Source organism: Rhinopithecus roxellana, chromosome 12 (assembly GCF_007565055.1).
Source record: "Rhinopithecus roxellana isolate Shanxi Qingling chromosome 12, ASM756505v1, whole genome shotgun sequence".
Lineage (NCBI taxonomy): Eukaryota > Metazoa > Chordata > Mammalia > Primates > Cercopithecidae > Rhinopithecus > Rhinopithecus roxellana.
The window spans coordinates 66,345,987-66,458,047 of record NC_044560.1 but is presented as its reverse complement, the minus strand read 5'-3'; the positions used below and the strand labels follow the sequence as shown (position 1 = coordinate 66,458,047).

The following is a 112,061-nucleotide window of genomic DNA, read 5'->3' as shown; positions in this document are numbered from 1 at the left end:
ATCGCTTGAACCCACGAGGCAGAGGTTGCAGTGAGCCTAGATCGTGCCATTGCACTCCAGCCTGGCTGATAGAGTGAGATTCTGTCTCAAAAAAAAAAAAAAAAACAACAAAAAAAAGTTAAGTCAACGAGAGTAGAATTAATACAATTTTATGAGGAGACATTGGAGCCACACAACCTCCCACCCAAAGCTGAATTGGAGTGCTATTCAGATATGGAAAACCCGGGGAATAATTGTATGCTGAATACAGTAATCTCTATATACTCCATGCTATGAAACAGACATAATACATGTGCTGGCTTTTTAGAAACCAAAATTATATTAGCAAACCAACAGGTCTTCAGATTATGTCTTTGGTATAATTTCCAATCACTTCCTTCAGGCATTTTACTTTTTTCAGGAGACCCTAAACTTGGCCATGATGGTAAAGGATGCAAGGAGAATCCTCCAAATATTTTCCAGATAGCTTGATTGCTACCAATAAGGTGAGGCATTTAGATAAATGCGAATTTTTATGCCTGTTAATATTTCCAGAAAGTGCATAGTTCCACATAAGTCTTCTCAGGTGATCCAAATTTCTGATCAGAGAAAGAGCGATGCCACAATCAAATTGCAGTTTCACTAAAATATCATCTCTTAAAAGAATTTCTGGTTGTATGAGTCCATCAAAGGAGCTTCTATTTATATCTTTGGAATGTATATGGTGCCTCTGGCTGGTGTTTCTGACTATAGGACTATACAGCAACCATAAATATAATTTAAATATCAGTCTGGAATGACTTTTTGGTGTCTAAGTATTTATTTTGTTGATTTATTCATTAAACAAATATTTCAGTCATTCTTGTCCTCTGGCTATGGCAGTCAAAAAGGCACCACTCCCTGCCCCCAAGGAACTCCAGTGAGGAGAGAACCAGTACACTAGGAAGTGCAAAAAAGAAGTTATTTAACTGCCATCTTGTTGTATAATCAAGAACAAATTTGGAATTACAACCTTCTAGTGCCTTCTTCAAAGAGCCAGAGTAGGTATATTTGTAAGTTCCTTTTTGGTAGTTCAGTTACATATTTTCCATAGAAATTCACCTATGTGTAGTGAGTAGATCATCTAGTCCAGAGACACAAATATTTAAAAGACAAGGTAATAAAGTGCAGTCCTTAGCTTAGTCTATTAGTTCTCAAATTTTTTGTCTTATAACCTCTGCACATTATTAAAAATTATTGAGGACCCCCAAAGAGCTATTTTTTGTGTGGGTTATATCTGTTAATATTTGCCATGTAGAACTTAAAACTGAGAAAAAATTAAATATGCATTTATTTAAATATAATCAAAACCATTATATGATAACTTACATACTTTGTGAAAATTACTATATTTTCTTTTTCAATTTTTTCTGCCCTCTGTAAACAAAGAAAATGATTATATTTTCCAAAATAAAAAAGTGAGAAAAATGGCATTAAAAATAGCTCTTCAAGTCTCTTTTATATTATAATTAATAGAAGATAGCTGGATTAATATCTGCCTCTGCATTTAATCTGTTGTGATATACCATTTTGGTTGAAGTATATGAAGAAACTCTGACCTCAAACAAGTATGTGGTAGGACAAAGGAGGAGTTTTTAAGCGCTTTTTCAGATAATTGTGAATATTCTTCTTTGATACTGCATCAAAATGTGAGAAGTGGTAAGTTTCTTAGATGTTAGTTGCAATGTGGAATATGAAATAATATCAACAAGCTTTCCCTGTTCTATTACATTAAAATCTATTGGTCTATCTTGCATTTTGAATGGACCTTTTACCTATGCGTAGTTTTATAACAACGTGCATTCATTGGTTATTTGGAAAATATTTGTTCACAGAGTTTTGCATATCTTCTAAAAGTTGACACATTCATTATATAGTTTCAAGAAATCACGTTTAAAAAAATTACTACTAATTTTATCAGGGAAGTCTGGAAGTGCTGGTAAATTGTCAAGCTCACAGTCATGGATACAGTTTTTCTTACTTTCATCCCTAGGTTGCTTTGAGTTTTTCACTTGAGTAAGGGCTTTCTTGGCCCCCGGTCACTAATAGTGGTTCTCTGCAATGCACAAGGGTATGGAGGCTGGAATTTAAGGGACTGAGGAGTTTGGGGTGGTAAGGGCCTCTTGTTGATATAAATTTTCCAGGGCTATTTTTCAGACTAGGCCATCTCTCAGTTATTTTCTTTCATGTGTGGATCCCTGAAAACTGGGATACTTACTTTTCCATTACTACCCATTAGTTAACAAGAGCAACCTTACCTAAAGCCTTAATATATTCTGGGAGATTGTTTAGGGAGGCAATCTGAGGATGCTTTGTGGCAGTCCTTCCACTCTACTCAGTTGTGCAGGATGGAAGCCACCATCTCACTGTATGATGGATCCTAGGGCAGCATCTTGGGAGAGTCAAAGTTTATATACCATTTGTCGCTTCTGGCCAAAGTTTTTCTTTTTTCCTGACCCACTGTAGAAAAGAATGTCTTCTCAAGGACTCTCCTCTTATCCTTGAGGCAATCAATAAACTTTTTCATTTTTTTCTGAAGTTTTTTTTTTTTTTTTTCCTGTAAGGCAAACAGATGAAATAAAGAAAAAAGGCTCCTCATCCCTTATCCCTTTATACTGTAATAGTGGTAAGGTCCTATACAATGTGAATCTTTGACTCCACAAAAAAATTGGAAGAAAGGTAAGCTTCATGTAGGGGGAATAATGAAATTTAATAGCTTTCTTGGAATTCCCATCACAAGAGCCAAGAGGGCTTCCTTGGCAAAGGGAAGGGTAAGGAGAGGAAGAGCAGTCTGAGGAACTAAAGATGTTTATGGGATCAGCATTAGCAGTAGTGATGCTGTCAGAATGCAGAATTGGATGACACTCTTCCTATTTTTTCCCTATGTTACTGTTACTAGACTGACACTAGAGTGAAGAAGTAGGGATTATATAAGGGACTTCTCAGTAAGTGATTAGGTTCTAAAAGTTTCTATTATATTCCAATACACTCCAGGGAGATTTTGTTGAATTAGTCTCCCTAAAATTATTCCTTTTTTATTCTAAAGCCTAGAGTTCAGGATAGAGACCAGCATATCCCAAAATCTGCCTTAGTCAAAGGCATTAAATAATGCCCATCACTGAGACATGGTAGAAAGTTCCAGATATCACTAGGTGCTAGAAGATCTTGCACTTGCTGAAATCTTGCCAAAGCCCTATAGAGCTGTTTTAAGTATGATCCGTGGAGGAACAGTAATGGCATCATCTGGAATTTTAGTAGAAATGCAAAATCTTGGGGCTTACCCCCAGACCAACTGAAAGATCCCCAGATGGTTCATAAACACATTAAAGTTTGAGAAGTATTATTGAAGAAGATGTGTCTTACATCCCTTATCCCCACTAATTTCTGTTTATCAATCAGAAGCCTTGTTTTGGTCCAAACATTTGTGATTGATTTTAAACTATAATTATTTTATTGTTGTTAAAAATGGTATTTTATTATTTAAAATATGATTACATTACCTGAAAGGAAGAGAGACTGGCAAAACTATTGTGAGAAACTAATTTATTTGTTTTGTTTTCTCATTTACTCCTTGCACAGATTTGGAATGAGATTTAATAGATCCCTTATCTAACAGGTAGGCAATATATCAATTCAGGAACCTATGATTATACCTTGTCAGAAAAATGGCTTTACTTTTCTTTCAGTCAGTTATCCATGAAGATTAACTTAGGGAAGTTCTGGAATAGTGATCCTCAAAGTGTAGTCCCCAGCATCCACATCACCTGGGAATCTGCTAGAAGTGCAGATGCCTGGGCGCTATGGAATCAGAGGCTCTGGGGATGGGACTTATAAATCTGGATTCTAATAAAGCCTCCAGGTGATCTTGATGCATGCTCAATGGTCTTGATCCATTATTATCTTCTGATATCCATAAGTTGACCATTTAGGGCTTTCTTTCTGTTGTGTCTGTGGTAAGCTTTCCTAATGGGCAGCTTTCATAACCAAATCAGCCTCTTTTCATGTCTTTATGTAGGAAACTCTAGGCGTTCACACTAGTTCACACTACTCTAGCAGTGGTGGTAGAGCTTGATATAATCAGCACCTTTAACTAAATAAAGTAGACATTGATGTCTGATTACAAAATCATGTTTACTTTTCCCTGAAGTTAGTTAAAAATCTGACACTATGGTCTGCCCAGGTGGCTCTTGGACATGTTATTCATATTTATTCCTGCTCATATTAATATCTAATACTGATTAGCTGCATTGTCCAGAAATAGCTGATTTTTAACTCTCAGCAATAAGACATTAGAGTCTTTTCCTCCCAAATGCAATGTGGTATCCTAGATTGAATCCTGGAAGAGAGAAACAAAACAAAACAAAACAAAACAGCAGTACAAAATGGATGAAATCGGAATAAAGTCCAAAGTTTCATAGTAACGTACCGATGTTGACCTTAGTTTTGAAAAATACACTTTGGCAATATAATATGTTAACTTTAGGAGAAACTGAGTAAGAGTGTATAGGAACTCTTGGTATTATTTTTGTAACTTTTCTGTAAACGTAAAATTATTCCAAAATAAAAAAAATTATTTAAAAAAGTATCTCCTGATTCTTCACTTAACAAAGCCCTTGACATATTACCAGGTAAAAGAAATTGAAGCACTGCCTTACCTCAACTCAGGCTGCCTATTTGTAGGTAGACCCACAGTTGTTTAATTTGTTTTGTTGGAGTGCTTGTAAACCTATTAACAAAACACATTTGCTAAATATATAGGACTGGCAATTAAAGCAGAGTTGGTGCTTTCTTTACCCTTCATTCCTTATGCTTTCATGTATAGAGTTTCTACTCAAATACTTTGTTCTTGGTGATATGTTGTTTTAATAATAATCCTTAAATCATTTTATGGGTGACTGTTCCCATCCACCCCCGTCCTCCTCCAGAGCACTTAATGCAGTGTGCTGCAGGAAGTAGGTATTCACAGAGCTCAGATCTCTCTGACTAACTGACTGACTCAATGTGCTACCTGTAATTATATTTTAAAATTTAATCAGGGCAGGTCTAGGAACTCAAGGGGATAAAGTCAAAATCAACTATTCAAGTTAGTTGTGCATAAATTGTCTAGAATGAATAGGCTTCATCAAAACTTGTCAAAATGCAGAGTTTGTCAGTGGAAACCAGAATATAAAAAAATTTAAATCATCCCTGTGAAATACACTCAAGACTGAGGGTGAATAGTTCGTGGTGAAGTTAACATTTCTAGAATAAATTTTGGGCTGAACGCAAAGTTACCAGTCTTACTTCTTTCATGCTTTTTATTTTATTTCATTTTGTTTTTTATGATAATCAAGAATCATAAATATATCTTGCTGTGGTTGTTGCCATGTCTTGAGAAATTCTTCAAAGAGCTGTAATAGAAAGGACCATGTATCTCTCTTATCTTCCTCTATAGTATTATGTGAACTAAAACCAAAGCTACGTAAAGATACCCAGAATTGGGACTGAGTTCTGTGTAAAACAGAAAAATAAAAATAAAAAAGATACCAAGAATTTGATACATCTAACATTAGAGATTCTCAAAGTGTTTCTAATATATAATCTCAATCTTTCTAAAATTCCTATAAAACAGATGCAAAGCAGGAATTATCATTTTCCAGTGGGAAAATGGAAATTCAAAGAGATTAAAAATAGTACCCAGATTAAACTACAAATTGTAATTTTTAATTATTGCTTTTTAAACCAATCATGTGGCATATCTTTAGATCTGTATTACTTAAATTATTAAATGAATGCAAACCCATACACATGCATATAACTCATTTTCTTAACTCTGTTAAGGAAGAAAGCTGAACTTTGTGCCATATGGATCCTTTAAAAGAGACAGATGCGTGAAGTTTGGAGCAGTGAACGTAAGAGCAATATTTGTTTTTCATTTAATGATTTCTATTTTTTATTGTAGAGACAGTAGAGCTTGATATAGTTTTGGCAAAATGAATTTAAGGAAAATATTATATATTTGATATATCATTTCCTATTTCTGTAATTAAACTAAGGAGATTTACCTCAGGGGTTTCCAATTATAAAAAGTGGGAAAATTATCTTTGATTTCCTGTGGGGAAGCAATACATTGGAAATTATTTGGTTGACACAATTACAATATTGTTGGTCAGAGGCCAGAAAAATTATCGATTTTTCTTCCAGGTTTCTTTCTTAGGAATAAAATAGTTTTCAAATACTTAAGATTTTACATTCAAATCATTCACAGGGAGGTTTACTATTTGAGCTGATGAAAGGAGGTTACGATTTGAATTACATTGAACTGCCAGAAAACTGTGCCTTCTAGCCTTCTATAAAGTGAAGATGTAACCTAACATACTTTACATATCTGATAAAATATACCATCTATTTTATATTCTGTTTCAAATCTAACATGAACATTTCTGCATTTGTTGTGAAACCAACATTTAACATAAAGAGGTCATAAAGTTTGTTGTTCTAGATAAGGACATATAGTGTGTAATCCTTTCCAGGGGCACATTGTATTATTATATTCCATATTAAAATAGGAGTCACGGTATTGATCCACAGGCATCTTCATTAAAAATGGAAATCTCCCTAAACCTGGAATTGTGTTTAATGAATATAGCATATTTCATCTATATAAACTATTAAATGAGATTGTTCTGGTACTCATATATTGATTCATACTACAAATGTTTTTGAGCATTCAAACCAGAAATGGACCTTGTAAGGAAACCAAAGATGCACAGCACAGTAAAGACTCCTCTCTGCAAAGAACTTAACATCTAATGAAGAACCAAAATATACAAACATTAAATCTTAGATCTCAGTCCAGGCTTTGAATGGCATTGGAAAAGAACAGTGCTGTAGGTGTCAGAAGATTGTCTCTACCAGTAAATGCTGAGTAAGTGCTGTGATCTTAAGTAAAGAGAGATCCCTGTGTTTTGGAAGCTGTGTTTTATAATGGTTAAGAACACAGGTTTTAGAATCAGCCAGATCTGGGTTCCAGTCCCAGCTCATCCTCAGTAGCTGTGTGATCTTGGGCAAGTCCCTTAACTTCTCTAGGCCCCTGTTTCTTTCTTCTGTAAACATGTAGATAATAAAATCACCTAGCCTTTGGGGTTGTTGTGATGAGTAGATGAGATAAAAAATGCATGGAAAAGCTCTTAGCATAATCTATCTAGCACTCATATGTTCTCACTAAATATCTCCAATTGTTAGTGTTTATTATTATAATCAGAAGATTTCCCAAAGAAAACAAGAACTAAGGTGGACCTGCCTCATGTTTGAGCTGAGGGCAAGCCCTATCTTGTTAGTTGCTGATACTCAGGATAAGAGAAGACCAGTGATGCCTCAATTGGAGACCTACTCAATAACTTTGAGTAAACGCATGTAATTTCATTTATGTATTTATTCATCAAATATTTTTTGTATGCATTCTCAATGATGGCTCCTGTGCGATTTACCAGGAATACAAAGGTAAGTAAAAACACTTGGAGTCTTCCTTCAGACTACTGGAAATGACAGATGTCTGAAAAATGATTATATAAAGATATATCATTATTATAATTGGTATTATGAAGGAGAATGCTGTGTCTTCAGAGTCTATAATAAGGAAACACCTGCTCAGTTCAGGAAGACTTTCCTGAGAAAGTGATTTATGAGCTGATATCGAATGGACTGGATAGGAGGGGAGGAGTATGGAAGGATGTTTTGGCAGGTGGAATAGCATACATGAAGGCTCAATTTGGTATGCCTGAGGCCCTGAGAAACCAATGTGGATGGAGTACAGAGAGAGTGGAGGCATACCATGAGTCTGTAAGCAGGGCTTTGGGGTAGTGGAAGGATTGAGATCTTTATCCTAGGTATGTTAATGGTATACCATTAAAAGGGTTTAAGTAGGGGCATGACATGGTCAGATCTGTGTCTGAAAGAGCACTCTAGCTGTAGTATGGGGAGGATCAAGAGTACTAGTAGAGAGGTGTCTCTGTGATTGATTGTGTAGCCAAGTGATTGAAGGGACTGAACTCAGTGGAGTTTAAACGTAGAAAGATTCTAGTTTTGTTGCTGACCACAATCTTCAAATGTGCTGATAATATTTCCCTTCAAATTCCTTAAAATCTTCAGCAGATTATCGTAGCTTCTGTATTACTTTCTGTTATTAAAAGTCCAGTCTGACCTAGTCCTATCTTATATATGTCCAACTTAAACCTTTCCTTCACCCTTCCCTCAGTGTCCTTCCAGTCCAATCATGTGTCAAGGACTGAGGGACATCCTTGGAAGTGGAGTTGGCAGATGGTCTGTGCTTTTACTCTTCTCTATTATAGGTTTTGCTTTGTTCCCTGGCCTGTGGAGCTGAGTGGAGGACTGGGGACAAGTCACAAATGTTTCCCACTTAATGTGAGCTGCTGTTGATATACTTGGTTTGGAAGGCATCCGCATGCTGCCGCTATCTGATGAGGCATTCTTCAGGAAGCCATACAAGGGACTCTGCACAGTTCCCTGATGTAGGACAGGCCCACCTCTTCTGATACCTTCTTTAGCAATGTGCTCCCTAGCCTCTTGGTGTTGGGGTCCCATCACTTGGTGCACAGACCCCTTGGGCAGGTACCAGCAATTAACTTCAAGCTTGGCTTTCTTCCTCAGTGTCTTCTGGAAAATCCAAGCATCTTGCTCCAATCCAGTGGCACCTCAACTGGTGCCACTTCTTTTTGTTCTCCAGTACTTGTTTTTCTCCTGTTTGGGTTAGTGCCGAGAGCAGATTAGCAACTCCACTGCCTACATAGATGTCCAACCCAACAATGAGATGCTTTTATCTCTTTCATATCAGTATATCTAGTCCTTACAAGTAATTTTACTGGGTTCCTTAACTTGGCTTTGAGGGAGAGGAAGAGCCACATTACTTGTCCCCAGTGACTCCCATATGTTCCTCTAGTTTACGTACAACACATAATATGTAGATAACGCAGTAGGGAGAAGGAAAGGATGGGAGACTGATGCTTGGAGGAGCAATGCCAGTTCTGTTGCCTCTCAGTAGCTCACCGATTCTGTTTAAATGATGGGGGTTCCTTGATGTGTATTGTCTTCAGCTTTGGAGCATTGGTGGCAATTCTGAGAACACGGGAAAAGAATAGTTTACCATCCTGAATTATGAAATGTGGGAGAAGAGAGTCAATGATGATTCCCCATTTCTGACTGAGAAAATGGAAGGATGGTGAGATAGGGAAAAGTCAAGAGGATTAAGTTGTTAGGATAGAAAGGAAGCCCTGAATTTGATTTTGCACATTTCAAATGTGAGGTACTTTTTGAACATATAACTAAAATTATAAATAGGCACTTGGACATGTAGCCTGGAGCTCCAAAAAGTCTGAGCTAGAGGTATAACTGTGGGAGTTACTGGTGTATAGATAATAATCAAGGGCATCAATAGGTATATAACTCCCTAAGGAGGGCATAGAGTAAGAAGAACAGTAGGTCTAGTATTAAGGAATTCCAACAATTAAAGGCTGAATAGAGAAGGAAAAGTTGGCAAAAGAAACTAAGAAAGAATGGTAGAAGGTAAACAAGGAGGGTGCTAAAGGGTCAGGTAAGCCTGGGTGGCAGAGCGAGATGCTGTCTCAAACAAACAAACAAACAAACCAACAAAACGTGTAGAGAGCAGACACATTCTTTATGTTTGTCTGTGGAGGGGAGGACAAGGATAGGGTGATAGCATAAGAAGGAAGTGGGGTTGAGGGAGTATCTTTATGGATCAGACTATGTTTGAAAGCTGATAGGAAGGATCCAGTATGGGGGACCAGGAGGAGCAGGAATTGAACATGCAAGAGAGAAGGCAGGTGGGGTGGAATTCAGAGCACAGCAGGAGAAACTGGCCTTAGGGAAAAAGGAAAGCAGGAAAGGGCTGGTCAAATTTTATGTAGGTGTATAGGTTTCAGTTTGTGGAAATTGAGGGAGTTTCTGACCCATTTGTATAGTAGAGGTGAAGTTGTAGGGAGATATTTTAGCTACACTAAAAACAAAGAGCATTCACTATTACTGCTTTATGGTCATCTTAAAAGCCTTCAAATTTCAAATTCCATTTAGCTGTGACATTTTCCAAGGTAACATGTCTCTTTCCCCATGTTTTGTTCCACATTTGCTGAAATAGGCCAGGTGCAGTGGCTTACACCTGCAATCGCAGCACTTTGGGAGGCCAAGGCAGGAGGATTACTTGAGGCTGAAAGTGCAAGACTAGCCTCAAGTGAGGCTGTGTCTACCACAATATAGTGAGACCCTGTGTCTACCAAAAAATTTTTTTTAGCTGGGTGTGGTGGTTTACACCTGTAGTCCTAGCTACTCAGGAGGTTGAGGCAGGAGGATCACTTGAGTTTGAGGCTGCAGTGAGCTATGATCACACCAGTGCACTCCAGCCTGGGCAACACAGAAATATCCTGTTTTAAACAGAAGTGAAGATTGAAAACATTTTAAGTGCTAAAACAGAAGGGTTTTTTTTTTTTTTTTTTTTTTTTTTGTAGCCAGTATTAGTTTACTCATTAATACACATCCCAACAAAAGCTAACCCTATGAGATTAGGAAGGAGGGCAAAGTATTTCAGTGATCTTAGTAGTTTAAAGGCTTGGTTCTATCTTTGACCATAGACTTTAGTGCCAGGGCTTATTTTCAAGACTGCCATAAAATAGAATGTCCTTAGTCAACTTGTAATAAGCAAAAACTACAGAGAAACTTTGGATTTCTAAGCATCTTACCATAGAGATAAAGTTGGAAACTCCTGAACAACTATAACATATCACGTTATAAAACATCAAAGTGACCAGCATGCCTAGAAAATCAGGACAGTGAGTTTTGTATGGCCCCAATTTCAACTGGACTTACAGACCTAGTGATGAAAGGATAAATTATTTAAATTTTCTTTAACAGAAGTCAGTTTCCAAGGACAGTAGACTCCTCTTACCTATGATTTTGCTTTCTGCACTTTCGTTTACCTGAAGTCAACGATGGTCCGAAAATGGGTAAATACAGCACAAGATATTTTGAGAGAGAGGGAGACCACATTCTCATTACTTTTATTACAGTATATTGTTATAATTGTTCTATTTTATTAGTCATTGTTATTAATCTCTCACTGTGCCTAATTTATAAATTAAACTTTACCACAGGTATGTATGAATTAAAAAAAAAGTGTATATGGGGTTTGGTACTATCTGTAGTTTCAGGCATTCACTGGGGGTCTTGGAACGTATCCCCAGTATAAGGGGGGGACTATTATAAATGAGATGGGACTCTCTGACATGTATCTGATTAGTAAACCTTGTAGTTCTGATCCCAAGAAATAAGACTGACTGAAAACATAAATACTAATTCATGAAGTAAGCGGACTCATTAATTAGTTCTAATTCCCCAAGCTAGGTGGGGCAAAATTGTTTTTCACAAAGTTCAAGACTCGTTTTTTTTGTGGGGTGGGGAAGATGGAGTCTCGCTCTGTTGCCCAGGCTGCTGTACAGTGGTGCGTTCTCAGCTCAGTGCAGCCTTGACCTTGCAAGCTCAAGCAATCCTCTCACCTCAGTGGAGTAGTCAGGACTACAAGTGCACGCCACCATGCCCTGCTAATTTTTTTTTCCCCATAGAGACAGGGTTTCGCCATGTTGGCCAGGCTGGTCTTGAACTCCCAAGCTCAAGTGAGCTGCCCACCTCAGCGTCCCAACGTGCTGGGATGACAGGCGTAAGCCATTGCTCCCAGCCAAGACTCTTTTAACTGCTGCTTTCCTCCTACAGGGGAGTTCCCTTCCTCTCTCACTACTTCAAATTAGGTAACCTCTTTTGAATCATATTTAATTATTTCACCCTTACTAACCTCTTGCACGAAAAGGTATGTTGAAATGTTGCTGGGTAGATTGGTATTCTGTTTATCCTATTTCCCTCTTTCATTTATTGATTCCTTAAGGGTAATTCTCTATTGCAGTGGTTTTGAATTGTTTCTTATGTCCTGAAAATTACTTCACTAAAGAACTTGGATCCTACTATGGTGGCAACAAATAAAACTCCTGCTTACATACGTTCTATTATTATACTTCTTATTTACTGGATTATTGTAATGATTAAAAACATTGTGATACTATGGTAGGGAGTACATTTTGTTGGAATAATAATGGCAACTAGCATTTATTTAGCTCTTTTTAAGATCAAACAATGTTCTATGTGCTTTGCATCTGTGACTGATTTAATCCTCTCACCAATCTAATGGGTTGGGTACTATTAGGGGCCTCATTTTTACAGATTAGGTATCTGAGGCACAGAGAGGTTAAATGTCTTGTGGAGTCATGCAACCAGAGCCAGTATCTACACCCAGGCCATCTGGTTCCTGAGCCCATATTCCTAGGGGCTATGCTATGAAATGATTCACTATATAAAACCAAGTATTTCATTAGTAATTAAGCATATAGTATTTTGGAATATGGATTTTACCACTACAGATCTGAAATGAAGATAGATTAAAAATTTGCAGAAACAATACGGGCAAATAAGGGAGGCAGAAAATGGTACATTGGTACATTAAGTGTGCAAGTGACCATGGGGATTAAGAAGAGTGAATATTTGGAAATTTTAATGAAACCATGTGTCCCTCCCCATTGATGATCTGCATACCGCTGGTAGTGAGCTACTGCTTTAGTAAACATCCTTCCTTACTACACCTGCTATGTATGATTCCAGGCAAAGTGGGCCCTTGGGGAATGTTGGTATCTGCTATAACTTGGTTTATCTGACTCCTTCAAACTTCTGGTTGAAATTTGATTCTCAGGGTTGGAGGTGGGGCCTATTGGGAGGTGTTTGGGTCATGGGGATAGATCCCTTATGAATGGCTTGGTGCTATCTTCATGGTAATGAATGAGTCCTCACTCTCTTAGTTTCCAGGAGAGCTGGTTGTTGAACATGGCCTCTCCCTTTCCTCTCTCTTGCTTCTCTCAATATGTGATCTCTGCACAGCTGGCTCCCCTTCATCTTCTACTATGAGTGGAAACAGCCTGAAGCCCTCACCAGAAGGAGACGCCATCACCATGCTTCTTGTACAACCTGCAGAACCGTGAGGCAAATAAACTTCTTTTTAAAATAAATTACCTTGAAGAGGTCCTTTACATCCCTTGTAAGTTGGATTCCTAGGTATTTTATTCTCTTTGAAGCAATTGTGAATGGAAGTTCATTCATGATTTGGCTGTCTGTCTGTTACTGGTGTATAAGAATGCTTGTGATTTTTGCACATTAATTTTGTATCCTGAGACTTTGCTGAAGTTGCTTATCAGCTTAAGGAGATTTTGGGCTGAGACAATGGGGTTTTCTAAATATACAATCATGTCATCTGCAAACAGGGACAATTTGACTTCTTCTTTTCCTAACTGGATACCCTTTATTTCTTTCTCTTGCCTGATTGCCCTAGCCAGAACTTCCAACACTATGTTGATAGGAGTGGTGAGAGAGGGCATCCCTGTCTTGTGCCAGTTTTCAAAGGGAATTTTTCCAGTTTTTGCCCATTCAGTATGATATTGGCTGTGGGTTTGTCATAAATAGCTCTTATTATTTTGAGGTATGTTCCATCAATACCGAATTTATTGAGCGTTTTTAGGATGAAGGGCTGTTCAGTGAAATGAAAGAGGACACTAACAAATGGACGAACATACCATGCTCATGGATAGGAAGAGTCAATATCGTGAAAATGGCCATACTGCCCAAGGTTATTTATAGATTCAATGCCATCCCCATCAAGCTACCAATGAGTTTCTTCACAGAATTGGAAAAAACTGCTTTAAAGTTCATATGGAACCAAAAAAGAGCCCGCATTGCCAAGACAATCCTAAGTCAAAAGAACAAAGCTGGAGGCATCACGCTACCTGACTTCAAACTATACTATAAGGCTATAGTAACCAAAACAGCATGGTACTGGTACCAAAACAGAGATATAGACCAATAGAACAGAACAGAGTCCTCAGAAATAATACCACACATCTACAGCCATCTGATCTTTGACAAACCTGAGAGAAACAAGAAATGGGAAAAGGATTCCCTATTTAATAGATGGTGCTGGGAAAATTGGCTAGCCATAAGTAGAAAGCTGAAACTGGATCCTTTCCTTACTCCTTATACGAAAATTAATTCAAGATGGATTAGAGACTTAAATGTTAGACCTAATACCATAAAAATCCTAGAAGAAAACCTAGGTAGTACCATTCAGGACATAGGCATGGGCAAGGACTTCATGTCTAAAACACCAAAAGCAACGGCAGCAAAAGCCAAAATTGACAAATGGGATCTCATTAAACTAAAGAGCTTCTGCACAGCAAAAGAAACTACCATCAGAGTGAACAGGCAGCCTACAGAATGGGAGAAAATTTTTGCAATCTACTCATCTGACAAAGGGCTAATCTCCAGAATCTACAAAGAACTCAAACAAATTTACAAGAAAAAAACAAACAACCCCATCAAAAAGTGGGCAAAGGATATGAACAGACATTTCTCAAAAGAAGACATTCATACAGCCAACAGACACATGAAAAAATGCTCATCATCACTGGCCATCAAATAAATGCAAATCAAAACCACAATGAGATACCATCTCACACCAGTTAGAATGGCAATCATTAAAAAGTCAGGAAACAACAGGTGCTGGAGAGGATGTGGAGAAATAGCAACGCTTTTACACTGTTGGTGGGATTGTAAACTAGTTCAACCATTATGGAAAACAGTATGGCGATTCCTCAAGGATCTAGAACTAGATGTACCATATGACCCAGCCATCGCACTACTGGGTATATACCCAAAGGATTATAAGTCATGCTGCTATAAAGACACATGCACACGTATGTTTATTGCGGCACTATTCACAATAGCAAAGACTTGGAATCAACCTAAATGTCCATCTGTGACAGACTGGATTAAGAAAATGTGGCACATATACACCATGGAATATTATGTAGCCATAAAAAAGGATGAGTTTGCGTCCTTTGTAGGGACATGGATGCAGCTGGAAACCATCATTCTTAGCAAACTATCACAAGAAGAGAAAACCAAACACCGCATGTTCTCACTCATAGGTGAGATCACTTGGACTCGGGACAATGAGATCACTTGGACTTGGGAAGGGGAACAGCACACATCGGGGCCTATCATGGGGAGGGGGGAGGGGGGAGGGATTGCACTGGGAGTTATACCTGATATAAATGACAAATTGATGGGTGCTGACCAGTTGATGGGTGCAGCACACCAACATGGCGCAAGTATACATATGTAACAAACCTGCACGTTATGCACATGTACCCTAGAACTTAAAAGTATAATAAAAAAATAAAAAAATAAAAAATAAATTACCCAGGCCAGGTGCGATGGCTCATGCCTGTAATGCTAACACTTTGGGAGGCTGAGGTGGGCAGACTTGAGGTCAGGAGTTTGAGACCAGCCTGGCCAATCTGGTGAAACCCTGTCTCTACCAAAAATACAAAAATTAGCTGAGTATGGTGGTAGGTGCCTGTAGTCCCAGCTACTCGGGAGGCTGAGGCAGGAAGATGGCTTGAACCTGGAAGGTGGAGGTTGCAGTGAGCCGAGATCATGCCACTGCACTCCAGGCTGGGCCAGTCTCAAAAATAAATAAATAAAATAAAATAAATTACCCAGCCTCAGATATTCCTTTATAGTAATCCAAATGGACTAAGACAGTGTCTGATTGGAAAGTTCATTAGTTCTTTCACTCACTTAACACCCATTTTTTCAGAACCTGTCCCTAAAAGCTCACAGACTTGTAGGGGAGACAAACATAAAAACAAATGATTACAACACAGTAAAATAAAAACTAGAGGCATGTGCAAGATATACAGTGGGGAAACTGAGATGTAGAAAAAAAAATGGTGGGGGAAAGAGTGTTAGGGAGAAAAGGGTACCCTAGAAGTTTCCCTAAAGAGGAGGTGTTTGAATTGAGTAAGTTCTCCAGGAAGACAAGGAATAGGGAGGGAGATTCTGAACAGAGAGAGCAGCATGTGTAAAGAGTCATAAATATGAAACAGGATAATGTGTTCAAGGAAATGCAAATCTCTTAATATTATGGGGACATAGGTGCAGGGAAGGAAGAGAATTAAAGTTGAGAAGGGTTGAGTAGGGGAGACTAGAAGAATATGAAGGAATTTGGAGCTTTACTGGAGGTAATGGTGAGCCAATAAATAGTTAGAAGCAGGAATGACACAATGAATTTAGTGTTCAGACAAATTGAACTCCAACTTCTTCCAATTGATTTTCACACATAAGCAATGTATTAAAAAGTAATTAAATATATGAGATTTTTGTGTTTCTAAAGTGGCCATTTGCAGTGAACATATGTTTTTTATGCCTACTCAGCATCCATTCTTTTTTTTTTTTTTTTTGTAATAGCACCTGATTTTCTTTTGGGGACTTACCCACCCCCAATGCCTACAGTGTCCTACCACTATGAAATATATTGTCTTACCCTCCTTGGCTGAAGGTTGGGCAAGGAATCTAAGCAAGGGTCTTCCAACTCCTTCAGGAATTTAAATTTTGTGAGGGGTGACTTAAGGATAGGACAAGATTAGGTTTGATCCATCTGGCATCAGCACCCCAAGGGGATGGTGCTGCACTTTCGGTTATCCAGGTTACCGAAGTTATTTCACTTTCTGAAGCTAGGTGTTCCCAGATTGCCTTTGATTTCCTGAACTTCCCCATAATGTTCCAGTAAATTCCATGTTTACTTGAGGTAACAAATTCTGCTCAAGTCAGGTGCAGTTCGCTTCTAAGCTAAGAACCTTAATTTATCTATCACCTGGGAGGATGATCAACTTACTTTTATCTGCTGAAAATTGCTGGAAAATTTGTACTAAGGTTGTTGTACTCCTATCAGCCTAGACACAGCAGACAGACTTTATCTCTCTGGGTGTTGGTGCTGAACCTGTGTGCTGGCAAGAAATGGACTTACATTTGCTTTGCTCTCAGAACCTGTAGACCTTCTTCATTCTCCTTCTCTTCTCCCCTCAGTCACCAACCTGGAACAGGAGGAATCTCTACTTGTGAAAGTCCTTTTAACTTTATATTTCTGATCATGACACTTTTTTATGTTTAATATAGAAACATCTCCTTCACAAAAACACTTGTGTTATCCCAAGACTTTGGAAGAATAGTGAGAAAGACTTGCAGGCCTCTTATGCTTCCCATCCTGCCCCAAAGCTACTCAGAGGCCATAAACACATAATTATCTATGTGCTTGAATGTTGGGGGATGGGAGGTGCAGGTTGGAGTTAGAACAAAAATGAAAAGGCACAAAGGAGGAACATAAAGCAAGTTAACAATTCACAATACTTCAGTAGCTTAGTAATAAAAATGATGGTGCCTTTCAACATATCTTTATTATCATTCTTTATAATCATTTTGTTTTTATGTTTTGTTTTATATTTTACCCACAGATGGGTAGTATAAATTTACTACTTGATGTATTGGGTTGCTTTCCTGGGTACACAGTAGCTCTTTTAGTCACTGTAATATCAGCAATGATGATGCTTGTATCTGAAGATGAACAATCTTCATGCATTTTTCAAATCATCCGAAAGAGCTATCAGAAGCCACACTTCCCATCACACAGCGTGTTCATCTGCAACACTGGCTTTTCAGTCACTGGCTAGGGGTGATTTAGTCAACTTTTTCATGCACACCTTCAACTTCTGGCATGCAAAGCTTTCTGTATGCTTTTATGTAATGTGAATCCAGATGGTGGATTGTATGTGGGTGCAATAAATGACTGAATGTTTTAACATGTTTCTTGGCTGGAATTTATAATGGTGGAGTTCCTTTCCTAAGCTTCCATGACTGCCACATTCTGCAATTATTTTCACCAGGTTACATAGACGTTCTGATAGAATCAGGGACCAAGGAAGCTAAAATGGTTTTTCCTCTAATCCTGATCACACTCTCTTTCCCTCTCCTTACTTAATTTATTTCTCTGCCACAGAAACTTGGAACTTTGCAGTACAGAGAAGACTGAGGCAAACAGGGAGAATAAAGGCACTGAAAGGAAGGGAAAGTCAGTAAAGGAAGTTGGAGAGAGAATTGAAAATTTGAAAGAGAAGGTGGAATCAATACCCTTAAAATATTTTTAAGCATTCAAAAGCAAACAATTGGAATTAGTCAACAACGACAATAAAATACTAAAAAAGGGGCACTTATGCCTCCTCTCCTCATACACCTGCACCCCCGTTCCCCCATCCATTTCCCGTTCCCAAACCATTCTGATACATGATGTTTCAGCTGCATGTTGTGTTAGAGGCCATTTCACAAAAGTCACAATGGTCTTGAATGTTATTTTAATATGCATCTTAGAGCTATTGCTCATTATTACAGTATTTGAATTCCTCTAATTAAACAGAGAACTGCTTCGAATTGCCTTGTCATTACTAAGTAGTGAAGTTATCCCTGTTACAGGGGACTGTTTGAGAGGATAACCAAAGATGGGAATCAAGATTTGGACCCACCTCTTACTACTATCCTCATGATGGAAGTAGCTTATATTCTGGACCCCACAGAACCACTTTCTATTCTTGTTCATGTTTGTAGTTTACTTGCTGTGATTTCTTTGTTGAGATGAGGTCTCACTCTGTCACCCAGGTTGGAGTGGAGCAGTTTGATAATGGCTTTCTGCAGCCTTGACCCCCTGGGCTCAAGCAATCCTTCTGCCTCAGCGTCCTGCTGAGTAGATGGGACTACAGGCACATGCCACCATGCCTGGCTAAATTTTTTTTTTCCTTAAAAGACTAGGTTTCCTAGTGTTACCCAGGCTGGTTTCAAACTCCTGGATTCAAGTCGATCCTCTCACCTTGGCCTCCCAATGTGCTGGGATTACAGGTGCGAACCACTGCTCTCGGCCTATGATTTCTTTTTACCTGTATATCCTTGATAGTATTTGAAAACTTGTGTTTGACTTCATCTGTTTTCTTTGGATATGAATGTAGCTGGTAGTAATATAAATGGTAGTTTGCTTTAGTGATGGCAAAGAAAGCCTATTTCGTTCCTTTTATTATAGGTTTGCCTTCTAAGTGGAAGCTACCTTCAGACAAATTTAGCATTATTTTTGCTAGCAAATGCTTGTGACATGCTGATATTTCTTTTTTCCCTCTCTCTTTTTTGATTTCCTGATAAAAATAATAAATCCCTTTATTCTTTCATCCAGTCAGCTTAGAAGGGGAATGTGAAAGATGACTTCATCCATTTTATTCTTTGGAGATTTGCTTTACTAATTACCCAGGCTTTGATGTCCACATTTCCACATTTGCTACCATTTCTTGATGCTGTAATGGATTTCTCTCATAATCTCTTATCCTTTTAACTTTACTTCCCAGAGGCAAAGGACTTGCTCTGTACCTGACTGCATTACGAAACACCTGTTTGCCTGACCCGCCCCTCCTCAGGCTGCACCACCCAGGACAACATGAAAATGAAGTTGCCACTGAACGGAAGTCAGCAGTACTGCACCGGGTCCAGATGAACGTAAACCAACATGGAACCCCCAAGGCCATGCTCTAGAGGGCCAACTCTGAACCTCCTTGAAGTAAGTGTTCAGCCAGGTTATTAATTTGTTTAGTGTTGGTTTTTGAAATGCTACTTTATTGGGTCTTTAAACATTTGATGCTTGGCATAGAGGCACTAGGTCTCTAACTGTAGGACTTCACTTAATGAGGGTGATCACTACCAGGCTCTCTCTCTTCTTTTCTGTTTGTAAGGGCCTCTTTCTCTTTTGTTGGCTTTTTTTTTTCTTTTTCTTTTTTTTTTTTTTTTTTGATGGAGTCTTGCCCTGTTGCCCAGGCTGGAGTGCAATGGTGTGATCTCGGCTCACTGCAACCTCTGCTTCCTGGGTTCAAACGATTCTCCTGCCTCAGCCTCCCAAGTAACTGGGATTACAGGCCCCTACCATCATGCCCAGCTAATTTTTGTATTTTCAGTAGAGACGGGATTTCACCATGTTAGCCAGGCTGGTCTCTAACTCTTGACCTCATGATCTGCCTGCCTTGGCCTCCCAAAGTGCTGGGATTACAGGCGTGAGCCACTGCGACCGGCCTTGTTGATATTTTATACTCTGTGCCTTGGAAGAAGTACTTCCTAGGAAATTATTTTATTTTGCAGCAGGCTGGCAGAAGTGAAAAAGAGACTTGACAGGAAATGGAGGTAAAAATTCAAGGATTAATTAAATTCATACATTTTATCTTAGATTCTATATGGCTCACAGACAATATGTATAATTCATCTGATTCTCACAGATTATCCCAAATATTATTTATTATTCATTCAACAAGTATTTATTTATTTATTTATTTATTTTTGAGATGAATTTTCACTCTTGTTACCCAGGCTGGAGTGCAGTGGCACGATCTCAGCTTACCACAACCCCCGCCTCCTGGGTTCAAGAGATTCCCCTGCATCAGCCTCCCAAGTAGCTGGGATTACAGGCACATGCCACCATGCCCAGCTAGTTTTTTATTTTTAGTAGAGACAGGGTTTCTCCGTGTTGGTCAGGTTGGTCCTGAACTCCCAGCCTCAGGTGATCTGCCCGCCTTGGCCTCCCAAAGTGCTGGGATTACAGGCGTGAGCCACTGCGCCTGGGCTAACAAGCATTTATTAAATTGAGTACTTGGAAAATAAAGACGGAGAGATTTCAACTAGAAGGTGAGCTCCATGAGCACAGGATTTTTGTTTATTTTGTTCACTGTTCTATTCCTAGCACTCAGAACAGTGCCTGGCACATAGGTGATACTCAATAAATATTTGCTGATGAATAAATAAATGAATGAACACTAGTGTGATTTAAAAATATTCATTTTAGAATAAGAGGTGTATTATGTACATCAGATGTAGGATTGTGAATATAATAAAGCCTATCAATTAGAAAAGGACCTTAGAAAGACTTGACATGCAAGTGTCAGAGGAGATATGCTCGTTTGTGTTCAGAGTGGGCAGCTATTTGATGGTCCAGATTGTTTTACCTCAAAGGAAAAATGTGGTTAAATTTTTATTGTTGTTGTTGTTGTTGTTTTTGGAGACAGAGTTTCGCTCTTGTTGCCCAGGCTGGAGTGCAATGGCTCAATCTCCACTCACCACAACCTCTGCCTCCTGGGTTCAAGCAATTCTTTTGCTTTAGCCTCCTGAGTAGCTGGGATTACAGGCATGTGCCACCATGCCTGGCTAATTTTGTATTTTTAGATACAATTAAATTTTGTATTTAATTTTTGTATTTTTAGTAGGGGTTTCTCCATGTTGGTCAGGCTGGTCTTGAACTCCCAACCTCAGGTGATCTGCCTACCTCAGCCTCCCAAAGTGCTGGGATTACAGGTGTGAGCCACCGTGCCTAGCTGAATGTGGTTAAATTTATCTTTTTCATTTTTACTCCTTTAGAAGGTAGAAAGACTCTTATTTAGAAAAACAATGAATTAGTTCTATTTATTAGTCTTTCTGTGCTCATTTAATGACTGTGTCTAAGGAACCTAACGCATTGACCAGGTGGTCTTATTAAACCTCACAGCTCAGCAAGGAAGTTGTGAGCAGAGCCAGTTCTTGGGGTAGGCAGTGTGTACTTCTGCCTACAGCAGGTGCCACACCAACTCTCACTAGAGTTTCTGTTTTTGAATTTTGTGTTTGTTGTTCCCCTATTTTTGTATGCTTCTTGCAGTCAGAAGTAAAGAGATGGGGAATTAGAGTTGGAGATCTGCAATGCTGCTGAAGGGCTTGGCTGGCACCCTCCCTCACCCCCCTTCTTTCCTGTCTACCTGACTCTGAACATCTTTTACCTCCTTTGCTCCTCCAGTGGCAAAGTAAAAGTAGGCACTAAATGCGGACTTGGCCAAGTGAGCTACCCAGGTTGGTGGGGGTTGGGGGAGGGCACCATCACCTTTCTTTTGTTGTCTCAGGATTCACAACTTCAGAGTAACCTTTTGGAAGTTAGGCTGTGTCTATGGCAGTAAGAACAGAAGTTCTGCCTTAAGCTTTAGCCATCATACTGTGCTATAAAAAGCATGTAATAGCCTAATACTTTTATGTTGCAGTTGAAGTGTTATGGGATTTTATTTTATAACAACTTAAATCCAACACATAAATCTCTCTCAGATCAGCCAGACTTTGTATTTTTTCCTTTTGTAACTCATTCTGAGTTGATCTAAGACAAGCATTCCTAAACTAGCAGGGTAGAAAGGACACTGTGATATAGCGGGAAAAGCCCAAGAAGGCAAATCAGGGCTCAGTTCTAGATTGGACTTGGTTGCTAACTAGCTTTTTATCCACAATGAGTCAAGATTCTGGGTCTCACTTTCTTGGTTTATAAACTAAGAGAATTGCATGAAATGAACTACAGCACTGCTTTCAGCTCTCAAAGGCTCAAGACCTTTTGCCTGTTTCTACCATTTTGAAAAATGGAATATAAAGTGTTAGAAAGAATCCTAGCATTGGCTGAGTAAATGTTAGTTAAATCTGAGTTAAATTGAATATGGCCAACCCACTCAGTTAGTAGAGGAGGGAACTACATGAGCACAGAAAAATCAAGTTACTTGCTTAGGTCGCATAACTAATTAATGGCAGAAACCTGACATTCTAACCACAAATCATGAGTTTTTTTTCAGAGAAAACTTTTGGTGATCATGGTGGGTATAGAGTAAGCAGTAGTTCTCACAAAAGTGTTACATTCTTATTTCTGCTAAGTTGGCTAGCATTGCCTATTATGATAATCCATGAATATCTTGTGCCAAAATGCTGCTGGCTGTTCTGCAGAGACATGTGTTGGTTGCTTTAGAATTAAGCACAGACCAGAAACTCCTGGAGAAAAAAGGCCACCCCCTTTTCAATCACTCTTTTTAATTTTTCCTTCTGACTTAACTTTTAAAATTGGGCTGATAGTTCAAATAGTAGAGGAGGTCAGAAAAATCTGTTCAGGCGGACAAGAACCAGGAGTTCTAGTCCAGTCTCTGTATGGGGTTTGGAGAATCTGGATGGCTGAGTGGCATAAACTAACATGAAATTGGTAGCTCTCTTCTCCATACAGTATTTCCCTGCTTAGAAATGAGGGTTGTCTAAGTATGAACTCATCTTCTTCTCCAAAGCTTGGCTCTTTCTGACTTCCCTGTTTCTTTGAACAGTGTCACTTCTTCAAGCTACTCACCCTTCAAACCTTAGTAATCTCTGACTCCTCCCCTTTCTCTGATACAGCTGAAACAGTTGCTAAACTTCATGGATTCCTCCTTCACAATATGTCCTGCATTGGTTTTACTTCTTCATTCCTATTGTTTTTCACATATGTAACTTAAAGTCATATCTTGTGAGTAGTTAAGAATGTGAGTTTGGAGTCAGGTAGAACTGGGTTTGAGTCCTAGCTCTGCCAGTTACTATCTGGTGTCATTGCTTAATCTCTTTGTTCCTTAATTACTTTATCTTTAAAATGGAAATAATAATTGTGTTGATCTCAAATAATTGTGAGAATTAAAGAACATAAGTAAAATACTCAGTACAGTGCCTAACGTATAATAAGTGTTTAACACATAATAGTAATTATTATTGTTCACCCTCCTAGTTCATCCTGCTTCCTCCTAGCAGGTTAATGCCCCTAGAGTCTGGCTCTGACATTGTCTCTTTCTTACCCTCAAAGAGAAGCATCGTCACAGGGTTATTGAAAGTTGGCCTCTGCAGTTGGACTGCCTGGGTTACCATTTACTGGCTGTGTGATCTTGAGCAGTTTCTTAACTTCTCTTTGCCTCAATTTTCTTATCTGTAAGACAAGGATTGTAGTATCTACTTCAAAGGGCTACTCTGAAATTCATATTATTTAATATTAATAGTATTTTATAATGTTTAGAATAGTAAAATGTTTTAAACTTTAAAAGGAATTTAAATTGTTTAGAATTAATATTTATCAATATTAGTGTTTGATAAATAAAAACTTACACTGACTTCTTGAATATCTGCTATTTCATGAATATGCTTGGTATTTCTCTGTATTCATTTCCTTGGTTTTGCTGTTTCTCCCACATAGAATACAGGGTGGATTACTGGAAGGAGTACTTCTAGCCGTGGGAGAATAGTAGGCTGTACTTATGTGCCAACTTTGATGTCTTAAGAGTAACTACCTGGAGATCTCTGTTGCAAAAAATTCTGAGACTTTGCGTGCTTTCAGTGGGAAAGATTGACTAGTGTGCTTCCATTGGGCCCTGAAAGAGAAGTGGAGACCTAGCTTTACATTTTACCACAATAAAGAAGAACTTACAATGTTTTCAAAATAAAAATAATTCAGTTTTCAGGGTATAGATAAATTTTCTTTTCTTCTTCTTTTTTTTTTTTTTTTTTTAGACAGGGTCTCACTTTTCCACCCAGGCTGGAGTACAGTGGTGCAATCCCAGTTCACTGCAGCCTTGACCTCCCAGGTTCAAGTGATTTTCCTGCCTCAGACCCTCAAGTAGCTGGAACTACACGTGCGTGCCACCACACCCGGCTAATTTCTGTATTTTTGTAGAGATGGGGTTTCACCGTGTATTGAACTCCTGAGCTCAAGCGATCTGCCTGCCTTGGCTTCCTAAAATGCTAGGATTACATGCGTGAACCACTGCGCCCGACAAATTTTCTTAATACTGAGGGCTAAAGGAAAGGATTTTCCATGGCTCTTTATAAATAATAAATAACTTTCTTGTAATTGCTTGATTTCATTAATTTCTCCCTGCATTCTCTGAGGTAGGTAATATTATTGTCTTCATCTCCCTTTTACAGATAAGGAAGCAAAGGCACAAGAGGTTAAATAACTTGCATCAGATCACACAATTAATAAATGGCAGAGCTGGGATTCAAACCCAGGTAGCCTAGCTCCGAAGTCTGCACTTTTGGCCACTTTACTACATATGATTCCAGGTAGCACAGGTCTTTGGGTTACTTCTTAAGTTTCATTTAATTTTAAAATAAGGTATCTCAATACAATTTGAGCACATTTGATTTAGTACTTTCAGAGAATTAATTCTACAAGGGCCTAATCACTGTTCAAATGTGTATCACTCTGGTGGTTTGACTTAATCCCACAATAAAATTAAGATGTCTTGAGCAGTGGATTCAAACCAGTTCCTGCAGAACTCTAGGGTTGGACAGAGATGTTTCTGGGGTCTGAGGGGTAGTGATGCTGGGTGTCAAAGGGGCCTGAGCCTCCACTCCCACTTCAACCAGGATATCTTTGTGTTATCTATTTAAAAATTGGGATTCGAATTGGGATTTATTCTGAAGAAAGGGATCTCTGCCTTTTAAAATGTGTTTAATCATAATTTTACCTGACATGGGAGGTTTCAGAATGAAAACCCAAAGATACAGGAAAAAAATACGGTTAAGCTGTCTTATTCGTGTATAATAGAAAAAAAATTATATCTAACTTCAATGAATTTTGAAGTATCTTGAGTTTTCAATTAAAAAAATTCTGCTTTTAATCATAAAGCATGCTCAGGTTACCCTGATATCTGAACAGTTTCCTGCAATCTACTTTTCATCAAATTCAAATATGTGTCAACACTGATTTGATATAGAGGGGAGAATTGAAAAAGAAGTGATGTGTAACATTTGGAAGAGGGATCTTTGGATATACTTATAAGAGTCTAGGGAGAGCTCTGCACATACCCCTGTTCTCCAGAAACTAATTTGTGAAAATGCAATTCACTGGGTCACCCAGGCTCCTGGATTAGGCTGTAGGAGTACACCAAGAGAGATACCATCTATCTTCAAAAAAGATACAGTTCTATTAGCAATCAGTTTTTGGTATCATAAAAAGTAGGACTGTGGTGCTAATTATTCAAAACTTTGAACCAGTAGCTTGTTTGGACTTGGGATGCATTGCATTATTGTCCTGTAGCAGATTTTCCCTTCTAATTTTGATTTGTTTTAGGCAGGTGACATTTAAAATGACTTTACTTTGGGGAGCACCCACCACCTGAGAAGAGAGTAAATGGGGTTGGGAGAAAGCTAATAGCAGAAGAAAGCTAGCTTGTTATTAATGTTCCATGCAGAAAATATACCTAATAGTAATAATTCAGAGTTGATTTTGCAAGCACAACTCATTACTCCAGCTGATTTCTGAGTTTGTTGAGCTGTAACTCTAATCTCCCTGGCACACCTTGTCAATACCTTTATGTCTAAGAGTGAGTTAATCAGATACTGATAGAATTCCAGAAGGAAAACACACAGTACTCATCATGGGCAAAGCCCTGGACACCTGCAGATTCCATTTAAATGAAGTAAAGACTTGAATTACTGTTGAAACAAGTTTAACATTTCAAAAGTTGTAGATTTTTTTTGTAGACATACATTTTTATTTCTTTGTGGTAGACAGGCAGGAATGAAACTGCTAGGTCATATGGTAAATGTGTCTTTTTTTTTGTTATACTTAAAGTTCTGGGATACATGTGCAGAATGTGCAAATTTGTTACAAAGGTATACACGTGCCATGGTGGTTTGCTGCACCCATCAACCAGTCATCTACATTAGGTATTTCTCCTAATGCTATCCCTCCCCTAGTCCCCCAGCCCCCGACAGACCCTGGTGTGTGATGTTCCCCTCCCTGTGTCCATGTGTTCTCATTGTTCAACTCCCACTTATGAGTGAGAATATGCGGTATTTGGTTTTCTGTTCCTGTGTTAGTTTGCTGAGAATGACGGTTTCCAGCTTCATCCATGTCCCTGCAAAGGACATGAGCTCATCCTTGTTTGTGGCTGCATAGTATTCAATGGTATATATGTGCCACATTTTCTTTATCCAGTCTATCATTGGTGGGCATTTGGGTTGGTTCCAAGTCTTTGCTATCATGAACAGTACTGCAATAAACATGCATCTTTATAGTAATGTATAATCCTTTGGGTATGTACCCAGTAATGGGATTGCTGGGTCAAATAGTATTTCTGGTTCTAGATCCTTGAGGAATTGCCACCCTGTCTTCCACAATGGTTGAGCTAATTTACACTCCCACCAACAGCGTAAAAGTGTTCCTATTTCTCTACATCCTCTCCGGCATCTATTGTTTCCTGACTTTTTAATGACCGCCATTCTAACTGACGTGAGATGGTATCTCATTGCAGCTTTGATTTGCATCTCTCTAATGACCAGTGATGATGAACTTTTTTCATGTTTGTTGAATGCATAAATGTCTTCTTTTGAGAAGTGTCTTTTCATATCCTTTGCCCACTTTTTGATGGTGTTATTTGTTTTTTTCTTGTAAATGTGTTTAAGTTCTTTGTAGATTCTGGATATTAGCCCTTTGTCAGATGGATAGATTGCAAAAATTTTCTCCCATTCTGTAGGTTGCCTGTTGACTCTGATGATTGTTTCTTTTGCTGTGCAGAAGCTCTTTAGTTTAATTAGATCCCATTTGTCAAATTTAGCTTTTGTTGCCATTGCTTTTGGTGTTTTAGTCATGAAGTCTTTGCTCATACCTGTGTCCTGAATGGTATTGGCTGCATTTTCTTCTAGGGTTTTTATGGTTTTAGATCTTACGTTTAAGTCTTTAATCCATCTTGAGTTAATTTTTCTATAAGGTGTAAGGAAGGGGTCCAGTTTCAGTTTTTTGCATATGGCTAGCCAGTTTTCCCAACACCATTTATTAAATAGGGAATCCTTTCCCCATCACTTGTTTTTGTCAGGTTTGTCAAAGATCAGATGATTGTAGATGTGTGGTGTTATTTCTGAGGCCTCTCTTCTGTTCTATTGGTCTATATATCTGTTTTGATACCAGTACCATGCTGTTTTGGTTACTGTAGACATGCAGTATAGTTTGAAATCAGGTAGTGTAATGCCTCCAGCTTTGTTCTTTTTGCTTAGGATTGTTTTGGCTGTATGGGCTCTCTTTTGGCTCCATATGAAATTTAAGGTAGTTTTTTTTCTAATTCTGTGAAGAAAGTTAATGGTAGCTTGATGAGGATAGCATTAAATCTATAAATTACTTTGGGCAGTATGGCCATTTTCATGATATTGATTCTTCCTATCCATGAGCATGGAGTGTTTTTCCATTTGTTCGTGTTCTCTCTTATTTCCTTGAGCAGTAGTTTGCAGTTCTCCTTAAAAAGGTCTTCCACATCCCTTGTAAGTTGTATTCCTAGGTATTTTATTCCCTTTGTAGCAATTGTGAATGGGAGTTCACTCATGATTTGGCTCTCTGTCTGTTATTGGTATATAGGAATGCTTGTGATTTTTGCACAATGATTTTGTATCCTGAGACTTTGGTGAAGTTGCTTATCAGCTGATGGAGATTTTGGGCTGAGACGATGGGGTTTTCTAAATACACAATCATGTCATCTGCAAACAGAGACAATTTGACTTTGTCTCTTCCTATTTGAATGCCCTTCATTTCGTTCTCTCGCCTGATTGCTCTGGCTAGAACTTCCAATATTATGTTGACTAGGAGTGGTGAGAGAGGACATCCTTGTCTTGTGCCGGTTTTCAAACGGACTGCTTCCAGCTTTTGCTCATTTGGTATGATATTGGCTGTGGGTTTGTCATAAATAGCTCTTATTATTTTGAGATATGTTCAATCAGTACCTAGTTTATTGAGAGATTTTAGTGTGAACGGGTGTTGAATTTTATCAAAGGCCTTTTCTGCATCTATTGAGATAATCAAGTGGTTTTTGTCATTGGTTCTGTTTATGTGATGGATTATGTTTATTGATTTGTGTATGTTGAACCAGTCTTGTATCCCAGGGATGAAACTGACTTGATCATGGTGGATAAGCTTTTTGATGTGCTGCTGGATTCGGTTTGCTGGTATTTTATTTAGGATTTTAGCATTGATATTCATCAGGGATATTGGCCTGAAATTTTCTTTTTGTGTTGTGTCTCTGCCAGGTTTTGGTATCAGGATGATGCTAGCCTTATAAAATGAGTTAGGGAGGATTCCGTCTTTTCTGTTGTTTGGAATAGTTTCAGAAGGAATGGTACCAGCTTCTCTTTTTACCTCTGGTAGAATTTTGCTGTGAATCATCAGGTCCTAGGCTTTTTTTGGTTAGTAGGCTATTAATTACTGCCTCAATTTCAGAACTTGTTATTCATCCATTCAGGGATTCGACTTCTTCCTGGTTTAGTCTTGGGAGGGTGTATGTGTCCAGGAATTTATCCATTTCTTCTAGATTTTCTGGTTTATTTGCATAGAGGTGTTTATAGTATTCTCTGATGGTAGTTTGTATTTCTGTGGGATCAGTGGTGATTTCCCCTTTATCATTTTTTATTGTGTCCATTTGGTTCTTCTCTCTTTTCTTCTTTATTAGTCTGGCTAGCGGCCTATCTATTTTATTAATCTTTTTTCAAAAAACCAGCTCCTGGATTCATTGATTCTTTGAAGGGGTTTTCGTATCTCTATCTCCTTCAGTTCTGTTCTGATCTTAGTTATTTCTTGTCTTCTGCTAGCTTTTGAATTTGTTTGCTCTTGCGTCTCTAGTTCTTTTAATTGTGACGTTAGGATTTCGATTTTAGATCTTTCCTGCTTTCTCTTGTGGGCATTTAATGCTATAAATTTCCCTGTAAACACTACTTTAGCTGTGTCCCAGAGATTCTGGTATGTTGTGTCTTTGTTCTATTGGTTTCAAAAAGCTTATTTATTTCTGCCTTAATTTCGTTATTCACCCAGTAGTCATTCAGGAGCACGTTGTTCAGTTTCCATGTAGTTGTGCAGTTTTGAGTGAATTTCTGAATCCTGAGTGCTAATTTGATTGCACTGTGGCGTGAGAGACTGTTTGTTATGATTTCCGTTCTTTTGCATTTGCTGAGGAGTGCTTTACTTCTAATTATACGGTCAATTTTAGAATATGTGTGATGTGGTGCTGAGAAGAATGTATATTCTGTTGATTTGGAGTGTAGAGTTCTGTAGATGTCTATTAAGTCCACTTGGTCCAGAGCTGAGTTCAAGTCCCGAATACCTTTGTTAATTTTCTGCCTTGTTGATCTAATATTGACAGTGGAGTGTTAAAGTCTCCCACTATTATTGCGTGGGAGTCAAAGTCTGTTTGTAGGCCTCTAAGAACTTGCTTTATGAATATGGGTGCTCCTGTATTGGTTGTATGTATATATTTATATATTTAGGATCCTTAGGTCTTCTTCTTGTGTTGATCCCTTTACCATTATGTAATGCCTTTCTTTGTCTTTTTTGATCTTTGTTGGTTTAAAATCTTTTTTACCCAAGACTAGGATTGCAACCCCTGCCTTTTTTTGCTTTCCATTTGCTTGGTTAATATTTCTCCAACCCTTTATTTTGAGTCTATGTGTGTCTTTGCACATAAGATGCGTCTCCTGAATACAGCACACCAATGGATCTTGACTCTAAGGAAGTAGAACCTTTTGTTTTTCTGCACAACACTGCCTCCTTGTGTAATGAGAATTATCTTCTAGTCCGTGAGTGTGTATATATACCTGTATGTGTGTATGTCTACATATCTATCTATCTATAAATATATCTATTGTAATTCAGTGGCTTCAACAACTCAAACCAGATAGGGTGTCTCTTTAAAGAAAATCATGTGGTGCCCACACTTGATAACTTCCATTGATAAGACAGACTGTCTTTTTTCCGGAGACTGTTTGCCCAATTTGATATTATCTATGTTTTTTTGCTATTACTCCTAATCTCTCTTACTGTACCTTTAAGTTTGTTGTGAGGAATAGAGACAGTGGATGTAAAGCAAAGCACTACTTTTGCTGTTTACTACATCATCTTTGGGAGTTTTTGTGGGATAGAAGATAGAACCTTTGGATAAATGAAAAAATCCACTAATCAGAGGATACAATTTATATAAGTGTTTTAATTTTATCAAAAGCAATTGGTTGGCCCCGTGTGGTGGCTCATGCCTGCATTCCTAGCACTTTGGGAGGCCAAGGCAGGAGGACCACTTGAGGCCAGGAGTTTGAGACTAGCCTGGGCAACATAGTGAGAACTCGTCTCTACAAAACTAAAATATTACCAAGGCACAGTGACATGTGCCTGTAGTCCTAGCTTCTCGGGAGGCTGAAGTGAGAGGATCATTTGAGCCCAGGAATTCAGGCTGCAGTGAGCTATGATCGTGTCAGTGCACTCTTGCCTGGGTAACAGAGAGAGACCCTGTCAAAAAAAAAAAAAAAAAAAAAAAAAAAAGCAGGTACAAAGTATTACAGCTTAATGAATTTGTTACGTATTTTTTCACTTTTTCCTATTTATTTTTGGTTCAGGCAGTTGGTGCTATTTGGCTTCTTTCAATTCATTCAACAAATATTTGTACCTGTTTAGGTACCAGGCACTCTTTTACTGCGGAGAACAAAATAGAAACACTCTGCCCTCGTACAGCTCATTTTCTAGTTGGGAGGACTGGCAAAGATACTAAAGTAAAATATTTATTATGTAAGATGGTGATAAATGCTAAGGATAAAAAATAAAACAGAGAAAGGGGAGAGGTAATGTCCACAGTGAGGAGTAATACTATAGTGTTAGATAAGGTGGCAGGAAATCCCTTACCTAAGTGGTAAAATATTTGAGTGAAATTGTTGAGGAGTAGGAGAGCAAACCGTGGGGATATATGGAAGAAGAATGTTCCATGCATAGTTAACAGCACTTGCAAAGATCCTGAGTAGAAAATATGTACTCTATTCCAGCTGTGCTATGCAGTACACATGGGGTAGAGTCATAGAGGATGAGACCAGACAGGATCTTAGAGACTCTATAAGGATTTGGCATTTTAGATATTGTGCAGTTTTGAGCAAAGAAGTGAAACGTTCTGATTTTTTTTAATAGTCTGCAGTGCTCATAATGGAATTAAAGAGGACGAGGGTGAAAACAGAGTGGATGGCTAGAAGACTGGATTTTGATTTCTCTTTTTTTGATGGAGTCTTATTCTGTCACCCAGGCTGGAGTGCAATGGCGCGATCTTGGCTCACTACAACCTTTGCCTCCTGGGTTCAAGTGATTCTCCTGCCTTAGCCTCCCTAGTAGCTGGGATTACAGCTGCCCAGCACTATGCCTGGGGCTAAGTTTTGTAGTTTTAATAGAGCTGGGGTTTCCCCATGTTGGACAGGCTAGTCTGGAACTCCTGACCTCAGGTAATCTGCCTGCCTTGGCCTGCCAAAGTACTGGGATTACAGACGTGAGCCACTGTGCCTGGCCTGGATTTTGATTTTATAATCACCCCATCATCTATTCTGGAATATGCATGCCCTCATGAACTGAGAATTTGTTACTAATTTCCAGGGGTATTTGTCATGATTAAGGTTTGTTATTAATAATGAGTTACCATATAATAAAAAAGTTGAACACAAAGTAGGGAATCCTTTCTGGAACATTGAACCACTGGCTGAATAGTAGTTATCAAGGAGGTTTTTATTTAAAAAACAAGTGATCAGATTTGGGAATAGAGATACAATCATGATTCTAATTAATATTTTGTGTTTTTAGAAACATCCCATATTACGAAATTGTGACATGTAGAATGAATTTAGGACATTTAGATGGAAAAGAGCAGTTTGTTCCTGACTGTAGTAATGTAGGTTCACACAATTTCAACTAGGAAGGTCTGTTGACAAGAAACAATATTAAAAGATACTTTCTTTTCTTTTATATATAGAAACTCACACCAGTCACACAGCTGGTGTGAAACTTACACCAGCTTTCACACCAGTCCTACTTTCCAGAAAAGATTTTATTTGTGTTGTACTGTTTGTGTTTTCCTAGAATTACATTAAATGCACTTGACTGCACTGCATTGCTATCATACTGAATTCACTTTATTTTTTGTAATTAATGCTTGGAAAACTTTAACATTATTACTCCCCAAACTAGTCCCTGACAACAGACTGCGGTTTCTATATATACTGCTAGTAAGAGGTTTAGCGTATTTTTTAATTTGCAGAGATTCCTTATGGCACTTTTCCACACAGGTATCATTAATTTGAGTCTTAGAATCTATAATAGTGTTGGAGATGTTCCACTAACACTGATATGAGAGCTCTCAAGGATCCACCTTCCCCCACCACTCGCTGCCCAGAGGATCTATCCCATGGCTTGATACTCACAAAAATCTTTCATTGTTTGTTCATTCAACATACATCTATTGAATGCTTACTGTGTGCAGGCTGCTGTGGGAGGATGAAGATTTTCAAGAGTCAAAAGAAATAGCCTAGTGAATGTATAGATTGCCTCCTATTTATACTTTTCTACTAATAGCAACCGTCCTTAGGTGTTATTAGTCATAAACTAAAAATGAATCCTAGCTACATAAAATATTACAAATATGTGTAGAACATCACCTTTTCTTTATTGACCATGGATTTGAGTATCACTGTCTTCTCTCCTCCTCAGGCTTGGAATAGACAAAGATCTATTTTCATTTATCCTTCTACTTCCCATCCATTTCCAAAGTTCTTAAACATTTATTTCACCTTGTCTTATTATGGATGCTAATTCCCTCTCATTAGCTAAGCTTGTTAGTTTGACACAAACCCAGTATTCAGACCTTGAGGAATAGCTCTGTCAGTTCTAGGAAGGATTATCACCTGTGTTTCCTTAATTATGTTTCTCTTGGTAACAGAAAGAATCCCAGCTTTTTGCCTACTCTGGGTTTAGGGCCAGTTTTAGTTGCAGTGTGGAATTTTCCTAAGCACTCCATAGTCTTGTTCAAGGCCCTTCTCCTTTACAGGCCCTCAGGGCCCCTACACTGCCCTTTGACTCCTTGAGGTTCCCTCAGGATCACTTGACAGACCCCCTTTATCCCAAGAGCACTCTGGGTCTCTCCTAGCCACCTTTCCTCCTTCAGTCCTCCATCTAGAATTTTACAGGATAGATTTTTGAACAAACAGATCCTGACGGATCTCCTTAAACCATGGCAAATATCAGCATTCCACCTTTAGGGTAGCTGCTTCATAGAATTATAATCATAGCATATTTTTAGAACTAGAAAGAAATTTGGAGCTTATCTGTTTGTTGTTGTTGTTGTTTAATCAGCATGATAGTTGCTTAAAAGAAGCCTTATTTGGATGTCCAGTTTATAAAACAAGTAAGAGTAGAGCTGTGCTGGATGGAGGGGCAGTGGGTCCCCACTGTCCTTCAACTTCTCATCCCTGAATTCCCAGAACAGCCTCCACATGCCATCAACATATTATTCTACAGAAGACCTCCAGAAACTACCTGATTTGCTAGATGAAGATTGCCAAAGAGTTTCACTTTGTACTTCCTCCTGCCCTTTGGAGGTCTGATCCCTGTTCTCATGAACTTGAGACTATTGTCTGCCTGCCTCCAACCTACTTAGAGGGTCTCACACCAGCTCCCTGGCAGTCACAGGCTGAACAACACTTTGCAGCAGTGAGTGTCATGAGGCTGGATTTGACTGATGAGGGTCCTTGAAAATATTCCAAGAGCCTGTACACAAGTGCTAAGTTTTCTCTTATTATAACATCACACTCTTAAAAATATTTAGCAAAAATAGAGACTTGTGAAAATGTTCTCCTTTCCAGTGACTGTGGTGAGAAAGTACTTCCCTGTGAGTCTGCAAAGAACAAAACATTTCTTGTTCTCACTTCAGCTTTTGACCAGCAAAATCCAGCTGAATTTTCTTTCATATCAATTGTTTCTGTCCTCAGAGGAATCTAGATGCATTTCCATTACTTTAATGGAAGCGGAGGGAGGATTGGCATGAAACTGATAGTTGTGATAGTTTCTGGAAAGGTCCATGTTAGAGAAGAACAGATTGCTTTATTTACGTGCTCCATATGACAATTTAGGACAGATAGAAGATAACCAGGAAGGCTTGATGTAGAAATCTTAATTTAGCTTAGGCTCTGATTTAAAAATAAAATCTTGTGTGAATGGTGGGGGAAGAAGAAGGGAGCAATTGGAGGACTTCTTCATGTTTTACAGCTGGTAATTAAATTTTGCCATCCTGTTAGACCATATATTTTGAGGAGGCAACGGAATATAGAGGAAAGCACATGGGCTGTCAAGTCCTTCCTTACTTCCTTTATTCATTTTTTTGTCATTAATTTATGATTTATTTTTCTTCCTTCTTTCCTTTCTTTCTTGAACATATTTTTAGGTTTCTAAATGTGTTTGGAATTGTTTGCTGCTGAGGACACAAGACTGAACTACACAGTATGGAGCTTACATTTACTAGCTGAGTGACCTTGGGAAAAGAATAACTTAATCTCTCTGAGCTTCAGTTTCATATTCTGTAAAATAGGAATAATACTGACTTCTCACATGGGGGCAACAAATAAATGAGAATTGAATGAGATAATGTGCAGATTACTCCCCCAGTATGCCAGGTACATAGTAGGGGCTTAAAAAATTGAAGCCTAGGCTGGGCGCGGTGGCTCATGCCTGTAATCCCAGCACTTTGGGAGGCAGAGGCGGGTGGATCACAAGGTCAGGAGATTGAGACCATCCTGGCTAACACGGTGAAACCCCGTCTCTACTAAAAATACAAAAAATTAGCTGCGCGTGGTGGTAGGCGCCTGTAGTCCCAGCTACTTGGGAGGCTGAGGCAGGAGAATAGCATGAACCTAGGAGGCGAAGCTTGCAGTGAGCTGAGATCGCGCCACTGCACTCAGCCTGGGCGACAGAGCGAGACTCTGTCTCAAACAAACAAACAAACAAACAAAAAAATTGAAGCCTATTCCCCTCTTACAGTCATTGGAACCTGATATTTAGGTTCATCTCCCCACATTCTACAAGGGTTAGGGCGTCAGGCTCTTAATTCACTCTGCCTCAGAGTGCTCCTGAACATCCCCTTCAGCAACCTGTAGGCCTTCCTAGCCATCCTGAATTCTCAAAACCCCTTGTAGACTTCAGCTCTGTCTTTCACTCTCCCATTGAATCAGCATTTCAGTCCTTTCAGCCTCTCTGTTCTCTGGATCCCATCTCAGTGTCAAAAACTGTCAACCTCACCCTTCCCCCTTCAGTCCATCCTTTCTCTCCATGACAACTTTATTTCCTTTCATGTTCCTCCTGCATGCCACAGGCAAACATTTGCTGCCGCCATCTCACCAGGACACCTCTGTTTTGTCTGCCCCATTGGCCATGGCAATCTATAACTCCAAATCCACCCAGTTACTAGTTTTTTTTTTTTTTTCCTCTCACCTTTGGCTTACCTGTTGCTGCTGGAGAACACTGCTCAACCACACCAATGTTCATCTCCTTTGGTTTTATATTTCTTGTTGTACTGTTCCCTCCATGCTGCCTTGAGAGGCTTTTATACATTTTTTGTTGGTTTGCTCTTCCTTTCCTTCAATAACAACTGCTGTAGCATACAGTCTCTGCCTCTCTTTGCCCTCATCTCCATGCTGTCTTCCTAAAATCATCGTCCATCATTCAAAAGTCACATGTACCTCCTTTGCTACTTCCTAGTTGTCCAAGAAGAAAATGGATTCTTACTCTTTTCCAAATTCAATTAATGCTCTTGATCCTTTCCTCCTTCCCAGCTTCTCTTGAACCTGGTAGAACCACTAATTTCTTCTCTTATTTATTTCTCCCTCTTCATCAGCCCTTCCTCATTAACCTTCAGACATGTTCAAGTCAGTCAGTCTCTCATCAGGGTGCTACCTTGCTTTTCTTGATTATTGCCAAATTTCTTGATTGTGTTGTTTATCCTCATTACTTTTACTTTCTCATTTATCATTTAAACAGCCACTAAAAAATTGGGCTTTCACCCAATTTTCACACTACTATACTGAAACTCCCTTGGGGTCACCAGGGTCCTCTTAACAAAGCCAGTGGTTTCTTGAAGTTCTCATCCTTGGCATGTCTTTGGTTTTTGACACGATTGACTTCTTTCTTGAAATTTTCTTCTTTGACTTCAATCCAATAATAATTTCTCTTAGTTTTTCTCCAAAATCTCTGAGCTTTCTGTTTCACTTTCCATTAATGGTTCCTCTTCTGCCTATTCGTTAAGTGTTGGTGATGTTCCCTAAGTTTCCATGCTCAATCTTCTTTTCATTTTCTACATTCTTTCTTAGAATGATCTCACCCATACTCATGATTTCAACTGTAACATATAAGTTGATTATTTTAAAATTGATAACTCCATGCCCCAATCTTTCTCCTGAACTCTACTCCCTCTGCTAATAGCTAACTGGATAAATTGCAGGCACCTCACATTCATTGGGGCTTACCTGCCCCTCCACAATCTGACCAGGCCATTCCTACCACTTCTCACCTTTAATGTTAGATGCATTCAATAAAACCTGTGGTGCAAGGCACTTAAGAACTCTGCGGAATTCTCTCTCTTTTTCCTTTTCCTTCTTTACAAGTGACTAGTGATTCGTAAAAGTCACTAGTTAATTTTATAAGCAATTTCCTGTCCTGGGCCTTTACAAAAATTCATTGGCATCCCAAAATAATTTTATTAAGATGAGAAGGATCTGAGTCACTAGGCCCACCCTGAGTTAGAAACAGGCAGGGCATGGTGGCTCATGCCTGTAATCTCAACACTTTGGGAGGCTAAGGTGGGTGGATCACTTGAGGCGAGGAGTTCAAGACAAGCCTGGCCAACGTGGTGAAACCTCGCTTCTACTAAAATACAAAAATTAGCCGGGCCTGGTGGCGCACACCTGTAGTCCCAGCTACTTGGGAGGCTGAGGCAGGAGAATTGCTTGAACCCAGGAGGCTGAGGTTGCAGTGAGCCAAGATCATGCTACCATGCTACTGTACGCCAGCCTGGGCAACAGAGCAAGACTCTAAAAAAAAAAAAAAAGCAAGAGAGAGAGAAGAAACAGAGACAAACTCAAGCAGTGGCATGTGGTCAGATTTTGCTTTTTGTCTCATATATAGCAGGAAAGAACTTTTCAGGCATCATTTCAGTAAGTTTCTGATATTCTTGCAATACAGTTTTGCAGGTAAAGCCCAAAGTTATTTGCTAAAGATGTCTAATTGCCCTTTTCATTCTGTTTTAAACTGAAAAAAAGCAAAACAAAGCAAAACAAGGAAACAACATCCTGGGCTTCTTGGTCAGCAGGGGGAGCACTATCACTTTGCTCCGGGAAGATTTTCACCAAGGCAACAGCTATCTTTTAATATAGACCACATCCTAGCAACGAGGAGGAAAAAAATAATGACACGATCGATACATTTGCTCCCGGGTGGTTGCAATTTTTAAACACAGCTTTTTTTTTAGCCTTTGTATGTGAAAAATGTTTGCTTAGGAAGAGGTCATCAGCTGTCTTTTCATCTTTTCTGTCCTGCCTTTTAGTCACTTTCGAATTTGAGAGAGAGGTATTTAATCCAGAAGACAGGGTTTTAAATGTGTCGTGGAGGCTGATGTTACAGCACCTGGTTAGTATCTGGGCTATGTCTGTGTGACACAGAAAGACACTGATTTGCTCATTTTATTTAAACTAGTCAATACAGTGAGAGAAATCAGCCAAACTGGATTTCTGTCTAAAGTGACCTTTTGTTTGAGTGAATTGATTCAAGGAAATTGAAATGGGGACACGGTGTCCTTCTCAGACTCAGCTGGAGCAAAGCCTATCAAGCGAGGGTGGCAGCATCGTCAACAGGAAGCATCGGGCAACCAGGCTCTCATCTGGCTCCTGCTCTGTAATCTTGGACAGAACGTGTAACTTAACTCTTTGTACCATGATTTCTTCTCTTGTAAACATCTCACACTTTTATGATGAGGAAATTATAAAATGGATTTGGAAGCATCTTGAAATATCAAGAAATGTCTATATAATAATTTACACAAAAGACCTAGCTTGGCTCATATATATCCAGACATATATAAGGTATAGAGGCATATATAGTACATATATACCCTATGTGTACATATGTATATACGTGAGTGTATAGCTTAATCCATATATTTATATCTATGTAAGGTATATATACACACATGTAAGAGATATTATAATTATACACATAAAGGAGGTGTTTAGGTTGAAGACAATTCTTTCTGAAAGTATGACAGTTTATAGTAATTTCCCCACTTACAGAATAATAATCACTTACAGGCAGAAATAATAAAGAATCCAGGACTCATTTGATAATCTTTTACTTCCTAAAATTCTTATTTGGTGAAGAGAAGTTTATATCACTTATTTTCCACGCACGTTTTATAAAGAAGGAATTCTAATCTCTAGATGCTGCTTTAACTAAAGCTATCCTTATCTAATAATATACCTGATTAAATGCTCTGCCAGAGTATTTTTCTCTCATCTCCTTTGTACCCTGAATGGAAGCATTGCATCAAAATATTTCTACAAGCATTTTAAGAGAAATAGATGAATAAGAGGAAATCTAGTTGGCACCAAAGAAACATGCATTTTATTCACTCAGGATCTAAAATGGCTGACTCATTCTTTTTAAGTAAATCTTTCTCTTTTTCCAAATGACAACAAATAATTTAACGTGTGACATTAAGCCTTTTTTTAAGTAATGAATTTTTAATAAACAAATGGAATAGCTTTCATTTTTAATAATATATTCTTCCATTATAAAGTGCAATTTGATCTATTTGATCTGTGGCTTGTTAACTCAGAGGTTAAGAGTGAGGCACTAATGAATTCAAAGAAATAAGTTTAATTCCTGTGAGGTTCAGGGTTATTCGATACTATGGCCACAGACATATCCCTAATCCTGAATAATCATCTGTCTTAAAAATTATTATCACTATCCAAATCTGAGACCACTCAATGTAATTTCAGGTAAATAAGGCAAAACTATTTCTACCATTAAGAGGCCACCAAGTCCATCTGTCCACTTGTAAGTGTTTTCAGAATCATCTTGGGATAGCTCCTTCATAATTAGAGTTTATATTTTTGGAGTACTTAGGAAAGGTATAAGTTGGGGAATTCCAGGTATTTTAAGTAAATCTTACGGGACAACTGTGGTATCATACCTGACAAAAAGCTGAAGTACCATGAAAAATATCTAGACTGGGAACTAGACATACTGTGTTTGAATCCCAACTCTTCCATTTATCAGCTTTGAGCCCTTAGACAAGTCATTTAATCTTTCCCAGCCTTGATTTCCTCATGAAAATGAGGACAGAAATACCTATCTCCCAGCTTATTGTAGGGTTTAAATGAATTAATATATGTGAATATATGTAAATGAGTTTATATATAGACTTAGCATGGTGCTTGGCACCTGGTAAGTACTTAGTAAATAGTAGCTATCTCTAGCCATCTCATCATTATTAGAACTCCTACATAAAAGGTATTATAAGAATTAAATGAATATTGAATATGGACCACATTTTTTTTTCTTTTTTTTTTTGAGATGAGTCTCCCTCTCATCCAGGCTGGAGTGCAGTGGCTCGATCTCAGCTCACTGCAACCTCTGCCTCCTGGGTAAAAGCGATTCTCCTGCCTCAGCCTCCTGAGTAGCTGAAATTACAGGCATGCACCACCTGGCTCATTTTTTGTATTTTAAGTAGAGACGGGGTTTCACCATGCTGGCCAGGCCAACTCCTGACCTCAAGTGATCCACCTACTTTGGCCTCCCAAAGTGCTGGGATTATAGGTGTGAGCCACCGTGCCCGGCCCACATTCTTTCTTGAACTGAAGGTATTTTGTTTAAATTAAATAAGCATTAAATTCATAGTAAAATGTTACAATTATCTCTTTATCCATTAATTAAAAACTCACATGACAAGTTATTGTGTGTTATGCACAAAATATTGAGGAATCACGAGATTTTTTAAAAAGTGTGAGTATGAGACTTTCACTTCTGGGTAAGATGTAGAAGTTCATGGAAGACCAACACTCTCGGTGCAACAACTTGGAGTAACCTGGATAAATGTAGTCCCAGCTACTTGGAAGGCTGAGGCAGGAGAATGGTGTGAACCCGGGAGGCGGAGCTTGCAGTGAGCCCAGATCGCACCACTGCACTCCAGCCTGGGCGACAGAGCGAGACTCGGTCTCAAAAAGAAAAAAAAAAATTATGTTTTAAAGACATCAAGTTTCTGTGGAAGCATGAACCAAAATTCCAGATAAAGTAGAATTTTTGCCAAAGTGAGCTGACACTATCTTATATTTTTTCACCAGATATATGCCGATCCTGAGTGTGGGTTGAAGGATTTGCCTACACAGAGAATCTCTGCTGGGACAAAGAAAAACCAGTATAGTTCTTGACAGTTATAAAGGGATGATGTGACAAATAGGAAGAAGGCAACTCAAACACATGGCTGATTTTCCCATAACATATTTGCTGAATTCTGGTACTGCACAGTGGGATATGAAACTAGGGCAAAAACTTTTAAAAGAGTGAAATCTATCTCTCATTGTCTTGTAATGCTTAGGAAACAGGTCCTCAGGATACCTTCCCTTGTATACACCTCCAGTTTTTTTCTTAAGACACTTGCCAAGTATAGAAGCTATGAGGGACAAAGGGCTAAAGATTTAGGCCGGAACTTCTGAAGGACAGAGCTGTGTGTCCTGCAGTCTTTCAGGGCTGAGGAGATGAAGACTCCAAGGCTCACAATCACAAACCCAGAAGGAACACACCCTAGAACAGGAGCAAATTAGAGGTAGAGCAAGTCTTAGTAAAAATGCAGCTCACACTCAGCACAATTTCTCATTGTATCAACTTCTCATGTAATCAAAATGACCAACTCCTTACCCTCTCTGCCTAACAGAGGAAAGGGAGAACCCTCTCTGATAGAAGGTAGCATTTGGAATCTTCACATTTTTTATACCCCATGTCTGACACCTAAAAAAAACTCGTAGATATGGGACAAGGCAATAAAATGTGTCCAGTAATAAAGAGAAAAGGCAGGTAATAGAAGCAGACTCATAGATGATCTAGATATTAAAGCCAATAGACAAAAACTTTAATTTAGAGCATAGGGCAGAGGCCAACAAAAGAACCAACACTTCCAATATAGAATAATAATTATTTATGATTGTGCAATGGTTTGTAGGGGGCTGTCCTCAATTGGGAGAAATTTGCCTGTTTCTCTTGTCCTTATTGAGGGAGGGGAGTTGGTAAGAATGGAGGAGAAGTGGTCCTTGGACTGTACACCAGGACCAGGCCTTGTGGCCTAGATTGTGAATGAGAGTAAATCTTCTAGAGTTCCAGAAGAGGGATGGTGAGGCAGATTGGGAGAGCTGGGTAACCAAGTCTCAAATACCAAAGAGGAGCAAAGAAGCAGAGGCAAAACATCCAGGAATCAAAGAGAACTGATGCATGAAGGTGGAGACTAAAGACATTTCCTAATTTAAAATGCAGATAAAGCAGGACATAGGAGGCAAGCTGGAGGGAATGGATTTGAAATGTTAACGAGGCACAATCAAGAGGTGGTGGTGATTGTTTAGATGAATGAATGAAGGAAAAAAAAGCCCATATGTCTCCAAAGCTGGGTTACTGGATTAATGGTTCCCAGAAAGGGGCACTCAAGGAGGAGGTGTTCTGATGAGCAGATAGGAGTCATGGTATGTTTTCAGTGTCATCCAGGCAGAGGTGTTTACTACACAGTTTTTCACACCCACATGCATGTGCATGCAGACACACACACACACACACCCCAGGTGAGAACTTTGTCAGAAATATAATATGGGTGCCTTCAAAGTGATAGTGGATAAGATTGCCCAGGGAAAATATTGCAAGTGAGAAGAGATACAATGATAGAACCTAGAGAAGTATTGACATTTAGAGTTCAGACAGAGAAAGGGAAACTTGAAAGGAGACCCCAGTAAGTCAGAGGAAGAAATAAAATAAGGTAAAGCAGAATCTCAGGGATGTGGAGGAGAGTGTGGCTTAAGAAGGGAGCACAGGCCAGTGGGCAAAGGATACAAACAAATCTTTTTTTTTTTTCTTTTAAAGCATTGGAAATTAGCAAGAGAAGAGTCATTGGAGAGGTAGTCACAAGATTGAGAGCTTTTCCTACAAGTTTGATTGTGAAGGGAAGGAGAGGCATAGGTCAGTTATAGGATAGGGTGTGGTGCTATAGAACCCAGGTAGGTTTTTTGTTTGTTTTGTTTACAAGGTGGGAGAGCCTTGGACATGTTTGTATGGTAAAGAGAAAGATCTAATAGAGAACAAGTGGCTGAAGAAGTGGGAGAAGATAAATAATGGTGTCAAGTCCTGGAAGAAGTAGGAAGATATGAGATCTATTTAATAAAATAACCAGTGGTGAGATTTGATTAAAAAGTTACTGTGTGACCATGTGCACATGTGTGAATGTATATATGTATGTATAATATACTTATATATCAATAAGAACATATAAGTAAAAATCAGTTCTTTCTGGATGGGGATTTTTAATAATGTAGTCTATCTAATATATTAAGTGGTGGTACTATTAATTGTCAACATATTATAACCTAAACTTAAATGCCAATTTTAAAATTTTATTTTAGAAAGTGATTTTTACAAAATGTTTTACGTAGTACTTTGCCTTCTTAAATGAAATATTCGGAACACAATTTGACCTTTTCTCGATGACTCACTTTGAACATCAATCATTGTTCAATTCTGTAATACTGCCATGCCCTCAGGAGCCACTAAGGTCCACAGGGCTGTTCACCCAATGCTAAATGGCTCCAGACAGCTGTGCTGTTAGAGTTCTTCTGTCTTTCCACCCGGTCATTTGTCACTTCTCTGCTTTTGTCAGTTTGCCAAGACATCCTGCTTCTTTTTCTTTTTCTGTTTTTTTTTTTTTTTTTTTTTTTGAGACAGAACTGTGCTTTGTCGTCCAAGATGGAGTATGGTGGCATGATCATGGCTCACTGTAGCCTCAATGACCTGGACTTCAGTCCTGCCTTAACCTCCCAAGTAACTGGAACTATAGGCATGCACCATCATACCCAGCTGGTTTAAATTTTTTTTTTTTTTTTTTTTTGTAGAGACAAGGTCTCACTATGTTGCCCAGGCTGGTCTTGAATTCCTGGGCTCAGACGATCCTCCCGCCTTGGCCTAAGACTTCCTGCTTCTTATGTGCTGCCTTCACTCTGTGTAAACCTACTGAGTGAGGACCTAAGAGCAGCTGCAGCCATTCCTAAAGTGCAGACACAGACATAGGGACAACTTGTTCAGCCACTCGGGGGTCTTTTTGCAAAGTCCTGATGGAAAGATGGTTGGACTGGCCTGCCTGCATTCCTCCAACTGGGCCAAGGAATGGGCTGAGGTTGGCTGCAAGTCTGATTTCTTGGATATAGGGAAACAACTGGCTTGCAGCATGTACCAGTCTCTCCTTGGTCACCAGACACTGCTCCATCTCACAGAGGTGTGTAGATAGACCTGAGTCATCAGGAGACTGGTTAAACCCTTATCTGCATATGGTGCTGAGCTACTGGATATTACAGTAAATTAGTCATGAAATCTGACCAGTGTTTTGTTTTTGTTTTTCTGATGATGGGGACAAATTATTTTGTCTGTGGCAAAAGTAGCTGGATTTTTATAGCTCCTTTTCCTGCTCTCTAGAAACCAGCTACCCCAGAGACAGATTGTCCCGTTGTTAAAATCTTTGTCTAACACCTCTGGGAGGAAACACTACCTCCCTCGCACACACATCAACGCGTGGGATTGCCATTTTCTTCCTTTGCCCCTTACCTCTCGCTCATCATTTGGCTGATCCAGAGTGGCTCAGACCAGCTCTATCTCCAAAGTCAGCAGCTCACAGCCCGCTCATGAATCAGCAATCTTTTCACCCAAAATGGAAACAAAAAGAAGCAGCCCCCTTTCCAGAAGGTTGTAGATATATGACATTGATATCAATCCATTATTTAGGATAATCACTTTAAATTATATTTCTCCTTCAATTCTGTTTTTTTTTTTTTTTTTTTAATGGAGTCTTGCTCTTTTGCCCAGGCTGGAGTGCAGTGGTGAGGTCTTGGCTCACTGCAGACTCTGCCTCCCAGGTTCACGCCATTCTCCTGCCTCAGCCTCCTGAGTAACTGGGACTACAGGCACCCGCCACCACATCCGGCTAATTTTTTGTATTTTTTAGTAGAGGCGGGGTTTCACTGTGTTAGCCAGGATGGTCTTGATCTCCTGACCTCGTGATCTGCCCACCTCAGCCTCCCTCAATTCTGTTTTAAACACCTCTCAGCCATACAGTGATAATTCAAACATAGGGGAAGCTTAACACAGTCCAAGTATATTGAAAAGGTTGTCTTCTGTGGCTAGCTCTCCTGCCAAACTACCAGAAACTTCCTGATCTTACAGGAAATGAAGAAAAACAGTGGTGAAAGGAAGATATAGGATCTTGGGATTAGATTAGGATACTGCAGACCTCGCAAACTGGTGGCTTCCCTATCTACAAAGGTAATGAAGAAGATCCTGGACTAGCTATTGAGTACACAAAGTACTTCCATTAAAGCCAAAACAAATGACCAAATATTTATTGAACACTCGACTGCCTAATACCCAGATACAAAGTCTTCCTTTGTACTAAAGCACCATGTACACTTCAGATGTTGCAGCCCAGAAACCCTGATCAGAACACACAATTTTATTCAGCGAACCTTGCCCTAAGAGGGTAGGGATGCAATATATACTACCTGTTTATCTTGTGTAAGAACCTTATACATATTATTTTTCTTAATTTTCTCCATTTTACAGGTGAGGAAATCAAGGCTTTGAGGATTTAAGAAAATTGTCTGAGGCTGTAAAGTGCCAGGACTGTGATTTAAAATTCCAAAACCCTATTCTCGTGGCATCGTGTGTGTCTGCTCTGTAAATAATTACAGCAGCACCCTTTAATCTGCTTGTTAATATTATAGCAGGAACTTTTGTTCATACTGACAGCATTTGCAAAGAACGCCTTGGATGTTTATAAGGCTTTTGGGCTTGTGTTTGTAGCTTCCTCTTCCTTGAGAGTATTTCTTCTAGTTATTTCCTCTTCATTCGTCAAGTATGAGATAAAGTAAGAAAAATATTGGTCTTGATCTATTTGTCTGTTATTGAGAAAACACTATCACCATGGAGAAAGGGAACAATTCCAATAAATAGCACTCTCAGTTCCTTTATTTCTACCAATCTCTTAGACTGATTTCTTCATGGAATTGAGTAGTTGTTAGAATGTGGTACAGACAGAGCATTTGCTTTCCCTCAACTTCTGAATTAATATGATTAATTAATATAGTTAATATTTATTGTTATTCTGCCAGTTAAAAATGGAAGGTAAAGTTTTTATGTGCTAGGCATTGAACTGTTTACATAGATTGCCTTATGCCTATTATTAACTTTCTTGTTTTTCAGTTTAGAAACTGGCTTAGAGAGGTTAAGTAATTTGTTGAAGGTCACACAGCTCGTAATTGCTCAAGGTTGACAAAGCTAGGTTTTCACCCACGCTGTGTGATTCCAGAGCTGTTATATTGTCCTCTGCTACCACCCAAATCCAACTGGGTTCTCATGGGATGTCATACTTAATTGATTCAAATAACACTAATATATTTAGCATTTTCTTCAAAGAGCTTTGCAGAAAATATGGGGAAACAACAGGAAAAAAATCAAGCAATATTAGAAATAAATTGGGCATGTGGAAAGCGAAGTAAAGAGGGACCAGTTAACAAGGAAGAGAGAGTGTAGTGGGGCTAGGGAAAGCCTGGATCTTGGACTCTAACCATCACTGCTTAAGGCAAGGAGTTGTGTGGATGCTTTAAAGCGTGTTTGGCAGAGAGTTACATGGCAAGAGTTACATGACAACACACTGTCTACAGAGTGATGAGACATTTTTCTTGTTTGGCTAACATGGGGCTTCTGAAAGCCTTTTCTAAAGAGAAGTGTCAGAAAGGGTGGAAAAAATGAGACTAGGGTATGGGCTTTTAAAGTGATTAATTCCAAAGAACTACATTCATTTGGCTGTATTCAATTTTAAAGTGATTAATTGGAAAATATGACATGTAAGTGCTGGTGAGATGGATAAGACATCATTTAAATCTCAATATGGCACTCCCTCATATATCAGGTTATAACAACTGGTCTGTATGGAGCATGATTCTAATAGGGTCATAGTCATAGGTCACAGATGCTGTCTATTTACAGTAGAGGACATCTTTTCCACCTGACCATGATGAGCCAGCTACCTGCAGGACACTGATGACAAAGCCATCTGAGTGAGAGAGTACATGCAAATTCATTTTCATTCTTACACAGGCTTGCAGATAGCCTGCTGATGTTCAATAATATGATCATTTTATGATAAATAAGCAAATATTTATTGAGCACCTACTATATATTAGGTTCTCATTATGGAAATAACTATAGATATTATTAATTTAGGCATGAAATCATGGTGTTCATCTATCTCCTCAAGAATTTTCAGAGTTAGCTCACTGAGTTTAATTCATTGCTTGATTTTAAGGTCCTACCTGCATTGCAGCCCCAGTCTACCTGTCTATCTCATTTTTCTCAATTTCCTAATCCACATTCTCTCCTTTAGTCAAGCCTAGCTCCTTATAGTCTTCTCCTCCTTGTATGATACTTAGGTCTGCCTCTGAAACTTTGCTCATGTCAGTCCTTCCTTCTAGAAATCCTTTCCCTCCCATTCCAACTGTCCAAATTCCACCCATCCTTGAAGAGCCCTCAATTTCCACCTCTTCATTAAAGACTACTTGACTGTTCTGGACTTTATTAATCATATCTCTCTGAACTGATACTATAATTATAATGTGTTTCACAATTTAGTATTTAATTATCGATTTCAGTGCTGAAAAGGACTTTAAGATTGTCCTCAATTTATGCATGAATTCCCTCTATGCAGCCCTCCCAATGAGCTTTTAGTCTATACTCATCTTGGGAGATATTGCTGTCTTTTATATTCATTAATTTAACCCATATTTACTAAAAACTACGTTTCAGGCATTACACTAGGGACTGGAGATGCAATACATATCCCCTCATAAAGATAATATTATATAGTGGTAAATGCTAAAATAAAATGAAATACTAAGTTGTGTTAGAAAGTGATTGGAGATGCTAATTTAAATAGGGTGGCCAGAAAAGGCCTCTCATAAAGAATTTCTTTAATATTGAGGGCCTCAGAAGGGGCCAGCTCTGTGCACATCTGGGAGAAAAGTTTTTTAGACAGTGAGAACAAGTGCATGACTTTGAGGTGGGATTGGATTTGGTGAGTTTGAGGAATAGGAAGAAGGACAATGGATGAAGTGTAGTGAGTGGGTAGGTGAGAAATAGAGATGTAGCTACAGAGAGAGCCCAGGGAAGATCCTGTGGAGCTCATAGGCCATGGCAAGAGATTTAGACAATATAGTTTGCACTTAATTTGAGCTGAATCTGGCTCACTAGATTTTTTATTCCTTTATCTTAGCTCTGCTTCTAGGCATCATATAGAACTAGTATAGACCCTCTTCCATAGAACAGCCTTATATACTTGAAGGCAACTATACTATCCCTAATGAGACTGTTCAGGGATAAACAATTCCATTTCTTTCTACTGTTCCTTCTGCAATCTCAGGAACTGTCCCCATTCTGGCTAATTTCTTTTACACACCACCTATATTACTCCTAAGGACAGCACCTAGACCATGAATACAGGATACAGTCAGCCTATTTCCTCACCCTTTCTAGGATATGTTTTGTTCATACAATTAAAAATTGTATTTTTTTCCTTTTTTCAGCCAATTACACTGTTTAGTCATGGTGAGTTTTCTGCCAAAACCTTTGGATAATTTTCTACATCGTCTGTTGCTAAACTATACTTCCCTTCAACCTATATCTCTGTGGTGAAGATTGTGTTTTGTTTTATTTTGTTTTGTTTAAAGGGAAGAATCTTAACATTTATTCTTATTATATTTAACATTATTTGACTTAGTCCATATGCTAGCCTTTCAAGATCCCTTGGGATGCCAATTTCATCATCTGCTGGATCTGTTATTTTTCTTACCTGCATGTCATATACAAATTTAATAAGTGTATTTTCCAAGCACAAAAATCATTTAAAATGTTTTTGGAAGAGGGCTGAGGACAGAGTCAGCTCTAAGATCTATAAGAGCAGGAACTGTTTCGTTCCTTCTTCCTTCTGTTCATTACAATGCCTGGTAAAGAGTATGTTTAAAGGATTCAATTGGAAAAAGTGCTTGGGCTCTGCTATAGTATGAATATCTTCTCCAAACCTCATGTTGACATTTAATTGTCATTGTGATGATATTAAGAAGTGGGACCTTTAAGAGGTGATTACATCCTGAGGGCTCTGCCTTCATAATTGGATTAATGTTGTTTTCACAAGAGCAGCTTAGTTATTGCAGGAGTTTGACCCTCTTTTTCTCTGTCTTGTGCTCTCTGGCCCTCTCCCATCATGTGATGCTTTTTGCCGTGTTTTGATGTGGCAAGAAGGCCCTCACCCAGTGCGGCCCCTAGATTGTGGACTTCCTAGCCTGCAGAATCATGAGCCAAATAAATATCTTTTCTTTATAAATTACTCAATCTGTGATATTCTGTTATATCTGCAGAAAATAGATCAACACAAGCTCCCTTTTAGCCATACTGATCTCTTTAGTAAATGGTTGTTCAGATACATCCTCAGATTTCTCTCCTGAAAATACTCTTTCTTTCTCTAACATATGGCTAGGCGACAAATTTTCCAAATTTTTGCCCTCTGTTTCTCTTTTATTTACAAATTTCACTTGAAGGTCAATCTTTTGCTGCCATAACTGAATGTAAGCTGTTAAAATACCCCTGCCACTTCTTGAGTGTTTTACTGCTTAGAAATTTCTTCCACCAGATACCCTAGATCATTACTCCTAACTTTGGCTCTCCAGAATCCAGGGTTATGCCCTAGAACTTCCCTGCCTGCAGAACCATGAGCTAAACAAACCCTTTTTCTTTATAAATTATCCAGCCTCAAGTATTTTGTTATAGCAACACACACACACACACACACACACACACACACACACACACACACACACACGACAAATACCATTCACCTTTACTGAGAAGAAAGAAATAAAAGAGACAAAGATTTTTTTTTTGGTATTCACAAACTACTGTTAGCTCCATTGTAATCCTGATCCACACATAAGTATAAACCATTGTTTTAACTTTAGCACTTTTTTTTTTTTTTTTTTTTTACAATCAGTAGCATTGAGGTGTTAGCCTGCATATAACTCTGTGTATAAGTTGATGCCTTTCTTTTATTTTTCCTTGTTCATTGATCTCTTTTTTCCATAATATGTACCTATTAGGTTGTATATATATATGAGTTTGTGAGAAGGTAGGCTATGTAGTTACATTGCTTTCTCTAGATTCTTCCTCCCTTTCCTCCTTATGGAGAAATAACATCGAATTTCATTTTAATCTCTTGAGCTGCATTTCCTTCAAGAGTCTTTTGCCACTGAATCACATTTTCCTCTGTAGTTCAATCGCAGACTTTTAAAACTTTAACTGTATTCAGTTTTCCTTTCCCTGATGATCATCCAGGGACAGTTTTCTCCTAGGACATCATTTTTTCTTTCTTTTTGTTTCTTTTCTTTCTTTCTTTCTTTTTTCTTTTTTTCTTTTTTTTTGACAGGGTCTCATTCTGTTGCTCAGGCTGGAGTGTAATGGTGTATCGCTCACTCTAGCCTTGATCACCTCCCAGGGCTCAGGTGATCCTCCCACCTCAGCCCCTCTAGTAGCTGGGACTACAGGTGCACGCCACCATGCCTGGCTAATTTTTGTTGTTTTATTTGTTTGATTTTGGTAAACATGGATTTTGCCATGTTTCCCAGGCTGGTCTTGATCTCCTGGGCTCAAATGATCCACCTGCCTCAGCCTCCCAAAGTGTTGGGATTACAGGCGTGAGCCACTGTGCCCAACCCATTATTTTCGTTTCACCAACAAACCTCTCCTTGTCTGTAAGACTTAAGTTCAGAGCGGAAGTTCCTCTAGTTATTTCATCTCTTTGGAAGATGACATTGTCAGTGAAGCCAAAAGTTAATCAAGAATTATACTAGCTGAATGAAATCCTTAGTAAATGTCTGAATATTTGAAGCCCCATCATTGCTCTTTCTTATTCATTCCCACCAAGTTCTTTCTGTTGCTTCCTATGAATGCATATTCTCCATCCTATGCTACAGTTGCAAATTTACTTCTTTTATAACTCATGTTCTGTATCAGTCTGTAAAACATCTGAGATTGTGAGACTATGAGATTGTTTATGACCTATGTCTTAATGATTATTTCAATTGAAATGATTTGGAACTGCAATCACAATATCATTCTTGTTTCTACATGACTTAGACAAGAATTGTTTGCTTGCAGAAAACAGGAACCTACTGAGACTAACTCGAACTTAAAATAGGGGCATTTAATGAGAGACTACAGGGGTATATCTTAGACTATATAACCAAAGAGACTAGTTCAGCTCTGCAAGGAACTCAATTGACATCTGGACAGTTGGGGATTGATTTCATTCTTTCTGTTCTCCTGTGCTTCTTGCAGTGTGTCTGCACCATTCTCCAGCTTCTGTAGCCCCACGTTTTCTGCTTTGGCATGCATATGGTAGAAAACAACCATCTTATCTCTAGTGCCCATGACCTTCAGATCAAGTGTCCAATCCCAGAAACTCAGTCTTGGTACCTCTGCTTTAAACTCTCTCCCACATCTGATTGCCTTGGCTTGGCCTATGACTTACTTTCTTTGGTGTCACAAGCCCACTGTTGATTCAGTCATTTGGAGCTGGAGAGAAAAGGGTCATTGAATACCAACAGACTGTGGAAAATTACTTTTCTAAGAAGGTGTGAGGGCAGAGCAGAAATGGTTTGGCATTTCCACATTATAACTGCCATTCTCTGTTTATTTCTGTTTTTATTTTACTTTCTCCACAATCACATTAAGTAGTTTCCAGCCAAACACAATCTTATACTTTTTTGTAAGATACACTCTCATCTTAGACTTGTCTTTCATTACAATATATTTTTTGTGTGAATATAATGAAATTATTTATTTAATTGACACATAATAATTGTACATATTCATGGAGTACAGTGTGATGTTTTGAGACATGTATATATTGTGTAATGATCAAATCATGGTAATTAGCATATTCATCACCTTAAACATTTATCATTTCTTTACTGTGAGAGCATTCAAAATCCTCTCTTCTAGCTGTTTGAAATATACAATGCATTTTTATTAGATATAGTCATTCTACTCCACAAATAGAATGCCAGAACTTACTCCTCCTAACTGTAACATTGTTCCCATTGACCAACTTCTTCCCATCTCCTCTATTCCCACATTTACCCCAGTCTCTGTTAACTACTATTGTACTATTAACTTCTATGAGATTAAGTTTTTTAGATTCCACGTATGAGTGAGATTGTGTAGTATTTGTCTTAATGTGCCTAGCTTATTTCACTTGGAAGACTGGATATCAACATGCAAAAGAATGAAATTTGACCCCTATTTCTTACTATACAAAAGTCAACTCAAAATAAAGATTTAAATGTAAGACCCAAAACTATGAAACTACTAGAAGAAAATTCAGGAGAAACACTACACGACATCAGTCTGGGCAAGGATGTTTTTACGCTAGACCTCAAAAGCATAAGCAACAAAAGCAAAAATAAACAATTGGGACTACATCAAACCAAAAAGTTTCTTTATAGCAAAGGAAACAAATCAGTAAAGTGAACAGACAGCCTGCAGAATAGGAGAAAATATTTGCAAATTATACACCTGACAAGGGATTAATATCCAGTATTTATAAGGAACTCAACTCATTAGTAAAAAACATAATCTGATTTAAAAATGGGCAAAAGACTTGAGTAGACATTTCTCCAAAGAAGACATACAGAGGGCCATGAGGTACATGAAAAAATGCAATGTCATTGTATGTCTGTTCTCATGCTGCTAGTAAAGACATACCAGAGACTGGGCAACTTATAAAGAGAAAGAGGTTTAATGGACTCACAGTTCCACTTGGCTGGGGAGACCTCATAATCATGGTAGAAGGCAAAGGACGAGCAAAGTCATGTCTCACCTGGCAGCAGGCAAGACAGTGTGTGCAGGGGAACTCCCATTTATAAAACCATCAGATCTCTTAAGACTTATTCACTATCATGAGAACAGCATGGGAAAGACCCATTCTTATGATTCTGTTACCTCCCACTGGGTCCCTCCCACAACACATGCGAATGATGGGAGCTACAGTTTAAGGTTTGGGTGGGGACACAGCCAAACCGTATCAGTCACTAACCATCAGAAAAATGCAAATCAAAACCACAGTGAGATACCATCTTTTTTTTTTTTTTTTTTTGTTAGATGGAGTTTTGCTCTTGTTGCCCAGGCTGGAGTGCAATGGCACAATCTTGGCTCACCACAACCTCTGCCTTCCAGGTTCAAGCAATTCTCCTGCCTCAGCCTCCCGAGTAGCTAGGATTATGGTGTGTGCCACCATGCCTGGCTAATTTTGTATTTTTAGTAGATACGGGGTTTCTCCATGTTGGTTAGGCTGGTCTCGAACTCTCGACCTCAGGTGATCTGCCTGCCTCAGCCTCCCAAAGTGCTGGGATTACAGGTGAGCCACCTGCGCCCAGCGATATCATCTTACCCTAGTTAGAATGGATATTATCAAAAAATGGATATTATCATATCAAAATGAATGCTGGTGAGGATGTGGAGAAAGGGAAACTCTTACACGCTGTTGGTAGGAATATAAATCAGTACAGCTATTATGGAAAACAGTATGAAAGTTCCACAAAAAATTAAAAATAGCTCTACTGTATGATTCAGCAATCCCACTACTAGGTATACATCCAAAGAAAATGAAATTAGAATGTCAAAGAGACATCTACACTCCCATGTTTATTGCAGTACTATTCACAATAGCCAAGATATGGAATCAACCTAAATGCCCATCAGTGGAAGAATGGATAAAGAAAATGTGGTATATATACACAGTGGAATACTATTCAGCTATAAAAAGGGATGAGATCCTGTCATGTGCAACAGCATGTATGAGCCTGGAGGACATTACATTAAGTGAAATAAGTCATTCTAATTTTGGAGGGGGTTTGTTTTTGTTTCTGTTTTGAGACGGTCTTGCTCTGTCACCTAGGCTGGAGTGCAGTGGTGTGATCATAGCGCACTGCAGCCTCAAACACCTCGGCTCAAGGGATCCTCCTACCTCAGCCTCCAGAGTAGCTAGGACTACAGGCACTCACCGCCATGCCTGGTTAATTTCATTCCAGTATTTAAAATCATGATTTAGAACTTAAATTTCTTTCATTAATATCTCCCATATTCTCCTCTTTTTCCTAAAGGGAATCAATAAAATTATCCCCTATTTTCTAAAATGTATCAGTTTCCCTCCAATGTTATTATTCCCAAAGATAACTTCTTCAGTCTCCCTGCAAATATCAGCATGACTGGGTAGCAGTCCTGGGCATATGCCTGAGAAAGATTAGCCCTCTTTGGTTTATTGTGGTTGTCTTTAGGTTCTATAACAAGGAATTACCATCACCAAGATATACCAACACCCCTCCCACAGTAAGTATTAGGTATTCTTGAACTACCAGGACTGTTCAATTCCTTTCCAGCATTTTTTTCTTCCTCAAGGACGGTCTGGCCACTTTCCATTTCCCCTTCAGCAGGAATCACATCCGTAATGTGTGTCTCCAGTGGGCCAGCATGTTTTTTTTCTTTGTTACATTCCTACACTCTTAATTATGTGAATCTAATTTTGATTCTCCTCTCCTTCAGATTCAGGGGAGAAGGCTCCTACCTATTATGTATTTTTAGTCCAATAGAATTTCTTCACTTTTGCTTTTTTTCTCCTTTTCATTAATCTCTCTCTTTACCATTGGATCAAGTTTTGGCCCTCTTAACTTTTTTTTTTTTTTTTTTTTGTCAGTGGAAAATAACTTTTATTGAGACCCCACCAGCTGCAAAATCTACTCCTGGCATTAAGCTCCTTCTTCCTTTGCAATTCAGTCTTTCTTGAGTGGTCCCATGAATGCTTTCTTCTCTTCCATGGTCTGGAAGCGGCCATGGCCAAACTTGGATGTGGTGTCAATGAACTTAAGGTCAGTCTTCTCCAGAGCCCGCTGCTTCGTCTGCACCAGCAAGGACTTGCGGAGGGTGAGCCCCGCTTATTGGTTCCCACCACACAGCCTTTCAGCATAACAAAGTCATTGGTCACTTCACCATAGTGGACAAAGCCACCCAGAGGGTTGATGCTCTTGTCAGACAGGTCATAGTCAGTGGAGGCATTGTTCTTGATCAGCTTGCCGTCCTTGATAAGGTAGCCCTGGCCAATCTTATAGATCTTCTTATTGATCTCAGTGCAGTGATGGTAGCTTTTCTGCCCAGCACGTGCCACAGAGAAGGCCACATGAGCAGGATGCCATGCCCCAATACAGGCCACCTTGTGCAGGCCCCGGTGGGTCTTGCGGGGCAGCTTCTTGGTGTGCCAACGACTGGTGACCCCTTTGTAGCCTTTGCCCTTGGTCACCCCGATGATGTCGATCATCTCATCCTGCCCAAACACTTGGTTCATAGGTACCTGCCGCTCGAGCCTCTCGCGGGCCCAGTCCAGCTTCTCGGCCACGGTGCCTCCCTTCACCTGGATCTCCATCAGGTGGGCCTTCTTCTGGCGCAGAGGAAGCAGGCGCATCTGGGTGTGGGCAATGACACGGATGACTTGGCAGTACTTCTTCATGCTGCTGAAGTCCTTCTCCAGCTGCTTCTTGCCATCGTCATCCTGCCATTTCTTGCAGTACTTGGTAAAGGCCTTCTTCTTAGATTTATGCCAGTTCTTATAAAAACGCCTCTTGCATTCATCACTGATGTGCTCAGCAAAGACAGTCTTGAAGGTCCGGAGGCCTCGAGGGGTTTCCACGTAGCCCACAATGCCCACAACCACCATGGGTGGCGTCTCCACAATGGTTACAGCCTCCACCACCTCCTTCTTGTTCACCTTAGATCCTGGCCTGTCGACTTCCCGCACGATGTGGGTCATGCCAGCCTTGTATCCCAGGAAGGCTGTGAGGTGGACCGGCTTAGACGGATCATCCTTAGGGAAGCTCTTAACCTTCCCGTGATGCCTGCTGCTGCGCTTCCGGGGCAGGAAGCTGAGGGACCCATGTCTGGGAGCGGAGAACTTTCTGTGAGACATCACGCCGTCAAATCCTGCCGGTAGAGCAGCCCTCTTTACTTTTAAAGTCAGGATCTTGTACTTTAAAATTTTTCTTTTATGTTATTTGGATTACTTATGCTTTTTTGGCCTCAGATACTCTCTCAGAGGCCAAATAATTTTTTTCAGGCCTCTTTATATTTGCAAGCATGTTAGTTAGCTAGATAGCATACAACATAGTTTATGCTTGCTCTTGACAGGAAACAAAGTTAGTTTTTTCTGTTTGTCATTGAACTAGTGCCATGAAGTTTGGTTGGTATTGAGATATCAAGATCGATAGCCTCAGAGGTAAGATGGACCTCTATGATACTAGGCAAGTTACTAAAACTATGTAGGCCTTAGTTTCCTTGTCAGTAAAATGGGGATAATAACAGTTCCTACTACATATAATTGTTATGAAGATTAAATAAAAATGTAATTAATCGGCCGGGTGCGGTGGCTTACGCCTGTAATCCCAACACTTTGGGAGGCCGAGGCGGGTGGATCATGAGGTCAGGAGATCGAGACCATCCTGGCTAATACAGTGAAACCCCGTCTCTATTAAAAATACAAAAAATTAGCCGGGCATGGTGGCAGGCGCCTGTAGTCCCAGCTACTCAGGAGGCTGAGGCAGGAGAATGGCGTGAACCTGGGAGGTGGAGCTTGCAGTAAGCCGAGATCGCGCTACTGCACTCCAGCCTGGGTGACAGAGTGAGACTCCGTCTCAGAGAAAAAATAAAAAAAAGTAATTAATCTTGAATTAATATGAGTTGAATACTTATTACATAGTAAGTGTTCAGTAAGTGCTAGCTTTAATTATTGTTGTAATTACTTTATCTAGGTTGTAAGTCTGCTTGATTGTGAACAACACATATGTCAAATGTTGTTAAGCAATTAGTACTTAACGCAAGTTTATTATTATCCATTTATATACTGGTTACATTTAGTAATAAGAATGCCAGAAAAAGAAACACATTGAAATTAAGATTATTGCATTTGACTGGGTGCAGTGGCTGATTCCTGTAATCCCAGCACTTTGGGAAGCCAACATGGGAGGATTGCTTGAGCCCAGTTCAAGACCAGCCTGGGCAACAAAGCAAGACTTTATCTCTATTATTAAAAAAAAAAAAAAAAAAAAAAAAGACTATTGCATTTGATTCTGGTTTCATTATTTTACACTTCCTTATTTCCCTCAAGTTGATGAGTTGCACTTATGGAGTTTTTTTCTCCTAATGTGACTTTAACATTTTTCTTTTTTTTTTTTTTTTGAGGCGGAGTCTCGCTCTGTCGCCCAGACTAGAGTGCAGTGGCCAGATCTCAGCTCACTGCAAGCTCCGCCTCCCGGGTTTACGCCATTCTCCTGCCTCAGCCTCCCGAGTAGCTGGGACTACAGGCGCCCGCCACCTCGCCCGGCTAGTTTTTGTATTTTTAGTAGAGACGGGGTTTCACCGTGTTAGCCAGGATGGTCTCGATCTCCTGACCTCGTGATCCGCCCGTCTCGGCCTCCCAAAGTGCTGGGATTACAGGCTTGAGCCACCGCGCCCGGCCAACATTTTTCTTGTAAAATATTACTCATTTCTGAAACTTCTTTTATCTTTTTTTTTTTTTTGCTAGAATTCAAACTCAAATTCCACCAGTATTTTTAAGTGTCATCTATGTGCCGGGCTCTGGGCTAGATGTTTGAACATACCTAGCTATTATCTCCCTTTCACAGATGAGAACAAAGTTCAGAGAATCCAAGTGAATGGCTCAAGATCATCCAATTAATAAGTAGCAGTTGAAGGAATGACAAATAAGCCTCAACCATAAACCAGTGAGAAAACTTTAGGAGCAATATGATCAAATAGTATGGAAGAATATGCAGAGAGAGTTATTTGTTTTTCTTCAAAAAAGGGTGGGGAAGAGAGTCAGGGAAGTCTTTGTGAAGGAGATGAAATTTAGTCTACTAGGTGGCCAGTCAATCCATAAACAATTGGAGTTGACTAATGTGGAAAAATATTTTTCTTTTTATTTCCTCTGTTCTCAGTTGTGTATAATAGTTTATGATATACAGTGCAAAGTAAATAAATTACCATTAAATAGAAGATTAAATGGTAAACATGAGAGAAAAGTATTTTATTTTGTGATATGCAGGTTATGAGTATATTCACAGGCTTTTAAAATATAAAGAAGGCGTAATGGGCGAAGACCCATTATCAAGGTTTTCAATGATAGAACACATGTCCTTTCACCAAGTTTGGTTACAGCTTTTATAATATAATACTAATCCTTGAAATGCTTGGTAAATATGCCAATTCTGGGTACAAATGAATCCTCCACTTCTGAAGGCTTGGTGTGGACTCCGATTTAGGTCTCCAATACATGTCCAGCGATTTTTGGTGCCCTTTTGGGAAGTACACCACTTGGCATGATCCTGATAAGAACTGAAATAAGAGTGTCGTGATAACTTAATTGCTTTGATATTGTAGACATGGTAAGGAAGGGAGCAGTTTGAGGGAAGCTCTTGTCTTTTTCGCTGCCAGGTTTCTGTTAACAAGTGTGTCTTCAGCCGTTGAGCCATCCAGGCTGCAAAGATGTCTAGGGTTTAGGAGGAGAAATATAGTGAGGCTGGTATTTACACTTAGATTAGTCCCTGAAAATATACTCTGGAATGGAAATCATCATTCACCCCTGATATGTGGATGTCGCAAGCACAATAATAACAATATAATTGAGATAGTGCATGAGAAAACATTTTGTAAATGCTAAAGTGATGTGTAAATGAAAGTTATTATCATCATTACTATGATGATGTTAGTGTTTGCAAACATCTTCTGTTCTATAAAATGAGTGAAGCAATATATGTCTTTGTCCTGGAAAAACCTTTGGAAAAAAATTAGACTAGAGAAGGAATCAGGGCCAGTTTCTAGGGAACTTTGTAAATCATGCCAAAATGTTTGGATTTTCCTGAAATCAATGGGAAGTTTTTAAAGGAATGTTAGTAAAGAATTAATAGAAACTGGTTTATGATAATAAATATCAGTTTATGATAATAAATATCAGTTGAGAGGCAATGGACAGGATTGGGAAGGATGGGTTAGAAAGAAGAAAGGAAGAACATAAAGCTGTCACAATAACTGTGTCAATAAACACAGGTGGGACCCATGGCAGTGGCAAAGAGTTTGGAGAAGATACAATAAATGCGAGCATTATTAAGGATCTGGAACTGACTGAATTTGATAGTTTGATAGAGGGGTAAGAAGAAGAAGAGATGGGGAGTGACTGGATGACTATGCAGAATACAAGAAAAAGTAGATTTGTAGGGGATGATGATGCAGTGATTTTGGCATGTTGAACTTGGTGTGGCTGTACCACCTTCAAGTAGAAATGTCTCACTGCTGTTAAATACATCAGACAGCATAGAGGTCTGGGGTAGAGATCAAGACTTGAGAATCACTGGCGGGCTTGCTGGAATTGCCCAGCATGGGTATGTAGAATGAAATAAGGAAGGGTGGGGGGTACATGGCAACCCAGTCACCTAAAGAGTAGTCAGAGGAAGAGGACCTGGCAGAAGAAACTTAGAAGTGGGAGGAAGACCAGGGGACTGCGTATTCCCCAAAATCAGTGAAGGTGAGAGTTTCAAAAAGGAAATAATTTCAACAGTGCCACATTCTGCAGAGACTATTTCTGTCCTGTCAAGTTTGAGATCTCTAGTGCCTAACACAGGGCTTGGCTAGTAGTAGTCTTTCAGTAAATTGTATTCAATGTATAAAGGAAGGAAGCAATTAATCAAAGAAGACAGTGAACAATTAAGGAAGACTAAGACAGCCACTGGTGACTGGGGAGAGATTCGAGTGTCTACAGACAGAAGCAAGACTGCAGTGAAGGAACATTGAGCAAGTGAAGGCCCTGGTGAGTTTGAAAAAAATAAATCTGAAAGAAAAGGAATATAGATGCTTTAGAATTGAGGGAGGGTTTTTAGGCATGTTTGTATGTTATGAGGAAGGAGCCTGGGGAGTGGGAGAGCTGAAACAGAACAGAGAGAACAGATCAGGTGGACAAATCAAGGTATGCTGAGGCTGAGATAGGTTTCAGAGCATAGGGGATTCATCACTTCTTTGGGGGTGGGGGAAAACCCTGCAAAAAGGAAGGAGAACAGATAAGATTGTTGGAGGGGTGAGGGGCCATATTGAAGTGGTTTCTCCCTAGCGATCATTGTTCTATTTATGAAGGAGAAAAGGAAGCTATGAGTGAGGGGTCAGAGTAGTGTAAAGGACTTGAGAGTAAGGAAGGCTTAAAATAACTGCTCAGGGAATAGAAGAAATGGAGATGACTATGGCCCAATGCCAAGCAGAGGCTGGAGACTGAGTTTTCACTGGCCCCTGGCTGGATGGCTATGAGATACTTTTGTGGTTGACTCAGCAACCTGGTTATTCAAGTATAGCAGGCTAATGTTCGAACTGATCCTTGACTTTCCTTTTTCCTTTTCTCTTTGCTCCCTTTTTTCATCTCTCTTTCCCTGAATACTCAGAATATTTCTCTAAGCTATCCCTACTGAGTTCAGCAGCAGAATTATATAGCATGTTGTTTGATGATGGTCTTTCATACCGTCAAGAAAAGAATCAGACTTTGCAAAATGGAGGAATTTTTGTCCCTGGGCTGACTGAAGTGTGGTGAGGAGCCTGCCAGGAATCTCTGATGAGCTGGCCCTGTTGCACAACTGGGGCATGTGAATGAGCTCCTGGTGAAAGGTGGCCGGGATGGAACAGCTGTAGACGTTTGGGTTGCAGACCAAGAGCTGAGAATCTGAATCAAGAAACAGTGAAGAAAAGTTGAGAATTAAGACACAAATGGAAATGCCTGCTGATATTATAGATTTTGTTTTGGATTAAAAAACAAAACAACACAAAAACAAAGGCATTTCTTTCTTTAAACCAATAGCCTTCAAATAACTTTTTGTTAAAATAACTGACACCTGTTAAACATTTCCTAGTTTCCAGACATGGTCCTACAAGTTTTACATGGGTTTACTTGTTTAATCCTCAAAGCAACCATATTATCAGGTAAATTCTGTTGTTATCATTATCTTTATGGATGAATTAACTGAGAATTTACATCACATGCCCAAGATTATAAAGTTTGTAATTGCTGAAATTGATATTCAAACCCAGGTAATCTGGCCTTGGAGACCATATATTTCTAAATGTACATATACATATACAAAAGTCGAGAATTCCATGTACCAATCAAACAGCTTTAAGAATAATCAGCTCCTCAGTGTGCATGCCTAATCTCTGTGATTTTCAGCAGCATCATATGATTTCAACTAGTGAGACTAGAGCTTGACTAGGATTAGGAGCTCAGTGATCCTTGCCATAAGATGGAAATTTGATGAGAAACATTTTCTAAACTTCCTGTATCTATAGGCAAGTTGGTTTTCACTACTATTTAGCTACCAACCTGTCCCTACTTCTCCTTTCCCACCACAGTTTGCCAAATCTAAGTATTTTTGACTGAGCTTGAAATCTTAAAGGAAGATTATCTGTCTCAGAGGTGTCATGTTGGTGGCCTACAAGGAACATGTGGCCTGGAAAACTTCAAAAAAAAATTAAGATTGAGCTCATATTTAGAAATCAGTTTCTCTCTCTCTCTCTGACACACACGCACACACACACACACACATACACACACACCCTCTAGGTTTCTGGTACTTCATGAGAAATATGAAGATTTGTAATCATTAGGCTTGCATTCCCATAGAGCCACAATACAATGGAGCTGAGGCTTTAAGGGAAGCTAGACAAGGGTCAGCACCCCAGTTTATCACTATCCTCACTTCCCATGTAACATCTGTCTGTTTCACTCATATATGTTATCTACCAGGCCCCTGAATACATTTGAAACTACTGCCCTGATCAAGTTCAACAACTGCACTGGTAGATTAAGAGCCAAAGCCCAGTAAGTGAGCCTGCCCAAGACCTCACTATGGCAAAGCCAGCATTAGAATCTAGGTATCAGAGGGTCTATGAATAGATTAATAAATGAAGTGACACATTTATGAATATATTTCCAAATCCTTTCTTCAACATAGTTATCTGTTTTTTTTCTCACATACTTTAGTTTTACCTATTGCCTCATACTGATTGTACTTGAATGTTATGCAGATGCCACTTTGTCCATTTCGTCTCCCTGTGGGTGGATAATCATAGCCTTCTTCCGGAACTGGAGGAAACTGAGGGATGGAATGAATCAGCCAGAACCCTTGAACTCTGTTCCACAGCAGTAAACCTACCAAAGATACATTTGACAAAGATAAATCAGAAAAACAAAGCTTCTTTTAAAATAGGGTTCACAGTGGCAACATTTAAGCCCATTTATGCTTCAGAGTAGTGTTTTATCAGGCTAATAATCACAAGGATCGTGCTTATTTTTCAAAGATTTCAAATACAATTCTGGCATATATCACATTGCCTGATTACTGATAAAAAGCCACCACAAAAAGGGAACCAAGGTAGCCATCCTGTGAAGAGTTAAGAGGAATTTCATGTTGAAATCACAAGGAAAATTTGTTTTGGCAGAATGCAAATTTGCTAAATTGGAATTTGGCCTTGTTAAACGATATAGTCACCTAGCAAGATTTAGATAGCGTCTTCACTGCTAAGCAGCTAGGCTGTTTTCAAAAGCCGACTGAAAAACAGAGTTGAAAGAGAAAATATCAAATAAAGAAATGTACTCACAATAATTTGTTATAAAAAGCTGCTGCCCATTTATTGGCAGAAGAGTCACCATTTCTACAAGCCCAATAAAAGAAGCAAAGAGAAAAAAAGGAAGCTGTGCTAAAGCATCCTAGTTAATTACGTTTGTAAAAATCTCTAGAGCAAAATAAATAACATGAAAGCCAGTAAGGAAGAAAATAGATTTTTATCACTTTGTGACATGGCAAAATGAACTTTGTAAAACAGACGCCTGACTATTTTTGTGTTTAGAAATTTATCAGGGTAGGTTTGGTATGATAGCTAGACTTTCCAGTTTGCGTATGACTATGCAAACATAAGATTCACTCATGTTTGCCTAATTGTTAGATTAAAAACCAAATGTCTTCTAGTTATTTTCTTTTCAAAGAGCCTATTTTAAGAAAGCGTACCTTGTTCTTTGGGTGGAAATAGAATCAATACCTGTGTCAAGGTGGAAAATATTGAAAGTTCTGTTGTGTAACAGAACTGGATAACCTTCAAGAGTTCTCCTCTGTGCAGATGAGTGCGCCAATTTGCTGGAATCCTATCCTCCTGGTGGGTGTGTGTGTTCTCAGTATCAGAATGTCATAGGATATTAAGGTATCTGTTGGCCAAGAGAACCCCTCCACTTCATATTGCACCCTACTCCTTTACAGCCATTTCCCCAAACCCTTGTGGCAGCTAGCAGGGTAGAGCAGCAATGATGTGGGAGATTGTTGGAGGAGAGGTTGAAGAATGTAGCATGTTATGAAAATTGTTGGGTTCCCAGTAAATAGGGCATTCAGGAGAGCTACTTTGCTAAATAAAAAGCTTTCAAAGTTCATGACCGTTGTCAGCATTACAAACTATATTCTAAATCAGAGGCTGCAAACTGACATCCGTGAGCCAAATCCAGCCTATGGATACATTTTATTGGGCTTGCAGAGTATTTTTTAAACTTTGAACTTAGTGCCAACATTTAAAAACTAGGGAGATTTTCCACAAATATTAATTTTCAACATCTCCTGGAAAATTGTGTCCGTATCAGGCAAGTTGAATGGTAGCTTCCTCCTTTCACTTGCTGACATCATTTGCCTGCTCCCTGAAGGCATTTGAATTTGGAACCTTCTGAATACTTGTTGCCATGGAAAGTTATGTATGATATATTAAATTGAAAAAAGGTTGAAAAATAGTCATTACAGTAGTTTTGTAAAAATGTTTTAAAATATGTATTTTAGAAAAAGTAGAAAGGATTAAATATGGTTTATCTAATGGGCATTATGATTATAGATTTTTTTTGTTTACCTGTATTTTGAATTTTTCTATGGTTCACAAACATGTATGCAAAGTTTAGAAATAGAAAAATTGTAAAAGTATAATAAAAATTACTATATGTGATAATGTAAACAACATGATAAAAATTAATATAAAAAACTATTTAAAATACTTTTTTCAAAAATGTATATTTCCAAGGGAACTGTATGTTAAGAAGAGTTCATTTTACTCTATATAAATTATATCTCAATAAATCTGACTAAAATGTGTTTGTGCACATATACTACATGCACATATACATATTCATGCATATATATATATATATATATATATATATATATATATATATATATATATAATTGCAGGTGTGTGTGTCCACAGTGTCAGTGCCTGGATTCCTGCTGCAAAGCAAACATTTTAAAATGTATTAAGAAGTAAAACGAGATTTCTAAAAATGAGAATGCCAAGTCAAATCATATAATTATATTATAACCAGTGATACAGAAGTCATACATTTCAATAACTCAAATAAACTATTAAGAAGGAAAGCTATCTATTTAGTATGAATATAAGGATATTCAAGATGAAATATTTAAGAAAATGTTGATTTCCAATAGGAAAGAGAAACCAAGAATCTTTGTCATACCTTTGGTGTGTCCATACTTCCTGCTGCAATTCACAGATTTAGGGACTCCATCATTGTATATTAGATAGGCTGTGTTGTTACTCTGCAGGAATATACTAGGGTCAGAATGGTGTAAATCTTCCACTTACAAACTCTCACAACATTTCTACCAGCTACCCAGCCTGCAATACATTGCTTTCATTAACACACATGAGAAGTCATCTATTCTCCTAATAGGCAGCTTCCCCATCAATATGAAGCCTGTGACATGTAAGACAGGGAAAAGGAAGTCCATTTTTAACTATGCATGATTTTTACTCATGTGACAGGAGCCCTATGCATTGTGATCTGTGTTTGAGGGCAATGTTCCTATTTCTCTCGGTTGTTTTGGAACCAAATTTCTGATTAAGCAACCAGTGTATAATAAAGGAGTACTGAATTATTTGTTCAGGAAATGAAGTAGGAACAACCAACCAAGGATTACATCTAAGGTTTTTTCCATTGATATTATAGGCACAGTGCAGAACCGGCTGTCAGGATCTGATTTCCTCTGCCCACTTTGTGCTTCACTTCACTGCTGGGTAGTAGCTTTGTGTTTAATCAGGATTCCTCATTATCTGCTCTCCCTTCCTCCTGTTATGGGAGGATTTTTCTGCAATCCATTTTTCAGTGTCACTTCACCTTTCCAACTTGATATTTTCCTGCTTAAAAAAGTGGTGAAATTTACTGTGTGATATTGGGTTTCCTCTGGTAAGGCCAAATATGAGTCAATTTTCAAACAGCCAAATCTTAGAGCCAAAATAAAGCTATTATTTCGATCACATCTATTTTGCATGTTTTAGAAACTTGCTAATATTTGTTTTAGGTGGTTCCATTTAATTTGTGTGATGATACAACTTTTATTGAAGCCAATAATGTCAATATTTAAAAAAATCTCAGTGACATCATTAAAAGCAGGAAAGGGTAACCTATGTCCTTAAAAAAGGCCCTTGCGGCCGGGCGCGGTGGCTCAAGCCTGTAATCCCAGCACTTTGGGAGGCCGAGACGGGGGGATCACGAGGTCAGGAGATCGAGACCATCCTGGCTAACACGGTGAAGCCCCGTCTCTACTGAAAAATACAAAAAAAACTAGCCAGGCGAGGTGGCAGGCGCCTGTAGTCCCAGCTACTCAGGAGGCTGAGGCAGGAGAATTGGCGTAAACCCGGGAGGCGGAGCTTGCAGTGAGCCGAAATCTGGCCACTGCACTCCAGCCTGGGCGACGGAGCGAGACTCCGTCTCAAAAAAAAAAAAAAAAAAAAAGGCCCTTGCTTTCTTCTTAGAAAACGAAGTCAATAAAGAAGACTCTCATAGTTGCTTATTTGATGTAATAAATTTTTTTTTTGAAAAATGCACAACATAGTCTGTTGTTGCATTCTTGTCTACTGTGTTTAGGAATACCCTGAAAAGTAAGCTGTTTTCTTACCTTCATTTTCCATAATTGATCATAGCTACTGAATGGCATTCATATCATCATCTGGAGAACTCTGAAGAGTTAGTTACTCTATGAGTTTGCACTGAATGTGGTAAGGAGGCCATTTTTGTGCCTTTGGGGTACAATATGGAGGAATTCTGGGATGATCCAGTGAGGAATTTATTCTTTATGATAAATGAAGTTTATTATTCTGAGTGTAACTGCCAGCTGAAGTTAAATGGATTGTAGCCTTAGTTGGAAGAGAGGCTATTGATAAAGGGAAAAGATCATGGATTTAAGAGTAGGCATGTGCCTTTGAACAGCTTTATTCCTTTAACACATATGTTCTGTATTGTTTTGACTATTGAGTGTTGAACAAGAGGGGTACAGTCTCTGCCCCCGTCTAGCAGAAAATATAGTCAGACAAGTATAGGCAATATAGTTTGATAAATGTTTATGAAGGTGCATGGAAGATTCTTATTTGTAAATGCAAGAGAAGGGAAACAATTCCAAATGTAACCCAGCTATTGGCCTTGGTCACCTTCACATTTGAGATTTAAAACCAGTCGGTCTAACCTTGCATTTCACTCTCTGTCAGAGGTTCAACTCCAGATCAAGGGGTGGAGGAGTAATATTCTCACAGTCATTTCTGGCACATAATTCCAGCTTCCAAAGAACACTGAGTCATACCTGGATATCAAACTGCTGTTGCTCTCTTCTTTTGGCTCTGTGCCAATCAAGCATAGCAATCAGTCCCTTTACTGTCATTTTCCCCCCAGAACCTATCACTCAAGACATTGCATGTGGCAGGTTTTACTAAAGGTAAGAAATATTGAATGGTTTTACATCACCATAAGGGCTTAACCCAGTCTCTCTCCATGTTTCTTATGCTTTTTAATCCCTGGCTTCCTTCCATCCCTTTTTTTGTTTAGCAGAGCAGTTTAACTGTGTCTCCCTGCTAGGGTGTGGGGCTACCTTTGCACCTCCAAAGATTATTATTGTATTGGCCAAGCGAAGGCCTGTCTACTCCAACTAAGGCAAGTAACAGAGGCTTTACAATGTTGCTCTTTCCTTCTTCCTCTGGCAGCAGTCTCATTGATGGGGAAGGGAACAATGTAGACATTATTTTCCCACTAATAGATATGCTCCTGGTCCCCATCCCAACCTGGAAAGCAGAAGCAGCTGCAGGCAGTTTTCATTTTATATAATACGGTTGGCCCTTGGGTTTGAACTGCATGGGTCTATTTGTATGCAGGCTTTTAAAAACATATATAGGAAAATTTAGGGGGGATTTTTGACCGTTTGAAAAAAAACTCACAGATGAACCACATAGCCTAGAAATATTTTTAAAAATTAAGAAAAAGTTAGATATATCATGAATGTATACAATATATGCAGATACTGTATATAGATACTATATAAATACTATATATAGATACATTTGCTGCCCTAAAATATGCACAAATCTATTATAAAAAGTTAAAATTTATCAAAATTTACATATACAAACACAGACCAAACATGGTGCCATTCACAGTCAAGAAATATAAACAAACATAAATATGCAGTATTAAGTCATAACTGCATTAAATTAACTGTAGTAATACTGTACTACTGTAATAATTTGATAGCCACCTCTTGTCACCATTGAGATGAGCTCAAGTCTTGTGAATATCTGCTGAAAATGCCACATGACACTAACAACCTCCACACAAGCAGTTCTCTCCAGTAAATTGCATACTGTAGTCAAAAGTGATCTCTCACAGCTCTTGCATATTTTTCGTCATGTTTGGGGCAATATCAGAAACCTTGAATAAAACCATAGGACCTATACTGAGTGCCACTACTGGCGCTGGAAATGCTTCTAAAAAGCAAAGACAAGTCATGACATTACAAGAATATGTTGAATTGCTTGATAAGTACTGCGGATTGAGGTCTGCAGCTTCAGTTGCCTGCCATTTCAAGATAAGTGAATACAGCATAAGGGCCGTTGTGAAAAAAGGAAAGGAAATTTGTGAAGCCCTCACTGTAGCTATGCCAGCAGGTATGAAAACCTTGCACTTTTTACAAAATACTTTTATAGCTCATACTTAAAATTAAAATGCAGCTTTTCTATGGGTGCAGGATTGCTATAAGAAAGGAATACCATAGACTCTAATATGATTTGAGAAAAAGTGAAGTCACTATATGACAAAGCAGAAGGAAGGTAGATCATCTAAAGCTGGAGAATTTAATACCAGCAAAGGATGGTTTGACAATTTTAGAAAGAGGTTTGGCCTGAAAAAAAACTAAGATAACAGAAGAAATAGCTTTTGCTGACCAAGAGGCAGCAGATTAATTCCCAGATGCTATCAATAAAATCATTAAGGAGAAAGAATTTCTTCCTGAGCAGGTTTTTAATGCAGATGAAAATTCCTTATTCTGGAAAAAAAGTGCCACAAAGGACATTTATTGGTAAGGAAGAGAAGCAAGCATCAGGATTTAAGGCAGGAAGGGACAGATTAACTCTACTGTTTTGTGCAAATGCAGTTGGGTTGATAATCAGGACTACACCTATCTATAAAGCTGCTAACTCTTGAGCCTTGAAGGGAAAAGATATATACCAGCTGCCAGTTGTACAAGAAGAAGATCTGGGCAACAAGAACCCTTTTACTGAATTGGTTCCATTGATGCTTTGTCTCTGAAGTCAGAAGGTACCTTGCCAGTAAGGAACTGCCTTTTAAAGTTCTTTTGGTATTGGATAGTGCCACTGGGCACTAAAAATCCCATGAGTTCAACACCAAAGGTGTCAAAGTTGTCCACCTGCCCCCAAACATAATGTCTCTGATTCAGCCTCTAAATCAGATTCATAAGGATTTTTAAGGCTCATTACATATGGTGCTCTCTGGAAAGGATTGTCAGTGCTATGGAACACATTATAGAACATGTGTTCTATCACACATGAGAGGATTATAGCATTGAAGATGCCATTTCTGTTATAGGAAAAGCCATGAAAGCCATCAAGCCCAAACCATTACATTCCTGCTGGAAAAAACTGTGTCCAGATGTTGTGCATGACTTCACAGGATGTATGACAGAGTCAATCAAGAAAGTCATGAAAGAGATTGTGGATATGGCAAGAAAGGTTGGGGGTGATGGGTTTCAAGATAAGATTCTTGGAGAAATTCAAAAGCTAATAGACACCACACTAGAGAAATTAACAGAGCATGACTCAATGGAACCAGAGCCAGATGATGAGCAAGAAGACATAGAAGAGGTGGTGCAAGAACAGAAATCAACATTAGACAATCTGTTAGAAGCATTCTGATCATTCAAGACTACTTTTAGGCCGGGTGCAGTGTCTCATACTTATAACCTCAGCACTTTGGGAGGCCAATGTGGGCAGATTGCTTGAGTCCAGGAATTTGAGACCAGCCTGGGTAACATTGTGAAACCCTATCTCTACCCCGCCGCCACCTCCCCCCAGCCAAAAAAAAAATTAGCCAGGCATGATGGTGCATGCCTGTAGTCCCAGCTACTCCAGAGGCTGAGGTGGAAGGGTCACCTGAGCGTGGGAGGTTGAGGCAACAGATAGCTCTTATGGTGCCACTGCACTGCAACCTGGGGGTCAAAGGAGATCCTGTCTCAAAAGAAAAAAATAAAAAGACTGCTTTTAACTTCTTTTACAACATGAACCCATCTGTGATACAGGCACTGAAACTAAAGCAAATGGTGAAAAAAAGATTACTACTGCATAGAAACGTTTTTGGAGAAATGAAAAAGCAAATAGAAGTCATTGTATATTTTCATATGAAAGTTACACTGAGTGTGCCTGCCTCTCTTGCTTCCCCTTCCACCTTCCCCACCTCTTCCGTCTCTGCCACCCCCGAAATAGCAAGACCAGCCCTTCCCCTTCTTCCTTCTGCTCAGCCGACTCAACAGGAAGATGACAAGGATGAAGACATTTATGATGATCCATTTCCACTTAATGAAGAGTGAATATATTCTCTCTTCCTTAATGATTTTCTTCATAACATTTTCCTTTCTCTAGCTTACTTTATTGTTAAGAACACAGTATATAAGATATATAACATAAAAAATACACATTATTCGACTATTGATGTTATCCAGTCAAACAGTAAGCTGTTAGTAGATACATTTTTAGGAAGTCAAAAGTTATACATAAATTGTTGACTGCATGACGGCCAGCACCCCTACACCAGCATGGTTCAGGGTCAGCTGTCGTCTGTTTATTCAAAGCAGGGTTGTTGAGACAAAATAATTTTGAAAAGCATCTAGAAAAGTGCTTGGCACGTCACATGTTCTCAAATAGCCTACAGATAAGTTTTAACTTTGTAACTTGACTCTAAAGGCTAGTCTTAATGGCAGGCAAATAACATGAATATTATCACACACCATGTCAGTTCCCTGTGTATTTTGAGTAAATACTCAGATACACATGTGCAGTGCTAGAGGCTAAAAAGGTATTGTTGTGGGCATTAAATTACTTGACATATGTAAAGGCCCACCATACAGTCCAGCATATTATAGGAACAGAGTCATGTTATGTATTTACTTGTCTATAAGTTATTGTTAGGAAATGCATACATGAGTATAATTGGATGTTAATCATGGCTTGATTTTATTTGTCACCCCTGGTTGGAAAGTAGTATCTTGAAACTAAGCAACAGATGGTGCCTGGGATATTGGGAGCATGCCCACATTAAGCCAGCAGGTCTATTTGCCTGTATCTCTTTGGCTGGTTAGCTCATTGCCTGATAAAGTCCAGATATAGCAGGGATAATCTCCACCCAAGCAAGTTAGTTCTAGGGCCTTGAACTAGAGTCCTAGTTTTCAACATATCATTTTGAAAACAATTAATTGAAAGGAAGATCAAGTAGAACCCTTTACTGAGCTCACCACCACTGATAACACCATGACATAAACAATCCATAACCCGTAGCATGTTAATCACAGATCTGTATTGCCCTGCAGCAGCAGAGGCTCCTCTCCCTATTTCTATTAGATGAATAAGCAAATTGGCAGACATTTTGGCAGCCGGAAGACTTCAGTATACAATTCACACCTTGCCTAGTGATACCACTGGACATGGTGCCATGTAAATTTGGCATTGCTGTAGAGTACGATGACATGTTTCATGTCAGATTGACTCAGATAGTTGTCTTGAGCTGGTTCTGAGCTAGCTTACTTCAAGGTGCTAGGATTGGGAGTTGGGTAGGTGAACAGAAAACTCTGGTGAAGGCTTTGGACTCAGTTTTATGCATTTTATATTATTCAAGTGAACAATTAACTATATAACATACCTTAGAGGCATATGCTTCATATAGCTGTTGTAATGTCCTTCCCAAAACACTCTTGGTGGTATTCATTAGTTGCTCACTCTTCCTCCAGCTTCTAGTTGTAGAGTCTAGGTACAGGTACTCTAACCCAGTCTCTCCACTTTCCTTGTTTTGTCTTTTAGGTAACTTATAAAAAGTAAACCTAACAGATAAAATAATTATGAATTACTAACATTTATTGACTGCTTTCCTGTGGCAGTAACTGTGTTACACACTTCAATATATCTCTCACTTGTGTTTCATGGAAGACCTCTAAGGAAAGGGATTTGCTCAAGCTCTCTGTCTCTTTCTTCACCCTTATCTTTGCTCCTCCCCAGAGAAGAAAATAAAAATCTGATTGGATATGTTCTAAGACCTTGGTTATACTGGTGGGTGGAGTCCCTGAAGTGGAAGTCCATATACGTTGAGAGTGGCTCTTTCTGTTGCTTCCGTGATCCATGTGGCTACAGTGGAGAGAAGGCCAAGGCCCAGACCATGCAGTTGGCTGACTGGGTATGAGATTTGGGTTTGGGCTTCAGGAGAGGTGGAAGGTACTTTGAGCCCCTGTCCTGAACTGCATTCTTCAGCTCAGTTTATCAGAATACTCTGCCTTGATGATTCAGGGCTAAAACCAAGCAATTAAGTAGGCCCTTTCCTTCCTTTACTATTGTTTTCCATTTGTATATCTCCCTTGGATATCTCACAGGAAGGAGAGGTAGCTCAGCCAAGAAGCATTAAGACATTATTGGATTACCTAGCTCAGAGTTTCTCAATGTACTCTATTCACATTTTCGGCCAGATCATTCTTTGTTGTGGGAGCTGTCCTCTGCATTGTAGGATCCCTACCCTCTACCTATTAGATGCCAGTAGCACTGCCAAGCTGTGACAATCAAAATTATCTCCAGACATTATCAAAAGTCCTCTGAGGGCAAAATTACCCTTGGTTGAGAACCACTGATCTGGCCAAATACTTTCTAATAGCATGAACCCCACCATTAACCCCTAAACACTCACAGTGCACCCAACATTATAATATATACACTATTACCATACAACAGTGCCACAAACCCGTAAAGGCTGCACACTCTTCACTCGGTCCCCTTCAGTCTTATACTTTATTTAAGTGAACTCTTTCCTGCCCTGCTTATGTTTTCTTACAGGGTCAGGTCCTCACATGTGGCAGGAAACATGAAATTATTCTTTGGTGCTGACTTGATGGTCCCTTTTCTTACCTGTCTCAATAAATGTTAGCAGCTTGGCAGCAAGTTGCTTATATTCTCTCTAACAGACGTTGCTAAGTAATATGTCCATTCACTTGTGGCAAAAATGATTTTCTATATCAATCACAATTTGGTGGCCCACCAATGAAGGGTTTGTGAGCTATCAGTGTGCTGATATCAACTGGCACACCAGTTGAGAACCAGTACTTTTAAACATTTTTCCTGGGTGACCGTTTCTAATTATGTACTCTAGAGTCCTCAATCTCTTTCTAGCCCAGACCTTTCTGCTGAGGTCCAGAGAAACCTAAACACAAAGATGTCCCAGAAACCCCCAACACCATATATTTGAAACCAAGTTTATAATATTTTGCTCCAAATCTGCTCATCCCACACTATTAGGGAACATATTCACACAGTCACAGAAGCAGAAACCTAAAATTATTTATTTATTTATTTTTTGAGATGGAGTCCCACTCTTGTTGCTTAGGCTGGAGTGCAATGGCATGATCTTGGTTCACTGAAACCTCCTACTCCTGGGTTCAAGCAATTCTCCAGCCTCAGCTTCCCAAGTAGCTGGATTACAGGCATGCGCCACCACGCCTGGCTAATTTTGTATTTTTAGTAGAGATGGGGTTTCTCCATGTTGGTCAGGCTGGTCTTGAACTCTTGACCTCAGGTGATCTGCCTGCCTTGGCCTCCCAAGGTGCTGGGATTACAGGCATGAGCCACTGCGCCTGGCCAACCTAAAATTATTTCTTAACATCTCCCTTTCTCCTACCTGCTGCAGCCCATCCATCACCAAGTCTTCTCAGCATGTCCTTCTTTCTATTTCCATGACCACTTTTTTTTTTTTTTTTTTCCTTTTTTGGAGACAGAGTTTCACTGTTGTCGCCCAGGCTGGAGTGCAATGGCACAATGTCAGCTCACCACAACCTCTGCCTCCGGGGTTCAAGTGATTCTTGTGCCTCAGCCTCCTGAGTAGCTGGGATCACAAGCATGTGCCACCACACCCGGCTAATTTTGTATTTTTAGTAGAGGTGGGATTTCTCCATGTTGGTCAGGCTGGTCTCGAACTCCCAACCTCAGGTGATCCACCCACCTTGGCCTCCCAAAGTGCTGGGATTACAGGCGTGAGCCACCGCACCCGGTCCCATGGCCACTTCTTTAACTCAGGTCCACACCTCTTCTTACCTGTAATGCTGCAAAAGTGCTCCTGGTCTCTGTGATGCTAGGCTGCTCCCCATCAATCCAGCCCTCTTAGTACTGCCAATGGGCTTCCTAAAGTGCAAATCTCACCATTCACACCCCTGCTTGAAGTCCTCCAGTAGCTCCCTTTCAATGTCAAGTTCAAACCTTATAGCTCAGCACACAGACCCCCTGGCTGTTCCCACCTCTGTAACCTCACCTCCGGTCGTCTTCCTGTATTCTCCTGAAGTTCCAGCAATACCAAACTACTTGCAACTCCCAAATTTCCATGTTGCCTCTTGCTTCTCTACCTCCTCATTGCTCCTTCATGGGGCTGAGATGCCCTTGCACATCCCTTCTTTTTCCAGCTACTTCCTAATTGTTCCTAAAACTTAGATCAAAAACTACGTCCTCAGAGAAGCTTTCTGGGCTCTCTGTTCCCCTATGTTCCACCTATGCCCTTACCACATAACTGTGAGGTCCTTGAGGGTAGGAACCATGTTTTGTTCATATTTGTAGTTTCAAAACTCCACACAGAGCTCTGTTGAGCTCAGTAACTGCTGTAAGACTGACTACTGCCTTGAGTATATCTGTGTTCTCTAGCCTGAAGTTTACACAAAAAGCTTGACACCAACCATTATGGCAGACTTAAATATCCCAATTAAAGAGGGAAAAAGTAATTAAAGCTTTAGGAGAACTCATGACTATAATGTAAAACAGCATTTAATGTCTTTGACACTGTACAACAGGCCAGTGACCTACCTACCACTCATGGCATCAACTGCCTCTGCTGCCACACAAACCGAGGTTAGGCAAAGAGTGCTGTGTGTGACCAGATCCCCCTTCTCCTTCTCATAAGGAGAAGCACATGCTCCATTTTCAGAAAAAAAATAATCTGGCTTCTTTACTCTATCAGTCTTTAAAAGGATGTTGGAAATGTTCTGTTAGGAAAAACCACGATGTAATTAAAAGAAACTGCCCGCTGACAGAAGCTGCCAGTTCAATCCCACTTCTGTGGCTACCAGCCTCGTCCTGCTGAGAACAGGGAATCAGGCCCAAGAGGGGCTGCTCAGCTCTTCTTCAGGGGGAAACTCCCTCACTCAGAAGCCTACCCCTGCTTGGGAATTTGGCCCATTTGCACACTTTAACTTCCTTTATTTGTAAAGGGAGGAAAGAGAATGGATATTCCCTTAGGAACTTCCCAGTGAGCCAGGCCAACTCTCACACTGAGGCTGTTTGCATGCAGCAATCCTTCCATTCATTTACCTACCAGTCCACAGCTTTCCCTTCTTCATTTCTGCATGAAATTGTTGCTGCCCCCAGCACCCCAAAGAGGCCAAGGAAGACCAAAGCAAAGGATGTTCTTAGCAGTCTTGCCATCATTTTCTGTTTCATTTATTTCATGCCACAGCAGGACACTTTCCACATAGATTGTGGTGTCTGAGTTTCAAGGCACTCTCAGGCTGTGCTGGCTCTGACGTTTGATTCCATTTACCTGTTCTGTTCGCTGTTCGGGGCATTTTCAGAATGGGATGGATCCCATGTAATTGTGCGATTCTGTCACAACATGCCAGCGTGACTCCGGATGTCTTTGTGCTGAATTGTTGACTGGTTTGCAAAGTCATCAAAACATTCTGCAGAAAAAGAGAGAAATATAGTTAACTCTTTGGAGTGAACATTGTTGTATAAAATTCAGTGGGCAGGGGAATATCATTTTAATAAGTAGATGTTAAATATATTTCATGTCTTCTCCTCCTGATTGACTCAATGAATGAGAGCAAATGCAGGTGGTTCGTACATTAAACAGACATGATGAAACCTTATGTCTTCATAATAATTAGGATCTGTCACTTGTAATAATCTCTGTCTTAAGGAACCAGTTGCTAAGGGGTACTTCAAAGGGTTGTTTCAAAGTAACAGTAAATTTAACTGTATTTTATCAAAGATGTTTACATATTCTCTCCACCTCCCTGGTTTTAGCCACTCACTGTGGTGCTTCACTTCAAAGAAGCTTTGGTGTCCAGTTGGCTGCTATGCATAGGTAAACATATTGATCACCCACTCTTCAGGTTAATAAAAAATGTTACAAACATCTATTTTGCCCAAACTATGCCTTCTCATTCTCGAAGCTGAGTCTGAAGTAGAAAACCAAAAGAAAATGGCCCACTACCATAACAACTATAAAAAGGTGAGACCAATTTCTTTGTGAAACAGGGAAGGAGTAGATAGACATATGAAAATAATTTTTTTAATTCATACTTTTGCATCAATTATTAAAGCTGCCATTATAATAAATAGCAGTTTACATCACGCCTGGAAATAATGCTGCGTCTCTGATAATCACAGTGCTAACTATAATAGTTCCAGATCAGAGGATCCAGACCAAACTGAACCCTTGTAAATCAGATTACCTCTGTGGTTACCCTAGAACTGTTCCCAATTCTCAGGATTCATAGAAAAGGGGAAGGCTTGTGTCTCTATCCTAAGACAGAGTTTTGGGAGGAGGACTCTGTACCACCTGCCCAATTACCTGGGATACCTGCAAAAAAAAAAAAAAAAAAAAGGCAGAATTCTAGGCCTTATTCCAAACCTGCTACATCAGAATTCTTACAGTTGGGCTCAGGAATCTATATTTTTAATAAGCTTATTGGTGAAGTTGGTGTACCCTAAAGTTTGAAACTCACTGTCCTAAGGCCAAGACTATGCTGTATTTGGTAGATTCACAGCTTTCTGCAGGGAGCAGGCTAAATTGGTTAAATGAAGAAATATTTTTCTTACCCATTCCTCTATGGGTATTAATTGTTATTATTTTGAGATGAAGTGTTGCTCTTGTTGCCCAGGCTGGAGTGTACCCACCTTGGCCTTGGGATCCATCCACCTCTTCCTCCCAAAGTGCTGGGGTTACAGGCGTGAACCACTGTGCCCGGTCTCATTTTGTTTTATGTATTTTCTTCCTGTGTTCAGAGAAAAGGATTTCAACAACCCCATCCTTTTTATCAATTAAAAAAAAATTTTTTTAAATTATCAGCTGGACGCAGTGGCTTATGCCTGTAATCTCAACACTTTGGAGGCTAAGGCAGGAGGATTGCTTGAGCCCAGAAGTTCAAGACCAGCCTGGACAACATAGCAAGAACTTATCTCTACAAACAATAAACAAAAATTAGCCGAGCATGGTGGCACATGCTTGTAGTCCCAGCTGCTCAGGAGGCTGAGGTGGGAGGATGGCTTGAGCCCAGGAAGTCGAGGCTGCAGTGAGCCATGATGGTACCACTGCACTTCAGCCTGGGAGACAGAGTGAGATTGTCTCAAAAAAAAAAATATATATATATATATATGTGTGTGTGTGTGTGTGTGTGTGTGTGTGTGTGTGTGTATACTATATGAGAGAGAGAGAGACAGAGAGACAGAGAGAGAGAGATTACTCTTCTCTCTTAAAGTAAAAATAGGAGACAGAGTCTTGCTGCGTCACCCAGGCCGGAGTGTAGTGGCGCAATCTCAGCTCACTGCCACCTCCGTCTCCCATGTTCAAGTAATTCTCCCACCTCAGCCTCCCGGGTAGCTGGGATTACAGGAGCCCACCACCACGCCTGGCTAATTTTTGTATTTTTAGTAGAGATGGGTTTCACCATATTGGCCAGGCTGGTCTCAAATTCCTCACCGCAGATGATCTACCTGCCTCAGCTTCCCAAAGTGCTGAGATTACTGGTGTGAGCCACTGCACCAGGCCAAAAAATTTTATTTATTTACTTATTTATTTATCTGTGAGTCTTTTTGGTATTACAACTAATAACAGATACACACCAGTAGGATTCACTAATGCATTTAGAGAATGTAAGCAAATTGTTTTCAGTTATGTAGGGCTAAAGACAGTTTGTTGAGTAGGGTTTAAAATTATTCCTGTTTTCTTCTCCTTAGTAATTACACACTTAGCGCAGTGCCTGGTAATAGTAAATGATTCATAAATGTTAGCTAAGATTATTCTTACTACAACCTGAGCTTTTCCTGTAAGGTGGTTGGGGGACATCTGTATTAGAATGATGTTTACTAAATCCAATTTTATTTCAAGGTCTGGAAAGACACTCTTAGGTTGGTTTCTTTCAGATGTCACTTCCAGTAAACTTCCTTATCTCCCATTGTTGCTAACCTGATCATGCTGGTTGTCAGTCAACAACCTTTCTTATACAATCACTACTGTGTCTAACACTGTACCAGACATTGAAGATCTCCAGGGATTTCAACATTACCTAAAACCTAGAGTCCAGTCTGTTTCAGTTTTTACTAAAAACAGCAAAGTAATTTGGAAAGAAACCTATGAATTTGGCGAATGAGGAAAATGCAAACTGTACAGAATGTTTTTCATAATATTATCTGCTTTTGAAGCCCAAGTAGTATAATATTATGTAAATGCCATAGTTCCTTCATAACCTGATTGCCTCTAAAAACCGTAGAAAATGCCCTCATTGTAACTTGACCAAGTACTATACAGTGTACAAGTAAGAATTCTTTGCTAGGTAATGGGCTTTTAATTTCATGATTGAAGTTTTGTAGTCACCCAATTATTCTGGAAAATCTCAGTCTTGAGCTCTTCAAACAGTGCCTCTTCCACATTCTCTTTATTATATCTTTCTAGTACATTTTATGTGTTGTTCATATATTCTAGCTCCTTGTATGTCTGCATTAATCCTTATGATTATTTATTTAGATCTCTCTTCCAGTTCTCTAATTCTCTCTTTGTCAGCATTAATCTGTTACCTAATCTGTCTTTTCCAAATAACTAATTCTTTTAAAAAATGTTTTCTTTAAAAATCTTTATTTTTTATTTGTACATTGACAAACTATACTTATATATATCTTAATTCTTTTTGTGTTATGTTTAATGTGCTTCTTAATCCACTTATTAATGCATTTTTACAAGTTCTTTTTTTTTTTTAAATTCACTTGGTCTTTCTTATGGTCTTGTTTCTTGCTCATACACCCAATCTTCTCTTTTATTTCTGTAAAAATATTAAATATATTATTTTATATTTTTGTATCTTATTCAAATACCTGAAGTCTTTGCAGATCAGACTTTGCTATTTGTTATTTCTGAAGCTCTTTCTTATAATACCTTGCTATTGTGTGTACTTTTGATTTTTGGCTATGAGTTCACATTCTGTGAGGATTTTTGGGGATTGAGATAAAGTTGGGTTTCTCAAGAACCTGGTCTCTACTGGCTTCATCAAAGTTCAGTTGTCCTTTGAGGACTCCTGGGAGTCAGGATGCTGGCTTTATTTATTTATTTCCAATAGCGTTTTGAAGTATTATTTACACACTATAAAATTTATCTGTTAAAGTTCAGCTTATTTGTGTTCAGATGTTTACAAGACTGTTCATGGATTGAGTAAAATCTAGAAGTTGACATACTGAAGGAAAAAGTTGATGTACTTGTTGTGGGAGGATGGGGAGAGGACTTGAATTATTTTGATGAAAAGGAATGAGACAAGCAAATGATTCAAGTATTTATAGATTAAAGAATTTAAAGATTAAAAGATTTGTTAGTGAGAAATGCAGTTAAAGGAAAACATAAACACAATAAGTGGAAGAGGACCAGAATATTACGTTTGGCTAATTCCTACTCATCCTTCAGGTTGCTTTGAGCATGCCAATTCTTCCTGGAAGCCATCCTTGATCTCTCCCAATCTGGCTTAGGTGTCCCTGCAATGTATTCTCAGAGCTCACTATCAGTTAGAGTAATTATCACGATGTGTTGCTAATTACTTGCTTACCTTTCCGAGTCTTCCTCTAGAGAGCAGGGGTCAGAAAACTCCTGTGCCTATTTTTGTAAAGTGTTATTGGAATACCTCCACACGCATTCATTTATGTATTACTTAGAGATGCTTTTATGCTACAATGGCAGAGTTTACTTGCAACAGAGACCCCACAGCCTAAAAAAGCATACAAATTAACTTCTTGATTCTTTACAGAAGAAGTTTGTTATAGTCTGTGAAGGCAGAACAGTGCCTGGCTTGTTTACCATTGCATCTCCAGCACATATCACAGTGCTTGTCACCTAGAAGGAGCTAAATAAATACAAGTGAATATACAGAGTGAATGAAAAAGTTTTCAGATTCTGCTGTGATTGAGTCAGGGGAAAAAACAAGAAAAAGTTTTCAGAGACATCTCTTTTGGGGTTATATGGAACTTGGAATGAATTTAATCAGAAAATATATAAAAGTGGGTATATAGTAGGTAAAAGTCCTATTAGAAAGAATTTTAATATAATGTTTATAAGTCAGAGAGGCAACTAAGCATAGTAAGAAGAATCAGCCAGACCTGGGGTCCATGGCTGACTCTGCCTCTCACTCGCCATGTGGTTTCCATCAAATGATCAACCATGCTGAACTTCAACTTCCTTTTCTAAGGGTGGGGCTTATGATTTCTGCCTTCATAGAGTGCTCTCAGGATTCAGTGAGACGCTATGTGCACAGTCCCTGTCACATAGCTGACTCTCATAAATGCTGGTTCCTTCTCACCTTGTTTCCTTTTCTTCCATGACAAAGTAACTTTCTTTTCCTTGTAGATAGACTGGAATCAGTCCTTTGGTAAGGTTTTAAATGACCTCAAGCCCACGTTATTTGTGTTTTCAATGCTGTTTATCAGATAAAGGTCTGTGTTCCACTCAAACGAGTGCCATGTTGTTGAAGGCGTGAAGCCGAACTTCCATCTTGCCGCAAGGGGCAACCACCCTAAGATTTGCCTCCTGTTTCACAGCTTAAACCTTCCCACCATAAACACAGAATTCATCTGAGTTCAGAATCCTCTGTAATTAAAAAATAAAAATGACTGAAGTGCTAGAAAAAGGGATGGTTTGTGCAGGGGTAGCTCTTGGTGTGGGGTAAGTTCTGCCTAGCATAGTGTCTTTCCCAGCTCAGCAGGACTTCTTCCACTATATCAGTCTGCCCGTCATCTGTGTGACTTTGGGTAGCTCACTTAATATCTCTGGGCTAGTTTCTTTCTTTCTTTTCTTTTCTTTTTCTTTTTTTTTTTTTTTTTTGGAGATGGAGCCTAGCTCTGTTGGCCAGGCTGGAGTTCAATGGCGCTATCCTGGCTCACTGCAACATTTGCCTCCTGGGTTCAAGTGATTCTCCTGCCTCAGCCTCCCAAGTAGCTGGGATTACAGGCATGCGCCACCACATACAGCTATTTTTTTCTTTCTTTCTTTTTTTTTTTTGAGACAGAGCCTTGCTCTGCAGCCAGGCTGGAGTGCAATGGTGCGATCTTGGCCCACTGCAACCTCTGGCTCCTGGGTTCAAGTGATTCTCCTGCTTCAGCCTCCCAAGTAGCTGGGACTACAGGCGTGTGCCACCATGCCTGGCTAATTTTTATATTTTTAGTAGAGACGGGGTTTTGCCATGTTGGCCAGGCTGGTCTCCTGGCCTCAAGTGATCCACCCGCTTTGGCCTCCCAAAGTCTAGGATTACAGGAGTGAGCCACCACGCCCAGCCTCTCTGGGCTAGTTTATTTTTAAATAGAGTCTCTCTACCAAATCACAAGGTGCTTGTGAGGAATAGATAAGATAATATGGATCCTAGAGGGTGGAAATTTTAAAAATGGTAAAGTGGTATATAAATGCAGCTTTCTACAGCAGCATGGCCAATTCCCTGCTTTGTTGGAATCAGAATAAATGCTTCCTTTCTTTCCCGAATGAATGGAGGGGCCAGCCATCAATTTGGGTGTAGGGCCTATGATGTAGTGGGAAAGAGCATGTCATCTAGGGGCACATGGGCTGAGCTCTCATCCTCTCTCTGTCACCTAGTAACTATGTGACCTCAGGATATCACCTAACCCTAGTGTCTTTTTTGGTCAAAGTTGGATAATAATACCTATTTTACAGGGCTTGTCAAGAAGCAGAGGAAATAATATATGCTAATTTCCTGACATATGAAACTCTTAATAAATGGTTGTTGCTATTTTATTTTCAAGACATGCATTAGGAAACAGACATCTTTCAATGTATGAATTTCAGCAAAATGTTCTTTCAGCTGCCTTTTTGGTGGTCTCCATTAATTCTTTATTGTGGGCTCTTCTGCCCCTAATCCTAGAAGCTCCTGTGGACCTTGTTACAGGTTCACTGCCCTAAGCCTGTTGGTGCTGTGGAAAGGTTGGCAAGAAAATTAGTATTTCTCCTGGCGATTAGCAATGAGTTTCTCTTTCTTGGTAATAGGTGAAAGAATAAAAAGAAGACTCCTGTAAATGGAGCCTTTATTAGGTAACAGGTTACTGTTTCTGCCATAGTTATGCAGATAAGTTGTTATACTGTTCTTGAAACATCTGCTTGACAAATCCCTTTAGAGTCACTCTTTGAACATAACACATATCTTCCCCCATGATAGCAATAATAGACCACTCTACAGGTTAAAGCAACATGCCATTCTCTATTGGATATCAATATTTTCCCATCAACATTTAGTAGATCCTAGGCAATCAAAAAAATATCAGCTATCACTAAGATTATCCACCATTATTGTTCTTATCATTATTGTGTATCGTTAAAATCTACCAAAGTGATATTAAGATTGTCCACATGAATGCTCATTTTTCTCATGTTAGCTCAGCATTTTTCTCTGAAGTCTTTTTGTTCATGAATGCCCAAAAAATAGCAGGCAAAGGAGAAACCTGGGAAAATAATTGAAAGAAATTCTCTACCACATTCCAAAGACAACAGAGACTGTCGCTATGATTAATTTTTCCTTCTATCCTGGCACACTGCAACTGAATTGTTATTTATCTATATGTGATGGGTCCTACATAGCTAGTATTTTTGTATTTCTCTCTATTATGGGGAAGAGAGATGATGCTTTAGAAGCTCTTCTAAGACTTGAGAGAAAATTTTAGTCATTTTAAAATTTACATTTATAAGTTTCCCCTTATCTTTCCTATATGTTTCCAGTCATTTTTCTCCAATTAAAACTACGTACATAAACACACATTTGGTGAACATACACATACACCAAATAAAAATTCATATTTAAGTATTGGAAAAAGCTAAAATTAAACACAACAATAACCTTAAATATCTGCCTTTGCCAGCAGAGTAGAGAAATTTGATGTTGAAGTGTGACATGCTAGAATCAAAAACTTAAGACTATAGCTAAAAGAAGCTTCTAAAATGAGGCAATTCTGTGCAAAAAATAAACGAGTATGTGCCAAAGATTTAAGTAGTTGGAAACTGTGTTATAATATTACTACTTCTGCTAATATTTAATAATATAGAGGCCCATGGGTGGTTTCACAAGGATTTTTATTTTCTGAGAATGATTTTGAGCTCACAAGCCACAAAAATCAACCTTATTTCTTTTCCCTATAAGAGTGCTTGTAGGAAAATATGTACTGATATAGGCTGAATCTCCCTATACCCCTCCACCTCATCCTGTAACTTGAAAATATGAACCTGAAACTCCAATGATGAGTGACTTAGAACTGAGAACACATATTTTTCCTGCCAAAATATAAAGGACCTAAATTTTCTGAACTAATCTGAAAAAGGAGGAAGCTTGTTTCTTGGACAAATAATCTATGACAATTTTCAAAGCACTGTCAAGTGCTATGGGCAAATATAAAGATGACTCGATCTTGCCTTGAAGACATTGATATTGGGAATACTAAGACATGTACACACATGACAATAACAAAGAGAGTGACCTCAGCTGCCAGTAACTCTTTGCCTAAAGTGCACTGGTAGTTCAAAGGTCAGAGGTGTTATTTCCTCTTGGGGGCATTGGGAAAGCTTTGTGGAGGAGGTCCAATGTGGGATGAACCATGCTCTGTGGAGAGAGGGCATTCTAGGCTGAGGGTAAGAGTGTTGGTTGGTGGTTAAAATCACAGAGACTTGAAATCAAATCTTGGTAGTGTGGCCAGAGAAATGTACTTCTTTCTGCCTCAATGCTTAACTAGAAAATGGAGAAATTCATTTGGTACCTGGTACATGTAATTACAAATACGTGAGTGTTATTATTAAAAGGAAGCATGCATAAATACGCACAGAGCTAAAAAGTATGGCACATGGGTGGAGAAGAATATTAGCTCTATATAAAGATTTGCCCTCAGTGTGTTTGGGCAGCTAGGATTCATTTAAAATACAATTAGTATTGACAAGGATTTGTTTTATTAGTTGTACATCTATAGCACAAAGCAGTGTGCACCTGTGTGGGATCCTCAGTCTCCTTTATCAAAAAGAGATGAAACTCCTGGACTGATCAGTGGTGGGGTCATGCCTATGAAGAACCACTATGCTCCAGCCTGGGCAACATAGTGGGATCCTGTTTCTAAAACTGAAAAAAAAAAAAAAAAAAGAAAGATAAACAAGGATGTCTCCCTATCACTTACTGATGGAACTGATTTGAAATATTTTTTTTTGGTCAAATTGGCAGGCCAGATAATAATAATAGCTAACATTTACTGACACTATGTGCTAGTCACTTTCAACCTCATGACAATTATAGGAAATAGCTGCTGTCATTACCCTATTTTACAGATCCAAAGGGGAGGGAACAAAAAAAAATTAAGCAACTTGCCCAGGGCCATACAGCTAGCAGGTGGTAGAGGCAGAAATTAAACTCAGGCAATCAGACATTAGAGTCTTCACCTTTACAATACTGTTCCATTGCATCCAGGCAGTTGTACACTGAAAATGACCAAGTCTTCTCCCTCCTGCCGCCTCATGACTAGTTGTCAGACCGTGGCAAAGTCAGTTTGATCAAAGTGATCCTAATAATTCGGACACCAATTGCACAGAGTAATGGTTCTTAAACTTTTATAAGTCATGAGGCCTTTTGGAATCTAATGAAATTCTACAAATGCTCTCCCCAGAAAGATTCACCTCTTCCCTCCCCTAAACAAATAAACTTTTAGTTACAACCTCATGGAGTACACAGTTCCAACCCAAATCCATCCACTAAGCTTCTAGAGGCTAAAAGACTCTAAGGTAAGAACCCCTAGACCTGTAGTGACATCTATGTCACTTTCATTATGGCCTGAAAATAATAGAACACTTACTATCTTATTGCAGAAGTGAAAATATATGAGTCATTTAAAATCCCTGAGTGCTGTCTCCAACATTACTTGCAGACAAATAATCCCTTTACATTTTAAGACATGTGTGGAAAAGGGGGATTTTTCTTGTGTAGAGCCAGGTAAAGATTTATTCCTGGCTGGGCATGGTGGCTCACGCCTATAATTTGGGAGGCCAAGGCGAGAGTATCACTTGAGCCCAGGAGTTTGAGACCAGCCTAAGCAACATAGTGAGATCCCATCTCTAAAAAAAACTACAAAAGTTAGCCAGATGTGGTGGTGTACACCTGTAGTTCCAGCTCCTTGGGAGGCTAATGTGAGAGGATCACTCAAGTCCAGGAGGTTGAGGCTGCAGTGAGCTGTGATTATAATACTGCACTCCGGCTTGGGTGACAGAGCAAGACCCTGAAAAAAAAAAAGAAAGAAAGAAAGAAAGAGAAAGAAGGAAGGAAGGAAGGAAGGAAGGAAGGAAGGAAGGAAGGAAGGAAGGAAGGAAGGAAGGAAGGAAGGAAGGAAGGAAAGAGAGAAAGAAAGAAAGAAAGAAAGAAAGAAAGAAAGAAAGAAAGAAAGAAGAAAGAAGAAAGAAAGAAAGAAAGAAAGAAAGAGAAACAAAAAAAAAGAAATTATTCCTGGTGATATTTTTTCCAGAATATTATTCTAGGAAATCAACTTACTTTTATAACTTCTCAAACCATACAAGCCTGAAGAAGGACAATCAAAGGGATGAGTATCAGTAATCATGAACATTTAAAGAAGGCCAATGTACCTGAGGGTAGGCACGCAGAAGTAGGCCTTATCATAGTAGCAGCCCTTTGATTGACCACTCCAGCTCTCCATTGGTGTGCACTCTAGGTATTTATCTTTGTCAATAACTAGAAAAATCCTTTAATGCAAAATTTGATGAGTGATTATTATTTATCAGTGATAATTATAGCTATTAAGTGCTTATTGAGTGCTGATTATTGGTAAAACACTTTTCTAAGTCCTTTATATTTTTTTCTCATGTTATCCTCACATCAATCCTTAGAGATGGACACTACTATTATTCCCATTTTATAGATGGAGAAATTTGCCTCCATTCAGAGCTAATATGTGGCAGAACAAGTATTCCGCCTGGGCTGCCTGACTGCAGAGCCCAAAGCCTGTCATTTCAGCCACCTGCCCACTCTCCAGAAAAGAGCACCCTTTGTATTTTACTGTATGAGATCTCTGCACCATTCCCTACGTTCTACACAATGGGGCTCTGACACCTACTTCTGATTTATCTGATTAGAGAACTGGGGGAGAACAGCCTCGGTTATGGTCCAGGCCATTATCTGCTCTTTGAGTGCAGGGACGCTTTTGGTTGTCCCACATCAGACTTTTTCCACCTACTCCAGGCTCAGGTGATTAGTTCCCTCCATATGGACTCATTGCCAGTAAACTTGATTACTCAAACTTTGCTTAAGGGCCAACTCTGCTTAGCCCAATCAGGGTCTTGCTAAGGAGTGCTGACCTGTCCTGCACATGTCTTGCATGATCTCTGGTCTGGGATGGCTGTGCTGCACTGGAAGGCTGTCTTATTAGCAATGTGAACATTTTGTGCTGCCTCACCGACTCTCTCTATACTCAATTCTGCCCTTCCTGGGCTTTTTGTTCTTTGGCCAGCTGTGCCTGTGATCTCCAGGCTGTGGTGATCAGAGGGCATAAATTCGTTGCCCCACTTTCCCAGGAAAAGGACTTCCTAGTTGGGGTCTGAGCTGAAGTGGCTCTTCCTGTATTGAGATCGTTTGTGTGTTTTCATTAACTATGCTGTGTCATCACACAAGCAGTGGAGGTGGTGGTGGCACCATCCATTCATTCATGGTACATTTATTAAGCACCTACTTATGTTCCAGGCGTTGTGCTGAGTGCTGAGGTTGCCATGGTGACCAAGATCAAACTTGTTCCTGCTTTCATAGTTTACTGGTTTTGAATGAATCAGACACATAAAGAGGCAGTTGCAATACAATTTGATAAATATTCTGATAAGGCAATAACAAGTATTTTGAGAGCACCTAAAAGGGGCAACTACTCCAGACTTGAAGGGCTGGGGTGAACCCTGGGAGAAGTGGCATCTGAGACCTGAAGGCTGTCTAGAAGAAGCTAGGCAGGCAAAGAGGTTGGTAGTTGGGTAGTAAGGAGGAGAAAGTGTTCAAGAAAGAAAGAATAGCAAATCCAAGGACCAACAGACAGAAAAAGCATGTAACACCTGGGCAGCCGTGATTAGATCAGCATAGCTAAAGCAGAGTTTGCAATGACGTGTGGCCAGATATTATGCTGGTGAGCTGAACAGGAATGGGGATGTGAAGGGTGGCTATCATTTAATCTTTCTATGTACCACATAGGTACCACTTGCCTTCATAGACTAAACTACTGTTGCTTGAATATATAGGGGCAGGGATGAGGCTATCCTTAGCCTCAACAATATTTGTTGAGTCCTGGTACGTGTTGGGGATGATGGATAATCTCGGAGACCTTTCATTCCAGACTCTAGTCCATACCACTTAAGGGCCCCGACCCAGCCAGATGCCTTCCTCCTTCAGGTAGAGTCCCTTGTGGCTCAAGATACACCAGAGTCTTCCATCTGTTACTGCCCGCAGTGATCTCCACTCTGAAAACTGGCACCCTTAATCAAGGTCCCCTCTGCTACTTCTGCTGCTGCTGCTTCCACAGCCAGATCCGGCCTCTATTGCTGGGATTAACCTCAGTGTACCACTAGCTACTGGGAACTAAGCCAGGCCTTTGACATTCACCAGCAGCCCTACAAGGTAGAGGTGCTTCTTTCCATTTGCGCAAATGGGGAAACTGAGGCTCAGAAACATTAAATTACTTGTTGCAAGCCACAAAGCTTTAAGTGGCAGGGTTGACTTTGAACTTCATTTAATCCCAAAGCCACTACCACACAACAGTTTCTCTTTCCCCATCAGGCTTGTAGTTCTTACTGAGATCCCTTGAGTCTGCTCCTTTGGTTTTCTTATTGACCCTTTTCTTCAGCATGAGTCCCTAAATGTTGGGCCAGAGGCTTTTCAGAGGCCTCTGCAAGAGTTTTCCTTAACCTCTCACAAGAAAGAACTGAATTCAGACATCTCAACCCCCGAGGGCATGTTCAATGACCAACAATAGCCTGCCCTGCCCAGCTCTAGCTCCAAGATTGGAGGCAGCCTCCCACCCCCCAACTTTAACTACAGCAGTACTTTCTGACTTTGGCTAGTATTCTTAAATTTGCCTCAGAGAGTCTGGTGATGTTTTTATTCAAATAGATATTCAGGCAGCCCTTGGTACACCTGAACATCGTAAGTGTGATTTGCAGATGAGGCTCCTTCTTTGTCTCTCTACCCAGACTCTTACTGCATGCTGTTTTTCTATTTACTTTTATTTTTGTCACCTTCTTTCATTATTTTAATGTTCAATTTCTGTACTAAATAAAATAAGATTTTTCTGTTCTTCTAATCCCTCCTGCCTCTTTCCTCAAACACCAGTAAAGCCCAGGGACAAATCTTATGGATTCTACCAGTGGAGATGAATGTGTGCACTAGCCAAGGCTCCAGCTTCAGACAAGGGTAGTAATGCATCAATCACCAGGCTTTTATTAAGTGTCTCTTCACTAAAAGCATAGCTCTCCCTGCAGCCAGACAGCCTTGGCTCTGCACTCCTGAAGGTAATCTGGACGCTGTCACTAATTACTCTTCTTCCCGGCAGCAAGTAGAAAAGGCAATTTTCAAATTGTTTCTATTGATCACAGGGCATTTTCTCCAGAATATCACTCTCTATAAAAAGGGCATGCAATTATTTCCAGCTAACACAGTCAAGACATTTTATAGAAGAAAAGCAGTTCGCATAGTGGCCATTCTACAACTTAGAGTCAATAGACTTGAGTGCAAATCCTGGCTCTGTCCTTTACTAGCCGTATGAATTAGGGCAAATCACTTAGTATCTTTGAAACTCACCCTCTCCCTCCATAAAATGGGAATATTAGTTCCCATTTTACACTGGGATTATAAGGATTTTACGGTGCTATTACAAGGATTAGATTAGTAGGGATTAAATAAAATGCACAGTTTTGACCCAGGAGGTCCTATGAATGTATTTATTATCAAAAAAGCCCTCTGACCTGTCAGTCTTCAGAACAATCTGATATATTTTCATTTGCTGCTTGGGATTCTCTTTTTTCTATACAAGTTCCCATTCTTCTTCAAAAGTAGAATGTGATATTGCTTCCATATATACTCTGAATCTCATCTTTTGCAATTGTATGATAAAATGAAGGCTTAAATAAGTTTCACCTAACTTTTGGCTTTCATTTAGCCTTCTTCAATAAGATGCCTGTGTTTTCGTTGCAGAATGATGAGTTGGAGTTTGTCCGAACTGGCTATGGGAAGGATATGGTAAAAGTTCTCCATATTCAGCGAGATGGAAAATATCACAGCATTAAAGAGGTGGCAACTTCAGTGCAACTTACTCTGAGTTCCAAAAAAGATTACCTGCATGGAGATAATTCAGATATCATCCCTACAGACACCATCAAGAACACAGTTCATGTCTTGGCAAAGTTTAAGGGAGTATGTGTCATTCTTCTTAGATGCTGCCTATCTTGATGCAGAATTTGCTATAAAACAGCATGAGGTGTTACTTGCTTATTTCAAGTCCCCTTTGCATTTTAACCTATTTTTACATTTAAGCCATTTTTTAAAAAATGTTCTTTTCTAGCCTAAATGTCTCAGGATTGGAGAAAACTTCGCTGAAAAACAAACAGACCAACCAACCTCACATCTTTGTTTCCTTGGCCCTCATCTCACTGCAATATTTTAGGCAGAGAATCTTACTGGACAAAATACATGTTATCTCTAATTAGAATCAAAGGAAAATCAAGGTCCTGAAAGAATTTCAGAATAGAATTTTACACATTTTTGTCATGCATTTCTTTGAGTCTTACCATGTATTTTTAATTTTTTTTAGAATGGTGTGCATTTATAGAAGAAAATATCATTTCACTTCTTGTTATTGATACAGAAGAATATCTTGAGTTTGAGATACATTTATTTTTATTGTTGAAATCTGTTTTCCAAATTTTAATACCCTTCTAACTTTCCCAACTCTATTACCACTTACTATTCATATACAGTGGTTATTAGGACTTTTCAAGTGAGACTTAGATCTGATAGAACTGATATTTTAGCATTTCCAGCTCTGGTTTCTTTTTTTTTTTTTTTTTTTTTTGGGACGGAGTCTCACTCTGTCACTAGGCTGGAGCGCAGTGGCATGATCTTGGTTCACTGCAACCTCCACCTCCCGGGTTCAAGCGATTCTCCTGCCTCAGCTTCCCAAGTAGCTGGGACTACAGGCACATGCCCCCATGCCCAGCTAATTTTTTTGTGTATTTTTAGTAGAGACGGGGTTTCACTGTATTGGCCAGGATGATCTCGATCTCCTGACCTTGTGATACGCCTGGCTCAACTTCCCAAAGTGCTGGGATTACAGGTGTGAGCAACCGCGCCCGACCCCACCTCTTGTTTCTTTAAGTGTGAGTGAAGCTGTGCTGGGTCACCCAGATTTCTGGGCAATTCAAAGTGATTTTTTTTTTTACTTGCCACGAAGTCTAAAAAGACAAGAAATGTAGACTGGAAAGCTTCTTTTCTCATGTTTTTTCATGAAATCCATACCCATAATTCATTAAATGAACAAACATTGCAATGTAATTTCTACAACTCCTATTTCTACCCTGAACCTTTCTCTTGCTAATCAGAATGACACAGCAAACATAGATGGGGCTGTGGAAAAAAGAATTTCATTCTTTAAAAAAATCGTTTGAAAGTAGACCTGTACTGTGATATGGACAAGGGCCAGGTACAACAGATTCTTGTATTTCCTGTATTGTGTAGGAGTTTGCAGAAAAGTGAAGAATGGACCCGAATGTTAAAGACTACTTAAAGTCATTCATTATGGATAGAGTGATCGTGTAACTTCTTATCCAAACCAGGACACTTTTGAGCTCAAAATAGGATGCTATTCATAATTATTCTGGGCCTACAAGTATAAAACAGAATTATACTGGGGAAGCCTGTACAAATACTTCACTTTAATTATAGGCAAAGCCATTAATAATTTGCAGACTGTGCTAAGACCATAATGTATTACTAGGGATTAATATGGAAGCTGCATGATGGGGGTGGAGAGCTGGGATCAATAGAAGGCCTGTATGCAAGGTAAGGAAGGTGAAGTGGCCCTTCATTAGCATTCCTTGGGAAACTGGGAAGCCTCATAGAGTTCAGAGTGTTATAGTGTGCTGTGGTTGGTACAAGTGATGACTGAACTCACTGTGAGAAGAATCTGAATGTTAAGTTATTTTTTGCTCATCCGCTGACACATCCTCTCCTGCAAAATGGGTTTCTTTTAAAAACAAAAGAGTCTCATCTGGTGATGGTGATTATTAACTTCATTTGGGAGCTCTAGTAAAAAACTGAGATAAACACCTTTTTCTCTTGAGATAGACTCTATTCTGTACTTGTCTAGTTCTAAAACGCAATTCATCAGGAAAGAGAACATCATGAGCAATATCAAAAGATAAAATTACAACGAGTTTAGTTATAGATTGAATTGGTTTCTATTTACCATTAGGGATAGCTTTTGTTGTACAAAGAAGAGTAAGAGCTTTCACTGGGCGAGAACAGTACATTGGGTTTTGTAAGATAGGAACAAGAAACAGAACAATGGAAAAAAAAAACTGGTTAACATCAGGTTTCAGATTACTTTTTTGGTAAGAGTTAAAGCAGAGGGGACTTCCTTATTATGCTGACTCAGATAGACTGGAATCTCCTGTTTTCGGGAAAAACTGGTCTGTTTTGGTATCTATCTGCTTCCTTAAAGCTTCAATTTGATTATGTGGCATTTAGCATAAGTGACTCCATTTTGGTCTGGTCTGTTGGGGCCTAATGCAGGAACTTAGTCCAAAGCAATGACCTCCCATAATTTCATTTAACAGTATTTATAAATTATTTTTAAATGGTACAGTTATTTCTGGTTTGAAGCATCTTGTTTCTTTTTACAGATCAAAAGCATAGAAGCCTTTGGTGTGAATATTTGTGAGTATTTTCTTTCTTCTTTTAACCATGTAATCCGAGCTCAAGTCTACGTGGAAGAAATCCCTTGGAAGCGTCTTGAAAAGGTTAACTCACTTATTTGTGCTCTCAGTTTAATTAAAGAAATTGGCTTTATGGCATGTACTGAAATTTTCCTGGAAATAATTTGTTTCCCTAATTTTCAGAATGGAGTTAAGCATGTCCATGCATTTATTCACACTCCCACTGGAACACACTTCTGTGAAGTTGAACAACTGAGAAGTGGTAAGAAACTATTTTTCATGCTTTGATTCTATAGTAGCAACTTCAGGGTGGTTTTGTTTTCTTTTTTCTTCCTTTCTTCTGAACAATGCTGTTTATTAACATGGAGGAAAACTGTAGAGAATTTTTTAGACTTTTAAATCTGAGATAGAAATGAATATTGTGACTCTGAATTACATTAAAGAATTATCTACTTTTTGTATTAAAATATAAAAATGAAATAATTCATTTTGCGACAACCCTGGGGACTGAGTCAGGTAGATCACTTTTATTACCAGATTTTGAGGTAAGGCGAAATTTAAAGAGGCCCAGGCTGAAAAGAACCCAGATCTCTGAATTTTCTGACCAATATTTTTTGTGCCATATCATGTCACAATTATAGTAACCTTCATAGGAAATATTTACTAAGTAATAGTCAAGTTTTCCTGAAATTTTATTTGGGTAATAAAACCACTAATTTTGTAATTCATATAAATGCATCTCATTTAAGTTAGCAATGGCAATTATATAATTCTATTTGCTAAGAAATTTCAAAATTAATTATGAAACACAATTATAACATAGGTGTTATCAGTACTGATAATTGAACTTAGCAAATATTAAAATTTCCACAGCTTGTATTCCACAGAATTGTTGAGCTTGTCAGAGCAGAGTTCAAAAATTGGCTAAGAGTTAGACTAGAGGACCTCTAAGAACCATGGAGCCAAAGCTGGTAATAATGTCTTTATCTCAATAAAAAAATAAACTTTAATGATTGTTATAAAATGAAAGAGTTGACTCTGAAATTTTTCTATTTTCCTTCCCTCCCTTCCTTTACTCTTCCCTTTTTTTTTTTTCTTTGCTGTCCTCTTCCCTTCCCTTCCCTTCCTCCTTAGTAGGAATTTGGAGTGGCATCTAATGAATATCAGATTATTTATTATAAGGTTAATAAAATATAAGGTCCCTTCTCATTCTGAGTTCTTTTGGATAATGCCCTCCTTAGGAAGTTCTAGTGTATTAGCTATTTTAAAATATTTTCCACTATCTGAATTAAAGTCTGTACATAACTAGGGCCTTCTCAATGTTTGATATTTATAAAATTAATGTTATAAAAACAGTTATAAAATTAATGTTATATTAAAGGGGCTAAATCGTTGTTGTATTTGGTGGAAAAGATTATCTTTATCACCCAGGTGTGTAGTCATATGCTATATTAGCTTTCTGAGCTATTTGTTAAGTTAAATTGGAACTAAATTCTTTCTTTCCTTCCCTCCTCTCCTTAGCTCTTCCTTCCTTCCTTTCTGTCTCTCTGGTTCCTCCCTTCTTTCCCTCTCCCTTCCCTTCCTCCCTCCCTTCTTCCTTCTTTTCTTCTTCCTTCCTTCTTGTCTTAGATATACAGCTTTGGAGGAGAGGGAAAGAAGTTTCCTGACTCAGTGTTATCCTACCCAAGCCTCATTAACTACCCTCATAAAATTAGAAACTCGAAACCAGCTCTGCCCAACTAAAATATAATGTAAGCCATATATGTAATTTTAAATTTGTTTTCATAACCACATTAGAAAAGCAAAAAGCAATTAGGGAAATTAATTTTAATAATATATTTTATTTAAATAACATCAAAAATATTTCAGTATGCAGTAAGTATAAAAATTACTAATGAAATACTTTACACTCTTTTTACAAAATTATCTTTAAAATCTGTATTTTATATTTGCAGCTTATCTCAAGCTATGCTAGCCATAATTCAAGTACTTAATAGCCACATGTGGCTTAGTGGCTACTGTACAGATCAGCGTCGCTCGGAACTGCTTTTCGGTGACTTTTGGGATATGCTTTTTAACATTTGTTACATTTTTCAATTATGTAAAATCATAACAGCAGCTAGGATTAGGCCTCAAGAGAGCTAATTAACAATGAGTGCATTTATGCAAAGTGCTTATGTCATTCATTCATATACTATTCATTCAGCAAGTAGACTTTGAGGACCTATCATGTATGCAAAGGGCTGTAGAGAAAGAGAGGAATAAGATGTTCCCTGACCCTAGTCAGACAGATTGATTGCAATATGAGAGGCTAAAGACTATGATGAAGGGATTAAAAGCATGCTATGGGAACTGAGACGTGGAAGAAACTCTTTCCAGAGCAGTCTGTCTGGAAGGCTTGACAGGGGAGGAAAAAATATTCCAATTGACTTTTGAAAACTGATTCAGAATATGCTGTGCATTGAAGGAGGAAAGGGAATTACAGGCAGAAGAAACAGGATACATATGAGTATAATCCACGAAGAGTAGCAGAGGGGAAGTAAAATATTTTGGCACTTGCCTCATGCTGAAGACTATGCAGGGGAAGTAATTTATTTAACTGTGGAAAGGGCAAAGCATTTAAGGGACAGTAACAAGTTCAGTGGGTCTGATTTCTAGAACGTAAGAAGGGAGATGAAGATAAATAAGTTGGTGGTTTGGGCTGGAATCTGAAGGGCCTCATGTGCTATACACAAGTTTAGTATAAGATGGAGGCAGTTTTGCACAGTGGTGAAACAAGAGGCCTTGAGGTCAGAATGAATCATATTTGAATTTGAGCTCCACTACTTAATAACTTTGTGATTAAGAGCAAGGTTACTTATACTACATTGGTGGGTGGGTTTTAATTTGTAAAACAAGGATACCAGTGCCCACTTCAACAACTGTCCAGGGAAACAAAGGAGATAAATGCTAAATTTATTTTATTAAAGCATTTAGCATAGTACTTGGCACACTGGAAGATCTCCTTAAATAATAGCTATAGTTATTGTTCAGAGTGACAACAGAGAACCAGAGAAGGTCTCTAGTGGTCAGATTAGTATGTGCATGTTTTTGTTCAGAAATTCTGAGCAAGGTATGGTGACAGGCTAGAGAAACAGGCGGTAGTGAGACATTTGGAGACTTCTTGCAAAGATGGAGTGATTAGGTCTAAACTAAAGCAGTAGAAATAGAGCTAGAGGGACTGAGAGGTTGTAGGAAACATTATGTGAGACATTTTTGAAGTGTAATCAATTGGTCTTAGTGGTTGAATAGGGATGAAAGATTGGAGAGAAAGAGGAGTTAAAATTGGCCCTAATGTGGGAGGACTGGACAACTGACTAAAGAGATTACACACAGGGGAAGTTTTCAGGTGGGAAGCTGGTGAATGTGGGACCATGTGATGGAGATAGATTTGGGGCACATCAGCAGACTGGTGGCAGGTGAAGCCACAGCAGATTGGGGGTAGGTAAAGCCATAGGGAAGAAGGAGACCATTCCAGAAAAACATACAAAGTGAGAAGAGTTTGAAAGAGGAGATGGCCTGGGAAAAATTCCCCACTGTAAGGGTTGGGCAGTTTAAAAACTGAGACAGAAGAATGTTTAGAGAGATAGAAGGAAGATGAGGGATGATAGAGTCATGGAAGCAGAAGAAAAAGACATTTCAAGAAATTAAGGATTTCTGAGTTACTGAGGAACCAAGATGCATAGCAAATAGGCCCATATGCAGTGGCTCAGCACTAGAAGTTTACTTCTTTTTGCAGAAGTCCAGTTCAGTGTCTGTGTGTAGGGTTAAGGGGGTCAGGTGGATGCTGTGCTCCATGAAGTTCTTCAGGAACCCAGGTTAGTGGCAGCTTTATATTTTTTTAATCCTTACTTTTTGGTGTCATCTTGAGAATAGACCCCCATACCAGACAGCCAAAGAAAGAGCTTGGAGGAGCCAAAGGAGGGGCAAAGTCCCTGAAGCATAAGCTGCTGGCCTGGAAACAGCATTGATCATTTCTACTGGAGAGAGCTCAGTCACATAGTCACACCTCACTGCAAGGGACACTGCAAAATGTCGTCTAGCTGAGTGCCAGGAGGAAGAGCAAGTAGATTTCGCCTCTGCCACAGGAGATTTAAGAAGTTGGGGTTCTGAGAGGACTGATGAGAAACTATGTTGTCAATAAATAGGCGTCATTGGTGACTTCCCAGAATACTTCTAGTGGAGCCATGGAGGTGGAAGTCAAGTGGCCAAGTATAGGGCTCTGCTGATCACAAAAGGAAAACGGACTTCTCTTTATATCCTGTTCTTTCCAGGAATAACCAAGAGTTGCTATCAGCTTGAATTCTAATCACCTGGCTGCAGCTGAGTGGAAAAACTAACCACCACAATCAGGTTAAAACTTTTTCTTTCTGCAGAAAGATACAAAGCTTCAGGGTATTGAGATCATTGTGGCAGTGTTCCCAGAAGCTCCAGCTTGACTCATCTAGAGTCCAGCCCCCAACTCCCCCTCTGATTTCATGCAGGGCTGGCAGGGATTGGGGTAACGGAAGAGACATCTGTTGCCTTAAGTGTATACAGGTATGTGTGTACACGTGTATAGGGGTGTGTGTATCTTTCAGTGTTGTGTGTATGAGGATGACATTTCTACTGTGTCCCTCTTCAGAGAGTAGGGATGTATGCTCTTTTGGTAGCAAAGTTTAATTCTTTATTTGCTTATTATCCGAGAGCTGAAACTGTAGGAATCGTAATGTGAGAGAATGTTACAATCATTATCTTAAGAAATGCCCTTGTAGAGGCTTAACTAAATAAAATAGTAATTATATTATACACACACCACTCACACATTCACACGGTGAAGGGTGTTGTTACAAACACCTGAGTAGTGCCTTTGGTGGGGGACTGGCTAGAATGGTAAGACTTCTGCCCCCTCAAACACATGTGCTTAATCACATGTTCAGTCATGCCACTCCCAAAAGGACTCCTCCCAGGAGGAGGTGTGACTGGGTGTCTCCCGATGGACTATACTCATTCTTACATAGCAAATGAACAAACATTTCTAGAAATCCTACTGAACCTCAAGCACCACTTTAAGCCCTGGGAATTGCTCTAAAACTCCCATAACACTGTTTCTTCCTAGTGGATCTTTTACAGCTCCATCACTAGGCTGTATTTTAGTTGTTTCAAAGCCTGCTAATTCCACAGGAGAATCTGGAAGACAGAAATAAATTTGTTTGCCCAGAGGATTGAGGGCTGGTGTTACGTTTGTGACTTCTCAAGCCCTGAGAGGAGAACTAGGACCTAGGTGTATGATGCAGGCTGTTGGTTTAGGTATCATATGGCATCGACTCTTCGGAACTCTTTCTGTCATGTATCAGTGAGAAACTATAAGCTTAATGGACCTTTAAGTCATTGGTATGATCGAGTCACTAATTTGAACTAAATTGACCCCCAAACCTCTGCACTATTTGAATTATAACTCACAATTTCTTCAGCACCGAATTTCTCCCATTTGACGCTAATTATGGAATTCAGCTAAAGCATGGCTAAATAGAGGAATGGAAGATGGAAAAGAGACGTCAAATACTAGATTGTGTCTTCTGGTAGTGAAAAATACTTCCTATATATCTATTGACATGAAGGGTAGTGAGGGTAGGGGGATGGTTGTAAGGAACGCAGCTGATGAAATCCGTCCTGGAGGAGGACACATTTTTTTTTTTTAATTTTTTTTTTATTATTATACTTTAAGTTCTAGGGTACATGTGCATAACGTGCAGGTTTGTTACATATGTATACTTGTGCCATGTTGGTGTGCTGCATCCATCAACTCGTCAGCACCCATCAATTCGTCATTTATATCAGGTATAACTCCCAGTGCAATCCCTCCCCCCTCCCCCCTCCCCATGATAGGCCCCGGTGTGTGATGTTCCCCTTCCCGAGTCCAAGTGATCTCATCGTTCAGTTCCCACCTATGAGTGAGAACATGTGGTGTTTGGTTTTCTGTTCTTGTGATAGTTTGCTAAGAATGATGGTTTCCAGCTGCATCCATGTCCGTACAAAGGACGCAAACTCATCCTTTTTTATGGCTGCATAGTATTCCATGGTGTATATGTGCCACATTTTCTTAATCCAGTCTGTCACAGATGGACATTTGGGTTGATTCCAAGTCTTTGCTATTGTGAATAGTGCCGCAATAAACATACGTGTGCATGTGTCTTTATAGCAGCATGATTTATAATCCTTTGGGTATATACCCAGTAGTGGGATGGCTGGGTCATATGGTACAAGCTACCAATGAGAACACATTTAAGAGGTGACAAGATGGGCAGATGGAAGAAGTGAGATGGGAGAAGTGGGAGATCCAGGACAGAGATGGCTACTGCCAAGAAGTCTGTTTATGTCCTTTTGATATCAAGACTAAAGTGCTCTTCAGTTCCTCTGTAAGAAAAGTTATTGGCAGATTTGTGGTCTTTAAAAATCTTCTTGATCATCACCTGGTTGTACAAAAGCCCAGTTAATTTCCTACCATCTGGATGATGTCATCTCTTTCCATCCAGAATTGCACAGAGGGAGCTTTCACTCTCCCTGCATGAGCAAAATGGACTCTCCAAGGCAAATATTTAATTGATCTTCACTTTTTCTAGCACTTTACAAGTTTGAGATTTTCTACTAGAATGATTTAATATGGTTTTAAAATATCTGCCTTTCAGCTATTTGTGTCCTTTTTGGAGGTGTTAAATGTGGAAGCAATTATCCTCTTATGACAAGATCTTTTTCTTGGCTCAATAAAGCTTTGTGCTTTGTGACACCTGATGCGTAGGTAAGGAATTGGGCTTATTTTCTATTAATTCGCAGTGAGTTTCTTTCCCTTAGATAGCTAAAGGGTAGGATGTATGATTCTCTGAGAGATAAGCCACAATCTGCTAAGTGTGTAGGAGGACACTAAAAGCTAGAAAAGATTATGTTCTAGCAAAGTGAAATGTGAAAAATCTTTCTTTTGCATTACTCCATAACCATGGCAGAAAAACAAAACAAAACAAAAAATCTGATTAAGTGATTTCATGGGGCGTAACCTAGAAAAGGATAGTTTTTGAATTACTTCTTGTTAGTCTAAATGGGAATCTTTTTTAGAGGGTGTGAGGCATCATATTTTTAGCTGATGGGCCCATGATTTTGAAAGCCTCAGGTTCTTACCAATGTTCAGAAAGCTGGGGCACTGCCAACAGAGAAGATAAAATAAGCTCTCTGATTTCATCCAGCATGTCTGATGTGTGCCAGGGAAAAATTCTTTTAACATTCAGAGAGAATCATTTTTGTTGTTGTTGTTGTTTTTAATAGAATGATGAGAGCATCAGAGTAGCTGGTTTGTGTTCTGCCAAAACTGTGGCAATAGTTAATTGCCTCGGGGAACATGAGACATTTTATTTTGTGTGAAACTGATGCCAAAACACATTTTAAAAATACAACTGCTTTCTCCATTTTTAGATTCCAGTGAGAAAGCAGATCATTTCAAAGTGGCCTAGTAGGACTGACACTCCCTTAAGGTCAATAAATCTTATCCTAGGGCTGGAGATGGATAGGACGGCACATTAGAAGTAGTTTTCAGAACCCAGTAAGACTTTGTGAAACGTGGGAAATATTTATAAGTTGTCAAAGTCATTGTGAAAAAGTCAATTATGGCAAAATCATCATCATCACGTTTGTAGAGCATTTATGTAGGTCAGCCATTCTAAGTCCTTTAGTGCGTTCTCTTAGACATGTGGCAACTGTAGGAAATAGGTATGATTATCATCTCCATTTTGCAGATGACAAAATCAAGGTAGAGAGAGGGTAAAAAAATTCCCTCAGGAGCACGGAGCTTATAAAAGTGGGGGTTGAGGATGCAGGGAGAGCACTGGGATTTGAGTTCTAGGAATCTGAGTCTCAAAGCTGTCAATTCAACCACTATGCAACATTGCATCCAGGAATCCTTTTACGGTTAACACCATTGGACGAGCCAAAGTTTGACTGGCTCACACAGATGCCAGCAGTCAAGGCCAGATGAATAGGAAGAAAACAGTGTAGATAAAGTTGGTCTTTGGTTCTTTTTCGCCTTCTTTTTATTCTCCTGCAAGAGTTTCTACTACTCATTTTAACCCCACTCCTGACTGCAAACCCATGTTTCATTTCTATAGGATTTTGTTTTCTAGAAAGGCTTACCATGGGAAGTAGATTATCATAGTACCTTACAAAGGCTTAATGAGTCACTCCCTTAAGGGATGTTTATTTGCATTTCAATAGGAAATCTTTAAGGAATACAAAGGTTTTTAGATACCCAGGAGCCAACTCTAAAAAGTGATTATTCAATCTCAATTTCTGGCCAATGGAGATAGTATTTTTCAGGCAGGGTGCTCTATCTGAGGTCCTTAAAGCACACTGTGGGTAGGAGGTGGCAACCTTGTCTCCTGGAAAGGCCACTTATAGAACACAAATGGGGAAAGGGTCAAAGGAAGGAGGAACCATTGCATAGATGGGAAGTGATCCAAAAAGCGGAAGAAAAGCATGGGATCTCATAATGTGGTGCTGAGTTTAAACTCCACCTCTGACAGTTTCTAGCCATGTGACTATGGACAAATGATTAAAAGTCACATTAAAATACTTGCTTTATAGAGTTTTGAGAACTAAGTAAGATAAAGACTGAAAACTGCAGCAACCAAAGGTACGTCTACAGAGAGGAGTTTCTTAGCCAAGGTTAATACCCTTCCTTTCACGCCCTGCCACACTGTGTGTGAGATGGAGGGGACCAGGAAGGGAAATGGTAAAGTTTGATGGGGCTGAACTGTCTAGTAGAGAAAGATACTAACTTGTGCAATACTTAATCCTTGACATGAATCAATCTTGCTAAACTCATTCATTCATTCAACAGATACTTATTGATTGTTTCTGTAGTTCTACTGGGTTTGAGGCTCACACTCACTGCATGTAACAATGTTGATTTTGTGAGATCATGACTTTATACATTTAGAATCCGATAAACTCAGCCAGTTGAAGGCGTTAAGGCATTGCTGGTATCTTTCTCTTGTTCCTTCTTCAGATGTAATTTCCAGTAAGTACTTCAGAAAGTTAAACAAGGATGATTTCCTGTTTCACTGCATTATCCTGGGACATTCTGCACAGAATATCTTCTTTAAACAGGACATATCTGATTAAATGTTTTATCTGATAGGTGTATACTGAAGCATGGAAAATACAGAAATATAGACTTTATTTACCTACTTTTGAAACTCCACAACTCCTGAGTTAACTGTAGCAGTGGAAACCACATAGGTGATGTAAACCATTGCATTTTTAAGCACTTCCTTGGATTTTAATTGAGGATCATGAGTTATATTCTTGTTCTTCAACTAAGACCATGTGTGTAATGATACCTGACACCTCTGGCTCTTGATTTTTAGATTAAACATACCAAAAAGGATAGATATTGGTCGGAACTAACAAAGAGACTGAAAAAAGTTTTTTTTAATAATCATGCCATGGCACTTTGCTATTAGGGTTTGTCAAGTGCTCCCTGAATGTCCCCAATCCTTGCCAGCCTGTGCAGACAAATAATGTCATAGTAATGTTGATACTGTTCTTTTTTGGATGACACCTGTCACTCTTCCACCTGCCCCATTACCTTATGAAGGGGCAGTAGAGACAGAAGGAGAGCCATATCGTCCCTTCCATTGTTTTCAACTCCCCCCTCTCTCCCTCAGGTACCCATGAAACAACTTTGTCCCTTCTCCTTCAGCAGAAAAAACAAAAGCCTTTACAGATATCAACTTAGGCAGATCTATCCCTTGTGAGTCACCAGCTCCATCTTCCCTGTCTTATTTAGGCTCAGCCAGGCCCACGCGGCTACCCATTTATGAAGCTGCCTGGTTTTGCTGAGCTGATAACCATAAGGGAACTGGGATGCCATCACAGCCTAGTGGAGATTGGGATCATCAGCTACTGTAGCTGATCAGCATGAGCACTACCCACAGTAAAGGGATCACAGTAGCAGGTAGAGGAATGGCTCTTAAGGACCTTGTTAACACATTCCAGCATGATCACCTGTTGGAGGAGATGGAACTCAAAATACATAAGGTGAGTTGGCCAAGAAGACACTCCCGCATATAGCTGAGAGGAATGTATTCATTTCTGTGACCCTCAGTACGCAATGGAGTTTAATCTTAGACCTTCAGATTTTCTAGGGCAAGACAGGGCAGGGAGTCATGGAATCCGGATGGAAGCAAAGGCACACTATCCTCTTCACTTGGACTTCAGAGGAAGTAGGATGACAGAAAACATGGGCGGTGATGTAGTTTTTGTACAGAATGTGTCATGTTTTAATGACCAGGATCCTCTGTGCTAGGTATCAGCAGCAAGGCACTGTTTGTTTATGACCTCTGCCACTCCTGACTTTCTACTTGAAACAGGACCCCCGGTCATTCATTCTGGAATCAAAGACCTCAAGGTCTTGAAAACAACACAGTCTGGATTTGAAGGTTTCATCAAGGACCAGTTCACCACTCTCCCTGAGGTGAAGGACCGATGTTTTGCCACCCAAGTGTACTGCAAGTGGCGCTACCACCAGTGCAGGGATGTGGACTTCGAGGCTACCTGGTATGAACATGTGCATGTCGTGTCTGCCCTTGTCCCGGGGCCCAGACTTCATAGAATCTTAGGGTGTAAACGAGAAATTTAGAGGCTATTCAACTCAACCTCCTACTATTCAGAAATCCCTTCTGTTTGTTCAATTTATTAAATTGGTGGTTCTTAAACATGCATGTGCATCAGAATCACACAGAATCAGGAAACGAAGCTTGCTGGGCCCACCCCCAGAGATTCTGATTCTGTAGGACTGAGGTGGGGCGCAAGAACATGCATTTCTTGCAAACTCCCAGGGGATACAGATGCCATTGGACCAGGGATCACACTTGAAGAAACACTGCATCAAATGAAGAGAATATCTGGCCTTACTACCTCATAGTGATGCAGAGAAGGCTAAACGAGGGTGACCACTTGTTCCAGTTTGTCAGGGACTTCCTGGTTTTAACACCGAAAGTCCCATGTCTCAGGAAACCTCTTGGTTCCGGGCAAACTGGGATAATTGGGCAATGTAGGCTAAACTCAAAATGATATGATGTTCACAAAAGCATTTTATAAGCATTAAATGCCTTAAAAATATTGTCAACTGAAATAACAAACTGAGAGAAATTCTCAAAGATAATGAATTTATTTAGGAACACACAGGAAATCTGCAAATTTGTGGGCTGGCTGCAGGAAACATAAGTCTATCCTAAGAGGTTGAGGCAAGGGGAAGCTTTTAAAAGCAAAATGAAAATGTGTACATAATTTGTTTTGAGCCAAAGAGAACACTGGTTACAGTGGCTATCACGGGAGTTAACGCCAGCTCATTAGTGGAGACTGTGTCAGGCAAGTGTTCTTGTACATCCGGCTAGCTGTCCTTGTGACTCACGTCGCGAGCCGCTGTTTGAAAAGTCCTTGGCAAAATTCTTGTTACAGGCATATGTATATAAGAGCCCTTCAGAGAGTCTTCGCAATAGTTCTTACAGGCATCTGTGCATGAGGGCCCTCCCTCAGCTTCCTGGCTCTATTTATTTATTTATTTCGCGTCTGACACAAGTGACTCCATTTTGATTCTGATAACTCACAATGTAAAGGTATGATTATTATCATATCCTGACAGGGAGTAATTAGACCTCTCAACTTTCAGAACTTGCTTTTTGATTAGGTATCTCATTCCTTTGCTAAAGCTCTGTAGAAATTTCTACCCTGCCATAAACTTGAATTTGCATGCATACCCTTCCCCCATCACCCGCTCCCACAGCATTCCCTCCCACTGGTGTAGTTTTTCTCTGCTTCTTTTATTATGTGATAGGTTTTTAAATGCATGAGGAGAACGTCACCTCAGTCTTCTTTCTGTTTTACTTCAAGTGCTCTCCATGGGCAGCAGCCTGATGTATTTATGTTGAAAAGAGCATGAAATTGAACATGCCAGAGGCAGGATAGTACTGTAGGCTGGGCCTCCTACTAAAGAGAGGGACTTAGAGCAGATCATGTAACTTTTAAGCTCAGGTTCTTCTTCTCTAATTGGGGATAATAATAGTACCTACTTCAGCTATATTGAGAGAATTCAATGACATCATCACATAAAATGCTTAGCACAGAAAAATCTGTCTAATCTAAAAAACAGAGGCTGGCACAGAGTAAACCCCCAAATATAAAAATTCAATGAGCCAGCCAAGCAGAGCAGCAAGATGGTAAGAATACTTGGGAGTCTTCTTCTTAGGTTCTTCGAACATGATGGGAAATTTACCCTAAAATGCCCATTGGGTCCTGGTGCCAAACTATGAAGACAGTCTAGTGATGCTCAATATGTTTGTTGAATGGTGTGTGTGTGTGTGTGTGTGTGTGTGTGTGTGTGTGTGTGTGTGTGTAGGGGAATGGGAAGTGAGGTGTTTTGTTTTTGGCATTACAAGATACTAACCTTTTCTAAAAACATCAATAACATTGTTTTCTGGGGGACAGATAGGTCACTGCTTCTTAGCTTCCTAACACATTCCTAAAATTCCTTTCAGGATCCTCAGTGACCTTCTCTGTGTTTTAGGGACACCATTCGGGACCTTGTCCTGGAGAAATTTGCTGGGCCCTATGACAAAGGCGAGTACTCGCCCTCTGTGCAGAAGACCCTCTATGATATCCAGGTGCTCTCCCTGAGTCGAGTTCCTGAGGTATGTTCTGTCAGTTGCCATTCTGAGGATTGGGAGAACGTGTGTCTTCTGTCAGCTCTGAGAAAGAGTTGAGAGTTAAAATAAGAAAGTGGAAGACACATGAAAAATGACATCTGTTGTTGTTCAAAAGCTTGTTATAGCAAGTGAGAAGAGAGCAAAAATGGAAAAATCTGTCTAACCTGAAAACACAGGCCATGGTTGTAGTCCTTGAGTTTTGTTGAAAATTGTTTGAGTCCCTTCAGCCTGCCACTGATTTAAGCCTCATATTCAGGACACTTGAATGACTTGAGGGAGAGGGGAAATTAGACAAAGGTTGTGTGTTTCAGGAAAACCAGACAATGAAGGATAGATGTAGAGAGATTTCAGCCATCCATCCATCCATCCATCCATCCATCCATCCATCCATCCATCTGTCCATCTAACTACTTCCCCACCCACCCGTTCATTCATTCATTTATTGAATGGTGATTATGTCTCTGGCAGCACATGAAGGATACAAAGATAAATTAGATATAGTCACTACCCTCAAAGAGCTCATCATTCAGTGAACAAACAAAATAAGTAAACTAACAATTCAATAGAGAAAAGAGTATTATGAAAGTACAGAGCAAAGCACCTAACTCAGGTATAGGAGATGGGTTCAGCCAGGTTTTCTAGAGGGAAGGGTGTTTGATTTGAGTCTAGAGGTTATCTGAGTTTACTCTCAAGGGTGAGGGAGTAGAGTAGGTATGGAGACAAGAAATAGCATGATACAGTTGTTTACTGTTGAGGGTCTACCACGTGTGAATGGATATATATGAATGAATTATAGTCACTCCATGTGCCTAGAAATGAGGCAGGAACTACAGGAGCCAGTCAAGAGGGCCTTTTTAGGCTTATTTATAGAGTCTGTACCTTATCCTGAAGGCTTCCGGGAGCCACCAAGGGGTTTAAGCAGGATGTTTTGTGCCAATTTGTACTCTAGAAAAATCACTCTGACAGAAGTGTGATGAATGAAAAGGCTGATGGACCATAGGCAAGAAGACATGTTGGGATCTATTTCAGAATCTTGCAAAGAGAGTCTGGGCTGTGGTGGGGCTGGAGAGGAGGAGTACCATCCTTAGACCTGGACAAGAGGGACTCCGGCCATGGCTCAGCATTTTACAGGCCCCCTTAAGGCCTTCCTCTGGCTATGCCTCCCTGCACTGAGTGAACAATCAGTGGGGCCACAGCAAGGTACCCTGCAGAGGCCCATGCATTCCCCAGTATTTCCTGTCCAAATAGCCGTGAGACTACTTCTGGAACCTGGGCAAATCTCTTCTCGAGATCTGTCTTCCAGAGGGCGAATAGTGCTATTGGTGTTCACGCTTAGGCCTGAGAGTAGGCAAAGGGGCAGATGTTTGCAGGAGGTATTCATGGCGCTTGACATGCAAGCTGGAGTGTCTACCCCTGTGAGTCCAAGAGAGAAGGGGGGATGGGTCAGGGGCAAGGGGCTGGCTCTTCCCATGCTGCCATGCCCTGGCATGGTACTCCAAGAAGTTAGAGAATTTTAAATTAATACCTGGCCATCCAGGTTGTTATGAAGGGTATATGTGTCAAGTTAGAAGAGTAGAACATATTTCACTTAAAAAATTTTAGCTTGATTAATATAACTTTAAAATCTTTATACATTTGGTATGTGGGTCTCCAATTATACTCTTACTGCAGGGCCTATAAATGTTAGGTACAGGCCTGAAAGGTGGGAGTGGAACGAGGAGGAATTTAGAAGGTTGACTGGCCAGTACTTGGAGGCCAGTTGGATGTCAAAGAGGTCTCCCACATTTCTGACCCGAGGAGCCCTTTTTTTTCAGAGAAACAGATGTTGTACACTGAGGGGAGCAGGGTAGGCCCACCATCTGATCACAGAACTAGCAGGAGAGAACAATGTCGGGCAGTGGAGGTACATCAGAGGGTGTCTCTAAGTCAGAGAGAGAACCTGAGTAATGGGTGCGAGGGTAGGGAAGGTGAGGGTGGCTAGAGTGACAGAGATGGAGGCTCGCAGCTCCTAATGTGATGCATACCACTGTGGATTCCAGATAGAAGATATGGAAATCAGCCTGCCAAACATTCACTACTTCAATATAGACATGTCCAAAATGGGTCTGATCAACAAGGAAGAGGTAAGAAAACTTTAAATATATTTAAAGCACATCTCTATCCCATCCCCTTCTGCCCCTTTATAAGCCTGGGATGATAGTGTCACTGAATAAAACTCTTAGCAACTGTTGCTTTGGGGAATATTTATAGTTGCCAGTGATTACAGCCCTCTTCAGTTCTGGGCCTTTCAATGCCTGAGGTTGGAGTGCCCTCGAAGCGGATGAATGATTATAGAAGGTTGGAAGTCCAAGAGAGAAAGACGGAGAAGGAACAGAGTGTGCCCAAGGAAACAACTCTGAGATCTGCTTCTCCAAAAAGTGCCATACAAGGACACAGCTTCATTATTCTCCATCATGAGGCAATGAGGAGAAAAAAAGATTCTATTTTTCACTTTCTTCCATCATTCCTACCTTTTGATTAACTAGTCAGTTCAGTGGCATAAAATACACACAGGAAAACATGAAAGAGTATTTATGTTTCTAATTGAAATTACAGAAGGTAAGGTACAGAAATTAATTTTTTGAAAAGAACGCTTTGTCTTGGAAAAAGCATTTCTCCTGCTTTGTTTTTTTTTTTTTTTTTTTTTTTTTTTAAGCCATGGCAGAATGTTAAACCACTCAGTGTGTCTGACTAGACAGCCTGAAGTCCTGACTGGTGGGCTGGTGTGGTCAGTTCTTGGGAGATCAGAACCATTCTTCCCTCTTGGACCACATTCAGAATAAGATTTCTCAATTTGCTACAGCTTCCCACACATTTCTATTATCTAGAAAACATTATTTTGAGTAGCTTCTTTTAGTATGTGTTGGGGAGTAACATAGGGAAGGAGCCATCTATTAGCATGGCTCTGCTCCAGTAGACTTATATCCTTTGGTGGATAAGGGCTAATGAAGGGGGTCTTCAGAAGGTCCCACATTCTGCACCTGTTGGCCCAGAAGCCTCACAATCCTCTGGGCCAGGTACCTCCTTTCTGTTTTGCGAGTAATGTGGGTGGCCTCTAGCAGGCTTTGACTACCATCAGCTGCAGGTGGAGGCTGGGGGAGTCACATCTGGAAACAAAGGTCATGCTTAGGTGCCCGCATACGTGATCTAGAGTTCTGAGTTGCTGAGGAGAGCAACCTTGGTCCCACATGTTGTACATCCAGCCACAAGGAGAGGCAGCGCTATTTACTTTAGAGGAAGGAAAGGATATGGCTACCAGAATGTCATTCATTAGAATGTAAAGTCTTTTTAAAGCTTTCTAAAGGGCAGGAGAGGGACCTGAAAGTAATCCTGGCCAAGTCCACCAGAGGCAAAACAAATGGACCCTAAATAGAAAAAAAGATCAGGTGTCATGGCTGGAGCAGTGCTTAGCTCAGAACCCCAGGCAGAGAGAGGAGGCCTCCTGAGGGCCCCCGACACCTCAGGTCTGCACTAATCCCAGCGTGCTGGGGGGCCGTGCCCACAGGGTTCTTCCCTCTAGGAAGTCAGACTTACACCTCCCTCGTGGAGCCCAGCTGGGGACTTGGAGTCAGGAAGGCCTGAGTTCCTTTGGGTCAGGGCTCTACATAAAGGCACCTGAGTGGCTGAACAAGCTGTCCTTGTGTCTGCACTCTGAGGATGGCTGGAGCCGCTCTTGGACTCTCACCCAGCAGGTGTGTACAAAGTGAACATAACACATGAGAAACAGGAAGTTGGACAAATTGACACCAGCAGAGAAGTGACAAATGACAGGGTGGGAAGGTGGAAGAACTCTAAAAGCACTGCTATCTGGAGCCATTTAGAATTTAGAATTCTATAATTTAGAATTGAGTGAACAGCCCTGCAGACCTCAGACACTTCTGAGGGCATGGTGATCTTACAGCATTGGATAATGACTCATGGTCAAAGTGAGTCACCAAGGAAAGGTCAATTGTGTTCAATACACTGCATTTAAAAAGCAGGGATATGGAATGCATTTTTAGAAACATTTAATCTCAATGATTAACATTTTTCAAAAGCTTTTAAATTTTCTAGAAAATTGACTCATCTCTCAACTATTGCCAGAATAATAAGGCATTACCATGCTTGAAGTAACTTTAATGGAGGACATATACATTTTCCTGTTTAGTAAGTTGTTGTTTTTGTTTTTAATATTGAGTCATAGAAAGGAGGAGAGAGCTATTTTAATGTCCCTTAAGTTACCATGTGGTTTTTCTACAGGTCTTGCTGCCATTAGACAATCCATATGGAAAAATTACTGGTACAGTCAAGAGGAAGTTGTCTTCAAGACTGTGACATTGTGGCCACCAATAGGAGTCCACTCTCAGCTGAGGAATTCCTTAAGTCATTTGTGATGCTGGAGATGATAGCATGTAGCCATGTAAAATTTCACACTAGTATATTGATTTATCGTGTTCACTTTCCTCCAATATGAAACAATTTATTTCTTCTACACCTGGCTCAGCAAGGCATTCTGTGGATTACCTTATTAGTAACTATAACATGCTTTATGGCTATAGTTTACTTTAAAATGCTCAGCAGTATTAGAACAGTTATAAATCAATATTTCTTTTTGGTTGTCTTATGCCTTTGTATCTTAGAGAAGCTTTAGAATCAATTCATTAAGAAAATAATCATTAATGGGTGTGTCACATCAATTAATTTGTGCACAGTTTTAAGAAATAATGTTTTCATCTTACTGATACTTCTAAGTAATGCAGAAAATGAAATAAAATTGTAATGAAAAATATCACCGTTGTTACTTCATTTGACTGAATATTTGATTTTAAGAATGCTCTAGCATATATATCATTGATTATTTGTTTCCACTCTGATGGTACTTCTGTGATCTTAAGGTATTGATTTTAAACTTTTTCAATCCTTAGAGAATATTTAATACATATGAGGGTACTGAAAACGAGTATAAATTGTTTTTCTTTGAATAATGCATCCATTATATGCACGAAACGTCACATTTAATAAATGTTAAAACAATATACAGATGGGTGGATGTACATTTAGAAAGAAGACCAGAGAGTATATATGTGAAAATATCAGCAATGACAATTTCTGGATGATGGGATTATGAGTGATTTTTATTTTTCAGCATGTACTTTTCTGAATCTTTCAAATATGAACAATTATTCCTTTTATAATCAGAGAAACAAATATAGTTGATGATTTAAAGATGCGTACAGATTTGAAGGCTGATTATATCAATTGACTAACACTACCATTGTATACATATAATAAAACTTCACAGATTACAACTTTAGAAACCTGTGATGAAAACCTGTCCACATGATCATTCTGGGTAACCGTTTCCATTTAAAAAAATCTTCATTTAAAAGATAAAATCAAATCTTCATTTTTAAGAATTGCATACATACGAGCCCTTAGTATTATTTGTTAATAAGACTTCATTCACCTTTATAATACTACTACTTAAGGTTGCATGATATAGTGGTTAATTGCACAAACTCATTTAAATCCTGGCTCCACCTCTCAGTAAATATAAGACCAGTTTCTTCATCTGTAAAATGCAGGTGAAAAGAGAATCTACCTCATAGGTCTTTTGAGGATTAAATGGGTTAATGCTTGTAAAGTGCTATGGTAGTATTTGGCCTGACACAGAAATTTCTATATATGTATTTGTTGAATGTAATAAATGCCTGCCTTCTTTTCATTTGTTATTAGGCCCACATAGAAAAGCCATCATTGGCCTCTGGGTCAGGCAACAGATGGGAGGTGTTGAGAGTAGCAAACCCTACAAGATGCTGGAGGCCATTCACAAGCAAGTGCCTGTTTGGAAAAATAACATGGGATAAGAACAATGAGATAGTTTGATGAGGAAAGTGTTGTGCTACATTGAATACTCATGTCACAAAATGTGCTTCTACATTATGTAACTTACATGGTCAAATGACTGGTACATTTTATTCCTCTGCTAATTTGTTAATTCTGTTCCAAGAGGAAAGAGTCTAACATGACTTTTCAAAAACAAAAAACAAAACAAAACAAAACAAAACCCCCAACTTAATTAGGCCTTTCTTACTTGATGTTCCCTTATTCTTGTAAGTTTTAGAAACACTGTATTTGCTTCAGAGAAGAAACCCATGTTAGTGCAGAATCCTTAGAAATTGTGGCCCATTTATACATATGTACATTTTGCTTCTCCTGAGCTCTTAGCACATTTACTGCAATAGATTGCAAATGAGCTATTGGATGTTATATCCCAGGTGTGTGGCAGGAAAGCCTGTAGTATGTGAAATTTTCAAGGACCAAGTTCCTGTTTTGTGAAAGATGTTTCCTTCTTAGAATTGTGAACGATGGGGCTGAAAGCCAGCTTTGGGTTTCACCCGTTCCTTTCAGTTCGGCAGAGGGGCAGGCAGAACTGAACTGTAAACACCTGTGAGGTAATTTGTTTTAAAAACACTTCATGATTTTGCTAAGAAGGCTCCAGGGATTCAGTTCCAGTTCTCTGGGAAGCAGAGTTGCCCTTACAACACTCTCCTCTCTCCTTACTCTCTCTCTCTGCTTACCCCAACCCTATCTTAAGTACTTTCATGGAGGAATCGTGCAGGTGGTTCCAAGCCCACGTGCTGCCGGGGAGGCAGTTTCCATGGCATTCAGTGGAGCGGGCTGTCATGTGGGGCTTGTGGTTTTGGCAGCCAAGATTCTGCCTAAGGTTTGTTTCATATTCTTTAAATTTCATCTCATAATTTTCATAGTGACAGACTCAGAAAATATATATCCTTCCTTTTCCTTTTTAGAGTCAGACTTAAGTTCATACCATTCCTTATTTTTAGACACCAATGTTTTCCCTCTCTTTTTTCTACCCCAATATAGAAGCATAATAAGTCTTTTGAGACAGCATTTTACTGATTTGTCATTGTAACAGAATTTACCTTCTTCAATCACCTGCAGATTTTAACTAGAGAAATTTGAACTTTTTCCTAACCTCTTTATACTTTGTCCAGAAGGAGCATTTCCTTTCCTCCAGACTCTGAGCTGTGTGGAGTTGGCCCTTTGCAGTCACCTTTGCTAGACCTTTACAACTTCTGCTTTCTTGTCTGCACTCTTGAGGAAGCCAAAGCTTCTTCCCAAAGAGATGAAGCCTTCTAACCAGACACACAGGATCCTTCCAGCTTCCACATACTTGAAACTTATTCTCTGTATGTTTCACAGTCTTAGCACTTGTTTCTCTTAGAGCTTAGCTACCTGTCATTCTTCCATTTGCCCAGGCTCCCTCTCAGAAATTCTTAGTTTTGTGGAGCCTATT

General features: G+C 39.4%; 2 protein-coding genes and 1 pseudogene across 6 annotated transcripts; 1 reads left to right on the top strand and 2 right to left on the bottom strand.

The window, feature by feature from the left end:
- The first annotated feature begins 19,457 nt into the window (after positions 1 to 19,457).
- LOC104677513 (uricase) lies at positions 19,458 to 109,372 on the top strand. Its single transcript, XM_010382562.2, has 8 exons — positions 19,458 to 19,603; positions 89,215 to 89,433; positions 91,920 to 92,036; positions 92,136 to 92,214; positions 102,389 to 102,575; positions 104,584 to 104,707; positions 106,762 to 106,845; positions 109,001 to 109,372. The coding sequence occupies exons 1-8, from the start codon at positions 19,553 to 19,555 to the stop codon at positions 109,073 to 109,075; spliced, it is 936 nt and encodes a 311-aa protein (XP_010380864.2). The 5' UTR covers positions 19,458 to 19,552; the 3' UTR covers positions 109,076 to 109,372.
- On the bottom strand, positions 54,831 to 56,105 carry LOC104677493 (annotated as a pseudogene). The gene has a single exon (XR_750058.2). The product of XR_750058.2 is annotated as a 60S ribosomal protein L3 pseudogene (transcript).
- DNASE2B (deoxyribonuclease 2 beta) lies at positions 58,126 to 75,232 on the bottom strand. 4 transcript variants are annotated; one of them, XM_010382535.1, is made up of 6 exons: positions 75,075 to 75,232; positions 71,385 to 71,562; positions 64,653 to 64,734; positions 62,145 to 62,306; positions 60,627 to 60,824; positions 58,126 to 58,616 (listed from the first exon to the last, which is right to left on the bottom strand). In XM_010382535.1, exons 1-6 carry the CDS (start codon positions 75,197 to 75,199, stop codon positions 58,267 to 58,269), a joined length of 1,095 nt encoding a protein of 364 aa, XP_010380837.1. In that variant the 5' UTR covers positions 75,200 to 75,232; the 3' UTR covers positions 58,126 to 58,266. The 4 variants fall into 4 exon arrangements, with proteins under 4 accessions (XP_010380837.1, XP_030769485.1, XP_010380838.1 ...); XM_030913625.1 differs by lacking the exons at positions 71,385 to 71,562; positions 75,075 to 75,232 and adding an exon at positions 62,647 to 62,705 and having other exon boundaries at positions 64,653 to 64,893; XM_010382536.2 differs by lacking the exons at positions 71,385 to 71,562; positions 75,075 to 75,232 and having other exon boundaries at positions 62,134 to 62,306; positions 64,653 to 64,948.
- Positions 109,373 to 112,061: the final 2,689 nt, after the last annotated feature.

Excerpts from the sequence above, each read along its gene's own strand:
- LOC104677513 (XM_010382562.2), top strand. The coding sequence starts at position 19,553 with ATGGAACCCCCAAGGCCATGCTCTAGAGGGCCAACTCTGAACCTCCTT. Across the intron at positions 89,434-91,919 it reads TCTTGGCAAAGTTTAAGGGA|ATCAAAAGCATAGAAGCCTT; the intron begins GTATGTGTCATT and ends TTCTTTTTACAG. Across the intron at positions 104,708-106,761 it reads CCCTGAGTCGAGTTCCTGAG|ATAGAAGATATGGAAATCAG; the intron begins GTATGTTCTGTC and ends TGTGGATTCCAG.
- DNASE2B (XM_010382535.1), bottom strand. The coding sequence starts at position 75,199 with ATGAAACAGAAAATGATGGCAAGACTGCTAAGAACATCCTTTGCTTTG. Across the intron at positions 71,563-75,074 it reads GAAGGGAAAGCTGTGGACTG|GTTTACTTTTTATAAGTTAC; the intron begins GTAGGTAAATGA and ends TTTATCTGTTAG. Across the intron at positions 58,617-60,626 it reads GTCTGATTCTTTTCTTGACG|ACATCTTTGCAGCCTGGATG; the intron begins GTATGAAAGACC and ends CCTAAACCCTAG.